This window comes from Mobula hypostoma, assembly GCF_963921235.1.
Source record: "Mobula hypostoma chromosome 10 unlocalized genomic scaffold, sMobHyp1.1 SUPER_10_unloc_4, whole genome shotgun sequence".
Lineage (NCBI taxonomy): Eukaryota > Metazoa > Chordata > Chondrichthyes > Myliobatiformes > Myliobatidae > Mobula > Mobula hypostoma.
The window spans coordinates 40,583-181,953 of record NW_026948139.1 but is presented as its reverse complement, the minus strand read 5'-3'; the positions used below and the strand labels follow the sequence as shown (position 1 = coordinate 181,953).

Below are 141,371 nucleotides of genomic sequence, written 5' to 3'. Positions count from 1 at the left end.
TGATGAATTAAGCAGTCTGATGGCCTGGTGGACCAATTTCCCCCGGGATGAATAAAGTATGACTGTGACTATGGAAGAAGCTGTGGGAGAGAGTGAGCTGGTGTAGGTTGGGAAAGGAGTGGGGTTGGAGTGAGTGCAGGGAAGCAGAAGGGGAGGGAGGAGGGAGTGAGGGGAGGGTAGTGGGGAGGGAGCAAGGTGAGAGACGGGGGGGCTGGAGGAGGGAGCGAGGGGACGGACAGGGAACTGGAGGAGGGAGTGAGGGAGGGATGAGCTGGAGGAGGGAGCGAGGGGAGGGACAGGCAAAGCACTTTAAAAATCCTATCAATCCCAAACATCCTTTACCAAGATAGTGTCTTCTCCATTCACACAGGAGCTGCCTTCCCAAGGTGGGCATTTCCCACTCTGTCCACGCCGGTCTTACCTTCCCAAGATGGACGCTGGTCAGGCATGGCGCACGCGCTCCCTGTCTCCTCTTACCGCGATGGCCGCAGCAGGGAGGAACGCATTGCCGCTGCCCTTAACAAGATGGCCGCCGCAGGGGCGAAGCATCGCCGCCGCCCTTACCAATATGACCGCCGCACCCGACAGAGACAGCGGAGGAACCGACGTGGGAGCGGATCGATTTCCGGTGGCGGACCGATCGGGGAACTGGGCAGCGTGGTGGAGGAGAACGATACTCCTCACCACTCAGTCCGTGGCGTCCTTGTCTACTGTCAGCAGCTGATGCCCACGCTGATGAACGGCTTTCCGGACAAGGAGGAAAAGAGTGAGGGACTGGCGTCAGTGTCACCTGGGGGGGAGGGGAGAATCGGACAGAATGTGACGCCAGAGGGGGATTGAAGGCCGATAGTGGGAGGGGTGGGAGGACGGAGTGAGTGGTGGGCTGGGGAGGGGAGAGGAGGGAATGGGTGGTGGAACTGTGGCCTCGGACTTGCTAACCATCCTCTTCCTCCTCTCTCCCCGGCCAGGGCTGTTCCTCTCCAACGTGCTGACAGAGATCAAGGGCAGGGAGGTGCGGGTCTGCACCAACCCCGACGGCAGCATCTTCCTGGTGCGGCTGGTGGACCAGTGCGACGTTCCTGCCCTGCGACGCTTCCTCGCCGCCCTCCAGCCCCACCTGTGGCTCGTGGCCAGCCACCGGTGTGGGGCCCGCGTGATGCAGGCGGCCCTCCTGCAGGTGACCCAGCTCGCCAGCAACCTGCAGGAGCAGGGCGAGGAGGAGGAGGAGGAGGAGGAGGACGATGACGACGCAGAGGGCGAGGAGGAAGAAGGGGGCGAGGGCAGAACCCTGGAGGGGCAGGTCCGGCAGCTGAGCAGTTGTGTGCGCAGCGACCTCCTGAAATACGTGAGGGACGCGCAGGGCAATCTCTTCGTGCGGGATCTCTTGCAGGTGCTGGGGGGAGTGGTGCCCTGTGCCAGCAAACTGCGGAGGAGTACCCACAAGGACACACCCAAGGGTGAGTCTAGCACTTTCGCACCATCCGGTGGGACAACCACTCAAATGTTCTCCACATCACAACCTCTCTGGATTGCAACCCACTCCCAAGAATATTGCATTTCAGTTATCAATCCCTGAGACTGTAGCTTGGATACCAGCCTGTAACTCACTCACAGGGATCTGTCATCCTCGACGTAAAAACGCTGAGCCCTTGGGTTAGATCCCAGCCTGTAACTCAGAACTGGGGATCTCATTCCAAACATTTCAGGTGACAACTTACTCGTGGTTCCCAGAGCAAGAAATATTTACAATGCTTTTTCTGTTTTTAAAAAAAACCATTATGGTAAACTGTCACTGTGAACGGTGAAGAGGCATGTGAAGAGGAGGCTGAGTCAAGAGTTGAGGTACATGGGTGTGAGATGGAGTGGGAAGGGGGGGGCACTGAGGCGTGCAGGAGACGGAGGAAATCCAGAGTGAGGTTTGGTCAATCTAAGCGCTGGGCCGGTTTGGAAAGCTCGGGTATGGGCCGGAACATGGAGGCGTTGTCCAGGTTCTGAGCGTATCGATGCTACGTGGCCTGGGTCCTGGTGCGAGGAACGACTGACGTATGGATGATAGAAACGCTGGGCCGGATGGATTGGAATGGCCATGTGTCAGGACCGGTTCTGCTTGCTGCTCTGTTAGCTTTACTCTGCTCTGAGTCTGAGGCTGTGTTCCTGCTCCAGGCTTCGTGTCGGAGGACTCACTTTTACTCTGTAGGTCATTTACCGTCTATTGTTTGTTTTCCCCCTCCCCTCCCCCTTGGGTGTTTGTCGGGGTCTTTAATTTATGGGTTCTTTCGGATTTCTTGTTTTGTGGCTGTCTGTAAGGAAGTGAATATCAGGCTGTACTTTGTTAGTGAATGTTCTTTGAACTCTGAACCTCTGGATTGGATTTCACTCACTCTTGAGAGTCACTTATTCTATATGTAAACCTCCTGAATCCTTGAATTAGATTCTAGCCTGTAACTCACTTCTGGGAATCCAATATTCCAAATGAACGCTGTCTCCTGCACCCCCGCCCCCCCCAAGCCAAGCCTCAGGATTGGATCCCAACCTGTAACCGGGTTTCCGGGAATCCAGTATTCCAAATGAACACCACCCCCCACAAACCTCAGGGTTAGATCCCAGCCTGTAACCCACTTCCGGGAATGCAATATTCCAGATGAACACCCCGGACTTCAGGGTTTGATTCCAACCTGTGGCTGACACCCAGGCATTATATAAACTGCTGGAATCCCTGGTTTAAATCCAGCGTTTCACTCATTCCTGATTCCGTATTTAGTACAGTCGACCTTCACTAATCCGACTACCTGTAATTCGGTTCCTTTGTTAATCTGGCACTGATTATGCTTAATGTGATCCTTCTGTAATTCGGCATTTTCACTAATCGGGCACTCCTCAGGTCCCAATGGTGCCGGATTAGTGAAGGTCGACCTGTATAAAATCATCTGATCCCTGATAACGTTCCAGTCCAGTCCTCCCTCCTCCTCCTGCTCCCACGGTCCGTCCGTTCATACACGCCTACGGCCTGTGACCTGCTCTGCCCCTCTCCGACAGGCTTTGACCTCGACAGAGGGTTGGACCTCCGTGCCGGACAGGTGAAGGAGTTCAGCGTCCCGGAAGGGTTCCTGGACGAGCTGCGTGACTACGCCCAGCTGCTGGCAGACAACATGACAGGTGAGGTCCCTCGCCACTGCGAGGTTCGAGGGGGCCAGCGAGGGAAGGGACGATCTGCAGAGGTTGCCTCTCTCACCCTCCTCATCTCTCCACAGAGTTCCTGACCAACCCCACGGCCAGCGCGGTGCTGCAGGTGGCGGCCCGCGTCCTGGGGCGGAGGCTGCCGGACGTGGCTCAGGAGCTGTGTTCAGCCATTCTCAAGTCCCTCGGGGAGCCAAGCCAGGATGGGCAGAACAGGTAACCCTCGTCTCCCGCCGTCTCCGCTTCCCCTGCCCTGGCCGTAGTCTGTCTCACGGTTCCATGTGACTCGCGCGCTCAGGCACGTGAGGCCTGTTGATGGTGTCTGTGTCCTGCCATCCTCGGAGAGCACGACCACGCCGGTGGCCACAGGCGTGCACTGTGCCAACGTGTACACACTGTGCACGAGCGCGTGCAGGCACGTCTCCGTTTATGGCCACAGGCGTGCACCGTGCCAACGTGTACACACTGTGCACGAGCGCGTGCAGGCACGTCTCCGTTTATGGCCACAGGCGTGCACCGTGCCAACGTGTACACACTGTGCACGAGCGCGTGCAGGCACGTCTCCGTTTATAGACACAGGCGTGCACCGTGCCAACGTGTACACACTGTGCACGAGCACGTGCAGGCACGTCTCCGTTTATGGCCACAGGCGTGCACCGTGCCAACATGTACACACTGTGCACGAGCGCGTGCAGGCACATCTCGGTTTATGGCCACAGGCGTGCACCGTGCCAACGTGTACACACTGTGCACCAGCACGTGCAGGCACATCTCCGTTTATGGCCACAGGCATGCACCGTGCCAATGTGTACACACTGTGCACGAGCGCGTGCAGGCACATCTCCGTTTATGGCCACAGGCGTGCACCGTGCCAACGTGTACACACTGTGCACCAGCACGTGCAGGCACATCTCGGTTTATGGCCACAGGCGTGCACCGTGCCAACGTGTACACACTGTGCACCAGCACGTGCAGGCACATCTCCGTTTATGGCCACAGGCGTGCACCGTGCCAATGTGTACACACTGTGCACGAGCGCGTGCAGGCACATCTCCGTTTATGGCCACAGGCGTGCACCGTGCCAACGTGTACACACTGTGCACCAGCACGTGCAGGCACATCTCGGTTTATAGCGGGGGGTGAGGTTACAGTTGACTTCAGTGCCCCCACCCACTCTGTGTGAGGGAGCCAGTGGTGTTGCTGTTGACCTCCGACAGCTCATTCCACATACCCACTGTGGGGGAGAAGCTTGCCCCTCGGGTCCCCTCTCACCTTCAGTCTGCGCCCCCTGCTACAACTAGAGGATTGTGTTGGGGTCTGGTCGGCCCTTTACAGGAAGGGTGTGGAGAGGATACAGCAGCAAATCACCGGACGGGAGGACGGGAGCTGTAAGGAGAGGTTGGACAAACGTGGGTTGTTTTCCCTGGAACGTCAAAGGCTGAGGGGAGACCTGATAGACATTTATACGATTATTAGAGGTGTAGATAGAGTAGACAGTTGGTATCTCCTCCCACCCCCCGCCCCCCAACCCCATCCCGGGCTGAAATATCTAATATATGAGGGCATGCATTTGAAGTGAGAGGGGGATTATTCAAAAGAGATGGGCAGGGCAAGCGGTGTGAGCCTTGGGTGGTGGTGGAGGCAGATACGATAGAGGTATTTGTGTGGTTCTTTGACAGGGAATGGATGGATAGGAACATTGTGTGGGCAGAAGCGCCTAGTTAACCCTTTAATGTAATTAGTTCACCATGACATGGTGTGCTGAAGATCCTGTTCTCGTGCTGTACCAGCCTGTGCCAGGAATTTGAGAGTGTTGGCGGCGGAAGTGAGTGTTTATTTAGGAGAAGGTGCTTGCGAAGCTGAAAGGCCTAAAGATAGACAAGTCTGCTAGATCGGACGGACTGCACCCCAGGGTTCCACCATCAGACAGGAGGCGCTGGGACTGTTAGAATGAGAAACAGCTTCTTCCCCCAGGCAGGGAGACGACGGAACTCCCTGCCGCCACCAGGTCTCATCACGTATGAGGAGCCAGTGGAGTTATACTGTTTACTTTTTAACTTCTGACGTAAGTGCACCTTATTTGTTAATTTATTTGTGGCAGTATTATCTTGTGTTTGATTTATACGTACGGTGTTGTGCACTTGGTCCAGGGAAGGTTATTGCGTTCGGCGGTTTATGTAGATATGGTTGAGTGACAATAAGCTTAAGCTTGAATTTGAAAGAGGTGGCTGAAGGGATTGTGGAGACATTAGAACTGATCTTTCAAGAATCACTAGATTTCATTTCCAGAGGACTGGACAGTTGCCGAGGTCACTCTTTAAAAAGGGAGGGAGGCAAAAGACGGGAAGTGATAGGCCAGTTAGCCTGACTTAAGGAATGGGCAAAGAAGTGGCAGATGGAATACAGTGTGGGGAGGTCATTCACCTTGGGAGAAGAAATAAAGGCATAGACTATCTTCTAATTGGAGAGCAAATTCAAAAATCAGAGGTGCAAAGGGACTTGGGAGTCGTAATGCAGGTAAACTTTTGTAAATTGAGTCGTTGGTAAGGAAGGCAAATGCAACGTTAGCATTCATTTTAAGAGGACTAGAATATAGAAGCAATGACCTACTGCTGAGGATTTATCGGGCACTGGTCAGAACGTATTTATGAGGGGCAATCTCATTGAAACCTATCGAATATTGAAAGGCTTAGATAGAGTGCACTTTGAAAAGATATTTCCCATAGTGGGAGAGTCTAGGACAAGAGGGCACAGACTTAAAATACAAGGACGTCCCTTTGGAACAGAGAAGGGGAGAAATTTCTTTAACCTAGAGGGTGCATTCGGCTGTGGAGACCAAGTCATTGAGTACATTTAAAGCGGAGATTAATAAGTTTTTGATTAGTTAGGCTGTCAAAAGTGACAGGGAGAAGACAGGAGAATGGGGTTGAGAGGGATAATAAATCAGCTACGATTGAATGGTTGAGCAGACTCGTGTGGCTGAACGGCCTAATTCTGCTCCTTTGTCTTGTGGTTCTTTGTGATGCCTCTGTTGGTTGGGCTGAACCATAGATATGTTGTCTATGTGATACGCAAGCCAGGGTAGCACGCTATGGAGAGCAGGCTCGCCCGCTCCACGCAGCTGATGACCCCAGAGGAGCAGCAGAGGCCAGCACGGTTTTAGCACCAGCAGTGTCGCAGGAGTTGCCAGTCAGCATTGAACTCAATGTAGGATTGCCTCAGGGACTCCAGCTCCAGACTTTCCCCTGGGGGTTCACTCCTGAAGCCTTCCCCATGGGTTGGTATCGCCACAAGGCAGCGGAGGTTTGAGATCAGAATTTTCCTCCTCCCAGATGAGCTGACAAGCCCCATTTGCCCAAAGCGACTGGTTTTAAGGTGCTGGAAAACTGCCTTTTGCCGCATCTCCTGTCAGTAGAAACGGTTCCGCCTAGCTTAGCGGCCAAGCCACATGTGAAGGCCAGGAGCTGGACTGGTTGTCAGAGGCTATTTGGGACACGCACCGTTGGGAGCATTTAATAGGTAGTGGGAGCTTGTCCCCATTACCACCCCCGGCTGTAAGAACCTGTTCTCTGTACAGTCATTGTCGGGGAGGCACACAAAGCTATACAGCACTAGAGCATCCAAGGTGGCCATTCGGCCCTTTCTGTTAATACCCACCTAATCTCCTGCCCAGTCCCATCGACCTGCACCCTTCCCATCCCCCTCCAAATCTTTCCCATCCATGGACCTGTCCAAGCTGCTTTAAATGTTACAACTAAATCCACATCGATCACTCCCACTGGCAACCTGTTCCACACTTGGAGCACCCTCTGAGTGAAGAGATTTCCTCTCCTTAAATATTTCACCTTTCATCCTAAACCTATGAGCACAAGTTCCAGTTGCACCCAAGCTGAGGGGGAAAGGCTGTGCGTTCACTCTTCCTATCCTGCTGGTCAGTTTGTATACCTCCATAAGATCCCCTTGTTCACCTGTGCTCCAAGGAATGAAGTCCAGCCTATCCAACCATCCCTATTACTCAGGCCCTCAGGTCCCGGCATCATCCTTATAAATTCCTTCAGGCTTATTGATAACTTTCCAGAACTGCACAAAATATTCTATATTCCCCCTCCAGTACAACTTCAAAATATAATCCAGATGCCTATATTCAGTGCCCTGATTTTTGAAGGTCAATGTGCCAAAAGCTTTCTTTACGACCCTGTCTACCTGTGACACCACTTTCAATGAATTATGGACCTGTATTCCCAGATCCCTCTGTTCTACAGCACTCCTCAATGCCCTGCCATTCACGGCGTAAGACGGTGTTAGTCCTGACGAAGGGTCTCGGCCTGAAACGTCGACTGTACCTCTTCCTAGAGGCGCTGCCTGGCCTGCTGCGTTCACCAGCAACTTTGATGTGTGTTGCTTGAATTTGCAGCATCTGCGGAATTCCTGTTGTTGTTGGTGGAAGACTTGCTTGGTTTGTCCTCCCAAAGTGCAATAGTTGGTCTGCTTTAAATTCCATCTGCCACATCGGGAAAAACTAAGCATGAAATAAAACTACCACTGTGATTAGAAGCACGAGATTCTGCCGATGCTGGAGATCTTGAGGAGAACGCACACAGCAGGTCGGGTGGCACCTACGGAGAAGAAGAGACAGTCAACATTTCGGGCCAAAACCCTTCATTTGGAAGAGTAAAGGGGCAGAAACCAGTGTAGGAAGACGGGAAGGAGTACAAGCTGGTTGGTAATAGGTGAGGGGGAAGGTTGTGGCAGGGTGGGGAGGTAGGATGAAGAAAGAAGTTTGGGGTGGGACAGGTGGAAGAGGTCAAGCACTAAAGAAGGAGGAATTTGGTAGGAGAGGACAGTGGACCGTGGAATAAAGGGAAAGAGGAAAGGAACCAGAGGGAGATGATAGCAGGAGCAGAGGAGGGGCGAGAGGTCACCAGAATGGGGAATAGTAACTGGGGGGGGGGTTGGTGGAGAGAAGCTGGATAAATCGATGTTCATGCAATCAGCATGGAGGCTACCCAGACAGGTGTTCCTGCTCCATCCTGAGTTTGGTCTCATCATGGCCGTGACTGATATGTCAGAATGGGAAGTGGAATTGCACTGGTTAGTCACTGGGAGGTCCTGCCTTTTGCATGGGAAAGAGCAGAGTCCCCTGATCTGTGTTGTGGTCATCAAATTGCCCACGAGAATGAGAGTGAAAACAAAGTGCAAGTCTGCTGGAGGGACTCTGGGGGGCTCCAGAGCCCAGGAGCCCAGCACCGAAAGGCAGGGTGCTCGGGGGGTGAGGGCTCGGAGTGGCACCGAGGAGGCCGCGGAGACGGGAGACTGAGGCAGGGCTGGAGCGGGTTGCAGACTCTGTGAAGAAGAAAGAACACAATGAAACCGGAGCAGGAATGGGCCATGGCTCCTCGTCTGCCCCGGTGTTCAATGTGAGTGACCTACACTGGTCTCGAGGCCTCTCCTGCTGACAGGAGACCCTGTCCGAGGTTTCCAACATCACGAGAAGCAGAATGAGGGTAGACAGTAACAGGAGAGATTCTGCAAGGGCTGGAGCACACACAGAATGCTGGAGGAACTTGGCATGTCAGGCAGCACTTGTGGGGGGAAATAAACAGTTGACGGTTCAGCCCGATATGTCCTTTATTCCCCTCCATACATGCTACCCGACTTGTTGAGTTTCCCCAGCATTTTGTGTGTGTTGCTAAGTGTAGACAGTCTTTTTCCCACCACAGACACCAAATACGAGGGGACATTGAGGGAAAGTTTATTGAGCATTGGGTCCCTGGAATGGCCTACCAGGGCAACTGGTGGAAACAGACCGATGGTGGTTTAAGAGGTATTTGGATAGACTGAAGAGTGTATAGGGAGTGGAGGAATACAGATCGTGTGTGGGCAGATCATAACGGGGTAGATTGTGAGGTCATGAGTGTAACTTACTGTACTGGAGTTCAGTAGTCTTAGAATGGGGTGGGGGGTAGAAGTTCTCCTTGAGCCTGCTGGTACGTGCTTTCAGGCTTTTGTATATCAGGGAGAGGAGAGAATGTCTGGGGTGGGTAGGGCTCTGGAATCTGCCGGGTGCTTTACCGAGGCAGCAAGAAGTGTAGATGGAGCTGTGAAGAGGGAGGCTGGTTAACGCGATGAGCTGAGCTGTGTCCATGACTCTCTGCAGTTTCTTGTCATGTGCAGACCTGTTGCTGTGTCAAGCCGTGATCCATACGGAGAGGCCTTGATAAACATGGCGAGGGTTGAAGGGGACATGGGCAGTGGAGGGTGGGAAACGGAGGAAGGGTGAACGTCGCTAGGAAGGGCACAGTAATTGGGTTGGGAATGGACGAGAGAGAGCTGGGCGTGGGGGTGGTGGTGGTCGCGTTGGACTGAGGCATGGGCCTGGTACCCAGTTCAGAGGGGACAGGGCTGAGGGTACACAGAAGCCTCCCTACCCCTCTCATGGCCTCCTGCCTTGCTCTCCCAGCTCGCTCCTGGAATTCATGAAGGACAGGACGGGCAGTCGGCTGCTGGAGGCGGTGGTGCTAGTGATGGACGCCAAGCTCTTCACCGAATTCTACACCTCGAACCTGAAGGGCAGACTGGAGGAGCTGGCCCTCCACCCCATGGCCAACTTTGCTGTGCAGCGAGCTCTGGCAGTGGCCCCCACCTCTCTGGTGAGTAGATCCAAATGGGGTGGGGTGGAGAACTCAACTCCCTACCCCTCGGCCCCCTCTTTCCCCAACCCCTTCTACCTCCTCACCTCCCCCTTCTCCGTTCCTTGGCCCACTCTGCATCCTTGCCTGCCCCTCCCAACCTGCCCTCGCGCCTCCTCAGCGTGGCCTCCAACCCTCCGCTGTTTTCGGCCCACCCTTTCTTCTTCCAGTGGCTGACTGCCAACTCTTCCGCAGTTTTCGGAGATATGTGGGGAGCTGCTGCCCAGTGTGGAGGATGTCCTGGCCGAGGGTCACCTGGGTGTGGTCGTGGAGATGGTGTCGGGCTGCGTCCGGCACAGCAGCGGCCAGGCAGAGATGATGAACCACCTCTTGGAGGTGAGGGGTGGGCCCTTGCACAGGGAGGGAATGGGGGAGGGGGGCTTATGGTTTGAGAGGACACGAGAGGGAAGCAGGGAGGAAGGAATGGGGGAAGGAGGTGCCCGGGGGGTAAGGGAAGGGACAGTAGAAAGATGCAGCACCAGATGGTGGGGTGAAGGGGTGCGGCAGGAGTCCTGACTGAAGGCGTGGCAAGAGAAGGGGGCCAAGGCACAGCAGGAAGGGGTTTTTAGGCCTGAGGAGGTGTGGGAGAGATGAAGAGAGGGAATATACTTTGGCAAAGGGGGTAGAGCAGGAGGGAGAGGGGTCAGGTGTGTTAGGCTTGGTTTTGGGTGAGGGGATGCTCCTCATAGGGCCTAGGGTAATCGGGTGGGGGTGGAGGGGGTGAGCATGGGCTGGGGTGGCGACCAGATAATGTTGATCTTAAGGTCTACCCTTCTGTCTGCTCACAACCTCCCACCCCACCTTGCTTCCTTTCCCCCTCTCTGTCTCCAGGCGTTCCACTGTGACAAACCCGTCTCACGCAAGCGATCCTGCTTCCTGCTTCTGGTCTCCCTCCAGACCTACCAGGTGTTCTTCCAGCTGCCGGAGCAGGACTCCAAGTCCGAGTACGAGGTCAGTGGCGAGGCAGGGGGGGAAACTGGTTCGTGGCACTGGGCTGTGCCACCTTGTGGGTGGTAGGAAGGCATTGGGACCAAATAACAGCCCCACACTGCCCTGAGGGTGGGATTAGACCTCTGCCATGGGCTAGTAAGCCTCTGAACCTTGTCCTTGTCTCGTTTAATATCTTACCCCTTGATCGGGATTGCTGTCATCCCGTTTAATATTTTATGCCTCATCAGAGCCCCCTTGTCCCTTTTAATATTTACCCCTCGATTCGAGTCCATTGTCCCATTTAATATTTTATCCCTTGATCAGGATCCCTTTTCTCCGGTTTAATATTTTACCCCTTGATCGGATCCCCCTTGTCCCTTTAATATTTACCTCTTGATTGGAGTCCATTGTTCGGTTTAATATTGTACCCCTCAATCAGGATCCCTTTTACTAGTTTGATATTTACCCCTCGATCTGAGTCCATTGTCCAGTTTAATATTTTACCACTCGATCGGGATCTCTCATCCCGTTTAATATTTTACTGCTTGATCAGGGTCTCTCTCGTCCTGTTTAATATTTTACCCATAGATTGGGATCTCTCGTCCTGTTTAATATTTTACCCCTCGATCTGAGTCTATTGTCCAGTTTAATATTTTACCACTCGATCGGGATCTCTCGTTCTGTTTAATATTTTACCCCTTGATAGGGATCTCTTGTCCAGTTTAATATTTTGCCCGTAGATTGGGATCCATTTTGTATTCCACACCCTCAGTGAGTCCCTGTGTGTCTCTGACCCAGGGCAATCATCTGCCTGTGATACCGTTGGGACTGACTCTCCCTCTCTCTCGCCCGCAGCCGTCTGGTGTTGCCCGACTCAAGCTGGTGAACTACCATGGCACCCTCCTGGCGCAGCACCTGCTGAATTTCGAGAAGCCCATCACCTTAGTGCGCAGCATGGCAGAAAGCCCGGTGGATGACCTCCTCGTCCTGGCCTGTAACCCCGCCGGCAGCCACGTCTTCGACTCCCTCATCGACAGCACCACCGTGTCCGAAAAGCAGAAGAAAGCCGTGCTCCGCAAGTTTACGGTGAGCAAGGGAGCCAGCAGGGCGTGCGCGCGTGTGTACGTGTGTCTCTGTGAGAGAACGAACACGAACGAGAAAGGGAGCCAGCAGGGCGCGCGTGTGTACGTGTGTCTCTGTGAGAGAACGAACACGAACGAGAAAGGGAGCCAGCAGGGCGCGCGTGTGTACGTGTGTCTCTGTGAGAGAACGAACACGAACGAGAAAGGGAGCCAGCAGGGCGTGCGTGTGTGTACGTGTGTGTGTACGTTTGTGAGAGAACGAACACGAACAAGAAAGGGAACCAGCAGGGCGTGCGTGTGTGTACGTTTGTCTCTGTGAGAGAACGAACACGAACGAGAACGAGAATGAACTGGGCGTGCGTGTGTGTGTGTCTCTGTGAGAGAACGAACACAAACAAGAACGAGAACGAACTGTGCGTGCGTGTGTCTCTGTGAGAGAACAAACACAAGAACGAGAACGAACTGGGCGTGCGTGTGTGTGTCTCTGTGAGAGAACGAACACGAACGAGCAAGGGAGCCAGCAGGGCGTGCGTGTGTGTACGTGTGTCTCTGTGAGAGAACGAACGAGAACGAACTGGGCGTGCGTGTGTGTACGTGTGTCTCTGTGAGAGAACGAACACGAAGGAGAAAGGGAGCCAGCAGGGCGTGCGCGTGTGTGTGTCTCTGTGAGAGAACGAACATGAACAAGAACGAGAACGAACTGGGCGTGGGCAGGATGCTTATGGGGGTCCATCAAGAGCAGGGGTTCCCAACCAGGGTCCACAGAAGCATCGATGGCATAGCAAAGGTTGGGAACCCCTTTAGCAGGAGGATTACTATTAAATAGGACATACGGGGTTCAGTTGGATTCCATTAGGGAAGTGGTGGATATTAAACAGGACAGAGGGGAAGTGAGGTTTTGATCAAAGGGATAGGTTGTTAAATGGGATGGGTTAACAAGAGTCTTGCTGTGGGGGTGGGTTAATATTAAATAGGACTGATGGGATTAATGAGGGTCCAATCAAAGGACTGTTATTAAATGTATTATTGGTGGGGGTTAACTGGGGTCCTGATTCTGGGGGGTGGTTTACTAAATTGGACAGAGTGTCCTGATTGGGGGAAGGAGGTTCATTTTCAATGTGAGAGGGGTTATCATCAGTCTTATCAAGGGGTGTTGGCAAGTGGCCAAGTGGTTAAGGCGTTCGTCTAGTGATTTGAAGGTCACTAGTTTGAGCCTTGGCTGAGGCAGCGTGTTGTGTCCTTGAGCAAGGCACTTAACCACACAGTGCTCTGCGATGACACCAGTGCCAAGCTGTATCGGCCCTTGGACAACATTGGTGGCGTGGAGAGGGGAGACTTGCAGCATGGGCAGCTGACGGTCTTCCATACAACCTTGCCCAGGCAACGCCCTGGAAACCTTCCAAGGTGCAAATCCATGGTCTCATGAGGCTAATGGATGCCTATATCAAAGGGTAGTGAGATATTAAATGGGACAGAGAGGGTTAACAAGGGTAAGTTATGAAGGAGAGTGTGTCGGGGGTGGGGGGCGTGTAACTGGCTGTGGGTTCGGACTCAGTACCTGGGTCAGAGTGGGCTGCAGCAGGCAGAGACTCTCCCCAGAGGATTCCAGGAGAGCCTGTGAACCGGAAAGGAGACCAGGTCACTGTGAACTAGCAGGAAGCTGTGGACCGAATGGCTACCTCCTACAGTACAAGTCAGTGCTTCAAGGGGAAGGGGACTGTTGGCCTGGAGTCGAGGGTAGTGGGTGTACCAGGGATGAGATGTTTGTGGGTGGGTGGTGGGGGCAAGTATGGGCACTGAATGTCATTGTTGTGCTCTTCACTCCCGTCCTGTTTGTAACCACATCGCTCTCCCTCTTCAACCAATCTGAAAATCCCCAAATTTTACCTTGGAATCTATATTTTCTTCCCCTCTCGATCCTTGCTCCCTCCCACTTCCTCTCCCCACAGGGTCACTTCTTCCAGCTGGCCTGTAGCAAGCATGGCAGCCGGGTCTTCGACCAGATCTGGCTCTTTGCACCGCTCGAGATGCGACGGAGTATCGCCCAGGAGCTGTGTGAGTCTCCCCTTCTCCCTGGGCTGGGAGGGTCACCACGTCAGTGCATGTGTTTTGACAGAGGGGGGTGCTGTCGGTCCAGAGAAGGAGGAGAGCATCACGGGCAACCGGCTCCCGGCAGATTGTGGGCAAGGAGGTGTCCATGTATTGCAGGGTTGGGAGAGAGGCAGAGAGGGTCGTGTTAAGATGGGGACCCTGGGATAGGAAGAGGTTAGGTGTCCCAGGGTCAGTAGTTGTGTAAGGCATTTGGAGGGGAGGGGTTGTTTAGGACGGTGGGACCCTTGGTGTGGACTCTAGTGGGCTCGGGGTGGTGGAGAGTAGGCCCAGTGGCTGGGAGTGGGTGTAAGGGGATTCTGAGACCCTGGAAAGTGAGATGGGGCGGTGTAGGGGCCAAAGGGTTAGAAGTGGTGGGGTTGGAGGTTGAAAGTGTGTCCCGGGTCATTGTGGGAGACTGAGCGAGGTAATGGCATTTCATGCTCTGGGGGAGGGAGGTGCCATGGGCAATAGGGCAGCAGCTGGTAACCCTCACTAGCTGACGTTCCTCCTCTTTGTCCCCCTTATGCCTCCCTCCTGGCCCTACCTACACAAACCCCCCTCCCCTCCCCCACTACCTCCAGCTGAAAAGAGGGAACTGTTGAAGGCCAGCCGCTATGGACACCGTGCTATCCGGAAAATGGACCTGGGGACCTTCCGCAGGAAGCTAGAGGACTGGGAGAGTTTGCAGGAGTCAGAAACCAGGAAGCGCAAGGCGGTCTCCGACATCCTGGAGACTGAAGCTGGAATGCCGGAAACGCCGTGAGGCTTCTTTCCCCCAAACCCCCACCCCCTGCTCCGGTCCGTCTCTCCCGGCGTTCCCTCTGGGTGTGACTTAATCCGGTCGGGGCAGAGGGGGAGGCACCTGCCAAGGGGAATCTAGTCCGGAATGGCCGTCGGAATCCTCTGCCGGCGGTTGGAATTCCCGGTATCTGCCATGACCGGGCCACTCAGACACTTGCAACTTCGGAGCAGGGTGGTGGGGCAGGCGGGGCAGACAGTCTGTCCCCCGTTTCTACCCTGGCCCCCCATCACTGAGATCCCCTTCCCTCAATAACCAGAAATCTGTTAGTCTGTGAACAGACTAGACTCCGGCGTGGCGTTTGAGTTCGGGGACGGAATTCCGAAGTTGCACCGTCCTCCGGGTGGAGAACTTCCATCCTCCTGTACGGCTGAACGTGTACTCCCAGACTGTGCCCCCCTCCCCACCCCTTGTGGCCATCGGGGTAACAATCTAAGGTCAAACGCTGGAAGAACTTTGTCATTTTTGGTCTTCTCGAGCTCACCTGCATCGATTGTCCGTAAAGGTTTTAACCAAGAATGGTTTAAAAGTAAGTTTTTTTTAAAAAAGGAGAACAATAAACACGCAGGTGCCAGTACTGAGAGTCACCCACTCTCAGGGCTCAGACCGCTTGGTTCGTTAAAGGGTGTGGCATCCGTGTACTGAAGGTTCTGACGATAGTGGAAATCCAGAGCAGCCTGTGAAATGCTGGAGGAACTCAGCAAGACTGGCAGCATCTGTGGTGGGGAATAAACAGTCAATGTTTCGGGGCAAGACCACCAAGTCCTTTGTGTTAAAAACTTATTTCAGAAATTAGAACATTAGCCAACAATGTCAACAGAACCACGGCCACTTTTCGAAAACAGAATCGTGTGAGTAGGAGCGAAGCCCCTGAAGGAGAGAGACTGCAGATGCCGGGGAGTTGGGGTTAACGCTGCTGGCTTCCTCCGGCTCCCTTGTGTGTTGCTCTGGATAAAGGTTTTAGCTTTGTTGCCCCGTGCAAACTTGTCACGCAGTCGTTTGTCAGATGTTGCCCCCCCCACTACCCCGCCACCCTGTCACCCCCCGTGAAGAAACAAACAGATTTGTTATTGTGACCGTCCTCGGTGAAACTGGAAGGGCCTGGAAATCCTCGGCGGGTCAGTCCATGCCTTTGTGATGTGGCACAAGCGTCGGTGATTCAGGACAAGGACCCCCATCCCTCCTCCCCCCCCCCACCCGTCAGAACTGGGAGGGAGATGAGAGGTGGGAGGTGGTGGTGGTGTCTCTGATGGGTGAAAGCGGTAGGGAGTGAGATGTAAATAATATTCTCTGGTCAATAAATGGGGAAAATATTCTGGCTCAGCTTCTCTGTGTTTCCCTCACCCCCTCTGGGAGTGGGGAACATGTCCAGGCTGACCTGCCCGGCACGTCTCCCTGCTCTGCTTTTCACAACATCTACCTTCCTTGGTCTCCGTTTTGCCTCTGACTGCTCCCATTCAGCTATTGACCAGGTCAACTTGTTTACAGCTTAACCCCCATGGACCCATCCCCTTCCCTCCTCTCCCACCTTCCCTGCAGGTCAGCGTGCTTTTTCCCTCTTCTTCCCGCTTCTCCCTCTGCAAACATCAACACTGCTCCTCTCAGATCTCGTATGTGATGTGTCTCTCATCATAGGAAGGATGTGTGTAGAGATTTACGACGATGCTGCCTGGGTTAGAGAGTCTTCACTGTTGTGGCCCTAGTCTTGGCCAGTGCTATTTCATCGCTAGTCGTCCTGCCCTGTAAACATTTCCAGACCTTAAATCTCATCTTGTCTGGTCTGAAACAACAGGGGCACCAACCTGGTTTTAAATCCTTTGTGTTTCTCAACAATTATTTGTGGGACCACCGTCCTCGAGCATGAAGCACTGTTACAGCATTTAACCTTGCTGCTAAAGGCTGGAGCATACAGGCTGGTCACTTGTGCTCACTCCCTCGCCCCTCTCTTCCCCCTTGTTAGACCATACTTGGAACATTGCGTTCTGTTCTGGTTGTCTCATTAGAGGCAGGATGTGGAAGCTTTAGAGAGAGGGCAGAGGAGATCTACCAGGATGCTGCCTGGACCAGAGAGCCTGTCTTATCAAGATAGATTGAACGAGCTGGGGCTCTTCTCTAAAGTGGAGGATGGAAGGCATATACGATGATAAGAGGCACAGTCAGAGTGGACAGACAGTGACTTTTCCCCAGGCCACAAATGGCTAATACGGGACGGCGTAATGTTATTTTGTTATGGTGATTGGGGGAAAGTACAGGGTGGGGTGGGGGAACATGTAAGAGATGTTTAGATAGGCACACAGGTGATAGAAAATGGATGGTTGTGTGGGAGGGAAGGGTTAGATTTTGGAAGAGGTATTTTCCCCCCTAACCCCTCCCCACCCACTGCCCCTGGTCCCAAGCATTCTCCCTGCCCCACAAGTAAATCCTCCCACTGGGCAGCCAGAGATGACTGGTGTTAAAGGAACAGGCCATGTGACCACGTGGCAGTGCCCTCGGACCCTGCACTCCGGTCAGTCACAAAAGGGGCAGTGGTGGGTGAGGCGTCTGGCCCGTATGTTGTTCCGTCTCAGTCGGTTTCCACTCTGCGTCCAGCCATCAGCCGGGCTGCTGGCTGGTTGCCAATGGTTCGATGGTTTAATTGTACCACGGTGGGGAGTGAGGCACCCCTCATCTCCATAACTCCGTATCTATGTGTGCAGCTTGTCATGTCTGTGAGACTATCGCCCTCCCTACGTAGAACTGTTCAATCAGAACTGTACACCAGGGAAAAGGGCTCATTCAGGCCCTGATGTCTCTTGTTAATTCCATTTGACCAGGTTTGGCCCGCATCCCTCCATGACCCTGTTCAAATGCCCTTTAAAAATACCTTTCTCAGCTGCTTCCTCTGCACATAACCACTGACTTGTATGATCTTTACATACACCCTCAGGAATCTGACCCTGGCTCCTGTCTCTCCGTTCCCGCACACCTTCCTTGGGTGAGGTGTCCAAGAGGGAAACGGGAGCAGGTGAAGGCCACTCGGCCTTTCAGAACTGTCCTGTCAGCTGGTACAATGGTGACTAATCTGTGCTGACCCAGCCACCTCGTACTGTCCCAGATCGCCAGTGTCCTCACTTCCCTGATCTCTCCCTCCATGAGTGTGTCAGAGCGTGAAAATGGGACCTTCGCCCCAACCAGTCGCTGCCGACCGAGATTCCTATCCGAGCCAGTCCCACTTGTCCGCGCTTGGCCCAAACCTTTCCTATCCGAGTACCTTTTTAAATGTTCATGTACCACTTCCTCCGGCTGTTCGATCCATATGCTGGGCACCCTTTGGATTCCCAAAGCCATGGAGAGAGCGCTGCACATTCTCCTTCCCTGCGCCCCTCATAATTTTAAGCATTTTTCAGAGGAACGGTACTCTGTGACTCAGTCTTGGCAGGGCCCTCCTCGGACTTTGGCGAGTGAATTAGGATCCTGGAGAAGTGCGGCTTGTGTCTAACCGAATGCAGGCGAGTGTGAGGTGAACTTGCACGGTGGACGGTAGGGCTCTGAGGGGAGCGGTGGAACAGGAAAATGGGAATACAGATCCACAGTACCTTCAAAGTGAGGTAGTGGGTAGCTAGGGTCATAAAGCCTTCATAAAGCAAAGTGTTGAGTACAGGAGTTAGGATGTTCTGTTGATGTGTAAGAAATCGGTGAGGCCGAATTTGGAGTATTGTGTGCTGTTCTGGTCAATTACCTACAGGAAAGATATCAATAAGGCTGAAAGAGTACAGAGAAAATTTACAGAGGTTTCCGGGACTTGAGGACCTGAATTTTAGGGAAAGATAAACAGATTAAGACTTTATTCCCTGAAGTGTAGGGGAGGTTTGACAGTAGACAATAGGTGCAGGAGTGGGCCATTCGGCCCTTCGAGCCAGCACCACCGTTCACTGTGATCATGGCTGATCATCCACAATCAGTATCCAGTTGCTGCCTTATCCCCATAACCTTTGATTCCGCTATCTTTAAGAGCTCTATCCATCTCTTTCTTGAAAGCATCCAGAGACTTGGCCTCCACAGCCTTCTGGGGCAGAGCATTCCATATATCCACCACTCTCTGGGTGAAAAAGTTTTTCCTCAACTCCGTTCTAAATGGCCTACCCCTTATTCTTAAACTGTGACCTCCGGTTCTGGACTCACCCATCAGCGGGAACATGCTTCCTGCCTCCAGCGTGTCCAATCCCTTAATAATCTTAAAGGTTTCAATAAGATCCCCTCTCAGCCTTCTAAATTCCAGAGTATACAAGCCCAGTCGCTCCAATCTTTTGACATGTGACAGTCCTGCCATCCCGGGAATTAACCTCGTGAACCTACGCTGCACTCCCTCAATAGCAAGAATGTCCTTCCTCAAATTTGGAGACCAAAACTGCACATGGTACTGCAGGTGTGGTCTCACCAGGGCCCTGTACAACTGCAGAAGGACCTCTTTGCTCTTATACTCAATTCCCCTAGTTATGAAGGCCAGAGGTATAGAGGTTTACAAAATTATGAGTGGATAGGGTAAATGCAAGCAGGCTTTTTCCGTAGAGGTGCGGGTGAAAGTATTGTAGAACTGGAGGCCATGGGTTTAGAGCGTAAGTTGGAAGACTTAAGGGCAACATAAAGTCAGACTAATACGGTGCCGAAACAGGCCGTTCGGCCCATCTAGTCAGTGCCAAGCCGTTAATCTTGCCGAGCCACATTGATCCATACCTGGCGCAGATCCCACCAATCTCCTCACATTCCGTATCTGTCTAATATCAGTACGTCCAATTTCAAGGTATCTAATTAGCCGGCCTCCACGGGTTCCCCACAACGGGGTGGAGACGGGGCATCTCCCACGAATCTCTGTTGGAATTTGCACGTTCTCCCTCTGACGCCGGTGGGTTTACCGCGGGGTGTGTGGTTCCCTCCCACGTCCCAGAGACGTACGGTGGGTTAATCGGCCAGTGTGTGGGTGTTGGCGTCTGACAGAGAGGGTCATTGGTTGAGCAACAGGGGAATGAGCGGATAGGTGGGACTGACGAGGAAGAGGATTGAAACTCCCTGTTTAATGATCCGTCACTAGTGTGTGTGCGGGACAGAACCTGAGGAAGCACACAGCCGTTGCAACAAACAGGAGTCAGACGATCAGCCGAACTAGACTCAAGATTTAATCATTGCAAATTACAAGCAGGGGACCGCGTGGGTGGGTGTAGGTGTGTGCGTGCAGGTGTCAATATCGGTCTGTGTCTGTAAGCGTTGCCGGTCTGTCTGTATCCTCTGAGCGATCCCGGGTTGTGGGTGCAGACACACGTGCTCCAGGGGTGGGGGAAGAGGAGGCCCATCAGTCGTAGTACTCCACCAGCGTGGCGCTCCCCTCCACGGCCCGTCGAGTGAAGGAGGAGGCGGTGAGCAGGAGGTGGCCAATCCCATACAGAAGCGTAGACATTGCTCGCAGCAGCTCTCTGGGAAAGTAAAACTGGCAATGAGATACCAGGTAGGGGCTCCCTCCACAACATCCCAATACTCACTCCCAAGTACAGGGTGAGGTTCCCTCCACGGTGCATGATCACATACTCTCAAGAACAGGGTGAGGCTCCCACCTCACCTTCCAACACACTCCAAATGCAGGGTGAAGCTCCCTCCACACTATCCCATCACAGACTGAAGAGGAGAGGGTGAGGCTCCCTCCAGACTGTCCCGTTGCCCACTCTGAAGGACAGGCCGACGCTTCCTCCACGCTGTCCCGTAAAACACTCCCAAGTGCGGACTGAGTCTCCTGCGGCATTGTCCAATCACACACAAGGGCATGGTGAGGCTCCCTCCACACCATCCCAACACACACTCCCAGGACAGGGTGAGTTCCCTCCACACTGTCCCATTATACAATCCCACGGACATGGTGAGGCTCCCTCCACACCATCCCAACACACACTCCCAGGACAGGGTGAGTTCCCTCCACACTGTCCCATTATACAATCCCACGGACATGGTGAGGCTCCCTCCACACCATCCCAACACACACTCCCAGGACAGGGTGAGTTCCCTCCACACTGTCCCATCATACAATCCCACGGACATGGTGAGGCTCCCTCCACACCATCCCAACACACACTCCCAGGACAGGGTGAGTTCCCTCCACACTGTCCCATCATACAATCCCACGGACATGGTGAGGCTCCCTCCACACCATCCCAACACACACCCCAAGTGCAGAGTGAGGCTCCATCCGCACTGACCCATCACACACCCCCTAGGACAGGATGAAGACCCTCCATGCTGTCCTGTCACACACACCCAAGGAGAGGGTGGGGCTCCCTCCACACCCTCATCACACAATCCTAAACACAGGGTGGGGCTTCCAACATGCCTTCCCATCATATAATCCCAGGGTCATGGTGAGACTCCCATCACAATCTCCCAAGGGCATAGTGATGCTCCCTCCACACTATCCCATAACACACTCCCAAGGACAGGTTGGGTTCCCTCCACACTGTCCCATCCTACAATCCCAAGGACCTGGTGAGACTCCTGCTGCACTGACCCATAGCACACTCCCAAGGATGAGGTGAGGCTCTTTCCAGGCCGAACAATCACCCACTCCCAAGGATAGGGTGGGGCACCCTCCACACCATCCGGTCACACACGTGGAGGGATAGTGGAAGGCTCCCTCCACTCCATACCGTCACACAATCCGAAGGGCAGAGTCAGGCTCCTTCCACACTGTCCCATCACACACTCAAACGGATAGGGCGAGGCTGTGTCACACCATCCCAACACACGCAGCCAAGGACAGGGTGAGGGTCCCTCCACACCTTCCCAAGTGCAGAATGAGGTTCCCTGCACACCATCCCATCACAGATTCAAAAGGACAAGCTGATGCTCCCTCCGCAGATCCCATCACACACTCAAACGGACAGGGAGAGGCTCTGTCCACACCAACACAACTCACACTCCTAAGGACAGGGTGAGGGTCCCATCCGCCATTCCCAAGGATGAGGTGAGGCTCTTTCCAGGCCGAACAATCACCCACTCCCAAGTGCAGAGTGAGGTTCCCTCCACGTTGTCCCATCGCAAGGAGAGGGTGGGGCTCCCTCCACACCCTCATCGCACAACTCTAAGCACAAGGTGGGGCTCCCTCCAAAACATCCCATCCTACAATCCCAAGGATATGGTGAGGCTCCCTCCACACCATTCAAACACACACTCCCAAGTGCAGAGTGAGTCTCCATCCGCACTGACCCATCACACACCCCCTAGGACAGGATGAAGACCCTCCATGCTGTCCTGTCACACACACCCAAGGAGAGGGTGGGGCTCCCTCCACACCCTCATCGCACAATCCTAAACACAGGGTGGGGCTCCCAACATGACTTCCCATCCGAAGGATATGGTGAGGTTCTCGTTACAGTCTCCCAATGGTATGGTGAGGCTACCTCTGCACACCCCCATCACACTCTCCCTAGGAAAGTGGGAGCCTCCCTCCAGGGCGACCCATTGCACACTGACAATGAGCGGGTGAGGCTCACTCCATCACACACTCCCAAGGGCAGGCTGAAGCTCCCTCCACACCATCCCATCATAAACTCAAAAGGGCATGGTGAGGCTCCCTCCATATGATGCCAACACACACGCCCAAGGGCCCCCATCACACACCCCAAGTGCAGAGTCAGGCTCCCTCTGCATAGTCCAATTACACACGCCCAAGGGTAGGGTTAGGCTCCCCCCATCACACCCTTTCAAGGGCAGCTGAGGCTCCCTCCACACCATCCGAAAACCCCACTCCCAAAGATGGGGTGAGGCTACCCCCACACATCCCAAAAACCACTCCAAAGGACGTGAGGCTGCCTCCACACTATCCCATCACATACTCCCAAAAATAGGGTGAGGCTGCCTCCACACCATCCCGTAACACACTTGGAGGGATAGTGGCAGGCTCCCTCCACAATCCCAAGGACAGAGTGAGGCTCCCTCCACACTGTCCCATCACACACTCAAAAGGACTGGGCGAGGCTCCCTCCACACCTTCCTATCACACATTCCCAAGAATGTGTGAGGCTCCTTCCAGACCGAACAATCAGACACTCCCAAGGACGGAGTGAGTCTCCCTCCATCACCGACTCCCAAGTACAGAGTGAGGTTCCCTCACGCTGTCCCATCACACACTTGCAAGGAGAGGGTGGGGGTCCCTCCACACCTTCTCATCACACAATCATAAGCACAGTGTAGGGCTCCCTCCAAACCGTCTCATCCTACAATCCCAAGGACATGGTGGGGCTCCCATCACATCAGCCAAGGACACGGTGAGGCTCCCTCCACACTGTCCCAACACACACTCCCAAGGACAGGGTGAGGCCCCTCCATGATGTCCCATCTCACGGTTCTGAGGGAGAGGGAAGGGCTCCCTCCACACCTTCTCATCAGACAATTCTAAGCACAAGCTGGGGCTCCCAACATGACTTCCCATCGTGCTCTCCCAACGACATGGTGAGGCTACCTCTGCACTATCCCATCACGCTCTCCCTAGGAAAGTATGAGGCTCCCCCCAGGCCCACCTATCATGCACTCACAAGGAGCAGGTGAGGCTCACTTCATCACACACTTCCAAGTGCAGGGTGAGGCTCCCCCCATCACACACATCCAAAGGCAGGTGAGGCTCCCCCTACGCATCCCAAAACCAGGACAGGGTGAGGCTCTGTCTACACTGTGCCATTACACACTCCCAAGAATAGGGTGGGTCTCCCTCCACACCATTCTGTCACACACTTCGAGGGATGGTGTGAGGCTCCCTCAACACCGTCCCTTCACGCACTCCCTAGGACCTAGTGAGGCTCCCTCCATCATACACTCCCAAGGGCAGAATAAGGCTCACTCAAGGACAGGCTGACACTCCCTCCACACTATCCCAACACACACTTCCAAGGACAGGGTGCATCTCCCTTCACACAGTCCCATCACACTCATAAGGACAGGGTGAGGCTCCCTCCATACAGCCCATCACACAGTCCCATCACACTCCCAAGGACAGGATGAGGCTCCCTCCATACAGCCAATCACACAGTCCCAAGGAGAAGTGAAGCTCCATCCACACTGTCCCATCACCCACTCCCAAGTGCAGGGTGAGGCTCTCTCCAGGTTGCTCAATCACCCACTTCCAAGATCTCCTATGGGGATCCATCAGCACTGTCCTATCACACACTCCCAAGGACAGAGCTAGGCTCCTTCTACACTGTCCCATCACAGACACCCAATGACAGGGTGAAACTGTCCACACCATCTCACCCCACACTCCAAAGTAGAGGATGAGGGTCCCTCCATCACACTCTCCGAAGTGCAGATTGAGCGTCCTTGCATGCTGTCCCATCACACACTCCCAAGGACAGGGTAAGACTCCCTCCACACAATCCCATTATACATGCCTAGGGACTAAGGACCTGCTCGCTCCACATCGTCCCATCACAAACTCACAAAGGCAGAGTGAGGCTCCTATCACACACACCCAAGGACAGCGTGAGGCTCCCTCCATCACACACTCCCAAGTGCAGTGTGTGGTTCCTTCTGCTGTGTCGCGTAACACACTCCTAAGGAGAGCATGAGGCTCCCTCCGCGCCATCCCATCTCACATTCTGAAGGACAGGTTCAGACACAGGGCAAGGCTCCCTCCATGCCGTCCCATCACACACTCCCAGGAACAGCATGAGGCTAGACGTAGAACATATATCTATATTTGTTCACCCAATTCCTCCTCCACTGTGGATGTGAAATAATCCCAGAATTTATTCCCAAATCTGAAGGAGCACGTTCTCCACATGGTAATGTGGTAGATAGAACATAGAATAGTACAGCACAGTACAGGCTCTTCGGCCCACAATGTTGTGCCGACCCTCAGACCCTGCCTCCCATATAAGCCCCCACCTTAAATTCCTCCATATACCTGTCTAGTAGTCTCTTAAACTTCACTAGTGTATCTGCCTCCACCACTGACTCAGGCGGTGTATTCCACGCACCGACCACTCTCCGAGTAAAGAACCTTCCTCTAATATCCCCCTTGAACTTCCCACCCCTTACCTTAAAGCCATGTCCTCTTGAATTGAGCAGTGGTGCCCTGGGGAAGAGGTGCTGGCTATCCACTCTATCTATTCCCCTTATTATCTTGTACACCTCTATCATGTCTCCTCTCATCCTCCTTCTCTCCAAAGAGTAAAGCTCTAGCTCCCTTAATCTCTGATCATAATGCATACTCTCTAAACCAGGCTGCATCCTGGTAAATCTGCTCTGTACCCTTTCCAATGCTTCCACATCCTTCCTACAGTGAGGCAACCAGAACTGGACACAGTACTCCAAGTGTGGCCTAACCAGAGTTTTATAGAGCTGCATCATTATATCGCGACTCTTAAATTCTATCCCTCGATTTATGAAAGCTAACACCCCATAAGCTTTCTTAACTACCCTATCCACCTGTGAGGCAACTTTCAGGGATCTGTGGACATGTACCCCCAGATCCCTCTGCTCCTCCACACTACCAAGTATCCTGCCATTTACTTTGTACTCTGCCTTGGAGTTTGTCCTTCCAAAGTGTACCACCTCACACTTCTCTGGGTTGAACTCCATCTGCCACTTCTCAGCCCACTTCTGCAAACTATCAATGTCTTTCTGCAACCTTCGACAATCCTCTACACTATCTACAACACCACCAACCTTTGTGTCGTCTGCAAACTTGCCAACCCACCCTTCTACCCCCGCATCCAGGTGGTTAATAAATAATCGAGTATGGGACTCACACCCTGCCCCGCCCCCAGCTACACATACAGGATAATGCACACTTTGCTATTGATCCTTATTGTGGGAGTTTTGTTCTGCTCTGGGCACGCCATCCTGTGCATAGGGATGTGGTGTCTTCCCTTTACTGCTGCCCCCCCAATCACTCATCCAGTGAGCTCATTTTCACCCCCACTTCAATCTCGGTCGTTTATGCAGAAAAGGAGACTTTCTTGGCCAGAAAAGTCGTTACCCAGGCAAAACAGTCAAGGTCAGTTGGTTAGTCATAGTCATTCTGCAGAAGTCATTCCTGCCTGTGGCCATCAAACTTTACAACTCCTCCCTTGGAGGGTCAGACACCCTGAGCCAATAGGCTGGTCCTGGACTTATTTCCTGGCATAATTTACATATTACTATTTAACTATTTATGGTTTTATTACTATTTAATTATTTATGGTGCAACTGTAACGAAAACCATTTTCCGCTGGGATCAATAAAGTCTGACTATGACTATGACTATGACTATCCAACTAACCTTGACCGTTTTGTTTGGATAATGACTTCTCTGGCCAAGGAAGTCTCCTTTTCTGCATAATGACCTCTCTGGGAAAAAAAAACACTGCTGTCCTATCAAACCCGTAACACCCCACTGCTCGATAAAACTTTCACCCTCTGCCCACCCCACCCTGCCACTCTTCGGGCATGGATGGAGTGGCTGAACTTTCGGGACAGCGTCTGCCGAGAATGCAGCTCTCCAGACTTGGGAATACCCTGAGGCATCCATCCTCTACCCGTTCCTGAGGTGTCACACCTTACTATTACCGTGGAGGCCATACGGATGTCTCCATTACCCTGTCCTCAGATGCACCCCACTCCCCCGCCCCCACCACCAAATCGGCTTCTCCGCATTACCTTATGACCTTCTTAGGCCCCAGACACTTGATGTCAAAGGTCATGGAGTAAAGTCCGTAGAACGTAGCCCTGATGTTGACAGAACCAAAGAGGTCCTTGGGGTTGAGCTTGTAGATGTCAAAGGTGATCCGGGCGATGTCTTTGCTGTTTTTTGGTTTCTGGGTCAGAGCATAGGATACCATTCCCCTCTGTAAAACATCGGCAAACTGATCAGACACAGGGTGAGATTCCCTCCAAACTGTCCCGTCACACACTCTCAGGACAGGGTCAGACACAGGGTGAGGCTCCCTCCACACTGTCCCATCACACACCCCCAGGGACAGGGTCAGACACAGGGTGAGGCTCCCCCCACACCGTCCCGTCACACGCTCCCAGGGACAGGGTCAGACCCAGGGTGAGGCTTCCCCCACACCGTCCCGTCACACACCCCCAGGGACAGGGTCAGACACAGGGTGAGGCTCCCGTCACACACTCCCAGGGACAGAGTCAGACACAGGGTGAGGCTCCCGTCACACCCCCAGGGACAGGGTCAGACCCAGGGTGAGGCTCCCCCCACACCGTCCCGTCACACACCCCCAGGGACAGGGTCAGACACAGGGTGAGGCTCCCCCCACACCGTCCCGTCACACACCCCCAGGGACAGGGTCAGACCCAGGGTGAGGCTCCCCCCACACCGTCCCGTCACACACCCCCAGGGACAGGGTCAGACCCAGGGTGAGGCTCCCCCCACACCGTCCCGTCACACACCCCCAGGGACAGGGTCAGACCCAGGGTGAGGCTCCCCCCACACCGTCCCGTCACACACCCCCAGGGACAGGGTCAGACCCAGGGTGAGGCTCCCTCCACACCATCTCTGCTCCCAATCCACATACACCTTTCCCTAGCCAAGAAACTGGGAGTTATCCCTGCTGCTGGAGCTGAGGTTGGATGTTTCTGTTTCTGTGCCAATGGCAGCACTGGTGCCTCCACTTTCAGAAACCCTCAGGTGCCTGTGACCCTCCAGCACAGAAATAGGTCTTTCAGCCCATCACATCCATGCTAGCTTCCCATTTCTACGTTAAGCCAGTATTTCACCTACATGGTACCTATTGAAGTCCCTGTCTAAATGCCTCTTAGTTGTTTCTGATGCCATCACCCTCTCTGTGTGTGTAAAAGATTTACCCCTCTAGTCACCTCCCGTTAATCCTATACTCTTTTTGATGCCTCCACCTTGGAGAGAAAGTCTGGCTACCTCCCGACTCTGTGCCCTCTTTGACTTAAATCTCTTCACCTCTCAACCTCCTTCGCCCCAGGTAAAACAAGCCCACTCTCTCATTGTCACAGATACTTAGAGATGTGCCTTCACCCAGCTCGTCAATGCTGACCACGTTGTCTAGCGAGCTAGTCCCATCCACCTGCATTTGTTCTGTAACCCTCTGAATCCCTCGAATCCACGGCCTGCATCGCACACAGTTTCTGGCAGCTCATTCCAAATACGCACCACCATTTGCATGAACACGAGAGATTTGCAGATTCTGTGAACTCCGCAGGTGAGGCAATGGAAATGAATAAACAGTCAACGTCTTGGGCCGAGACCCTTCATCAGGACAGGAAAGAAAGGGGGGAAAAGCCAGAACTAGTAGGTGGAGGGAGTCTCACTCTATGTCTACCCCTGTCACTGGGAGTGTGTGACGGGACGGTGTGGAGGGAGCCTCACCCTGTGTCTGACCCCGTCCCTGGGAGTGTGTGATGGGACGGTGTGGAGGGAGTCTCACCCTGTGTCTGACCCCGTCCCTGGGAGTGTGTGACAGGATGGTGTGGGGGGGAGCCTCACCCTGTGTCTGACCCTGTCCCTGGGAGTGTGTGATGGGATGCTGTGGAGGGAGCCTCACCCTGTGTCTGACCCCGTCCCTGGGAGTGTGTGACGGGATGGTGTGGAGGGAGCCTCACCCTGTGCCTGACTCTGTCCCTGGGAGTGTGTGATGGGACGGTGTGGAGGGAGCCTCACCCTGTGTCTGACCCTGTCCCTGGGAGTGTGTGACGGGACGGTGTGGAGGGAGTCTCACCCTGTGTCTGACCCTGTCCCCGGGAGTGTGTGATGGGACGGTGTGGAGGGAGCCTCACCCTGTGTCTGACCCTGTCCTGGGGAGTGTGTGATGGGACAGTGTGGAGGGAGCCTCACCCTGTGTCTGACCCTGTCCCTGGGAGTGTGTGACGGGACGGTGTGGAGGGAGCCTCACTGTGTCTGACCCTGTCCCTGGGAGTGTGTGTCGGGACGGTGTGGGGGGAGCCTCACCCTGTGTCTGACCCTGTCCCTGGGAGTGTGTGACGGGATGGTGTGGAGGGAGCCTCACCCTGTGTCTGGGACAGGGTGAACTAGAATGCGATGGGTGAAGCCAGGTGGCGGGGGGGTGGAAAAGGTAAAGGGCTGGAGAAGAAGGGATCATCGGAGAGGAAGGGGAAGGATAAGAAACACCAGGAGGAGGTGATAGGTGGGTGAGGAGAAAAGAGGAGGTAAGGGGAGGGGTGTGAAGCGAGGTGGAAGTTTTACTGGAAATTGGAGAAATCGATGAAGTAGTTGCTCCAGGTCTCCCTTTTAAATCTCTGACCTCTGATCTTAAAGCTTTGCCTCCTTGTTTTAGCAGCCTCTCCCTGGAAAAAAAAACCCTGTACTTTCACCCTGTCTATGTCATCATGATCGTGTACACTTCTATCATCACTCCAATCCTCCCTCCCCCAATCTCCTACAGTCCAGGAAGACTACACACCCTCTCTGGGTAGATCAGACCAGGTCCAGGCAACACCCTGGTAAATCTTTTCATTATCATTTCTAGTTTGATTAGCACTATCCTACAACTGGATGATAAAACTGTATATAATACTCACCAGCAACTTATACAACTGCTCCAAAACTTCCCAACTCTGTGCCTGACGGACGAGGGCTGGTGAACCAAATGCCTTCTTCACCACTGCGTCCACCCAAGACACTGCTTTCAGCAAAGTTTGCACTTGCAGCCCTCGATCTCTCTGTTCCATTACACTCCCCATGGTCCTACTATTCACTGTGTGAATCCTACCCTGACCTGGTCTCCCAAAGTGCAATACCTTCCATTTATCTAGATTGAAAGCCTTTTACCGATCAATTCTCAGCCACATATCCAGCTGACCAAGATCTCCCCATAATTTTCATAATCTTCTTCACTGTCTACAACACCACCTTCTTTAAGCTTACCAAACTTCTCCAAACTTACCAACCATGCCTCGTATGTTTACATCCAAATCATTTACATAAATTACAAACATCAAAGGTCTCAGCACTGACCCCTGTGACATACCGTACCACCAGGCACAGGCCTCGAGTCTGTGCAACAACCCTCGAATGACCCTCTGCTTCAATGAGCAAACGGTGAACCCAATCCATTTTACATCCCGGATCCTGCACTAGACTAGCCTGCCACGAGGGACCTTATCAAAGTCCTCTCCCTGTACCTAATCCAGGTGACACCGAGGGGAACCTCCTTGACAAATTTAGAAAATGTCTACAGCTGTATGGCGGAGAGCATTCTGACTGGCTGCGTCACCGGCTGGTGTGGAGGCTCGAATGCACAAATAGCAGCTGAGGACTGTAGGCTCCATCACAGCAACTAGCCACCTCCCCGCTGAGTACGTCTTCATCCATCATTAAGAGCCTCACCACCGAGGGCATACCCTCTTCTCATCGGGAAAGAGGTACTGGAGCCCAAGAATACACACTCAACTGTTTAAGGACATCTTCATCCCCTCCACCATCTGATTCCTGACGGCCCATGAACATTACCTCACTATTGTAATCTCCTTTTGCACTATTTATATTTTATATCGATTTCACATTGTAACAATAATTTAAAAAAAAACGTTTTGATCTGCACTGCTGCCACCAAACTACAAATTTTGCAATGTACAGTGCCTATAAAAAGTGCTCACCTCCCTTGCAAGTTTTCATCTTTTATTCTTTTGCAACATTAAATCACAAGGGATTTAATTTGGCTTTTTTGACACTGATCAACAGAAAAATTCTCTTTCATGTCAAAGTGAAAACAGATCTCTACAAAGTGATCTAAATTCATTGCAAATATAGAGCACAAAATAATTGATTGCATAATTATTCACACCATTCAAGTCAGTATTTAATAGATGCACCTTTGGTAGCAATTACACCTTGATTCTGCATGGATAGGTCTCTATCAGCTTTGCACATCTGGACACTGCAATTTTCCCCAATTCTTCCTTACAAAACTGCTCAAGCTCTGTCAGATTGCACGGGGATCGTGAGTGAACTACCTGTTTCAAGTCCAGCCTCAAATTCTCCGGGGTTGAGCTTTTCAATAACCCTTTCACCGAGTTGCTTGGAGTGTTCTTTTGTCCTCATGGTGTAGTTTTTGCCGGGATACTGACTCACTTTCCAGATACAGGTGTATTTTTACTACAATCAATGGAAACATCTTGAATGCACACAGTGATCTCCATTTAACTATGTGACTTCTGAAATCAATCGGCTGTACCAGTGATGATTTGGTGTGTCATATTAAAGGGGGTGAAAACTTATGCAATCAGTTATTTTGTGTTTTATATTTGTAATTTAGATCAATTTGTAGAGATCTGTTTTCACTTTGACACAAAAGAGTCTTTTTCTGGTGATCAGTGTAAAAAAAAGCCAAATTGAATCCACTGTGATTCAATGTTGTAAAACAATAAAACATGAAAACTTCCGGGGGCAGGGGGAGGACTACTTTTTATAGGCTCTGTGTGTCGGTGATAGTGAACATTGGTTCTCCAACCCAGACACATCCTTTGGAGAGCACAGTTTCGTGAACGGCACCCTGACCCGCGCGTCTATCTGATGGACTGACCTGTGAGGTCCATCGCTGGCCCTTCTCCAGAACCATCACGACGGTGTCATTGTCCAGGTGATCGAAGAAGTCCTCGGTGTCCACAGCGGTGCCGTCCTCCTCCAGAACCATGCTGACCACCCCGGTGATGAGCAGAGCGTCGAGGGCCTGCAGGGGGAGCAATGGGAAGACTGTCACCCGGCGCCATTCAAATGCAGAGAGGCTAGCGGTGCAGGAGGAGATGCACTCCGCCCTCCCCAGGTTCGGAAAGGGGAGTGGGACGTTAGGTGTTGATGCAAGGAGTGTGGGGTGCATCTTGGTGTGGAACAGTGGGAATGCGGCAGTAGGGCTGAGGATATTCCGATGGGGATTCCTGGTGTGCGTGAGTGAGAGAGAGAGAGAGAATGAATGTGTGTGTGTGTGTGCCCGCCCGCCCAAGTGGTTAAGGCATTTGACTAGCAATCTGAAGGTTGTAAATTCGAGCCCCAGCTGAGGCAGCATGTTGTGTCTTTGAGCAAGGCACTTAACCACACATTGCTCTGTGATGACACCAGTACCAAGCTGTATGGGTCCTAATGCCCTTCCCTCGGACAACATGGGTGTCGTGGAGAGGGGAGACTTGCAGCATGGGCAACTGCTGGTCTTCCGTACAACCTTGCCCAGGCCTGCGCCCTGAATGCTTGTGTGTGAGACAGAATGTGTGTGTGTTGGTGTAAGTGCATGTGTGTGTGTGTGTGAGAGAGAGAGAGAGAGATAAAGAGAGTGTGTGAGTAGTGATTGGATGTTTGTGGATGACGTGCGTGGTGATTGTATGAGGGTTAGACAGTGGTGTGTGTGTGTGGATAGCATGAATGGTGACTGTATGTGGATCGAGTGTTTGGCGTGTATGTGTGAATTGACATACGTGTTGGTAGATTGTGTGTGACATTTGTGTGTACTCAGGGTGTTTGGATGGTGCAGGTATGGATGACATGCGTGTGCGTGTTTGGATGCATGTGTGGTAATCATATGTGGTGTGTGTGTGTGTGTGTAACATGATTTGATTAAACGCGCCCGCACCCCCCCCCCCACCACCACATGGTCTCTGTGATGCAACGTCCCGTGGACTCCCACCTCCACCTCCCCTTGCCCCTCCGGACGCACCTTGTTGACGAGCTCCCTCAGGGTCCCGGCGGTGAGGCCTTTGCGGCGAGAGCGGTCGTGGTTGCAGACGCGGAAGGGCCGCTGGGGGGGCTCGGAGTTCCACCACCTCCTGGTCAGGTCGGCGCTGGCCGTCGTCACTGATCTGTGGGTGAGGGGTGGGGGAAGGTCAAACACCGGTCCCGCCTCACTCAGCCCCACCCCCGGAGACCGGAGGACCGACACCTGCGCGCAGATTAGGGGCAGGAGGACGCCTCTCGGCCATTCTCTTCCACTCTCCCACTCCGGCTGGGTATCCTGACCCCACACCCTACTTACCCCTAATCCCCAAACTCGCTCCACTCCCCCCCCCCCCAACGCCACACATACTCATTTATGGGGAATCCCTCCCACCCCCAGCCTCATTCGCTTAGGAAGGGGGTCCCAAAGCCCCGCCCCTCCTTCCGAGAGAGGGAGAAGTCCCTCCTGCCACCGCCCCCACCCCACCCCACCCCACCCCACCCACCACCAGCGTCTCCGTCGTAATCGGACTACGACTTTTGCAGCTCGCTCGGCGTCTCTAAAATCCTGGTTACGCACGCACACCGCAACCGCCCCCCATCCCCGTCTCCCCTACCGATCGGCGGGTTAGGAGAAACTGCGGCCAGCAAGTGTCCGCATCTACAGACCCCTCAGAATTGCCACGGAACCCGACGGGGGCGATTACGAAGCCGTGCGGGGTGGTGGTGGTGGTGTTTGCCCTCATTAGGCGGGGATTGAGTTCCAGAGCTGCGATGTAAAGTCACAGCTCTGGCTGGACCACACTTGGGATATTGGTCACCTCGCCCTGGGGAGGATCTGGGAGCTCTAGAGGAGGCGCAGAGGAGATTTGCCAGGGTCCTGCCTGGTTAGAGAATCTGTTTTAGACGGAACGGATGAGCGAGCTGGGGCTTTTATCCTTTGGAGCGAAGGAGGGTGAGACTTGATCGAGGTGTTTCAAGATGAGGGGCACAAGTTAGGTGGACGGGCAGCGTCTCTTTTTCTCCACGGGATGGCAATGGTTCACAGCAGAGGACATCCTTCTAAGGTGAGCGGAGGGGAGCTTAGGGGAGATGTCCGAGGTAAGTTTTTACACAGCGAGACTGCCGGTAGAGGGACGTTTAAAAGGCTCTTGGACAGGCACAAGGATGAAAGAAAAACGGGAGATTACGGGCTGTGTGGGAGGGAAGTGTTAAATTGACCGTGGAATAGGTGAAAAGGCTGGCGCAACACGGTGGGCCGAAGGGCCTTACTGTGCTACACAGAGATTGGAATCATTGACGTACAGCAGAGGAACCGGCCCTTCGGCCCATTTCGTTCATGCTGACTAAATTGCCCAGTTACGCTGAGTGGGAGAGGGGTCTGCTTTTGGCCCAACTCCCAATACACCTTTCCTGTCAAGTATCTGTCCAAGAATCTTTACACCCACCTTTACCACTTCCCCTAGCAACTCGGTCCACACACCCACCACCCTCTGTGTGAAAAATTGCCCCTCTCAAGGTCCCCTTTCACCTTAATCCCGTGCCTTTATTTCTGGGAAAAGACTATCCTATCTGAGGGCCTCTGTCGGACAGGGTTGGCCATGGATGTTGTGTCCTAGCTGTCTAGAGACGCGAGCCTGGAGAGCAAGCTGTTGCCCAAGTAGCAGACTCCCCCTCTCCGCCCTGCTGATGAACCCAACGAAACGGCAGAGACCCACGCAGTTTGGTACTAGCGCTCTCTCAGGAGTTGCCAGTCGGCATTGGACTCAATGTCGGACTGCCTCAGGGATTGCAGTTCCGGAATTTTACCTCGGGGTTTACTCCCGAAGCCTCCCCCATGAGTGGGTATCGTCACAAGGCAGCGGAGACTTGAGATCAGAGTTTTCCTTCTCCCTGATGAGCTGCCAACCACGGGCTGACGAGCCCCACCTGCCCGAAGCGACTGTTTGTAAGGCGCCAGTAACCCGCCTTTGCCCCGTCTCCGGTCAGTGGAAACGGTTCCGCCGGGCTTAGTAGCCAAGCCACACGTGAGCCCTGCCGAAGGGTCTCGGCCCGAAACGGCGACTGTACTTTTTTCGTCGATGCTGCCTGGCCTGCTGAGTTGCTGCAGCGTTTCCTGTGTGTTGCGGCAAGGCCGGGTGCCGGGCGGCTGTCGGGGGCTATTTGAGAGCATTTAACGGGTAGTGGGAGCTTATCCCTGTTACCACCCCCACCTCTGGCTGTAACAACCCTAAGGAACCCTATTTACCCCCCCCCCTTATAATTCCATCAGGTCACCCCTCAGCTTCCCACGTTCCAGTGAGAACAATCTCAGCCTGTGCAAGCTCCCCTTACAACCACGTTCCTCTGTTCCAGCAACACCCTCGGCGGGCTGTCGGGGGAGTAGATACAATAGCGAGACTCTTCCCATTGCTACCTTCAGGGAGGAGGTACAGGAGCCTGAAGACCCGCACTCAGTGTTTGAGGGAGAGCTTCTTCCCCACGGTCATCAGACTTCCAAACCCATGAACATTAGCTCACTATCTCTCTGTCGCTCTACCTAGCTAGTCATCCATTCATTCACTTATCATTGTAGCTTAATGCCTTGCGTTCTACTACAATTTCTCCACACATACCAGCGATAAAATGACTCTGATTCTGTCTACGAAGCCTGCGGAAAGGGGGAGCTGTCCGAGTTTGTTTCGAACACTATCGTTAGGACTGCACCGAATAAACTAGCCGCTGTACCCGTCCACTTCAAGGTTCGACGTGTTGTGCTTTCAGAGATGCTCTCTGCACACCGCTGTTGCAAAACGTGTGTATTTGAGTCACTGTCGCCTTCGAGTCTGACCTCTCTCATTAACAAGGCGTTTTCGCCCACAGAAAAAAATGTTCCTTCACTGAATGTTGTGCTCGCACCATTCTCTGTAAAACCTGGAGAGTATCGTGTGTGAAAATTGTCCTGTCCACCGGGTGAGTGTTTAATTGGTCTGTCATGTGACATCACGGGATTGGTCGGTCCCGCGGGCTTGACCGTCTATCAATTAACGTCTAACCTACTCATTCCGACCTTGTGAACGTGTTCATGGTTTTCCAGGTGACAAGCAGCACTGGTCACGATAAATGCTCTTTAATTGCAGCAGTGGCGACGAGGATTAAATCTGTGACACTCTCTCTTTTGGAACGCACGTTCCCATTTGAACAGTGAGCATGGATGGAAAAGTCGAGGAATACGGTGATCAGCAGTCTTCGAGATACTCAAACCACCCCATCTGGCACCAACAATCATTCCACAGTCAAAATCACTTATTTCTTCCCCATTCTGATGTTTGGTCTGAACAACAGCTGAACCTCTTGACCAAGTCCGCATGCTTTTATGCTTCGAGTTGCTGCCACATGATTGGCTGATTGGATATTTGCATTAACGAGCAGGTGTACAGGTGTGCCTGTAACATGGTCACTGGGTATATTTATGTGTGTCGCTTACAGTAACAATGTCACGATATGAAATGGATGATAGAGAAGTGGAGGGTTAAGTGAGAAGGAAGTGTTAGATTGGTCTTGGAGCAGGTCAGCGCAACGCAGTGGTCCGAAGGGCAGGTTCTATTCAGTGATAATGAACCTGATTCTGAATATGGACCCTACCCAGGTAAATAGGATTAGCTGCCATCAGCTTCATCAGATCAGCGAGACCCGGTGGGCCAACCCAACTGATGCCATCTGCCTGCACGTGATCTACATTCTGTTCACCCGTCTGTCTAAAAGCATCGTGACGTCATCTGCTTCCACCCCACCCCCCCCCCCGGCAGCCCGTCTCGGACATCCCCCTCTCTCCGTGCAGAAAAAAAAACCCTGCCTTCCAAATCTCCTTTAAGCTATTCTCCATATCACCTGGTATTTGACATTTGCGCCCTGGGGAAGAAAGATTCTGACTGTCTGCCCTATCTGTGCCGCAATTTTATAACCTTCAATCGGGTCTCCCCTCGGCCTGAGACGCTCCAGAGAAAGCAACACAAGACATCCTGATCCAGTGACGAGTCCCAGCGAGACCACCCCAGGAACATTGTGCACAGCACTGGTCTCGTGACTCTAAGAATGCGAGGTGTGTGACATCGGGGGTCGGGGGGGGGGGAAGGTTCATCGCATCCGTCCCTGGAACGGGTGTGGTGGGCGTGGATTTTCCTCTGAGGAGGGATTAAGCAGATGGGACCTCTGGGGTTTGGGAGAACGAGAGCAACGAGAGTTTGGGAAAACTCTCCCGGGCGTGACGGGGCACATTTTCCCCCTGACTGGGATGTCCCAGAGCTGGGAGGGGGTGGTGGGTCACCGTCCCAGAATAGAAGGTCAGCTGTTCAGAGAGAGCTTTCTATCCCCTGCCCTCCCTTCCGCCCCCAGGAAAGTAAATCTCTGGAATTCTACCCCCCAGCACAGAGGGAGGGGGATCGGTGAGTTCTGGACGTGAAGGGAAGACAGGGTCAGTGCAGGGGGTGAGGCTGAGGCAGGGGGTCAGTCCTGGTTTGATAGGACGGGGGTGGGGGTTGGGTGACATCAGGAATGGTGGGGGGTCCCGTATTCATTGCAGAGCGATGCGGAGGGGGTCGCTGGGTCGTTTCAGGGGAAAGGGTTCCCTTACCGGGAAGGAACGGGCAGGTTGGGTTTTCTCGTTGGGACTCAGGGTAAGGAGAGGTGATCTTATTGAAAGGTGGAGATGATGAGGGAGGGGGGATTTCGCGGGGAGAGGGACGCCACGGGGGAGATGCTGAGAGGATGGTTCTCTTGGTGGGAGAATCCAGAACCAAGGGGGGAGGGGGAACAGTCTCCGTCCCGTTAAGACGGAGATGAGGAGGGATTCCTTGTGTGGGAGGAGCGCGGAATCTCCTCACCTCACCCCTCCCAGAGCGCTGGGGATGTCCGGATACCAGAAATATTCGGGGTTAGGGGTCGCCGAGGGGAGAGGGCGATTGGATCAGGGTGGGAAATTACACGGCGGTTTCACGGCGGCTGGGAGGTGGGGGGTTGCTCCGCCTCCCTCCCGGACTAACCTGATCAGCGAGGAGGCCGAGGATATGTAACCCCGGGACCCCAGGAAGCCGGCCTGATCCTCGCTGGCACGCCTGGATACCGAGCCTTCGTCGGGACGCGGCCCACAGAGAGACATGGTGCTCCTTCCAGCCGCCGGGTTTCGACAGGAAACGCAGGTCAGGTCTCTGGAAGATCAAATCAGTGCAGGGCGTCCGCGAGCAGAGGGAGGATAGCGAGATCCTGGACTTTGATCCCGTCGTAAGCAGTCCAAAGTCCGGATAATTATTCATAGTTGTGCTGGTGTGAGATTAGAGGGAGCGAGAGGTCTCCTCCCCCACCCCAGAGCTACCCCTTCGCGCCCCCCCAGCCCAAATACAGAGCCAGAGTAACATACAAAATAAACAGCGGAGACAGGTAGTGTTTATTGAACCTTCAGAAATCTGATGGCGAGGGGACGAAACTGTCCCTAAAACATTTAGTGTAGGTCTTCAGGCTCCTGCAGCCCCTCCCGGATGATAGGGATGAGAAGGGGGCACGTCCTGGGTGATGGGGGTCTTCAGGCTCCTGCAGCCCCTCCCGGATGATAGGGATGAGAAGGGGGCACGTCCTGGGTGATGGGGGTCTTCAGGCTCCTGCAGCCCCTCCCGGATGATAGGGATGAGAAGGGGGCACGTCCTGGGTGATGGGGGTCTTCAGGCTCCTGCAGCCCCTCCCGGATGATAGGGATGAGAAGGGGGCACGTCCTGGGTGATGGGGGTCTTCAGGCTCCTGCAGCCCCTCCCGGATGATAGGGATGAGAAGGGGGCACGTCCTGGGTGATGGGGGTCTTCAGGCTCCTGCAGCCCCTCCCGGATGATAGGGATGAGAAGGGGGCACGTCCTGGGTGATTCAGTGACGGACGGCGCCTTCTCGAGGCAGCGCATTGGGAAGATGTCCTCGACAGAGTGGCGGCTGCTGCCCGTGTCGGAGCTGGCGGAGTCATCAGCCCTCATGATCCCGGGCCTGGAGCTTTCATCCCGGGCGGCGGCGTAACCGGCCGGAATCCTCCCCACCGGGCGTCCGCAGAAGTCTGCAGGACGAACCGAATTCTGGATCGCCTTCTTCGCGAGTGCCGGGTGTTGGGCCCAGGACTGATCCCCGCCACCCCCCACCCCGTGATGTTGACAGCAGGAACTTGAAGCTGCAGGCCCTTTCCACCGCCGACCCCTCGGTAAGGGCAGGTGTGGGCTCCGCACGCAGCGGACGATGGACGGAGGTCACAGACTCAGAGTTGTGCACCCCGGAAACAGAGCTCTCCCGAGCCGGTCCCACTTCAAACTTCAGTTCGTTCAGAAAAAAAAACTTGAGAAAGTCTTAAGATGATGGAAATCTAAAGCAACGTACAGGTGGACCCCCCAGCATTTTCTGTCCGTACAAGAAAAAACACCTTAGCAACATCACAGGCGCAAGGCATCAGATAAAGAGCATTCAGAAGGACACAGGCATCAATAATGCACACATCAAAGTTGCTGGTGAACACAGCAGGCCAGGCAGCATCTCTAGGAAGAGGTACAGTCGACGTTTCAGGCCGAGACCCTTCGTCAGGACTAACTGAAGGAAGAGTAAGAGATTTGAAAGTGGGAGGGGGAGGGGGAGATCCAAAATGATAGGAGAAGACAGGAGGGGGAGGGATGGAGCCAAGAGCTGGACAGGTGATTGGCAAAAGAGGATATGAGAGGATCATGGGACAGGAGGCCCGGGGAGAAGGAAAGGGGGGGGGGAAATACCCAGAGGATGGGCAAGGGGTATAGTCAGAGGGACAGAAGGAGAAAAAGGAGAGTGAGAGAAAGAATGTGTGTATATAAATAAATAACGGATGGGGTACGCGGGGGAGGTGGGGCATTAGCGGAAGTTAGAGAAGTCAATGTTCACGCCATCAGGTTGGAGGCTACCCAGACGGAATATAAGGTGTTGTTCCTCCAACCTGAGTGTGGCTTCATCTTTACAGTAGAGGAGGCCGTGGATAGACATGTCAGAATGGGAATGGGACGTGCAATTAAAATGTGTGGCCACTGGGAGATCCTGCTTTCTCTGGCGGACGAGCGTAGGTGTTCAGCAAAACGATCTCCCAGTCTGTGTCGGGTCTCGCCAATGTATAGAAGGCCCATTCCCATTCTGATGTGTCTATCCACGGCCTCCTTTACTGTCAAGTTGAAGCCACACTCAGGTTGGAGGAACAACACCTTATATTCCGTCTGGGTAGCCTCCAACCTGATGGCATGAACATTGACTTCTCTAACTTCCGCTAAGGCCCCACCTCTCCCTCGTACCCCATCCGTTATTTATTTATATACACGCATTCTTTCTCTCACTCTCCTTTTTCTCCCTCTGTCCCTCTGACTATACCCCTTGCCCATCCTCTGGGTATTCCCCCCCCCTTGTCTTTCTCCCTGGGCCTCCTGTCTCCTGATCCTCTCATATCCCTTTTGCCTATCACCTGTCCAGCTCTCGGCTCCATCCCTCCCCCTCCTGTCTTCTCCTATCATTTTGGATCTCGCCCTCCCCCTCCAACTTTCAAATCCCTTCCTCACTCTTCCTTCAGTTCGTCCTGACGAAGGGTCTCGGCCCGAAACGTCGACTGCACCTCTTCCTAGAGATGCTGCCTGGCCTGCTGCGTTCACCAGCAACTTTGATGTGTGTTGCTTGAAATTACAGCATCTGCAGATCTCCTCATGGTTGCGTCAATAATACACTTTTTTTTTACAAAAGAAGTACACAATTAGAACAGAAAGCTGTCCATTTTAGTGCAAAGTCTGGCTGTGCTGAGGAAGTGATTCGGGTTGTGCTGGCTGGTTCAGGAACCGAATGGTTGCAGTGGTGGGGCGGGGGGGGTAGCTGAACCTGGCGGAATGGGACTTCAGGCTTCTGTATCTCCTGCCCGATGGTGGCAGTGAGAAGATGGCGCGGCCCGGGGGTGGGGATCTACAATGAGACCATGCCCCTTTGTAGATACTACAGATGGAGGGGGAGGGGGCGGGGTGGTATCTGCCCTCCACCGGCAGGAGATTCTGCCCAGTACATCACGGGGCATGCCCATGACATACCGGGGCAAATTCAGCCGCTCTCTGCGCATACCAGGCCGTGATGTAATGAGCAGGGACACTTCCAACAGCGCCTTCTAAGTTTATTGTTGCTGCAGCATACCACGATCAGGGTAAGAATGTCGAGAAGATTAGGTTTATATGAACAGCAAATTAAGAGGACAAACATGGTAACGTAAACTTAGATTAATATTAATTATATGCAATTTGCCAACGAGCAAAATAAACAGTACTAGTTTATAAATAAATAAACAGCAAGATTGAGAGGGAGAGGGGGAAGAGAGAGAGAAAGGGGAAAAGAGAGAGAGAGGGCGGAGAGGGAGATAAAAAGAGAGGGAGAGAAGGAAAAGGCAGAGAGGAGAGGGAAAGAAAGGGAGAGAGGGAGGGGGAGAAAGAGAGGGAGGGAGGGAGGGAGAGGGGAAGAGAGAGAGGAGAGGAGAAAGGGAGGGGGAGAGGGGAAGACAGAGGGGAGAGGAAGAGAGGGGAAGGGGAGAAAAAGAGAGGAGAGTGAGGGAGAGGAGTGAGAGAGGATGAGGGGAAGAGAAAGGGGGAAAGGGAGAAGGAGGGTTGAGGATTTGGAGATTCCGGGATCTGATGGCGGTGGAGATCAAGCTGTACGAAAGTAGAGAGGAAGGGGCGCCTTGCTCAAGGTTGTATCCATGTACTGGACCCGGATAGACATTGTCACATGAACTTGAAGCTGCTCGCCACAGTCTCTCTGTGACCCTCGTGGGGTTTCCCCTAAGGGCTCCGGTCCCTCCCTAGGGGGATCTGGGGATGTGGGAGGATGGGGGCGAGGAGAACGGGTTCGGGGGGCGGGGGGAAGGAGATGAATCCCTTCACTGCAGCACTGATCCCGTGATTCTGAAATGCCCTGCATAACGCCGGGAGGAATGTAATCCGGATACATTAATCCCCCTGAGAACGGTGAGCCGGCGTCCGGCATAGTGAAAGAGAGCTTTTGCCAGTGGCGATGGTGGAGGTGGGGGGGGGGGCATCTGCGGGCACTGGTGCTCCCCACTTTCACCCACACCCAACACACGCAGGGATATGATACCCCTCAGACAGGGACACAGAGAGTCAGCGTCCAGGGACAATGAGTGCCGGCGGGGATGGCCAGGAGCCGGGGTGGGAGAGAGAGAGATCGGGCCGCTACGGTGTGTAGGAGTGGGGGGACACGAATCTGCCAGCTCTCAGCTCCGGGCCAGATTCACACCCCGAAAAAGTGAACTTCAACAGGATCAGCTTCTTGTCGGTGACGAGGTCACAGTTTTAGGAAAAGATTCCCATTCAGGAAGGCCCCCACCCCCGACCCCCGTGATCTCCACAGCCACCGACCCGGGGCTCGGAGGAAGAAGGGGTTCAAGAGGAGGCAGGACAGGTACGAGAAGCATAGCAGAGGTTTAGCCAGGGAATTAGCAGGCCCTGCCGAGGTGGGGTGTCCCATTAACGTAGGAGAACTTGGGCTCCATTTTAAATCTGGGTTAGCATTTTCCAACAATAAAGCAAATGTTAGCGGGTTCTGCCCTGCAAGGGGACCACAAACTTGTCATAGTCTTTGAGGGCTCGCGTGTCTCAATAACCCGGAGAGCTATGTTGGCTGGAGTCAGGGCTTTGTGCTTTGGATCTTGCTGGGGTCACCCGTGGCAAACAGGTCAAAGGGCAGAGGCCAGAGTAAGAGCGGTCCACGGGTCTTCCAGGTTCGGGGGTTCAGCTCCGGGCTAACAACCCCGACTGGTGAAACAAAACTGTTGTGGAAACAGCAGTGAAGAATCCTTCCCGAGTCTCCGCCCGGGACTTGCCTGACTGACAGCAGTGAAAACCGCGAGGGAGCTACTGACAGGGTGAAGGAAGCCATGAGATGGAGGATGTTCATTGCTGCCCCAATCGCCAGCGGTGAAACGGGCAGCGGGCGCGTAAGAGCGGGTTGCCCGTGTTTAGAACAGGCAGATAGTACTGATTTACTTCGTGATATAACTCCAGCCGAGGACTGGACTCAGTCACGGGCGATCAGTCCACAGCCCTGTGTGTGGAGGAGAGAGTGGGGAAGGTAGAGGGAAAGGCAGGGTACAGAGGTGCGGTGTGAGAGAGGGACAGGGAGGGTGAAGCAGAAAATGTGTGTGTGTGTGTATGTGTGTGTGAGAGAGTGAGAGAGGGAGGGGGAGGTGGGGACTAACAATGAATGGGGGAGTGTGAGAGAGACAATGAGAGGGATACAGAGAGAGACGGACAGGGAGAGTATGACAGAGTGAGTATGACGGGGAGAGGGAGAGGGAGAATGAACGGGAGAGGGATAGAATGAACGGGGGAGGAGTAGAGATGAAGAGGCGGGGAGGGATACATGAAGAAAAGACAGGGAGCGAGGGAGGGAAAGGGAGATAAGAGAGGAACTCAGGGAGAGAGTTGGAGAGGACGATACAGACAGAGAGAGAGGAAGATGGAACGAGTGAGAGGGAGGGAAGGAGCGAGTCTGTTTTCGTGTCCCGGCCTCTCTCTGTCCCGTCCCTTGAGAGGGTGTGTTTACTGCCGTGAGAGTAATTTAGGCCATTATCTGTGATGGATGGTGTAATTATTGTTCCCTCCTGTTTACTCACTGCTTATCAGTGTTCTGTGCCAAAGTGTGACCTTCTCCCAGCTGCTGAAATCACCTCAACTTTAACCCTCTCACTCCCACCTTCCCTGCCCTCCTCATCCCTACGCCTCACTGGCTATCCCGGATGCCTCTCATTCTGTCCCGTCCCTTTCCATCTCCATTCCTCTCTCTCCCCACTGCTCGTTCCTCCATTTCCCCTCCCCTCCTTTTCGCCCTTCTCCGTTCTCCTATCTCCCCTCCCCCTCACTCCCCCCCACAACCCGGTCAGTCACTGTCTACCTTACTGCCCAGCACCCCCACCCGACCTCCCTGGCTCTGCGGAGAGAGAAGGCAGGTGGGATGGAGGCAATGTTTCTGGAGGAACAGGCTGATGAGCAAAGGGAGAGAGAAGGAGAGGCGACGGTGGGGAGTGTGAGAAACAGAGAGAGAGGGGGGGACTGGAAGTGAGGGGAGAGAGCAGACAAAGGGAGGGAGGACAGATAAGGATAAAAGGAGGAGAGAAGGGAGACACGGGAAAGGTGGGAGGAAGGGGAGATGAGCGAGAGGGCGAGATAGAGTGAGGGGCGATGAGCGGAGGTAGCGTGAGGGGGAGAGGATGAGATATGGAGAGAGAGAGCGGGAGATGGAGAAACAAAGAGGGGAAGGAGAGAGAGAGAAGAGAGGAAAACTAGGTAGAAAAGTGGAAAGGTAGATGGAGAGAGAGGGGCAAATAGAGAGAGAGAAACGTGCAGAGAGTGACGAGAAAGGGGCAGGGACACAGAGCTGGATAGAGAAATGGTGAAGGAGAGAGAGGAAAACGAGAACACACAAGGATTAAGAAGGAGAGAGGCATAGAGAGATAGAAAGACGCACGGGTAGAGGTAATGTGAGTGTGTGGGGGTATGGGTGTGTGTGAGTGAGTGAGTGTGTGAGTGTGAGTGTGTGTGTGTGAGTGAGTGTGTGAGTGTGTGTGTATGGGAGTGTGTGTGAGTGTGTGTGTGAGTCTCTCTGTGTGTGTGAGAGTGTGAGTGTGTGTGAGTGTGTGTGAGAGTGTGTGTGAGAGAGTGTGAGTGTGTGTGGGTATGTGTGTGTATGAGAGTGTGTGAGTGTGTGTGAGAGAGTGTGAGTGTGTGTGGGTATGTGTGTGTGAGTGTGTGTGAGAGAGTGTGAGTGTGTGTGGGTATGTGTGTGTATGGGAGTGTGTGAGTGAGAGTGTGAGTGTGTGTGTGAGAGTGTGAGTGTGTGTGTGAGTCTCTCTGTGTGTGTGGGTATGTGTGTATGAGAGTGTGTGAGTGAGTGTGTGTGAGAGAGTGTGAGTGTGTGTGGGTATGTGTGAGTGTGTGTGAGAGTGTGAGTGTGTGTGGGTATGTGTGTGTATGGGAGTGTGTGAGTGAGTGAGTGTGTGTGTGAGAGAGTGAGTGTGTGTGTGTGTGAGTGTGCGAGAGTGTGAGTGTGTGTGGGTATGTGTGCGTGAGAGAGAGTGTGTGTGTGTGAGTCTCTGTGTGTGTGTGTGAGTGTGTGTGGGTATGTGTGTGTGGGAGTGTGAGTGTATATGTGAGTGTGTGTGTGGGAGTGTGAGTGTGTGTGTGAGAGAGTGAGTGTGAGTGTGTAGGTATGTGTGTGTATGGGAGTGTGTGTCTGTGTGTGTGTGTGGGAGGGGGGTTGTGGGTGGTGAAGATGTGTGAGTGACCAGCCCTGTCCCCGGTCTCACACACGCTAGTGATGGAGACGGAGCGGGTGTGCCCCGGCAGACAGGAAACCTTAACCACCTCCGAGACCACCCGCGCTTCCCGAATCACAGGGAGGAGGGCTAGCAGTCTCTGGGAACCCCAGGGGAGAGGATGAAAACGCATCGGACTGATGTAAACCGGCGGCGAGAACCACCGCGCCTCCCCCCCATCCCGCCACCATTTCCCCGCCCAATAGGCTCCTCGCCCTCCACCTTACTCCAGCCTCTGTCAACACCCCAGCACTCCATTCCCGATCCTGGCCAGGATGAAGACGGGGGCTGCCGAGTCCCAGGACGGAGATGGGGTGCCCGAGGCTAGGAGAGGCTTGGAACAGCTGTGGGACGTCCTGCTGGGGAGCGCCAGGGAGCTGCGGTTGAAGACCCTGGACTTTAGCGACCTGCGGGAGGAGGAAGAGGAGGGCGAAGGACACCCCCGGTCCGACGGCGCCACTCCGTGCCCGACGCAGGGGAACGGACCCCCGCCCCCTCCCCCTCTCCCTCCCCCCCCTCCCCTCGCCGGCGCGACCCCCAGGACCGGCGGAGGCAGGGGCACCCGCAGGCTGCACTGGAAGGGCATCGCCGAGCTGCCCGCCCAGCCCAAGTTCAGCCGCTTCGGACCCGCCACCATCTGGGACGGGCTGCAACCCGTGGCCCTGGACACGGAGAGGCTGCGGGAACTCTTCCAACGCAGCGTCGGGGACCCCCAGCACCCCCAGGTAAGGTCGGGGCGCCACTCCCCCTACCCCCACCAGCATCTTCGCATCAACGCATCGAGGGAGAGAGGACGGCGCCCAATCTCCACGCCGTCTCTTACAGCAGGGTTGGCCGCACACCCTCCTCTCCCCCCACCTCCTTCTCTCTCCCCACTCTAGCCCCCTCTCCCAGCCCCCCTTTCTCTGTTTTCTGGCTCAAACATCCTCCCGTTTCTCACTTGCTTTTCGTCCCCCCCTTTCTATTTTGTTCGTTTAATTGATATTTCACCGTACCCGTGCTTACAGCTAGCCTGCAAACACCGCACCGACAGTCACACTCAGCATTAGACCATACGATATGGCAGCACAATCAGGCCATTTGGGCCATCCAGTCTGTTCTGCCATTTCATCATGGCCGATCCATTTTCCCTCTCGGCCCCACTCTCCTGCCTTCTCCCACTACCCCTTCATGCCCTGACCGATCAAGAATCTATCAGCTTGGGCTTTCTGTACGTGTACACAACGACTTGGCCTCCACAGCCACCTGTGACAACGAATTCCACAGATACAGCACTCTCTGGCTGAAGAAATTCCTCTTCATCTCCGTTCTAAAAAGGACACCCCTCTATTCTTTGGTCATATACTCGCCCACTACAGGGAACATCCTCTCCACATTAACTCTGTTAAGGCCTTTCACCACTCCATAGGTTTCAATGAGGCTACCCTTCATTCTTCTGAATTCCTGTGAGTAGAAAAACCCTCATATGACAAGCCTTTCAATCCTGGAATCATTTTCGCGAACCTCCTTTGAACCCTTTCCAGTTTCAGCATATCCTTTTTTTACATAAACTTCTTACAATACTCCAAGTGAGGCCTCGCCAGTGCTCTATACAGTCTCAACATTACATCCTAGCTTTTATATTCTAGTCCTTTTGAAATTAATGCCAAACGTTGCATTTGCCTTCTTCATCACAGACTCAACCTGCAAAGTAACCTTCAGGAAATCCTGCACAAGGACTCCCAAGTCCGTTTGTACCTCAGATTTTTTAATGTTCTCTCCATTTAAAATACTCAACCCTTTCATTTCTTCTGCCAAAGTGCATGACCATACACTTCCCAACACTGTATTCCATCAGCCATTTCTTTGCCCATTCTCCTAATCTGCCCTTCTGTGGCTGTTCTACTTCCTGAAGACGACCTGCCCCTGCACGTATCTTTGCATTGTCTGCAAACTTGGCCACAAAGCCATCAATTGCCTCGTGCAAGTCATTGACATATAATGCAAATGGAAGCAGTTCCAACACAAACCTCTGTGAAACGCTACTAGTCATCAACAGCCAAGCAGAAAAGGCTTCCTTTAATCCCATCCCTTGCCTCCTGCAATCAGCCAATGTTTCACCCATGCTAGTATCTTTCCTGTAAAACCAAAGGCTCTTAACTTAAGCAGCCTCAGATGTGGCACCTTGACAAAGGCCTTCTGAAAATCCAAGTACACAGCATCATTTGTCTATCCTGTTTGTCCAACAGATTTGTCAGGCAAGATTTTCCCTTGAGGAAACCACGCTGACTATGACCTATTCTATCAGGTGCCTTCAATGACCCTGAAACCACATCCTTAACAATTGACTCCAACATCTTCCTAACCACTTAGGTCAGACTAGCTGGCCTATAATTTCCTTTCTTCTGCCTTTCTCCCTTCTTGAAGAGTGGAGTGATATTCGCAATTTTCCAGTCTTCTGGAACTGTTCCAGGATCTAGTGATTCTTGAACGATCCTTACTAATGCCTCTTCAAACTCTTTCAGCCACCTCTTTCAGAACATATAAGACCATAAGGTATGGGAGCAAAAGTAGGCTCCACCATTCAATCACGGGCTGATCTAATTCTTCCAGTCATCCCCACTCCCCTGCTTTCACCTCATACCCTTTGATGCCCTAGCTAATCAAAAATCTATCTATCTCTGCCTTAAATACACCCAATGACTTGGCCTCCACAGCCACTAGTGGCAACAAATTCCACAGATTTACCACTCTCTGACTAAAGTAATTTCTCCACATCTCAGTTCTAAAAGGATGTCCTTTAATCCTGAAGTCATACCCTCTTGTCCTAAAATCCCCTACCATGGGAAATAACTTTGCCATATCTAATCTGTTCAGGCCTTTTAACATTCGGAATCCCCCCTCATTCTCCTGAACTCCAGGGAGTACAGCCCAAGAGCTGCCAGACGTTCCTCATACAGTAACCCTTTCATTCTTACAAACATTCTCGTGAATCTTCTCTTTTTTTTTAGTAATTCAAACTTTATTATTATTTATTCTTATTTTCCAAAGCAGCACAGCATATCATAGAGCAGATACAGTACAGCATATTTACACAGCCATCCCCTGACAGGGAAACAAATAAAACTTAGAAACAGAAAGAAGTTCTAATTTAAGTTTAAATTAACATACAACCAAAATTGATCCCATGCATCTTGCACTTTTCCCCTCACTGTTAATTCTTCCCAACACGTGATCATATGATGAAATCGTAATCATTTCCTCAGTCCATTCCCTCACAGTGGGACATCTCGTTTTTTTTCCAGTTTTGCAATATAATTCTTGCAACTGTGATGAGACCCACCTTTAAAATAGTAAATTTATCATTGTTTACATTAGGTATCATTGTCCCATCACCCAAGAGACAAAGCCATGGGCAGTGTGGAACCCGACCAACTCCCCAATAGATCAAGAACTCTACACCAAAATGGACGAACCATAGAACACTCCCAAATCATGTGAAAATATGTGCCCACCTCATTTTTACATTTCCAGCATAAATTATTATTAACAGTCCGCATTTTGTAGAGTTTAGCTGGTGTCCAATAATATCAGTGTACTACATTACACTGAATAAATTTCCCTCTCGCTTCCCTAATATGTCTACCCACATTTGATAAAATATTTGACCACTTGATATATTGATATCTTCAATATCGCTTCCAAGATCCTTCTGCCACACTGCTTTGAGATTGTTACACGATTCACCCACAGAATGCTTGGATATTTTATGAAACACAGATGCTTTATGAACTTACCGTGGTAACGTAAGTATTCAGTTAAAGAGTTACTTTGTGGGTCACCATTCTTGAATATGCAACTAACGCAATGTCTTATTTGCAAATACTTCTAAAAATTCCCTTTATCTACAAAGTTATATTTCCTCTGCAGATCCACATATGACATAAAAATCCCATTCTTATAGAGATCACCGACTGTATTTACACCTCTAAACTTCCATTCCTTCCAGTACACCATTCTTTTCCCAATGCATATCTCAGGGTTATTCCAGAGCGAGGAGTATAACTGGTTTAAATGTGACATTCTACTAGCTTTATGAATTGTACTTCACACACTCCTTCAGTGAAAGAGTACAGGATTTAGATTAGTCTTGTTTTCCACATGTTGTGAAAGGATGTAAGGGGTGAATGTTGTGCAGCCAGGCTCCATTCTATAATTACCCAATCTAAATCAATATCAGCCCTGTCCCAATGTTTAGCTAATTTTGTCATTTCAAAGGATAATTTATATGCCCTGACGTCTGGTAGACTGAGCCCACCCATGTCCCTGGACATACACATCTTACTCATTTTAATTCTGGGCTTCTTCTTATCTCGTAGAAAATTACTGATAATTTTGTTGTATTGCTTGTAGATCAAATCTGATATACTTAAAGGAAGCTTCATAGAAAGATAATTAAACTGAGGTGCTGTGACCATTTTAACTACATTGACTTTACCCCAGAGTGACAGTCTCAGTGCCCCCCACTTATCCAGATTATTTCTTATCCTACTCAATAATGGGTCATAATTTAAAGTGATTATTTCATCCAAATTCTGACTGAGTTTGACCCCCAGATACTTCATTCCAACTGGCACCCATCTGAAATTAAACTGAGATACTGAATTTGAATAACACAACTTTGACACTGGCATAGCCTCAGATTTATTGCAGTTGATTTTATAACCAGGTACTTCAGAATATAATTGAATTGTTTTCATTTGTGGGGGTATCATGAATCTTCTCTGAACCCTCTCCAATGTCAGTATATCCTTTCTAAAATAAGGAGCCCAAAATTGCACACAATGCTTCAAATGTGGTCACATGAGTGCCTTATAGAGCCTCAACATCACATCCCTGCTCTTATATTCTATACCTCCAGAAATGAATGCCAACATTGCATTCACCTTCTTCACAACCAACTCAACCTGGAGGTTAACCTTTAGGATACCTTGCACAAGAACTCCCAAGTGCCTTTGCATCTCTGCATTTTGAATTCTCTCCCCATCTAAATAATAGTCTGCCCGTTTATTTCTTCCACAAAAGTGCATGACCACACACTTTCCAACATTGTATTTCATTTGCCACCTCTTTGCCGATACCCCTAAACAATCTAAGTCTCTCTGCAGGCTCCCTGTTTCCTCAACACTACCTGTTCCTCCACCTATCTTTGTATCATCGGCAGATATAGCCACAAATCCATTAATACCATAATCCAAATTATTGACATACATCGTAAAAAGCAGCGGTCCCAACACCGACCCCTATGGAACTCCACCTGTAACCGGCAGCCAGAATAGGATCCTTTTATTCCCACTCTCTGTTTTCTGCCAACCAGCCAATGCTTCACCCGTGCTAGTAACTTCCCTGTAATTCCATGGGCTCTTATCTTGCTAAGCAGCCTCATGTGCAGCACCTTGTCAAAGACCTTCTGAAAATCCAAGTACACCACATCTACTGCATCTCCTTTGTCTACCCTGCTTGTAATTTCCTCAAAGAATTGCAGTAGGTTTGTCAGGCTGGACTTTCCTTTCAGGAAACCATGCTGGCTTTGGCCTATTTTGTCATTTGCCTCCAAGTACTCCATAATCTCATTCCTAACAAATGATTCCAACAACTTCCCAACCACTGATGTCAGGCTAACAGGTCTATAGTTTCCTTTCCGCTGCCTCCCATCCTTCTTAAATAGCGGAGTAACATTTGCAGTTTTCCAGTCATCTGGTACAATGCCAGAATCTATTGATTCTTGAAAAATCATCGTTAATGCCTCCACAATCTCTCCAGCTACTTCCTTCTGAACCTGAGGGTGTATTCCATCAGGTCCAGGAGATTTATCCACCTCAGACCTTTAAGCTTCCATATGGCATATAGCATAAGACCATATAGCATATATAATTAATATAACAGAAAAACATCATTACAAAATGCATATTTAAAATAAAAATAATAGGGTCTAAGTCACTGAGTGTCATGGCCTGTAGGTCGATGGTGATGGGATGTTGCCCTGGAGCCATGTTTCTGCAAGAACAAGCCCGCAGCAGTTCCTCATCTCTTGCAACTGCAGATGAATGCAATCCAGCTTGTCCCACTCTCCCTCTCTATCTCTATCTCTCCTTCATCTTCCCCTCTTCCCCTCTGTCTCTCTATCCCTCTCTCTCACACACTTTCTATTTTGTCCCACACTCTCACCGGTCTCTCTCTCTGTCCTTCATCACCCCACCTCTTCCCTCCACCCTCTCTGTCTCTCTATCCCTCTCACACATATTTTCTATTTGTCCCACACTCTCTCTCATCCATCTCTCTCTCTCTTCCTCTTATTTTGTCCCACTTTCTCTCTCTGTCACATCTGTCTTTCTCTTAGCATTCCTTCATCTCCTTCTCTCGCTCTCTGGCAATCCCTCTCACCTGCAGCACACGCAAATTGCTGGAGGAACTCAACGGGTCAGGCAGCATCTATGGAGGAGAATAAACTGAGGATGCTTCAGGCCGAGACCCTTCATCAGGATTGGAAGAAGTTGCAATAAAAAGGTGGAGGGAGGGGATGATGGAGGAGAACAAGCCAGCAGGTGATACGTGAGACCAGGTGAGGGGAAAGATGGGCATCTTCCTCCTCTTCCCCCACTACATTCTAGCTTCTGACCTCTTCCTGTCCAGTACTGATGAAGGGTCTTGATCTTAAACACTGACTGTTTATTCCCCTTCATAGATGCTGCCTGACCTGCTGAGTTCCTCCAGCATTTTGAGTGTGTTGCTCTGGATTTCCAGCATCTCAGTGTTCATGACTTGCTTTTTACCTGCTGTGTCTCTCCCTCTTTTGTACGTTTCTCTCTTTATCTTCTTCTCTCTCTTCTTTGTCTCTTTCTGCCCATCTTTCCATTTCTCTCCCTCTCCTTTACCCTTCCTCCCTTTTCCACTATACCCCCTCCTCTCCACACCATCTCCTGGGAGACGGGTGGAAGGAAAGATGTTGTGCTACATGGACGACCCACGGGGGAGTGTGCAAACTCTACAGAGACAATGCAGAAAGCAGGGACTGAACCCGTGTCTCCGGCTGACCACTTCGCCACCTATGGTCCAGGATGAGGAACTGCGGGTTGTTTCTCTGTGGGAGGGAGGAAATTTGGCGGAGGGATTTAAGGGAGAAAATAGAGGAACCATTCCCATTTCTGGTGGAAATCAGGAATTGCATAGGGGTGTACAGCACAGAAACAGGCTCTTCGACCCATCACATCCATGCTGGCCATCGTATTTAACCGTGCTGGTTCTACTGACCAAGACGCATCTTAACCTTGAGAGTCCCTGCCTCCACCAGCCCCTCATTCCGATCACCCTCTGGGTAATAAGAATTCTGCCCCAAGTCCCCTCCACATCCTCTAACCCTTCCCTTAAACCAGCGTTCTCTTGCAGGAAGCTGCAGAGTTGTGGACACAGCTCAGTGCACCACAGAAACTAACCTCTTCTCCACGGACTCTGTCAACGCTTCTCACTGCCTCGGCTAAGCAGCCAGCTTAATCAAATCCCTCACTCAACCCTGGCATCCTCACTTCCCGCCTCTCCCGTCGGGCAGGAGATACAAAAGCCTGAAAACATGGACCACCAGGATGAAGGACAGCTTCTGCCCGCTGTTATAACACTATTAAATGGTTCCCTGGAACGACAAGTTAGATTCTTGGCCTTATAATCCACCTTGTTAGGACCTTGCACCCATTGTTTCCCTGCACTGCACTTTCTGTGTAACTGTCACACTTTAGCCCGCGTTCTGTTAATGTTTAGTAATGTGTACAGTTCTGGATGCCTCAGGAAGGATGTTGAGGCTTTGGAGAGGATTACCAGGATGCTGTCTGGTTTAGAGGGCATACACTATCACGAGAGGCTGGTTAAACTTGGGTTGTTTTCTCTGGGGTGCTGGAAGCTGAGGGGAGATCTGACAGAGGTTTACAAGATTATGAGAGGCATAGATAGAGTGGACAGAGAGTATCTGTTTTGCAGGGTTGAGATGTTTAATACCAGAGGGCATGGATTGAAGGTGAGAGGGGGTAGGTTCAAGGAGGATGGAGGGATAGGGATGTGGTTTAGGTAAGCACACAGATGCGAGGAGTATGGAGGGAGAGGGACGTGGTTTAGGTAGGCACACGGATGTGAGGAGGATGGAGGGATAGGGACGTGGTTTAGGTAGGCACACAGATGTGAGGAGGATGGAGGGATAGGGACGTGGTTTAGGTAGGCACACAGATGTGAGGAGGATGGAGGGATAGGGATGTGGTTTAGGTAGGCACACGGATGTGAGGAGGATGGAGGGATATGGATGTGGTTTAGGTAGGCACACGGATGTGAGGAGGATGGAGGGATAGGGATGTGGTTTAGGTAGGCACACGGATGTGAGGAGGATGGAGGGATAGGGATGTGGTTTAGGTAAGCACACAGATGTGAGGAGGATGGAGGGATAGGGACGTGGTTTAGGTAGGCACACAGATGTGAGGAGGATGGAGGGATAGGGACGTCGTTATGTAGGCACACAGATGTGAGGAGGATGGAGGGATAGGGACGTGGTTTAGGTAGGCACACAGATGTGAGGAGGATGGAGGGATAGGGACGTCGTTATGTAGGCACACAGATGTGAGGAGGATGGAGGGATAGGGACGTCGTTATGTAGGCACACAGATGTGAGGAGGATGGAGGGATAGGGACGTCGTTATGTAGGCACACAGATGTGAGGAGGATGGAGGGATAGGGATGTGGTTTAGGTAGGCACACAGATGTGAGGAGGATGGAGGGATAGGGACGTGGTTTAGGTAAGCACACAGATGTGAGGAGGATGGAGGGATAGGGATGTGGTTTAGGTAGGCACACGGATGTGAGGAGGATGGAGGGATAGGGACGTGGTTTAGGTAAGCACACAGATGTGAGGAGGATGGAGGGAGAGGGACGTGGTTTAGGTAAGCACACAGATGCAAGGAGGATGGAGGGATAGGGACGTGGTTTAGGTAGGCACACAGATGCGAGGAGGATGGAGGGATAGGGACGTGGTTTAGGTAGGCACACAGATGTGAGGAGGATGGAGGGATAGGGATGTGGTTTAGGTAGGCACACAGATGCGAGGAGGATGGAGGGATATGGACGTGGTTTAGGTAAGCACACGGATGTGAGGAGGATGGAGGGATAGGGACGTGGTTTAGGTAGGCACACAGATGCGAGGAGGATGGAGGGATAGGGACGTGGTTTAGGTAGGCACACAGATGTGAGGAGGATGGAGGGATAGGGACGTGGTTTAGGTAGGCACACAGATGTGAGGAGGATGGAGGGATAGGGATGTGGTTTAGGTAGGCACACAGATGCGAGGAGGATGGAGGGATATGGACGTGGTTTAGGTAGGCACACAGATGTGAGGAGGATGGAGGGATAGGGACGTGGTTTAGGTAGGCACACAGATGCGAGGAGGATGGAGGGATAGGGACGTGGTTTAGGTAGGCACACGGATGTGAGGAGGATGGAGGGATAGGGACGTGGTTTAGGTAGGCACACGGATGTGAGGAGGATGGAGGGATAGGGACGTGGTTTAGGTAGGCACACAGATGCGAGGAGGATGGAGGGATAGGGACGTGGTTTAGGTAGGCACACAGATGTGAGGAGGATGGAGGGATAGGGATGTGGTTTAGGTAGGCACACAGATGTGAGGAGGATGGAGGGATATGGACGTGGTTTATGTAGGCACACAGATGTGAGGAGGATGGAGGGATAGGGACGTGGTTTAGGTAGGCACACGGATGTGAGGAGGATGGAGGGATAGGGATGTGGTTTAGGTAGGCACACAGATGTGAGGAGGATGGAGGGATAGGGATGTGGTTTAGGTAGGCACACAGATGTGAGGAGGATGGAGGGATAGGGACGTGGTTTAGGTAGGCACACAGATGTGAGGAGGATGGAGGGATAGGGACGTGGTTTAGGTAGGCACACGGATGTGAGGAGGATGGAGGGATAGGGACGTGGTTTAGGTAGGCACACGGATGCGAGGAGGATGGAGGGAGAGGGACGTGGTTTAGGTAGGCACACAGATGTGAGGAGGATGGAGGGATAGGGATGTGGTTTAGGTAGGCACACAGATGTGAGGAGGATGGAGGGATAGGGACGTGGTTTAGGTAGGCACACAGATGTGAGGAGGATGGAGGGATAGGGATGTGGTTTAGGTAGGCACACAGATGTGAGGAGGATGGAGGGAGAGGGACGTGGTTTAGGTAGGCACACAGATGTGAGGAAGATGGAGGGATAGGGATGTGGTTTAGGTAGGCACACGGATGTGAGGAGGATGGAGGGATAGGGACGTGGTTTAGGTAGGCACACAGATGTGAGGAGGATGGAGGGATAGGGACGTGGTTTAGGTAGGCACACAGATGTGAGGAGGATGGAGGGATAGGGATGTGGTTTAGGTAGGCACACAGATGTGAGGAAGATGGAGGGATAGGGATGTGGTTTAGGTAGGCACACGGATGTGAGGAGGATGGAGGGATATGGACGTGGTTTAGGTAGGCACACAGATGTGAGGAGGATGGAGGGATAGGGACGTGGTTTAGGTAGGCACACAGATGTGAGGAGGATGGAGGGATAGGGACGTGGTTTAGGTAAGCACACAGATGTGAGGAGGATGGAGGGATAGGGACGTGGTTTAGGTAGGCACACAGATGTGAGGAGGATGGAGGGATATGGACGTGGTTTAGGTAGGCACACAGATGCGAGGAGGATGGAGGGATAGGGACGTGGTTTAGGTAGGCACACAGATGTGAGGAGGATGGAGGGATAGGGACGTGGTTTAGGTAGGCACACAGATGTGAGGAGGATGGAGGGATAGGGATGTGGTTTAGGTAGGCACACAGATGTGAGGAGGATGGAGGGATAGGGACGTGGTTTAGGTAAGCACACAGATGTGAGGAGGATGGAGGGATAGGGACGTGGTTTAGGTAGGCACACAGATGTGAGGAGGATGGAGGGATAGGGACGTGGTTTAGGTAGGCACACAGATGTGAGGAGGATGGAGGGATAGGGACGTGGTTTAGGTAGGCACACAGATGTGAGGAGGATGGAGGGATAGGGACGTGGTTTAGGTAGGCACACAGATGTGAGGAGGATGGAGGGATAGGGACGTGGTTTAGGTAGGCACACAGATGCGAGGAGGATGGAGGGATAGGGACGTGGTTTAGGTAGGCACACAGATGTGAGGAGGATGGAGGGATAGGGATGTGGTTTAGGTAGGCACACAGATGTGAGGAGGATGGAGGGATAGGGACGTGGTTTAGGTAGGCACACAGATGTGAGGAGGATGGAGGGATAGGGATGTGGTTTAGGTAGGCACACAGATGTGAGGAGGATGGAGGGATAGGGACGTGGTTAGTAGGCACACAGATGTGAGGAGGATGGAGGGATAGGGACGTGGTTTAGGTAGGCACACAGATGTGAGGAGGATGGAGGGATAGGGACGTGGTTTAGGTAGGCACACAGATGTGAGGAGGATGGAGGGAGAGGGACGTGGTTTAGGTAGGCACACAGATGTGAGGAGGATGGAGGGATAGGGATGTGGTTTAGGTAGGCACACAGATGTGAGGAGGATGGAGGGATAGGGACGTGGTTTAGGTAGGCACACAGATGTGAGGAGGATGGAGGGAGAGGGACGTGGTTTAGGTAGGCACACAGATGTGAGGAGGATGGAGGGATAGGGATGTGGTTTAGGTAGGCACACAGATGTGAGGAGGATGGAGGGATAGGGACGTGGTTTAGGTAGGCACACAGATGTGAGGACAGATGGAGGGATAGGGATGTGGTTTAGGTAGGCACACGGATGTGAGGAGGATGGAGGGATAGGGACGTGGTTTAGGTAGGCACACGGATGTGAGGAGGATGGAGGGATAGGGATGTGGTTTAGGTAGGCACACAGATGTGAGGAGGATGGAGGGATAGGGATGTGGTTTAGGTAGGCACACAGATGTGAGGAGGATGGAGGGATAGGGACGTGGTTTAGGTAGGCACACGGATGTGAGGAGGATGGAGGGATAGGGACGTGGTTTAGGTAGGCACACAGATGTGAGGAGGATGGAGGGATAGGGACGTGGTTTAGGTAGGCACACAGATGTGAGGAGGATGGAGGGATAGGGATGTGGTTTAGGTAGGCACACAGATGTGAGGAGGATGGAGGGATAGGGATGTGGTTTAGGTAGGCACACAGATGTGAGGAGGATGGAGGGATAGGGACGTGGTTTAGGTAGGCACACAGATGTGAGGAGGATGGAGGGATATGGACGTGGTTTATGTAGGCACACAGATGTGAGGAGGATGGAGGGATATGGACGTGGTTTATGTAGGCACACAGATGTGAGGAGGATGGAGGGATAGGGACGTGGTTTAGGTAAGCACACAGATGTGAGGAGGATGGAGGGATAGGGACGTGGTTTAGGTAGGCACACAGATGTGAGGAGGATGGAGGGATATGGACGTGGTTTAGGTAAGCACACAGATGTGAGGAGGATGGAGGGATAGGGATGTGGTTTAGGTAGGCACACAGATGTGAGGAGGATGGAGGGATAGGGACGTGGTTTAGGTAAGCACACAGATGTGAGGAGGATGGAGGGATAGGGACGTGGTTTAGGTAGGCACACGGATGTGAGGAGGATGGAGGGATATGGACGTGGTTTAGGTAAGCACACAGATGTGAGGAGGATGGAGGGATAGGGACGTGGTTTAGGTAGGCACACAGATGTGAGGAGGATGGAGGGATAGGGATGTGGTTTAGGTAGGCACACAGATGTGAGGAGGATGGAGGGATAGGGATGTGGTTTAGGTAGGCACACGGATGTGAGGAAGATGGAGGGAGAGGGACGTGGTTTAGGTAGGCACACGGATGTGAGGAGGATGGAGGGATAGGGATGTGGTTTAGGTAGGCACACAGATGTGAGGAGGATGGAGGGATAGGGATGTGGTTTAGGTAGGCACACAGATGTGAGGAGGATGGAGGGATAGGGATGTGGTTTAGGTAGGCACACAGATGTGAGGAGGATGGAGGGATAGGGACGTGGTTTAGGTAGGCACACAGATGTGAGGAGGATGGAGGGATAGGGATGTGGTTTAGGTAAGCACACAGATGTGAGGAGGATGGAGGGATAGGGATGTGGTTTAGGTAGGCACACAGATGTGAGGAGGATGGAGGGATAGGGATGTGGTTTAGGTAGGCACACAGATGTGAGGAGGATGGAGGGATAGGGATGTGGTTTAGGTAGGCACACAGATGTGAGGAGGATGGAGGGATAGGGACGTGGTTTAGGTAGGCACACAGATGTGAGGAGGATGGAGGGATATGGATGTGGTTTAGGTAGGCACACAGATGTGAGGAGGATGGAGGGATAGGGACGTGGTTTAGGTAAGCACACGGATGTGAGGAGGATGGAGGGATATGGACGTGGTTTAGGTAGGCACACAGATGTGAGGAGGATGGAGGGATAGGGATGTGGTTTAGGTAGGCACACAGATGTGAGGAGGATGGAGGGATAGGGATGTGGTTTAGGTAGGCACACAGATGTGAGGAGGATGGAGGGATAGGGACGTGGTTTAGGTAGGCACACAGATGTGAGGAGGATGGAGGGATAGGGACGTGGTTTAGGTAGGCACACAGATGTGAGGAGGATGGAGGGATAGGGATGTGGTTTAGGTAGGCACACGGATGTGAGGAGGATGGAGGGATAGGGACGTCGTTATGTAGGCACACAGATGTGAGGAGGATGGAGGGATAGGGACGTGGTTTAGGTAGGCACACAGATGTGAGGAGGATGGAGGGATAGGGACGTGGTTTATGTAGGCACACAGATGTGAGGAGGATGGAGGGATAGGGACGTGGTTTAGGTAGGCACACAGATGTGAGGAGGATGGAGGGATATGGACGTGGTTTATGTAGGCACACGGATGTGAGGAGGATGGAGGGATAGGGATGTGGTTTAGGTAGGCACACGGATGTGAGGAGGATGGAGGGATAGGGACGTGGTTTAGGTAGGCACACGGATGTGAGGAGGATGGAGGGATAGGGACGTGGTTTAGGTAGGCACACAGATGTGAGGAGGATGGAGGGATAGGGACGTGGTTTAGGTAGGCACACAGATGTGAGGAGGATGGAGGGATAGGGACGTGGTTTAGGTAGGCACACAGATGTGAGGAGGATGGAGGGATAGGGACGTGGTTTAGGTAGGCACACGGATGTGAGGAGGATGGAGGGATAGGGACGTGGTTTATGTAGGCACACGGATGTGAGGAGGATGGAGGGATATGGACGTGGTTTAGGTAGGCACACAGATGTGAGGAGGATGGAGGGATAGGGATGTGGTTTAGGTAGGCACACAGATGTGAGGAGGATGGAGGGATAGGGACGTGGTTTAGGTAGGCACACAGATGTGAGGAGGATGGAGGGATATGGACGTGGTTTAGGTAGGCACACAGATGTGAGGAGGATGGAGGGATAGGGACGTGGTTTAGGTAAGCACACGGATGTGAGGAGGATGGAGGGATATGGACGTGGTTTAGGTAAGCACACAGATGTGAGGAGGATGGAGGGATAGGGATGTGGTTTAGGTAGGCACACGGATGTGAGGAGGATGGAGGGATAGGGACGTGGTTTAGGTAAGCACACAGATGTGAGGAGGATGGAGGGATAGGGACGTGGTTTAGGTAGGCACACAGATGTGAGGAGGATGGAGGGATAGGGACGTGGTTTAGGTAGGCACACAGATTTGAGGAGGATGGAGGGATAGGGACGTCGTTATGTAGGCACACAGATGTGAGGAGGATGGAGGGATAGGGACGTGGTTTAGGTAGGCACACAGATGTGAGGAGGATGGAGGGATAGGGACGTGGTTTAGGTAGGCACACGGATGTGAGGAGGATGGAGGGATAGGGATGTGGTTTAGGTAGGCACACAGATGTGAGGAGGATGGAGGGATAGGGACGTGGTTTAGGTAGGCACACGGATGTGAGGAGGATGGAGGGATAGGGATGTGGTTTATGTAGGCACACAGATGTGAGGAGGATGGAGGGATAGGGACGTGGTTTAGGTAGGCACACGGATGTGAGGAGGATGGAGGCATATGGACGTGGTTTAGGTAAGCACACAGATGCAAGGAGGATGGAGGGATATGGACGTGGTTTATGTAGGCACACAGATGTGAGGAGGATGGAGGGATAGGGACGTGGTTTAGGTAAGCACACAGATGTGAGGAGGATGGAGGGATATGGACGTGGTTTAGGTAAGCACACAGATGCAAGGAGGATGGAGGGATATGGACGTGGTTTATGTAGGCACACAGATGTGAGGAGGATGGAGGGATAGGGACGTGGTTTAGGTAGGCACACGGATGTGAGGAGGATGGAGGGATAGGGATGTGGTTTAGGTAGGCACACGGATGTGAGGAGGATGGAGGGATAGGGATGTGGTTTAGGTAGGCACACAGATGTGAGGAGGATGGAGGGATAGGGATGTGGTTTAGGTAGGCACACAGATGTGAGGAGGATGGAGGGATAGGGACGTGGTTTAGGTAGGCACACAGATGTGAGGAGGATGGAGGGATAGGGATGTGGTTTATGTAGGCACACAGATGTGAGGAGGATGGAGGGATAGGGATGTGGTTTAGGTAAGCACACAGATGTGAGGAGGATGGAGGGATATGGGACGTCGTTATGTAGGCACACAGATGCGAGGAGGATGGAGGGATATGGACGTGGTTTAGGTAAGCACACAGATGTGAGGAGGATGGAGGGATAGGGACGTGGTTTAGGTAGGCACACAGATGCAAGGAGGATGGAGGGATATGGATGTGGTTTAGGTAGGCACACGGATGTGAGGAGGATGGAGGGATATGGGACGTGGTTTAGGTAAGCACACGGATGTGAGGAGGATGGAGGGATAGGGACGTGGTTTAGGTAAGCACACAGATGTGAGGAGGATGGAGGGATAGGGACGTGGTTTAGGTAGGCACACAGATGTGAGGAGGATGGAGGGATATGGACGTGCTTTAGGTAAGCACACAGATGCGAGGAGGATGGAGGGATAGGGACGTGGTTTAGGTAAGCACACGGATGTGAGGAGGATGGAGGGATATGGATGTGGGTTAGGTAGGAGGATTCGTGTTTGGGTTGATTTGCATTTTAGCTGGTTCTGCACTACCATTGTGGGACGAATGGCCTGTTTCTGTGCTGAACTGTTCTGTGTTTTACCTTGTGTAATGATCTGATCTGCATGAACAGTCTGAACTTACTGCCCCCTACACTGCTGCTGTTGAGGGTGACTATGAAGATCCTCCATCTGTGGCAGTGTTCAGGGCTTCCTTCACCGTGTCAGTGGCTTCCTCTTGGTTTTCACTAGTCAGTCCCGGGGGGAGACTCAGGAATAATGTCACCCTCAGATGTGGAAGGGTTCTTCCTTGCTGTTTCTGTAATAATTTTATTTGACTAGTCAGGATCGTTAGCTGAACCCTTAAACCTGGAGGAGCAGACCACTCTTAGTCTGGCCTCTGCCCTTTGACCTGTTTGGCATGGGTGACTCTACTAAGAGCCAAAGCACAAGGCCCTGACTCCAGCCAGCATGACACTCCAGGCCACTGAGGCACACGAGCCTCCAAACCCTTCGACAAGGTTGTGGTTCTCCTGGAGGATGGACATTACATGTGACAAGCTTTTCACTTTATCTCTGTACAGGTGACAACAATAAACCAATACCAATAGACACGTCCAACAAGAGAAAAGTAGGCTATCTGTCCTTCTCTTGACTTCTGTACACTTCAGTCAGGCCACCTCTCAGCCCCCGTTTCTCTGGGGAAAAGGGTCCCAGCCGGTTCGGTCTCTCCCTGTAACTAAAGTCCTGCAGTCCAGGTGACGTCCCGGGGAATCTCCTCTGCACTTAACATCCCAGCTCTTATATTCTTTGTCGTGGCTTGATAGTTATAGATTCACATAGCATGGAAACAGGCCATTCGGGCCATCTCATCCATGCTGACCTGAGCTAAATCCATTTGCCCTTCTTTGGCTCACATCCCTCTAAACCATACCTGCTCAGGTACCTTTTAATGGTTGTAACTACCTGTCTCTACACCTCCTTCCACAGATCATGCACACACTCACCACCCCCTTAGACAAAGGCCTTCACAATCCACCACAACACTGGTTTTGCTATCATCCATGAACTTACTGATCAAATACCCACATTCAAAGGTTCATGTTTAATATCACAGAACTTGTGCCATATACAACCTGAAATTCTTACCCTTCACAGACATCCATGAGGCAAGAATCCTGTAGAATGAATGATAGAAACATTGAAACTATCCCTCCCCACCAAACCAACTTTGTATCCACTTGGATAACTCACTCAGAATCCCACATGATCTCATCTTCCAGACCAAAACCCTTGCCAAAGTCCCTATGCATGGCATCTACCACTCCACCTTCATCGATCCTCTTGGTCACCACTTCAAGAATAAACCTCAGTCAAAGTTGTGAAACGCGATGTCCCATGTACTGACTGTCCCTGAACAATCCCCGCCTTTACAAATACTGGTAGATCTGCCCCGCAGAATCCTCTCCAGTAAACTTTCCCACCATTGGCCAGTAGTTGCCTCGCTAGTCCTTCCAGACCTCCTTAAATAAAGGATGGCACAGTGCCTGCTCCCACCTCTTGTGGCACAAAGGTGCTGATGGGACTTCAATCCGAGGGACCTTCGCCCCAACCCTCGATGTTCCTCAGCATGCTTCTCAACATGATACATCCTCCCTGCCTCACTGAGTTAGTAATGTGTGGAGATGACATTGGTTCACTGCAAGGTGGTGGGGGGGGGTGGTGATATGGAAAGGTTAAGTGAGTGGGCAAAGATTTGACAAATGGAATTGAAAGTGGAGAAATATGTAATTTCCCAACCTGGTGGGAAAAGTGAAAAAAAAATCTGTTTATATTAATGGTGAGTATTCAGAGAGGTCTGAGACCCAGCAGGATCTGGGTAAATGGGTACACAATTCACTACGATGTGATTTGGTAAGTAATCTGGCTGGATTCGGGATAGTACATGGGTACTTTAAGTAATTTTGATACAAGGTAGTATGTGGGCCCAGTAAGTAACTTTAGTACCAGTTAGTATGTGGGTATATAATAAGTAACCTGGGTACAGGTGGAATGTGGTAATGCTGTAATGAGCTCTTCAGGCCTGTGCAGGGCGCTGGAGAGTGTTGGGCTCCGAGGTTTCTGGAGCACCTGAATTGTTGTTTAATCAGAGTCGTTAATCGTTTCGAGTTCCTTGTGTTGCTCTCGAGTGACTTGCTCTTTGTAATGTGGTGTCCTTAGCCAGCCAGTGATGAATCTGTGGAATTCTTTGCCACAGGCAGCTGTGAAGGCCAAATCTTTATGTATATTTAAGGCAGAGGTTGATAGGTTATTGATTGGTCAGGGAATGAAGCAATGTGGGGAGAAGGCAGGAGATTGGGGCTGAGAGGAAAATTGGATCAGCCATGATGAAATGGCGGAGCAGACTCGATGGACTGAATGGCCTAATTCTGCTCCCACGTCTTATGGTCTATGGCCTTATCAGTAAAATACGGTCACACAAAAAATACACAGTAGTCCAAGACCCTGAGTCGTCGAATGTTGCAGTGGGCCTCAGTCAAACACAATATGACTTGTCTTCTGAGTGAACACTGGGTCGGGGGGGGCGTGCACAGCACTGACTCCAGCTTGTACGCCGCACTGCACCATCCCCGGCACGCCGGTCCACCACAACAACTCCAACTCCTCTCCTGCACTGCTGTAAACCGGTGGCACAGCCGCTTCGGGCCAAGTCCTCACTACGATCGAGGCCACGCAGCTCCCCCGCCAGCCGCCAATAGATCAGTGAGTTGGGCTCGCAGCGTTCCGCATTAACAACGTCCAGCAGGGTGTTACGATCACAAGAAGAGCGACTAAGATGATAACTCACTGTTAGACTTCCGGGTGTTCGAGTGGTGCCTAGGCACGGAGTCATTTCTTCTGAGGTGCCATTAAGAAGGAGACTTGTGCAAGCAGCTCCGATGGAAATCATACAATATTCTCCCGCTGCAGTTTGCCTATGGCCTCAGTAGGTCCACAGCGGATGCCATCTCATTGGCTCTTCACGCAGCCTGGATCACCTGGATAATACAAATACCTACATCAGGGTGCTGTTTAATGACTACAGCTCATCATTCCTACAGTTCTGATCGAAAAACTCTGGAACTGGGGCCTCTGTACCTCCCTCTGCAGCTGGATCCTCGACTTCCTAACCGGAAGATCACAGTCTATGCTGATCGGAAATAAAATCTCCAACTCGCTGACAATCAACCACAGGGATGGGTGTTTAGCCCACTGCTCTACTCTCTCTACACCCGTGGGGCTAGGCACAGCTCAAATGCCACCTATAAATTTGCTGATGATACAGCCATTGTTGGCAGAGTCTCAGGTGGTGATGGGGCGTACAGGAGCGAGATATACCAGCTCATTGAGTGGTGTCGCAGCAACAAGCTGGCACTCAACGTCAGCAAGGCCAGAGGGTTGATTGCGGACTTTAGAAATGGGAAGACGAGGGAATACACACCAATCCTCATAGAGGGATCAGAAGTTGAGAGAGTGAGCAACTTCAAGTTCCTGGGTATCAGTATCCCTGAGGATCTAAGCTGGTGCCAACATGCCAAAGCAGTTACGAAGGAGGCTCAACAGTGGCTGTATTGAGGAGGTTTGGTCTGTCACCAAAGACACTTGGAGATTTCTACAAGTGTACCATGGAGAGCATTCTAACTGGCTGCAACACCGTCTGGTATGGAGGTGACTCGGAGGACATCTTCAAGGATCGATGCCTCGAAAAGTTGGCATTAGGGACCCCCATCACTCAGGGCATGCCCTGTTCTCATTGCTACCAGCGGGGTGGAGGTAGAGCAGCCTGACGACCCACACTCAATGAATCAGGGGCAGCCTCTTCCCCTCTGCCATCCGATTTCTGAATGGACACCGAACCCATGAACTCTATATAGTGTTATGGGTTCATTCAGAATCAGGTTTAATGTCACGAGCGTACGTCGTGAAATTTGTTGTTATGCGACAGCAGGACATTGCAATACATACTAATAAAAACTGTGATATATATGTAAAATCTGATTCTGACAGCAATGATCGATGGAAGTAGATAAACAGAAGAGAAAACAAAGAACAGATGGAGTGAGGCCGATGGAGGGGAGAGTGAAGGGGGGGGTCGGCTGTTGGAGGGAGAGATGGAGGAACACAGGGGGCTGGACACTGATCAGTAAAGGGGATGAAGATGGGAACCATTGGGGAACGGGTGAACGATAGTTGGAACGAGGGTGGTGGGAACCCCCTGTCTGTGAAATTGAAGCCGGGAAGGGGAAGGGGCAGTCGGGCGGGAAGGGGAACATAAACAGGAGGAATATAAGGGGTTGTGCATGATCAGGAAGTTTGTGGAGAACACTAAGGTTGTTGGTGTAGTGGCCAGTGAAGAAGTTTGTCGGTACAGGATCTAGATGGAAGATCAACTGCACCGGGGAGTGGCAGATGGAATGAAAGTGTTGAGTTTGAGAAGTTAAAATGGGTAGGACTTACACGGTGAAGCCTGGGCTGTAGAACAGAGAGACCCAGGGGTAGAGGAAAGTGATGACACAGATAGACAGGCTGGTGAAGAAGGCATCTGGCACACTGACCTTCACTCCATCAGCCGGGGCACTGACTACAGGAGTTGGACCATCGGGTAGTAGTTGTACAAGATGTCGGTGAGACCACACCTGGAGCGTTGTGTGCAGATCTGGTGGCCCAGCTTTAGGAAGGACGTGATTGAGCAGGAGAGGATGCAGAGACGATTGTGAAAGATGTTGCCAGGACTGGAGGGCTTGAGTGATGGGGAGAGACTGGAGAGGCTGGGAGTGTTTTCTCTTGAGGGAAAGAGGCTAGGTGACCTGATAGGGGTTTCTAAAATCATGATGGGCAGAGAGAATGCCCTTTTCCCCAGGGTAGAGGAGTCTGAAGGGCACAGGTTTAGTTTAGAACTTAGAATTAGAATTTACTTAAATCTTACGTCCATCCCAGAACATGAGGGAGTAACAATCTTTGCGTTATGACTCCATTGCAGAGTACAGACATGTGAATTTACAAGTCTAATGGCTTGCAGAAAGAAACTGTCCCGTAGCCTGTTGGTCCTGGCTTTAATACTGCGGTACCGTTTGCCAGCCGGAAGCAGCGGAAACAGTTTATGGTTGGGTGGGGGGTGACTGGTGTCCCCGATGATCTTCCTTTCTGCACCTGCTGCTGTAAATGTCCTCAATGGAGGGAAGTTCACATCCACAGATGTGCTGGGCTGTCCGTACTACTCTCTGCAGTGACCAGCAATCAAGGTTGGTGCAGTTCCCGTACCAGGCAGTGATACAGCCAGTCAGGATGCTCTCAATGGTGCCCCTGCAGAAGGTCTTGAGGATTTGGGGACTCGTGCCGAACCTCTTCAGTCGCCTGAGATGGAAGAGACGCTGTTGTGCTTTTTTTTTGCCACGTAGCCGGTGTGTACAATCCAGGTGAGATCTTTGGTGATGTGTATACCGAGGAGCGTGAAACTACTCACCCTCTCAATCGCAGAGCCATAGATGTTGGTGGGTCCGAGCCTGTCTCCATTCCTCCTGTAGTCCACGATCAGCTCTTTTGTTTTTTTTTGGACATTGAGGGAGAGGTTGTTATCTTGCACCACCGTGTCAGGGTGTCAGCCTCTCCTCTGTAGGCTGTCTCGTCGCCGCCGGAAATAAGGCCGGTCAAAGTCGTGTCATCTGCGAGTCTGATCAGCAGGGTGGCACAGTCGTGGGTGTGAAGGGAGCAGAGAAGGGGACTCAGGACAGAACCCTGGGGGGCAGCTGTGTTGAGGGTCAGAGGGGCAGAGGTGAGGGAGCCCATCCTTACCACCTGTCGGCGCTCCGATAGGAAGTCCAGGATCCAGCTGCACAAGGTGGGGTGCAGGCCGAGGTCCCTGGTCAAGTCTGGAGGGAATTATGGTGTTGAATGCTGAACTGCAGTCCAGGAGCAGCGATCTAACATAGGCATCCCTCTTCTCCAGGTGAGCGAGGACGGTGTGTAGACCGGTTCCGTCGGTAGGGGAATTGCGGGTTAACTGTAGGAGGAGAACGATTTAAAGGGGGACTGAGGGGCGAGATTTTCCACACAGAGGGCGGGTGTGTGTGTGTGTGGAACAAGCTGCCAGAGGAGGTGGGAAAGCGGGGGCAATTACAACGTTTGAATGCATGGGAAAGGTGTAGGAGTGTTTGGGACACCCGTGTGGAGGTAGGGCTACCCCAGCTGGATTTCCCGGTCGCTGTGAATGAGTCCGTGGTGAATCTGATAGCTGGGTCCTCTCTGTCTCCTGTGTTGTAGAAACAGGGCGCGGGGCGCAGGCAGGAACTGAACGTGCTGCCCGTGAAGAGAAGCAACGGCATTAACATCGCGCTGACAGCCTTGCCCCCGCCGCACATCATCCAGGCGGCCCTCCTCTCCTTCGACCGCTGTGCCCTGGACAGGGAAGCCATCGAGGTGCGTCTGGGCTGGGGTGCGGAACCGGAGGTGTTTCTGTACTTGTGCGCCCGGACGTCGGCGAGTGTGCATCAGTGTGAGTAACTGAGTGTGTGAGAGGGTGCGTGTGTGCGCGCCATTGTGTCTGCTGTGTGTGGGCTTGTACAAGATGTGAACGAGGATGCCTGTATGTGAGAGGCAGTCAGTGACGACCAGACATCCCCTCTCCGCAGAGGCTACAGACCATGGTTCCCACAGAGGAGGAGGTGCAGCAAATCCTGGAGGCACAGCGATCCAAGCCGGTCCAGGCCCTGGGCAACGCCGAACACTTCCTCCTCAGACTGGCCACCGTGCCCGAACTTACAGCCAGGCTCAGCCTCTGGGCCTTCATGCTGGACTACGACACCATGGAGAAGGTGGGGAGTGTCAGCGTCACAGTGAGGGGTGTGGGGTGCGTCAGTATCACAGTGAGGGGTGTAGGGTGTGGGGAGTGTCAGTGTCACAGTGAGGGGTGAGGGGAGTGTCAGTGTCACAGTGAGGGGTGTGGAGAGTGTCAGCGTCACAGTGAGGGGTGAGGGGTGTGGGGAGTGTCAGCGTCACAGTGAGGGGTGAGGGGTGTGGGGTGCGTCAGTGTCACAGTGAGGGATGTGGGGTGTGTCAGCGTCACAGTGAGGGGTGAGGGGTGTGGGGTGTGTCAGTGTCACAGTGAGGGGTGAGGGGTGTGGGGTGTGTCAGTGTCACAGTGAGGGGTGTAGGGTGTGGGGTGCGTCAGAGTCACAGTGAGGGATGAGCGGTATGGGGTGTGTCAGTGTCACAGTGAGGGGTGTGGGGAGTGTCAGTGTCACAGTGAGGGATGAGGGGTGTGGGGTGTGTCAGCGTCACAGTGAGGGGTGTGGGGTGCGTCAGTGTCACAGTGAGTGGTGAGGGGTGTGGGGAGTGTCAGTGTCAGAGTGAGGTGTGTGGGTTGTGTCAGAGTCACAGTGAGGGGTGTGGGGTGTGTCAGTGTCAGAGTGAGGGGTGTGGGGTGTGTCAGTGTCACAGTGAAGGGTGTGGGGAGTGTCAGTGTCAGATTGAGGGGTGTGGGGTGTGAGGTGTGTCAGTGTCACAGTGAGGATGTGGGGAGTGTCAGTGCCAGAGTGAGGGATGTGGGATGTGTCAGTGTCACAGTGAGGGGTGTGGGGTGTGTCGGTGTCACAGTGAGGGGTGTGGGGAGTGTCAGTGTCAGATTGAGGGGTGTGGGGTGTGTCAGTGTCACAGTGAGGGGTGTGGGGTGTGTCGGTGTCACAGTGAGGGGTGTGGGGAGTGTCGGTGTCACAGTGAGGGGAGTGTCAGTGTTACAGTGAGGAGTGAGAGGTGTGTTGGTGTCACAGTGAGGAGTGTGGGGAGTGTCGGTGTCACAGTGATGGGTGTGGGGAGTGTCAGTGTCAGAGTGAGGGGTGTGGGGTGTGTCGGTGTCACAGTGAGGGATGTGGGGTGTGGGGTGTGTCAGTTTTACAGTGAGGGGTGTGAGGTGTGTCAGTGTCACAGTGAATGGTGTGGGGAGTGTCAGTGTCACAGTGAGGGGTGAGGGGTGTGGGGTGTGTCGGTGTCACAGTGAGAGGTGTGGGGTGTGTCAGTAGCACAGTGAGGGGTGAGGGGTGTGGGTGTGTCAATGTCATAGTGAGGGGTGTGGGGTGTGTCAGTGTTACAGTGAGGGGTGTGGGGTGTGTCAGTGTGACAGTGAGGGAAGAGGGGTGTGGGGTGTGTCAGTGTCACAGTGAGAGGCGTGGGATGTCTCAGTGTTACAGTGAGGGGTGTGGGGTGTGTCAGTGTTACAGTGAGGGGTGAGGTGTGTGGGGAGTGTCAGAGTCACAGTGTGGGGTGTGGGGAGTGTCAGTGTTACAGTGAGGGGTGTGGGTTGTGTCAGAGTCACAGTGAGGGGTGTGGGGAGTGTCAGTGTTACAGTGTGGGGAGTGTCAGTGTCACAGTGAGGGGTGAGGGATGTGTCAGTGTTACAGTGTGGGGAGTGTCAGTGTCACAGTGTGGGGAGTGTCAGTGTCACAGTGAGGGGTGTGGGGAGTGTCAGTGTTACAGTGTGGGGAGTGTCAGTGTCACAGTGAGGGGTGAGGGATGTGTCAGTGTCACAGTGAGGGGTGTGGGGTGTGTCAGTGTTACAGTGAGGGGTGAGGTGTGTGGGGAGTGTCAGAGTCACAGTGTGGGGTGTGGGGAGTGTCAGTGTTACAGTGAGGGGTGTGGGTTGTGTCAGAGTCACAGTGAGGGGTGTGGGGAGTGTCAGTGTTACAGTGTGGGGAGTGTCAGTGTCACAGTGAGGGGTGAGGGATGTGTCAGTGTCACAGTGAGGGGTGTGGGGAGTGTCAGTGTCACAGTGTGGGGAGTGTCAGTGTCACAGTGAGGGGTGTTGGGGAGTGTCAGTGTTACAGTGTGGGGAGTGTCAGTGTCACAGTGAGGGGTGAGGGATGTGTCAGTGTCACAGTGAGGGGTGTGGGGTGTGTCAGTGTTACAGTGAGGGGTGTGGGGAGTGTCAGTGTCACAGTGAGGGGAGTGTCAGTGTCACAGTGAGGGGTGAGGGATGTGTCAGTGTCACAGTGAGGGGTGTGGGGTGTGTCAGAGTCACAGTGAGGGATGTGGGAAGTGTAAGTGTCACAGTGAGGGGTGTGGGTGTGTCAGTGTCTGAGTGAGGGGTGTGAGGAGTGTCAATTTCACAGTGAGGGGTGTGGGGTGTGTCAGTGTCACAGTGAGTGTGTGGGGTGTGTCAGTGTCTCAGTGAGGGGTGTGGGGTGTGTCAGTGTCACAGTGAGGGTGTGTGGGGTGTGTCAGTTGTTACAGTGAGGGGTGTGGGTTGTGTCAGAGTCACAGTGAGGGGTGTGGGGAGTATCAGTGTCACAGTGAGGGGTGTTGGGAGTGTCAGTGTCACAGTGTGGGGAGTGTCAGTGTTACAGTGTGGGAGGTGTCAGTGTCACAGTGAGGGGTGAGGGATGTGTCTGTGTCACAGTGAGGAGTGTGGGGTGTGTCAGTGTCAGAGTGAGGGGTGTGGGGAGTGTCGATTTCACAGTGAGGGGTGTGGGGTGTGTCAGTGTCACAGTGAGTGTGTGGGGTGTGTCAGTGTCACAGTGAGGGGTGTGGGAGTGTCAGTGTCAGAGTGAGGGGTGTGGGTGTGTCAGTGTCACAGTGTGGGGAGTGTCAGTGTCACAGTGAGGGGTGAGGGATGTGTCGGTGTCACAGTGAGGGGTGTGGGGAGTGACAGTGTCACAGTGTGGGGAGTGTCAGTGTCAGAGTGAGGGGTGTGGGGTGTGTCAGTGTCAGAGTGAGGGGTGTGGGGAGTGTCAGAGTCACAGTGAGGGATGTGGGGAGTGTCAGTGTCACAGTGAGGGTGTGGGGTGTGTCAGTGTCACAGTGAGGGAGTGTGGGGTGTGTCAGTGTCACAGTTAGGGGTGTGGGGAGTGTCAGTGTCACAGTGTGGGGAGTGTCAGTGTCACAGTGAGGAGTGTGGGGAGTGTCAGTTTTACAGTGAGGGGTGTGGGTGTGTCAGTGTCAGAGTGAGGGGTGTGGGTGTGTCAGTGTCAGAGTCACAGTGTGGGGTGTGGGATGTGTCAGTGTCACAGTGAGGGATGAGGGGTGTGGGGAGTGTCAGTGTTACAGTGAGGGGTGTGGGTTGTGTCAGAGTCACAGTGAGGGGTGTGGGATGTGTCAGTGTCACAGTGAGGGATGAGGGGTGTGGGGTGTGTCAGTGTCACAGTGAGGGGTGTGGGGTGTATCAGTGTTACAGTGAGGGTTGAGGGGTGTGGGGTGTGTCAGAGTCACAGTGAGGGGTGTGGGGTGTGTCAGTGTCACAGTGAGGGGTGTGGGGTGTGTCAGTGTTACAGTGAGGGATGAGGGGTGTGTCAGAGTCACAGTGTGGGGTGTGGGATGTGTCAGTGTCACAGTGAGGGATGAGGGGTGTGGGGTGTATCAGTGTTACAGTGAGGGTTGAGGGGTGTGGGGTGTGTCAGAGTCACAGTGAGGGGTGTGGGGTGTGTCAGTGTCACAGTGAGGGGTGTGGGGTGTGTCAGTGTTACAGTGAGGGATGAGGGGTGTGTCAGTGTCACAGTGAGGGGTGAGGGGTGTGGGGAGTGTCAGAGTCACAGTGAGGAGTGAGGGATATGTCAGTGTCCCAGTGAGGGGTGTGGGGTGTGTCAGTGTCACAGTGAAGGATGTGGGGTGTGAGGTGTGTCAGTGTCACAGTGAGAGATGTGGGGTGTGTCAGTGTCAGAGTGAGGGGTGAGGGGTGTGTCAGTGTCACAGTGAGGGGTGTGGGGTGTGTCAGTCACAGTGAGGGGTGAGAGGTGTGTCAGTTGTTACAGTGAGGGGTATGGGGAGTGTCACAGTGAGGGTTGTGGGGAGTGTCAGTGTCACAGTGATGGGTGTGGGGTGTGTCAGTGTTACAGTGAGGGGTGTAGGGTGTGTCGGTGTCACAGTGAGGGGTGTGGGGTGTGTCAGAGTTACAGTGAGGGGTGTGGGGTGTGTCAGTGTCACAGTGAGGGGTGTGGGGAGTGTCAGTGTTACAGTGAGGGGTGTGGGGTGTGTCAGTTGTTACAGTGAGGGGTGAGGGGTGTGGGGTGTGTCAGTTGTTACAGTGAGGTGTGTGGGGTGTGTCAGTGTTACAGTGAGGGTGTGGGGAGTGTCAGTGTTACAGTGAGGTGTGTGGGGTGTGTCGGTGTCACAGTGAGGGGTGAGGGGAGTGTCAGTGTCTCAGTGAGGGGTGTGGGGTGTGTCAGTGTTACAGTGAGGGGTGAGGTGTGTGGGGAGTGTCAGAGTCACAGTGTGGGGTGTGGGGAGTGTCAGTGTTACAGTGAGGGGTGTGGGTTGTGTCAGAGTCACAGTGAGGGGTGTGGGGAGTGTCAGTGTCACAGTGTGGGGAGTGTCAGTGTCACAGTGAGGGGTGAGGGATGTGTCAGTGTCACAGTGAGGGGTGTGGGGAGTGTCAGTGTCACAGTGTGGGGAGTGTCAGTGTCACAGTGAGGGGTGTTGGGGAGTGTCAGTGTTACAGTGTGGGGAGTGTCAGTGTCACAGTGAGGGGTGAGGGATGTGTCAGTGTCACAGTGAGGGGTGTGGGGTGTGTCAGTGTTACAGTGAGGGGTGTGGGGAGTGTCAGTGTCACAGTGAGGGGAGTGTCAGTGTCACAGTGAGGGGTGAGGGATGTGTCAGTGTCACAGTGAGGGGTGTGGGGTGTGTCAGAGTCACAGTGAGGGATGTGGGAAGTGTAAGTGTCACAGTGAGGGGTGTGGGTGTGTCAGTGTCTGAGTGAGGGGTGTGAGGAGTGTCAATTTCACAGTGAGGGGTGTGGGGTGTGTCAGTGTCACAGTGAGTGTGTGGGGTGTGTCAGTGTCTCAGTGAGGGGTGTGGGGTGTGTCAGTGTCACAGTGAGGGTGTGTGGGGTGTGTCAGTTGTTACAGTGAGGGGTGTGGGTTGTGTCAGAGTCACAGTGAGGGGTGTGGGGAGTATCAGTGTCACAGTGAGGGGTGTTGGGAGTGTCAGTGTCACAGTGTGGGGAGTGTCAGTGTTACAGTGTGGGAGGTGTCAGTGTCACAGTGAGGGGTGAGGGATGTGTCTGTGTCACAGTGAGGAGTGTGGGGTGTGTCAGTGTCAGAGTGAGGGGTGTGGGGAGTGTCGATTTCACAGTGAGGGGTGTGGGGTGTGTCAGTGTCACAGTGAGTGTGTGGGGTGTGTCAGTGTCACAGTGAGGGGTGTGGGAGTGTCAGTGTCAGAGTGAGGGGTGTGGGTGTGTCAGTGTCACAGTGTGGGGAGTGTCAGTGTCACAGTGAGGGGTGAGGGATGTGTCGGTGTCACAGTGAGGGGTGTGGGGAGTGACAGTGTCACAGTGTGGGGAGTGTCAGTGTCAGAGTGAGGGGTGTGGGGTGTGTCAGTGTCAGAGTGAGGGGTGTGGGGAGTGTCAGAGTCACAGTGAGGGATGTGGGGAGTGTCAGTGTCACAGTGAGGGTGTGGGGTGTGTCAGTGTCACAGTGAGGGAGTGTGGGGTGTGTCAGTGTCACAGTTAGGGGTGTGGGGAGTGTCAGTGTCACAGTGTGGGGAGTGTCAGTGTCACAGTGAGGAGTGTGGGGAGTGTCAGTTTTACAGTGAGGGGTGTGGGTGTGTCAGTGTCAGAGTGAGGGGTGTGGGTGTGTCAGTGTCAGAGTCACAGTGTGGGGTGTGGGATGTGTCAGTGTCACAGTGAGGGATGAGGGGTGTGGGGAGTGTCAGTGTTACAGTGAGGGGTGTGGGTTGTGTCAGAGTCACAGTGAGGGGTGTGGGATGTGTCAGTGTCACAGTGAGGGATGAGGGGTGTGGGGTGTGTCAGTGTCACAGTGAGGGGTGTGGGGTGTATCAGTGTTACAGTGAGGGTTGAGGGGTGTGGGGTGTGTCAGAGTCACAGTGAGGGGTGTGGGGTGTGTCAGTGTCACAGTGAGGGGTGTGGGGTGTGTCAGTGTTACAGTGAGGGATGAGGGGTGTGTCAGAGTCACAGTGTGGGGTGTGGGATGTGTCAGTGTCACAGTGAGGGATGAGGGGTGTGGGGTGTATCAGTGTTACAGTGAGGGTTGAGGGGTGTGGGGTGTGTCAGAGTCACAGTGAGGGGTGTGGGGTGTGTCAGTGTCACAGTGAGGGGTGTGGGGTGTGTCAGTGTTACAGTGAGGGATGAGGGGTGTGTCAGTGTCACAGTGAGGGGTGAGGGGTGTGGGGAGTGTCAGAGTCACAGTGAGGAGTGAGGGATATGTCAGTGTCCCAGTGAGGGGTGTGGGGTGTGTCAGTGTCACAGTGAAGGATGTGGGGTGTGAGGTGTGTCAGTGTCACAGTGAGAGATGTGGGGTGTGTCAGTGTCAGAGTGAGGGGTGAGGGGTGTGTCAGTGTCACAGTGCGGGGTGTGGGGTGTGTCAGTCACAGTGAGGGGTGAGAGGTGTGTCAGTTGTTACAGTGAGGGGTATGGGGAGTGTCACAGTGAGGGTTGTGGGGTGTGTCAGTGTCACAGTGATGGGTGTGGGGTGTGTCAGTGTTACAGTGAGGGGTGTAGGGTGTGTCGGTGTCACAGTGAGGGGTGTGGGGTGTGTCAGAGTTACAGTGAGGGGTGTGGGGTGTGTCAGTGTCACAGTGAGGGGTGTGGGGAGTGTCAGTGTTACAGTGAGGGGTGTGGGGTGTGTCAGTTGTTACAGTGAGGGGTGAGGGGTGTGGGGTGTGTCAGTTGTTACAGTGAGGTGTGTGGGGTGTGTCAGTGTTACAGTGTGGGTGTGGGGAGTGTCAGTGTTACAGTGAGGTGTGTGGGGTGTGTCGGTGTCACAGTGAGGGGTGAGGGGAGTGTCAGTGTCTCAGTGAGGGGTGTGGGGTGTGTCAGTGTTACAGTGAGGGGTGAGGTGTGTGGGGAGTGTCAGAGTCACAGTGTGGGGTGTGGGGAGTGTCAGTGTTACAGTGAGGGGTGTGGGTTGTGTCAGAGTCACAGTGAGGGGTGTGGGGAGTGTCAGTGTCACAGTGTGGGGAGTGTCAGTGTCACAGTGAGGGGTGTGGGGAGTGTCAGTGTTACAGTGTGGGGAGTGTCAGTGTCACAGTGAGGGGTGTGGGGTGTGTCAGTGTCAGAGTGAGGGGTGTGGGGAGTGTCAGTGTTACAGTGAGGGGTGAGGGATGTGTCAGTGTCACAGTGAGGGGTGTGGGGTGTGTCAGTGTTACAGTGAGGGATGAGGGGTGTGTCAGTGTCACAGTGAGGGGTGAGGGGTGTGGGGAGTGTCAGAGTCACAGTGAGGAGTGAGGGATATGTCAGTGTCCCAGTGAGGGGTGTGGGGTGTGTCAGTGTCACAGTGAAGGATGTGGGGTGTGAGGTGTGTCAGTGTCACAGTGAGAGATGTGGGGTGTGTCAGTGTCAGAGTGAGGGGTGAGGGGTGTGTCAGTGTCACAGTGAGGGGTGTGGGGTGTGTCAGTCACAGTGAGGGGTGAGAGGTGTGTCAGTTGTTACAGTGAGGGGTATGGGGAGTGTCACAGTGAGGGTTGTGGGGAGTGTCAGTGTCACAGTGATGGGTGTGGGGTGTGTCAGTGTTACAGTGAGGGGTGTAGGGTGTGTCGGTGTCACAGTGAGGGGTGTGGGGTGTGTCAGAGTTACAGTGAGGGGTGTGGGGTGTGTCAGTGTCACAGTGAGGGGTGTGGGGAGTGTCAGTGTTACAGTGAGGGGTGTGGGGTGTGTCAGTTGTTACAGTGAGGGGTGAGGGGTGTGGGGTGTGTCAGTTGTTACAGTGAGGTGTGTGGGGTGTGTCAGTGTTACAGTGAGGGTGTGGGGAGTGTCAGTGTTACAGTGAGGTGTGTGGGGTGTGTCGGTGTCACAGTGAGGGGTGAGGGGAGTGTCAGTGTCTCAGTGAGGGGTGTGGGGTGTGTCAGTGTTACAGTGAGGGGTGAGGTGTGTGGGGAGTGTCAGAGTCACAGTGTGGGGTGTGGGGAGTGTCAGTGTTACAGTGTGGGGTGTGGGTTGTGTCAGTGTCACAGTGAGGGGTGTGGGGTGTGTCAGTGTCACAGTGAGGGGTGTGGGGAGTGTCAGTGTTACAGTGTGGGGAGTGTCAGTGTCACAGTGAGGGGTGAGGGTTGTGTCAGTGTCACAGTGAGGGGTGTGGGGTGTGTCAGTGTCAGAGTGAGGGGTGTGGGGAGTGTCAGTGTTACAGTGAGGGGTGAGGGATGTGTCAGTGTCACAGTGAGGGGTGTGGGGTGTGTCAGTGTTACAGTGAGGGGTGTGGGGAGTGTCAGTGTCACAGTGAGGGGAGTGTCAGTGTCACAGTGAGGGGTGAGGGATGTGTCAGTGTCACAGTGAGGGGTGTGGGTGTGTCAGTGTCACAGTGTGGGGAGTGTCAGTGTCACAGTGAGGTGTGTGGGGTGTGTCAGTGTTACAGTGAGGGTGTGGGGAGTGTCAGTGTTACAGTGAGGGGTGTAGGGTGTGTCGGTGTCACAGTGAGGGGTGAGGGGAGTGTCAGTGTCTCAGTGAGGGGTGTGGGGTGTGTCAGTGTTACAGTGAGGGGTGAGGTGTGTGGGGAGTGTCAGAGTCACAGTGTGGGGTGTGGGGAGTGTCAGTGTTACAGTGAGGGGTGTGGGTTGTGTCAGAGTCACAGTGAGGGGTGTGGGGAGTGTCAGTGTCACAGTGAGGGGTGTGGGGAGTGTCAGTGTTACAGTGTGGGGAGTGTCAGTGTCACAGTGAGGGGTGAGGGATGTGTCAGTGTCACAGTGAGGGGTGTGGGGTGTGTCAGTGTCAGAGTGAGGGGTGTGGGGAGTGTCAGTGTTACAGTGAGGGGTGAGGGATGTGTCAGTGTCACAGTGAGGGGTGTGGGGTGTGTCAGTGTTACAGTGAGGGGTGTGGGAAGTGTCAGTGTCACAGTGAGGGGAGTGTCAGTGTCACAGTGAGGGGTGAGGGATGTGTCAGTGTCACAGTGAGGGGTGTGGGTGTGTCAGTGTCACAGTGTGGGGAGTGTCAGTGTCACAGTGAGGTGTGTGGGGTGTGTCAGTGTTACAGTGAGGGTGTGGGGAGTGTCAGTGTTACAGTGAGGGGTGTAGGGTGTGTCGGTGTCACAGTGAGGGGTGAGGGGAGTGTCAGTGTCTCAGTGAGGGGTGTGGGGTGTGTCAGTGTTACAGTGAGGGGTGAGGTGTGTGGGGAGTGTCAGAGTCACAGTGTGGGGTGTGGGGAGTGTCAGTGTTACAGTGAGGGGTGTGGGTTGTGTCAGAGTCACAGTGAGGGGTGTGGGGAGTGTCAGTGTCACAGTGAGGGGTGTGGGGAGTGTCAGTGTTACAGTGTGGGGAGTGTCAGTGTCACAGTGAGGGGTGAGGGATGTGTCAGTGTCACAGTTAGGGGTGTGGGGAGTGTCAGTGTCACAGTGTGGGGAGTGTCAGTGTCACAGTGAGGAGTGTGGGGAGTGTCAGTTTTACAGTGAGGGGTGTGCGGAGTGTCAGTGTCACAGTGAGGGGTGTGGGGAGTGTCAGTGTGACAGTGAGGGGTGTGGGTTGTGTCAGTGTCAGAGTGAGGGGCGTGGGTGTGTCAGTGTCACAGAGAGGGGTGAGGGGTGTGGGGAGTGTCAGTGTCACAGTGAGGGTTGAGGGATGTGTCAGTGTCAGAGTGAGGGGTGTGGGTGTGTCAGTGTCACAGTGTGGGGAGTGTCAGTATCACAGTGAGGGTTGAGGGATGTGTCAGTGTCACAGTGAGTGGTGTGGGGAGTGTCAATGTCACTGTGTGGGGAGTGTCAGTGTCACAGTGAGGGGTGTGGGGAGTGTCAGTGTCACAGTGTGGGGAGTGTCTGTGTCACAGTGAGGGGTGTGGGGAGTGTCAGTGTTACAGTGGGGGTGTTGTGAGTGTCAGTGTCACAGTGAGGTGTGTGGGGTGTGTCAGAGTCACAGTGAGGGGTGTGGGGAGTGTCAGTGTTACAGTGTGGGGAGTGTCAGTGTCACAGTGAGGGGTGTGGGGTGTGTCAGTGTTACAGTGAGGGGTGTGGGGAGTGTCAGTGTCACAGTGAGGGGAGTGTCAGTGTCATAGTGAGGGGTGAGGGATGTGTCAGTGTCACAGTGAGGGGGGTGGGTGTGTCAGTGTCACAGTGTGGGGAGTGTCAGAGTCACAGTGAGGGGTGAGGGATGTGTCAGTGTCACAGTGAGGGGTGTGGGGAGTGTCAGTGTCACAGTGTGGGGAGTGTCAGTGTCACAGTGAGGTGTGTGGGGTGTGTCGGTGTCACAGTGAGGGGTGAGGGGAGTGTCAGTGTCTCAGTGAGGGGTGTGGGGTGTGTCAGTGTTACAGTGAGGGGTGAGGTGTGTGGGGAGTGTCAGAGTCACAGTGTGGGGTGTGGGGAGTGTCAGTGTTACAGTGAGGGGTGTGGGTTGTGTCAGAGTCACAGTGAGGGGTGTGGGGAGTGTCAGTGTCACAGTGAGGGGTGTGGGGAGTGTCAGTGTTACAGTGTGGGGAGTGTCAGTGTCACAGTGAGGGGTGAGGGATGTGTCAGTGTCACAGTGAGGGGTGTGGGGTGTGTCAGTGTCACAGTGAGGGGTGTGGGGTGTGTCAGTGTTACAGTGAGGGATGAGGGGTGTGTCAGTGTCACAGTGAGGGGTGAGGGGTGTGGGGAGTGTCAGAGTCACAGTGAGGAGTGAGGGATATGTCAGTGTCCCAGTGAGGGGTGTGGGGTGTGTCAGTGTCACAGTGAAGGATGTGGGGTGTGAGGTGTGTCAGTGTCACAGTGAGAGATGTGGGGTGTGTCAGTGTCAGAGTGAGGGGTGAGGGGTGTGTCAGTCACAGTGAGGGGTGAGAGGTGTGTCAGTTGTTACAGTGAGGGGTGTGGGGAGTGTCACAGTGAGGGTTGTGGGGAGTGTCAGTGTCACAGTGAGGGGTGTGGGGCGTGTCAGTGTTACAGTGAGGGGTGTAGGGTGTGTCGGTGTCACAGTGAGGGGTGTGGGGTGTGTCAGAGTTACAGTGAGGGGTGTGGGGTGTGTCAGTGTCACAGTGAGGGGTGTGGGGAGTGTCAGTGTTACAGTGAGGGGTGTGGGGTGTGTCAGTGTCACAGTGAGGGGTGTGGGGTGTGTCAGTTGTTACAGTGAGGGGTGAGGGGTGTGGGGTGTGTCAGTTGTTACAGTGAGGTGTGTGGGGTGTGTCAGTGTTACAATGAGGGTGTGGGGAGTGTCAGTGTTACAGTGAGGTGTGTGGGGTGTGTCGGTGTCACAGTGAGGGGTGAGGGGAGTGTCAGTGTCACAGTGAGGGGTGTGGGGTGTGTCAGTGTTACTGTGAGGGGTGAGGTGTGTGGGGAGTGTCAGTGTCACAGTGTGGGGTGTGGGGAGTGTCAGTGTTACAGTGAGGGGTGTGGGTTGTGTCAGAGTCACAGTGAGGGGTGTGGGGAGTGTCAGTGTCACAGTGTGGGGAGTGTCAGTGTCACAGTGAGGGGTGTGGGGAGTGTCAGTGTTACAGTGTGGGGAGTGTCAGTGTCACAGTGAGGGGTGAGGGATGTGTCAGTGTCACAGTGAGGGGTGTGGGGTGTGTCAGTGTTACAGTGAGGGGTGTGGGGAGTGTCAGTGTCACAGTGAGGGGAGTGTCAGTGTCACAGTGAGGGGTGAGGGATGTGTCAGTGTCACAGTGAGGGGTGTGGGTGTGTCAGTGTCACAGTGTGGGGAGTGTCAGTGTCACAGTGAGGTGTGTGGGGTGTGTCAGTGTTACAGTGAGGGTGTGGGGAGTGTCAGTGTTACAGTGAGGGGTGTAGGGTGTGTCGGTGTCACAGTGAGGGGTGAGGGGAGTGTCAGTGTCTCAGTGAGGGGTGTGGGGTGTGTCAGTGTTACAGTGAGGGGTGAGGTGTGTGGGGAGTGTCAGAGTCACAGTGTGGGGTGTGGGGAGTGTCGGTGTTACAGTGAGGGGTGTGGGTTGTGTCAGAGTCACAGTGAGGGGTGTGGGGAGTGTCAGTGTCACAGTGAGGGGTGTGGGGAGTGTCAGTGTTACAGTGTGGGGAGTGTCAGTGTCACAGTGAGGGGTGAGGGATGTGTCAGTGTCACAGTGAGGGGTGTGGGGTGTGTCAGTGTCAGAGTGAGGGGTGTGGGGAGTGTCAGTGTTACAGTGAGGGGTGAGGGATGTGTCAGTGTCACAGTGAGGGGTGTGGGGTGTGTCAGTGTTACAGTGAGGGGTGTGGGGAGTGTCAGTGTCACAGTGAGGGGAGTGTCAGTGTCACAGTGAGGGGTGAGGGATGTGTCAGTGTCACAGTGAGGGGTGTGGGTGTGTCAGTGTCACAGTGTGGGGAGTGTCAGTGTCACAGTGAGGTGTGTGGGGTGTGTCAGTGTTACAGTGAGGGATGAGGGGTGTGTCAGAGTCACAGTGTGGGGTGTGGGATGTGTCAGTGTCACAGTGAGGGATGAGGGGTGTGGGGAGTGTCAGTGTTACAGTGAGGGGTGTGGGTTGTGTCAGAGTCACAGTGAGGGGTGTGGGATGTGTCAGTGTCACAGTGAGGGATGAGGGGTGTGGGGTGTGTCAGTGTCACAGTGAGGGGTGTGGGGTGTATCAGTGTTACAGTGAGGGTTGAGGGGTGTGGGGTGTGTCAGAGTCACAGTGAGGGGTGTGGGGTGTGTCAGTGTCACAGTGTGGGGAGTGTCAGTGTCACAGTGAGGTGTGTGGGGTGTGTCGGTGTCACAGTGAGGGGTGAGGTGTGTGGGGAGTGTCAGAGTCACAGTGTGGGGTGTGGGGAGTGTCAGTGTTACAGTGAGGGGTGTGGGTTGTGTCAGAGTCACAGTGAGGGGTGTGGGGAGTGTCAGTGTCACAGTGAGGGGTGTGGGGAGTTTCAGTGTTACAGTGTGGGGAGTGTCAGTGTCACAGTGAGGGGTGAGGGATGTGTCAGTGTCACAGTGAGGGGTGTGGGGTGTGTCAGTGTCACAGTGAGGGGTGTGGGGTGTGTCAGTGTTACAGTGAGGGATGAGGGGTGTGTCAGTGTCACAGTGAGGGGTGAGGGGTGTGGGGAGTGTCAGAGTCACAGTGAGGAGTGAGGGATATGTCAGTGTCCCAGTGAGGGGTGTGGGGTGTGTCAGTGTCACAGTGAAGGATGTGGGGTGTGAGGTGTGTCAGTGTCACAGTGAGAGATGTGGGGTGTGTCAGTGTCAGAGTGAGGGGTGAGGGGTGTGTCAGTGTCACAGTGAGGGGTGTGGGGTGTGTCAGTCACAGTGAGGGGTGAGAGGTGTGTCAGTTGTTACAGTGAGGGGTGTGGGGAGTGTCACAGTGAGGGTTGTGGGGAGTGTCAGTGTCACAGTGAGGGGTGTGGGGCGTGTCAGTGTTACAGTGAGGGGTGTAGGGTGTGTCGGTGTCACAGTGAGGGGTGTGGGGTGTGTCAGAGTTACAGTGAGGGGTGTGGGGTGTGTCAGTGTCACAGTGAGGGGTGTGGGGAGTGTCAGTGTTACAGTGAGGGGTGTGGGGTGTGTCAGTGTCACAGTGAGGGGTGTGGGGTGTGTCAGTTGTTACAGTGAGGGGTGAGGGGTGTGGGGTGTGTCAGTTGTTACAGTGAGGTGTGTGGGGTGTGTCAGTGTTACAGTGAGGGTGTGGGGAGTGTCAGTGTTACAGTGAGGTGTGTGGGGTGTGTCGGTGTCACAGTGAGGGGTGAGGGGAGTGTCAGTGTCTCAGTGAGGGGTGTGGGGTGTGTCAGTGTTACAGTGAGGGGTGAGGTGTGTGGGGAGTGTCAGAGTCACAGTGTGGGGTGTGGGGCGTGTCAGTGTTACAGTGAGGGGTGTGGGTTGTGTCAGAGTCACAGTGAGGGGTGTGGGTTGTGTCAGAGTCACAGTGAGGGGTGTGGGGAGTGTCAGTGTCACAGTGAGGGGTGTGGGGAGTGTCAGTGTTACAGTGTGGGGAGTGTCAGTGTCACAGTGAGGGGTGAGGGATGTGTCAGTGTCACAGTTAGGGGTGTGGGGAGTGTCAGTGTCACAGTGTGGGGAGTGTCAGTGTCACAGTGAGGAGTGTGGGGAGTGTCAGTTTTACAGTGAGGGGTGTGGGGAGTGTCAGTGTCACAGTGAGGGGTGTGGGGAGTGTCAGTGTGACAGTGAGGGGTGTGGGTTGTGTCAGTGTCAGAGTGAGGGGCGTGGGTGTGTCAGTGTCACAGAGAGGGGTGAGGGGTGTGGGGAGTGTCAGTGTCACAGTGAGGGTTGAGGGATGTGTCAGTGTCAGAGTGAGGGGTGTGGGTGTGTCAGTGTCACAGTGTGGGGAGTGTCAGTGTCACAGTGAGGGTTGAGGGATGTGTCAGTGTCACAGTGAGGGGTGTAGGGTGTGTCGGTGTCACAGTGAGGGGTGTGGGGTGTGTCAGAGTTACAGTGAGGGGTGTGGGGTGTGTCAGTGTCACAGTGAGGGGTGTGGGGTGTGTCAGTTGTTACAGTGAGGGGTGAGGGGTGTGGGGTGTGTCAGTTGTTACAGTGAGGTGTGTGGGGTGTGTCAGTGTTACTGTGAGGGTGTGGGGAGTGTCAGTGTTACAGTGAGGTGTGTGGGGTGTGTCGGTGTCACAGTGAGGGGTGAGGGGAGTGTCAGTGTCTCAGTGAGGGGTGTGGGGTGTGTCAGTGTTACAGTGAGGGGTGAGGTGTGTGGGGAGTGTCAGAGTCACAGTGTGGGGTGTGGGGAGTGTCAGTGTTACAGTGAGGGGTGTGGGTTGTGTCAGAGTCACAGTGAGGGGTGTGGGGAGTGTCAGTGTCACAGTGTGGGGAGTGTCAGTGTCACAGTGAGGGGTGTGGGGAGTGTCAGTGTTACAGTGTGGGGAGTGTCAGTGTCACAGTGAGGGGTGAGGGATGTGTCAGTGTCACAGTGAGGGGTGTGGGGTGTGTCAGTGTTACAGTGAGGGGTGTGGGGAGTGTCAGTGTCACAGTGAGGGGAGTGTCAGTGTCACAGTGAGGGGTGAGGGATGTGTCAGTGTCACAGTGAGGGGTGTGGGTGTGTCAGTGTCACAGTGTGGGGAGTGTCAGTGTCACAGTGAGGTGTGTGGGGTGTGTCAGTGTTACAGTGAGGGTGTGGGGAGTGTCAGTGTTACAGTGAGGGGTGTAGGGTGTGTCGGTGTCACAGTGAGGGGTGAGGGGAGTGTCAGTGTCTCAGTGAGGGGTGTGGGGTGTGTCAGTGTTACAGTGAGGGGTGAGGTGTGTGGGGAGTGTCAGAGTCACAGTGTGGGGTGTGGGGAGTGTCAGTGTTACAGTGAGGGGTGTGGGTTGTGTCAGAGTCACAGTGAGGGGTGTGGGGAGTGTCAGTGTCACAGTGAGGGGTGTGGGGAGTGTCAGTGTTACAGTGTGGGGAGTGTCAGTGTCACAGTGAGGGGTGAGGGATGTGTCAGTGTCACAGTGAGGGGTGTGGGGTGTGTCAGTGTCAGAGTGAGGGGTGTGGGGAGTGTCAGTGTTACAGTGAGGGGTGAGGGATGTGTCAGTGTCACAGTGAGGGGTGTGGGGTGTGTCAGTGTTACAGTGAGGGGTGTGGGGAGTGTCAGTGTCACAGTGAGGGGAGTGTCAGTGTCACAGTGAGGGGTGAGGGATGTGTCAGTGTCACAGTGAGGGGTGTGGGTGTGTCAGTGTCACAGTGTGGGGAGTGTCAGTGTCACAGTGAGGTGTGTGGGGTGTGTCAGTGTTACAGTGAGGGTGTGGGGAGTGTCAGTGTTACAGTGAGGGGTGTAGGGTGTGTCGGTGTCACAGTGAGGGGTGAGGGGAGTGTCAGTGTCTCAGTGAGGGGTGTGGGGTGTGTCAGTGTTACAGTGAGGGGTGAGGTGTGTGGGGAGTGTCAGAGTCACAGTGTGGGGTGTGGGGAGTGTCAGTGTTACAGTGAGGGGTGTGGGTTGTGTCAGAGTCACAGTGAGGGGTGTGGGGAGTGTCAGTGTCACAGTGAGGGGTGTGGGGAGTGTCAGTGTTACAGTGTGGGGAGTGTCAGTGTCACAGTGAGGGGTGAGGGATGTGTCAGTGTCACAGTGAGGGGTGTGGGGTGTGTCAGTGTCAGAGTGAGGGGTGTGGGGAGTGTCAGTGTTACAGTGAGGGGTGAGGGATGTGTCAGTGTCACAGTTAGGGGTGTGGGGAGTGTCAGTGTCATAGTGTGGGGAGTGTCAGTGTCACAGTGAGGAGTGTGGGGAGTGTCAGTTTTACAGTGAGGGGTGTGGGGAGTGTCAGTGTCACAGTGAGGGGTGTGGGGAGTGTCAGTGTGACAGTGAGGGGTGTGGGTTGTGTCAGTGTCAGAGTGAGGGGCGTGGGTGTGTCAGTGTCACAGAGAGGGGTGAGGGGTGTGGGGAGTGTCAGTGTCACAGTGAGGGTTGAGGGATGTGTCAGTGTCAGAGTGAGGGGTGTGGGTGTGTCAGTGTCACAGTGTGGGGAGTGTCAGTGTCACAGTGAGGGTTGAGGGATGTGTCAGTGTCACAGTGAGTGGTGTGGGGAGTGTCAATGTCACTGTGTGGGGAGTGTCAGTGTCACAGTGAGGGGTGTGGGGAGTGTCAGTGTCACAGTGTGGGGAGTGTCTGTGTCACAGTGAGGGGTGTGGGGAGTGTCAGTGTTACAGTGGGGGTGTTGTGAGTGTCAGTGTCACAGTGAGGTGTGTGGGGTGTGTCAGAGTCACAGTGAGGGGTGTGGGGAGTGTCAGTGTTACAGTGTGGGGAGTGTCAGTGTCACAGTGAGGGGTGTGGGGTGTGTCAGTGTTACAGTGAGGGGTGTGGGGAGTGTCAGTGTCACAGTGAGGGGAGTGTCAGTGTCACAGTGAGGGGTGAGGGATGTGTCAGTGTCACAGTGAGGGGTGTGGGTGTGTCAGTGTCACAGTGTGGGGAGTGTCAGTGTCACAGTGAGGGGTGAGGGATGTGTCAGTGTCACAGTGAGGGGTGTGGGGTGTGTCAGTGTCAGAGTGAGGGGTGTGGGGAGTGTCAGTGTCACAGTGAGGGGTGTGGGGAGTGTCAGTGTTACAGTGTGGGGAGTGTCAGTGTCACAGTGAGGGGTGAGGGATGTGTCAGTGTCACAGTGAGGGGTGTGGGGTGTGTCAGTGTCAGAGTGAGGGGTGTGGGGAGTGTCAGTGTTACAGTGAGGGGTGTGGGAGTGTCAGTGTCAGAGTGAGGGGTGTGGGGAGTGTCAGTGTTACAGTGTGGGGAGTGTCAGTGTCACAGTGAGGGGTGAGGGATGTGTCAGTGTCACAGTGAGGGGTGTGGGGTGTGTCAGTGTTACAGTGAGGGGTGAGGGATGTGTCAGTGTCACAGTTAGGGGTGTGGGGAGTGTCAGTGTCACAGTGAGGAGTGTGGGGAGTGTCAGTTTTACAGTGAGGGGTGTGGGGAGTGTCAGTGTCACAGTGAGGGGTGTGGGGAGTGTCAGTGTGACAGTGAGGGGTGTGGGTTGTGTCAGTGTCAGAGTGAGGGGCGTGGGTGTGTCAGTGTCACAGAGAGGGGTGAGGGGTGTGGGGAGTGTCAGTGTCACAGTGAGGGTTGAGGGATGTGTCAGTGTCAGAGTGAGGGGTGTGGGTGTGTCAGTGTCACAGTGTGGGGAGTGTCAGTGTCACAGTGAGGGTTGAGGGATGTGTCAGTGTCACAGTGAGTGGTGTGGGGAGTGTCAATGTCACTGTGTGGGGAGTGTCAGTGTCACAGTGAGGGGTGTGGGGAGTGTCAGTGTCACAGTGTGGGGAGTGTCTGTGTCACAGTGAGGGGTGTGGGGAGTGTCAGTGCTACAGTGGGGGTGTGGGGAGTGTCAGTGTCACAGTGAGGTGTGTGGGGTGTGTCAGAGTCACAGTGAGGGATGAGCGGTGTGGGTGTGTCAGTGTCAGAGTGAGGGGTGTGGGTGTGTCAGTGTCAGTGTCACAGTGAGGGGTGAGGGCTATTTGTCAGGGACACTATCTGATATTTATTTTTCCGACATAGGAGGTCGCTGAACCTCTTTTTGACCTGAAGTTGGGGATGGAACAATTGGCCGGGAACAAGACCTTTCACTGTATCCTTGCAACCCTGCTGGCCATTGGCAACTTCCTCAACGGTGTGAACGTAAGCATTGTGTCTCATAACCTCTCCACGAGGCAGGGTGAGGCTCCCTCTGCACCGTCCCGTCACACAACCTCTGTGACAGCGTCAGACATGGGGTGGGGCTTCCTCCGCACCGTCCTGTCACGCACTCCCAGGGACAGGGTCAGATACAGGGTGAGGCTGCCTCCGCACCGTCCCGTCACGCACCCCCAGGGACAGGGTCAGACACAGGGTGAGGCTGCCTCCGCACCGTCCCGTCACGCACCCCCAGGGACAGGGTCAGACACAGGGTGAGGCTGCCTCCGCACCGTCCCGTCACGCACTCCCAGGGACAGGGTCAGACACAGGGTGAGGCTCCCTCCGCACCGTCCCGTCACGCACTCCCAGGGACAGGGTCAGACACAGGGTGAGGCTCCCTCCACACCGTCCCGTCACACACTCCCAGGGACAGGGTCAGACACAGGGTGAGGCTGCCTCTGCACTGTCTCGTCACACACCCCCAGGGACAGGGTCAGACATAGGGTGAGGCTGCCTCCGGACCGTCCCGTCACGCACCCCCAGGGACAGGGTCAGACACAGGGTGAGGCTCCCTCCGCACCGTCCCGTCACGCACTCCCAGGGACAGGATGTCCGCATCCAGTTTTGATGTCGGGATTACACGGGGGGCGGGGGGTTGACAAAGAGGCAGGGTTCTGAGATTGAGCGGCTTGAGAGAGCGTTGCTTGACCTAGAGTTCCGTCTTGGTCCGACCGCTGGAGACCAACAGCTATGGCAGGAATACCAGGAGAAGGACTCACCAAGGTATCTGCTGCTCCAGCAGTCCCGAGGTGCGTACGTGAGGTCACGGATCCAAATGCTGCAGGATTTGGACCGTGGCTCACCCTTCTTCTACTCGTTGGAGAGATGGCGGAGTGTTTAAGAGCAGTTTAGCGCAGTTGGCTCCTCCATCACGGACCCTGGTGAAGTCAATAAAGAAGTCCGCTCATTCTGTCGGCCCTTATTCTCACCAGACCCGTGCAATGAGATCTGGAAAAAATTGCCTAAGGTCAGTCCAGAGGATGCAGTGCGTCTGGATGCCCCCCTGACTCGGGAGGAGCTGTCCACTGCCCTTCGGCAACTCCGGAGGGGCAAGTCCCCTGGCTTAGATGGACTGAGTGTAGAGTTTTATCAGGCTTTTTGGGATGTCCTGGGGGATGATTACAGCCTTGTCCTAGGGGACAGCCTGGCCACCGGGGAAATGCCCCTCTCATGGCGAAGAGCTGTTGTGGTCCTACTGCCCAAGAAGGGAGACCTCCGACTGCTGAAGAACTGGCGGCCGGTCTCCCTCTTGTGCGCGGACTACAAGATCTTCGCCCGGGTAATGGCCAACCGTCTTTGCTCGGTATTGAGATAGGTTCTGACTAATCTTGCACCGTCCTGGGCCACTCCATTCAGGACGGGACCTGATCCACTTGCTCCAGGAGACTGGGTCTCCGGCAGCGTTTCTTTCTCTTGACCAGGAGAAGGCGTTTGACCGGGTACACCAGTTTCCTGGTGGGCACTCTGCAGGCTTTTGGGCTCGGACCACACTTTGTGGCCCGAGTTCGGCTCTTATACTCTGCCGCAGAGTGCCGTATTAAGGTTAACGGATCACTGACAGCACCCATTCCCTTCAGAAGAGGAGTACGTCAGAGGTGTCCCATGTCTGGCCAACGCCCCAGTCGGGCCATGAAGGAAGCTAGTGGACTTCTTCTGGGGAAACAGGAAACACTGGGTCTCCGCAGCGGTGGTGAGTCTCCCAGTGGGAGAGGGCGGACAGTCGCTGGTGTGTGTACGCACACGACTGGTGGCTCTCCGCCTCAGGACTCTGCAGAGATTCCTGTACGCCGAGCACCCTCCCAGGTGGCACGTGTTGGCGACTTTCTTCCTCCGGAGGGGCCGCTGTCTTCGCGAAGATATGCAGCTACTGCCGGCGGGCGTCAGCCGTGCTGCTCTGCGGAGGCTGCCCGGCTTCTATCAGGACCCACTGAGAGTCTGGAACATGGTTGCCTCAGGCCGGGAATCCCCTCCTCTGGCAGACGGCGGGGTCCTGGCCGACCCCTGCCCTACCTCAACGGATGTCGGTACGGCTCAGGTGTGTGGACCGACTCGGGCTGAGCTGCTCGTCGGGCCCAGGCCCCGCAGCCTTACCCGAGAGACGAATCGACACAACTTGAGCCGTCTCTCATCGACACCCACAATCCCATTCAAGGATACAGGTAGGAGGTAACTTTATGGGCTGCTGCTCCACACCCTCCACTTCCTAGCCCTTGTCCACCGTCCCGACACGCCATGGCGGTCGGTCTGTCCACCTGGAGGTGAGGGGGGGGGGGGGGTCCCCAGTGGAAGTCCCTTTACAAGGGGGTTCTTCCCATCAACCTTGGGGATCTGGGGGGGAGGGTGCTGCATAGAGCGGTGCCCTGCAATAAGTTCTTTAGTCTGTACACGGATCGCCCAGCCGCATGCTACTTCTGCGGGCTGGAGGAGACCGTGTACCATATGTACGTGGAGTGTGCGAGGCTGCAGTCCCTTTTTGCGTATCTGCGAGGACTTCTGGTTACATTTTACCCCACCCTATTTATATACGGTCATCCAGTAAGGAGGGGGGCACAGAGGGTGAGGATGTCCTTGTCAACTTGCTCCTGGGGCTGGCGAAAATTGCCATCCGTGGGAACTGGAAATGGGTGTCGGCGGGATCTGCCCGGGCAGACTGCCTGGCCATGTTTCGGGGGTACGTTCGTGCTCGGGTAAATATTGAGAGGGAACACGCGCAGTCCACGGCGACCATAGAGGCGTTCCGGGACCGTTCGGCTCCGCGGGGAGTTAGCGGCGTCATTGACAGAGATGGAAGCATTTTAGTTTAACGTCGTTTGTCTAGTAATTGTGTTAGTCACAGGTTTGTATATTTTGTAGCACTGAATTTGTAATAAAGATATTTTGTTAAAAAAGGGGACAGGATGGGGGTCACTCCCTCTGGTGGGCTCCTTGTGAGCTGTGGTGGGGTCGCGAGTTCTGCCTCTTGTGCTCGTGGACAGCGTGCGGTTGTGTTTTGTGAACGTGTTTGACCCCAGACTCAGCTGGATGTGGGGGAAATAGGTTAGACAATGCCCCAAACCTCCGAGCGACTGACCAAGGACCCAATTACTGTCCCGGCCCTCGGCGTGACAGCCCGGCCCTCGGCGTGTCCATCCCGACCCTCGGCGTGACCATCCCGACCCTCGGCGTGTCCATCCCGGCCCTCGGCGTGACAGCCCGACCCTCGGCGTGTCCATCCCGGCCCTCGGCGTGACAGCCCGACCCTCGGCGTGTCCATCCCGGCCCTCAGCTTGACCAACCCAATCCTCGGCGTGACAGCCCGGCCCTTGCGTGTCCATCCCGGCCCTTGCGTGTCCATCCTGACCCTCGGCGTGACAGCCCGACCCTCGGCGTGTCCATCCCGGCCCTCGGCGTGACAGCCCGGCCCTCGCGTGACCATCCCAATCCTCTGGTTGCTGGCCACGTCGCACTCACTGGGTCGGTGGTGCTGGTGGGTGGGTGGCCGTGGGGGTGGAGGGTGTTGTCCGGCGGTTCGGCCACTTTAGGCGGCCCCAAGGGCGCGCTGACGTTCGCTGTGCTCGACAGGCAAAGGGCTTCGAGCTGTGGTACCTGGAGCGGGTGCCGGGCGTGAAGGACACCGTGTGCAAGAAGCCTCTGCTGCACCACGCCTGCTCGATCATCGTGCAGAACTTCCCCGACACCACCGACCTCTACTCCGAGATCACCGCGCTCACCCGCTCAACCAAGGTAGCCCGCCATGGCGGTCGCGACTGATCCCCACCTCGGCCGCATCGGCCAAGATCGCATCTCCTCCCCCCCCCCCCACCTCGGCCGCATCGGCCAAGATCGCAACTCCTCACCCTCCCCCCCACCTCGGCCGCATCGGCCAAGATCGCATCTCCTCACCCTCCCCCCCACCTCGGCCGCATCGGCCAAGATCGCAACTTCTCACCCCCCCCCCACCTCGGCCGCATCGGCCAAGATCGCATCTCCTCACCCCCCCCCACCTCGGCCTCATCGGCCAAGATCGCATCTCCTCACACCCCCCTCCCCCGTAACCGTCGGTTCTCCCCCCACCCCACCTCGGCCGCATCGGCCAAGATCGCAACTCCTCACCCCCCCCCACCCCACCTCGGCCGCATCGGCCAAGATCGCATCTCCTCACACCCCCCTCCCCCGTAACCGTCGGATCTCCCCCCACCCCACCTCAACTGCCAAAAAGGACTTGCTGTACCTTCCCCCGTCCCTTGCAACGCTGGTATCTCCGTCTCCTCATGGCGGCCCGATGCATTTGCCACTCCCTCTGCATCCACCACATCAGCTGCTCCCCGTCCCCCGTCTTTTCTCGTTAATCATTATTTTCCGTTTCCTCCCTCCATCTCTCCGTTTCCCTCTCCATCTTCTTTTTCTTCTCCTCATCTTTCTTTCTGCATCTCAGTCCTTGTCACGTTCTCTCCACCTACCTTTGTGTCTATTTTAATCCCTGTGTCTGTCCCTCCCTCTCCTCCTCTGTCTATCTCCTTCTATCCGCCTGTCTCGGTCTCCGGGTTCTCCCTCTCTCCCTCTCTCTCTCCATCCTTGCCGTCCCGCTCCCTCCGTTTTGTTCTCGCTCTATTGATCATTCTGACACCGTCTATTTGTCTGTTTAATTCCCCCCACCCTTTCCCTCCCTCCTTTCTTTCTTCACCATCTCTCTTTCTGTCCCTTTCTCCACCTCTTCATTTGCCCTCTCTCTCTGTCTGCCGCCCCCTCTCACACTCTATATGTTCGTGCCCCGTCTCCCCTGCTGCCGTGTTCCTCGCTCCCCGCTGCGGCTCTGCCCCGTCCGCTGTGAATCCACATGAGCGAGGGCGAATCTCACCCCACCCCTCCCTCTGCCGCCAGGTTGACTTCGTGCAGCTGCAGACCGACCTGGCCCAGCTCGAGTACAACTGCAAGGCGTCCTGGGATCACCTGAAGTCGATCAGCAGGCGGGACAGGAACGCCGCCTTCCGCAGCAGCGCGGCAGCCTTTTTGCGGGAGGCCGCTCAGCGCACCATCATCCTGAAGGCCGTCTACCGGCGAGTGAGCAACAGGTGGGTGACCGTGCGAGTTCCACTCTCCCCCTCTGCCCACCCCGTCTCCTTCTCGGCATTACACCCTCTCCCTCTCCACCCGCTCTATCTCCTTCTGTCCGTTCCTCTGTCCCTTTCTCCATCTCTCCCCGCCTGCATCTCTTCCTGACCATCTACCCCATCCCTTTTCCCCTCATCCCTCTCCCCTCTCCCTCTCTTCCTCTCTATCTACCCCATCCCTTTTCCCCTCATCCCTCTCCCCTCTCCCTCTCTATCTACTCCATCCCTTTCTCCCCTCATCCCTCTCCCCTCTCCCTCTCTTCCTCTCTATCTACCCCATCCCTTTCTCCCCTCATCCCTCTCCCCTCTCCCTCTCTTCCTCTCTATCTACCCCATCCCTTTCTCCCCTCATCCCTCTCCCCTCTCCCTCTCTTCCTCTCTATCTACCCCATCCCTTTTTCCCCTCATCCCTCTCCCCTCTCCCTCTCTTCCTCTCCATCTACCCCATCCCTTTCTCCCCTCATCCCTCTCCCCTCTCCCTCTCTTCCTGACCATCTACCCCATCCCTTTCTCCCCTCATCCCTCTCCCCTCTCCCTCTCTATCTACCCCATTCCTTTCTCCCCTCATCCCTCTCCCCTCTCCCTCTCTTCCTCTCTATCTACCCCATCCCTTTCTCCCCTCATTTCTCCCCACCTCCATCTCTTCCTGGCCATCTATCCCATCCCTTTCTCCTCCATCTCTCCCTCTCTCCCTCTCTTCCTGACCATCTACCCCATCCCTTTCTCCATCTCTCCCTCCCTTCCTGACCATCTACCCCATCCCTTTCTCCCCTTATCCCTCTCCCCCTCTCTACCCCATTCCTTTCTCCCCTCATCACTCCTTCACTATTTACCCCATCTCTCTCACCTCTTCCTCACTATCTACCCATCCCTTTCTCCCCTCATCTACCTCCCTATCTTTCTTCCTCTATGTCCTTCCCTTTCTCCTTCCCTCAATCCCACTCTCTCCTCTCCCCCTTCTATCCTTCTTACCCTCTATCAATCTCCCTCTCCTCTCTCCCTCTTAACGTCACCTCTTTCTGGCTCTATCCGCCTCTATTACTTCCTTTATCCCTCTTCTGAATGATCTCTCTCTTTCCCTCTCTGCCCTCAATCCCCTGTATCCCTCTCTCTCCTTGTCTTTATTCCATTCTACCTCACTCTATATTTTCCTCCCAGCCTCCTACTTCTCTCTAATTACATTTCTCTCTCTCTCTCTCACTCACTCACTCACTCACTCCATATCTCTTTTATCCATAAGACACAGGAGCAGAATTAGGCCATTTGGCCCATCAAGTCTGCTGCACCATTCCATCATGGCTGATTCATTATCCCTCTCAACCCCATTCTCTTGCCCTCTCCCTGACTAATCAATAACCTATCAATCTTCGATTTAAATACACTCAGTGATTTGGCCTCCGCAGTCATCCATGGCAATGAAGTCACTACCGTCTGGCTAAAGAAATTCCTCCTCATCTCTGATCCAAATGGACGTCCTTCTAGTCTGAGGCTGTGCCATCTGACCCTGGACTCTCCCACCACAGGAAACATTCTCTCTACATCCACTCCAACAAGCTCTTTCACCAGTCAATAGGTTTCAATGAGGTCACCCCTCATTCTTCTAAATTCCAGCAAGTACAGGCCCAGAGCCATTAAACTCTCCTTCTATATTAACCCTTTCAGTCCAGGGATAATTCTTGTAAAGTTCCTCTGGACCCTCTCCAATGCTAGCACATCTTTTAGATAAGGGGCCCAAAACTGCTCACAATACTTCAGGTTTGGTCTCAGCATTACACTCTTGCTTTTATATTCTAGTCCTCTTGAAATGAATGCTAACATTACATTTGCCTTCCTCACCCCCCCCCCCCGCCGACTCAACCTGCAAATTAATCTTTAGGGAATCCTGCAGAAGGACCCCCACCTGTCTTTGTATCATCTGAAAACTTGGCCACAAAGCCATCAATTCCGCTATCTAAATCACTGACATACAATGTGAAAAGAAGCGATCTCAATACTGATCCCTGCAGAACACCATTAGTCACCGGCAGCTAACCAGAAAAGGCTCCTTTTATCTCCACTCCTTGCCTCCTGCCAATCAGCCAATCTTCTATCCATGCTAACATGAGGAAATCTGCAGATGCTGGAATTTCAAGCAACACTCATAAAAGTTGCTGGTGAACGCAGCAGGCCAGGCAGCATCTATAGGAAGAGGTACAGTCAATGTTTTGGGCCGAGACCCTTTGTCAGGACTAATGTGAAAGAAGAGCTGGTAAGAGAATTGAAAGATACTATCCATGCTAGTATCTTTCCTGTCATACCATGGGCTCTTACCTTTTTAAGCAGCCTCATGTGTGGCACCTTGTCAAAAGCCTTCTGAAAATCCAAGTAAACAACATCCATGTGTTTATCCTGCCTGTTATTTCCTCAAAGAATTCCAACAGATTGATCAGGCAAGATTTTCCCTTAAGGAAACCATGCTGACTTGGGCCAACTTTGTTGTGTGCCACCAAGTACCTCGAAATTTCAACTTTAATAGTAATTAATTTGGATTGGCATTATAGATTGCACAGACACGATGGGCCAAAGAGTCTGTTCCTGTGCTATCCTGTTCTCTGTTTGTTCCATGGTGGGAAGGTCAGGCAATCTCTAGTTGGTATGAACCTGCGATTAGAACGACTCTTGTTGACCTCTTGGCACCGGTGGACCACAACTCCCAGAATGCACAGGAGCAGAAAGAATTCTACCTGGTGACATGCACCCCCGCCCCGACCTTTGACACTAGAAGCTGGTGATTGCAACCCCTTCCTGTACAGAGGGTCTGCCGATGAAAGACATGTTACAGAGGCCACCAGACCAGGGGATTTATTTTGAGGTCAAATCTATGGGATTCCCTCCCTTGAAAGGTGAAATCTGGGACTAATTGTACATGCAAGGGAGATCAACTAAGTGGCGGGGTGGGAGTGGGCGGTCAGTGGAGGAGGGAAGGGAGGAATTGTGGGATTGGTGTCACAGCTCATTGTAGAAGGGAGGAACAGGTGTAGAGGGCCAGAGTGGCCTCCTTCTACTTCTATTTGTTATGTTTGTAAGTCCTGGGTGGCACTCTTATATAAAGAGATTCCACAAAGTTCTGATAGCTCAGAGTGAAACTTCATCAAACCTGGATCTAAGCAGGAATTCAAAGATGTTGCCAAACAATTGATACTAGAGCGTACAATCATCACAGCAATATTTGGTTCTTTCAAAGATGTCCGCGATGAGGGAGAGGGTTGTGCCTGCGATGGACTTGGCCGAGCCTACAACTCTTCTGAAGCTGCTTGCCCTCCTGTGGAGAACAGTGATGCAGTCAGAATGCTCCCCACGGTCCATCTATAGAAATCTGTCAGAGTTTCTGAATGACATTCCACATCTCTTCCAACTCCTAATGAGGTCTAGCTGCTGGGGTGCCTTCGTCATGAGTCGGGCCAGTGATAGACCTGCCGAGATGCTAACACCCAGGAACCTGAGGCCACTCACTGCTGAGCCCTCAAAGAGGACTGGTGTGCGTTCTTCCAACCTGGCCTTCTTGAAGACCACAATCAATTCTTTGACCCTGTCGACGTTGTGACAGCACTCTCTCAGTTCATTGTCTTGCTGCTGTACGCCTCCTTATTGTTGACAACAGTGATGTCATTGGCGACATTCCCAGACGGCGCTACAGCGTTATATGGCACAGAAACAGGCCCTTCGGCCCAACTGATGCAGGCCCTCCACGTTTGTCTGTGGCCCATGTCCCTCTCTAAAGGTTTCCTGTCCAAATGTCTTTGAAATGAGATGGGTATAAATGACGTTGTTCTACCATTTCCTCTGCAGCTCATTCCACACCCCATACCAACTGTGTGAAAGCATTGCCCCTCAGTCCCCCTCTCACCTTAAAACTCTTCCCTTCAGTTCTAGACTCCCTTACCCTGCCCACCCAATCACGATTTTATAAACCTCTGTCAGGTCACCCCTCACCCTCCTGGAATCCAGGGGAAACGTACCCAGTCTGCCCAGTCTGTCTCCTTATCATTCAAGGCGGTGAAAAAGGCGAATGGTATGCTGGCATTTAGAGCGAGAGGATTCAAGTACAGGAGCAGGGAGGTACTACTGCAGTTGTACAAGGCCTTGGTGAGACCACACCTGGAGTATTGTGTGCAGTTTTGGTCCCCTAATCTGAGGAAAGACATCTTTGCCATAGAGGGAGTACAAAGAAGGTTCACCAGATTGATTCCTGGGATGGCAGGACTTTCATATGAAGAAAGACTGGATGAATTGGGCTTGTACTCGTTGGAATTTAGAAGATTGAGGGGGGATCTGATTGAAACGTATAAGATCCTAAAGGGATTGGACAGGTTAGATGCAGGAAGATTGTTCCTGATGTTGGGGAAGTCCAGAACGAGGGGTCACAGTTTGAGGATAGAGGGGAAGCCTTTTAGGACCGAGATGAGGAAAAACTTCTTCACACAGAGAGTGGTGAATCTGTGGAATTCTCTGCCACAGGAAACAGCTGAGGCCAGTTCATTGGCTATATTTAAGAGGGAGTTAGATATGGCCCTTGTGGCTACGGGGGTCAGGGGGTATGGAGAGAAGGCAGGTACAGGGTTCTGAGTTGGATGATCAGCCATGATCATAATAAATGGCGGTGCAGGCTCGAAGGGCCGAATGGCCTACTCCTGCACCTATTTTCTATGTTCCTATGTTTCTAAGTCCACCAATCTTCTTTGCACCTTCTCCAGCTTCATCACACTCTACAGACGGGGCCCCAGAACGGCGCACAGTCCTCCAGCTGCGGTCTCACTCACAATTTCTACAGCTGCAGCTTGACGTCTTTTATTCAATGGCTGAGCTGCACGCCACGCACTGAACACCTCCTTCACCACCCTGTCTGTCTGTGTCTCCAGGGACCGTGAACCTGCACCCTCTGTTCCACAACAATGCCCAGGGACCTGCCAGTTACCAAAATGCAACACCTCTCATTTATTGGCCAAGTGGTTAAGGCGTTGGTCTAATGATCTGAAGGTTGCTAGTTCGAGCCTTGGCTGTGGCAGCGTGTTGTGTCCTTGAGCAAGGCACTTAACCACACATTGCTCTGTGACGACACCGGTGCCAAGCTGTATGGGTCCTAATGCCCTTCCCTTGGACAACATCGGTGTCGTGGAGAGGGGAGACTTGCAGCATGGGCAACTGCCGGTCTTCCATACAACCTTGCCCAGGCCTGCGCCCTGGAAACCTTCCGAGGTGCAAATCCATGGTCTCACGAGACTAACGGGTGCCTATAAATATTTATCTGAATGAATTTCCACCTACCCTTGTTGCATCTAGGTCCTGCAATCTTAAACAGAAACATTCAGGTTGGTGGGCTAACGAGGTAGGAGACAGAGTCATGGGGCAGTTAGAATTCAAACTAGAGAGGGGGTAATACATAAAGCTGCCAGGAAAGTGATGAGAGCTGGGTCAGAGGTTAGGGGTCGGATTCGGCCTCTGGCTGCTCACTACACCCCTGCCCCCACCGCCACCTCATCCCCTTCTCCCACGGCTCCCGACCATCATCCAGGCCAACGGGATCTTTCTATGTGCAGGTTCCACTCCTTTCTCCTCTACCTGGGCTACCCCAGCTCCTACGTTCGCAAGGCCACTGTCAGTCGGTTCTGCAAGATGATCAGCGACTTTGCCCTGGAGTACCACATGGCCCGGCTCCAGATCCTGCAACAACGGGAACGCCAGGACAGGGAGAAGGAGCGTCAACAGGCAGAGGTCAGTTGCCTGTCTCCGGATCAGGGGCTGCAGGGATAGAGGGAGAGCAGGACAGAGGGACAAGACAGTGTGGAGGGAGCCTCGCCCTGTGTCTGACCCTGTCCCTGGGAGTGTGTGACGGGACGGTGTGCAGGGAGTCTCACCCTGTGTCTGACCCTGTCCCTGGGGGTGTGTGACGGGACAGTGTGGGGGGAGCCTCACCCCGTGTCTGACCCTGTCCCTGGGAGTGTGTGATGGGACGGTGTGGAGGGAGCCTCACCCTGTGTCTGACCCTGTCCCTGGGAGTGTGTGATGGGACGGTGTGGAGGGAGCCTCACCCTGTGTCTGACCCAGTCCCTGGGGGTGTGTGACGGACGGTGTGTGGGGAGCCTCACCCTGTGTCTGACCCTGTCATTGGGAGTGTGTGACGGGACGGTGTGTGGGGAGCCTCACCCTGTGTCTGACCCTGTCATTGGGAGTGTGTGACGGGGCGGTGTGTGGGGAGCCTCACCCTGTGTCTGACCCAGTCCCTGGGGGTGTGTGACGGACGGTGTGTGGGGAGCCTCACCCTGTGTCTGACCCTGTCCCTGGGAGTGTGTGACGGGATGGTGTGGAGGGAGCCTCACCCTGTGTCTGACCCTGTCCCTGGGAGTGTGTGACGGGATGGTGTGGAGGGAGCCTCACCCTGTGTCTGACCCTGTCCCTGGGAGTGGGTGATGGGACGGTGTTGGGGGGAGACCCGCCCTGTGTCTGACCCTGTCCCTGGGAGTGTGTGACGGGACGGTGTGGAGGGAGTCTCACCCTGTGTCTGACCCTGTCCCTGGGAGTGTGTGACGGGACGGTGTGGAGGGAGCCTCACCCTGTGTCTGACTCTGTCCCTGGGAGTGTGTGACGGGACGGTGTGGAGGGAGTCTCACCCTGTGTCTGACCCTGTCCCTGGGAGTGTGTGACGGGACGGTGTGGAGGGAGTCTCACCCTGTGTCTGACCCTGTCCCTGGGAGTGTGTGACGGGACAGTGTGGAGGGAGCCTCACCCTGTGTCTGACCCTGTCGCTGGGAGTGTGTGACGGGATGGTGTGGAGGGAGCCTCACCCTGTGTCTGACCCTGTCATTGGGAGTGTGTGACGGGACGGTGTGGAGGGAACCTCACCCTGTGTCTGACCCTGTCCCTTTTTTTTTACAAAATTCTTTATTACAAATGTCGGTGCTATACAATATTTACAAACCCAGTGACTAACATATTTACTACACTACATACAGACAATACATCTTAAACCAATATATTGCCATCCTCATCAATGATGGCATTTACACCCCGCGGAGCCCAACGGTCCCGGAACACCTCTACGGTCGCCGTGGACTGTGCGTATTCCTTTTCAATGTTCACCCGGGCACGAACATACCCCCTAAACATAGCCAGGCAGTCCGCCCGGGGAGAACCTCCTGCCACCCTTTTCCAGGAGCCACGGATGGCAATTTTCGCCAGCCCCAGGAGCAAGTTGACAAGGACATCCTCATCCCTCTGTGCCCCCCTCCTTACTGGATGACCATATATAAATAGGGTGGGACTGAAATGCAACCAGAAGGCGAGAAGCAGCCCACGCAAAAACGCGAAAAGGGGCTGCAGCCTCACACACTCCACGTACATGTGGTACACGGTCTCCTCCAGCCCGCAGAAGTGACACGCGGCTGGGAGATCCGTGTACAGACTGAAGAACTTATTGCAGGGCACCGCTTTATGCAGCACCCTCCAGCCGAGATCCCCAAGGTGCATGGGGAGGACTCCCTTGTAAAGGGACTTCCATTGGGGACCCCCCTCACCTCCAGGTGGAAAGACCGACCGCCATGGCGTGTCGGGACGGTGGACAAAGGCGAGGAAGTGGAGGGTGTGGAGCAGCAGCCCATAAAGGTACCTCCTGCCTGCATCCCTGAATGGGATTGTGGGTGTCGATGAAAGACGGCTCAAGTTGTGTGGATTCGTCTCTCGGGTAAGGCTGCGGGGCCTGGGCCCGACGAGCAGCTCAGCTTGAGTCGATCCACACACCTGAGCCGCACCGACATCCGCTGAGGCAGGGCAAGGGTCGGCCAGGACCCCGCCCTCTGCCAGAGGAGGGGATTCCCGGCCTGAGGCAACCATGTTCCAGACTCTCAGTAGGTCCTGATAGAAGCCGGGCAGCCTCTGCAAAGCAGCACGGCTGACGCCTGCCGGTGGTAGCTGCATATCTTCGTGAAGGCAGCAGCCCCTCCGGAGGAAGAAAGTCGCCAACACGTGCCACCTGGGAGGGCACTCGGCGTACAGGAATCTCTGCAGAGTCCTGAGGCGGAGAGCCGCCAGTCGTGTGCGTACACACACCAGCGACTGTCCGCCCTCTCCTACTGGGAGACTCAGAACCGCTGCAGAGACCCAGTGTTTCCTGTTTCCCCAGAAGAAGTCCACTAGCTTCCTCTGCATTCTCGCAACAAAAGGGGCAGGGGGGGGGCCAAGGTGACCATCCGGTACCACAACATGGAGGCCACCAGCTGGTTTATGACCACCACCCTGCCTCGATAGGAAAGCACCCTGAGAAGGCCTGACCAGCGCCCTAGCCGGGCCATGACCTTTGTCTCCAGGTCCTGCCAGTTCGCCAGCCAGGTCTCCCCAGAAGGACTCAGGTAGACTCCCAGATAGAGAAGACGTCTGGTGCTCCACTCAAAAGCTCTCATCTCCTCCGGCAGGGAGTCCGCCTGCCACTGGCCTACTAAGAGTCCGGAACATTTCGCCCAGTTGATCCTGGCGGAGGATGCCGCCGAGAAAACATCTTGGCACTCGCGCATCCTCCGCAGGTCACAGGGGTCTGTCATCATGAGGAGTACGTCATCGGCGTAGGCCGAGAGGACGACCCCCATGTCCGGTTCGCGCAGAACCAGACCTGTCAGCCTTCGCCGAAGAAGGCCGAGGAATGGCTCGACACAGATCGCATACAGTTGACCGGACATGGGGCACCCTTGACGCACTCCTCTTCGGAAGTGGATAGGTCCTGTCAGTGATCCGTTGATCTTAACTAGGCACTCTGCGGCAGAGTACAGGAGCCGAACTCGGGCCACAAAGTGTGGTCCGAGCCCAAAAGCCTGCAGGGTGCCCAGCAGGAAACTGTGGTCCACCCGGTCAAACGCCTTCTCCTGGTCAAGAGAAAGAAACGCCGCCGGGGTCCCAGTCTCCTGGAGCAGGTGGATCAGGTCCCGTACTAGGTGGACATTGTCCTGGATGGAGCGGCCCGGGACCGTGTAAGATTGGTCAGGATGGACCACCTGTCCAATTACCGAACCCAGACGGTTGGCCATTGCCCGGGCGAAGATCTTGTAGTCCGCGCACAAGAGGGAGACCGGCCGCCAGTTCTTTAGCAGGCGGAGGTCTCCCTTCTTGGGCAGTAGGACCACAACAGCTCTTCGCCATGAGAGGGGCATTTCTCCGGTGGCTAGGCTCTCCCCTAGGACAAGGCTGTAATCATCCCCCAGGACATCCCAAAAAGCCTGATAAAACTCAACACTCAGTCCATCCAAACCAGGGGACTTGCCCCTCCGGAGTTGCCGAAGGGCAGTGGACAGCTCCTCCCGAGTCAGGGGGGCATCCAGACGCACTGCATCCTCTGGACTGACCTTAGGCAAATCCTTCCAGACCTCATTGCACGCCTCCGCATTTGACGGATCAGGCGAGAATAAGGACCGATAGAATGAACGGACCTCGTTGTTAATTCCATCAGGGTCCGTGATGGAGGAGCCATCGGCAGCCAGCAATTCCACTAGCTGCTTTTGAACTCCCCGCCACCTCTCCAACGAGTAGAAGAAGGGTGAGCCACGGTCCAAATCCTGCAGCATTTGGATCCGTGACCTCACGTACGCACCTCGGGACTGCTGAAGCTGCAAGTCCCTTAGTGCGTCCTTCTTCTCCTGGTATTCCTGCCACAGCTGCTGGTCTCCAGTGGTCGGACCGAGGTGGGACTCCAGGTCAAGCAACGCTCTCTCAAGCCGCTCAATCTCAGAGCCCCGCCCTTTGGTCGACCCCCTAGTGTACTCCCGACATAAAAACCAGATGTGGGCTTTGCCCACATCCCACCATAGCCGTAGGGAGCAGAACTCTCTCCGCCTCTCCTTCCAGGAGACCCAGAACGCTCGGAACGAATCCCGGAAACGGCTGTCCTCCAGCAGCCGGTTGTTAAAATGCCAATACCCGGATCCCACCCGAGGGTGTAGTGGAATAAATTCCATCAACACAAGGTGATGATCCGAGCACGACACTGGCCGCATGGAGGACGCCGACATGCGGGAGGCGTAGGCCCGAGAGATGTAAATGCGGTCTATCCTGGAACCTCCTTCTCTAGACCTTCTCGAGAAGGCGCTAGAGTTGGGGTGAAAATTCCGCCAGCTGTCCACCAAGTCAAAGGAGCCGACTAGCTCCTTTAACTTTTTTGCCGATGCTGGGTCGCGTTGGAGGCCCGAACGGTCCTCCGCCTCGAGGGTACAATTGAAATCTCCCCCGAGGATTACGCAGTCCCCAGGATCGATGGAGCTCAGCAGGGTGGACAGCTGACAGAATAGGCGCGTCTGCATCACACCGCGCCTGGGAGCGTACACATTGATAAAATGCAATGGTACGCCATCCAGGCGCACAACCAGGTGGAGCAGACGGCCGGGCACAACGTCTTGGACTCTTTCAATTACTGGCTGGAAGGTCGGGGCCAACAGGATCGCCACCCCGCTAGAAATGGAGCTGAGGTGGCTCATGTAGACCCCGCCCTGCCACTCCAGGAGCCAAGCAGACTCGTCCCCAGGGATGGTATGGGTTTCCTGCAGGAAACTCACCGTATACCGCCCATCCCTGAGGACTGAGAGATTGTTATGCCTGCGAAGAGGACCCCTGCTGCCGTTTACATTGAGACTAGCTATGGTAAGCTTCATGGCGGGAACACACTAGGTCTCAGCAGCTGCGCCCATTTCGGTGAGAGCGGAGGCGCCTTCCACCACACTGTCCGGAAAGAAAGCAAGGATACCTTTTGCTTTCCGGGCTCGAGCGGTACCAGCAACACCCTGTGACCCACCATCCCCCGTAGGAGCGAGGCTGCTTCTCCCTCTGATGTCCCTTACTAGGTCATCCAGGAAAGATTTTAGTTGCCGTCTGTCGTTCCCCACCACCGCATTCCTCTTTCCCTTTCCCTTTCGTCTGAGGATGACTCGCAGGGACCTCACCAGCCTCGGCATGCTGGGCCAGCGAAGCGAGGCTAGCTGAGGCCGGTGCTTGGCACCCTCAGAGGTGAGAATGAAATGCTTAATTTCCTCTACAGGTATCAATGGGGATTTCTCAGGAGGGGTGAGGATGTCCATTGTTTCACTATCGAAAGAGTCCCCCTCCAACCCGTCACTGCAGACAGAATCCCCATCGGCCTCCCCGCATGTTCCAATAGATGGCTGCGCCTGCGACCCACACCGCGCAGCGGGCACCTCGCTCTTACCTGCCTTCTCCACCGTCGCATCAGCCTCATCCACATTTGCGACAGTGGAGAGACAATCCCCAGGGACTCCCTGCAAGTCATTTATTGCTGGGGTCGATGTGCACAGAATATCGTCCTCCCTAGGGGGCAGGCATAGAGGGGAACCCGGCACCTTTGGTCCAAGGGATTCATAAGCCGCCTGGTGCTGAGAATGAGAGAGCTTTGCCTCGTCTCCTCTTACACTATTCGGTACACTGGCCTCCAGAGAGGCGCTGACTTGTAGGTCCTGGGTGGAGGCCTCCAGGGCTGCCTCATTTGTGCAAACAGGCCTATCACAAGCCTTTTGCACAACCACACCATCTACCCCAGGACTGGTGGCTACATCTGAGGACTCAGGTTTAGAACCAACCCCTACCCGGATTCCCACCCCTTCCTGGGACTCCCCCGCATCTACATCCCCTGCCCTCTTGCGGGAACGTTCCCTTCTCCTCTTCACGCTGGAGGAGCACACAGGTGCAGGCTTCACCGATGGGGCGGCGCCTTCTGTTTCCATCGCCCCGTCTGCTTGCGCACCTCCCCGAGCCCCACGCTCCACTTCAGACGAAATGGGTGTGAGCTCTGCGGCCTCAAAGGCCCGCTTCTTACTATGTTTAGATTTCCCCTTTGCCTTCTTACTCCGCACAGACTCCACCCCGTCCCCCACCTGAACTACAGGGAGAGGAGCAGGGACCGACCCAACCGTAGAAGTAGGGACAGGGGTAGGGGTAGGGGTAGGGGCAGGGTGAGGGGCTGGGGCAGGATCACGGGCGGGGGCAGGGTCAGATGCAGGTGCAGGCGCACGCGCAGGAGTAGGATCAGGGGCAGAGGTAGCTGCGGCACTGGTGCCCGAAGTGGGCTCCCTCGGGTTCCGGGCGGCAGGACAGTCCCTCCGAAAGTGCCCCACCTCCCTGCACGCATGGCACCGTGGGCGCTCGGAGCTCCAGTACACCTGATAATCTACTCCCTCGTGCCGGACAGTAAAGCGGCCCTCAACATCGTCCTCCCTTTCCAGCTGCATGAAAACCTGACGCCGGAAAGAGATTACGGTGCGGAGGGTGCGTCTCTTAAATTTGTGTCGGATGGCAGTGATCTCCGACCTTACTTGCCCTAAACGGGCCAGTGGGGGAAGCAAGTCCTCATTTGGAATGAAAGGCTTAACATGCCCAAGCACGATACGTTGCGTGGGGGCCGTCACCAGCTCCATAGGTAAAAAGATGGTGTCCACCGTGACTCCCCTGCTTAGGGCCCGGTGCACTAGCTCTTCATTCACCAGATAGAACACCGCCTTTCCGAACTCCTTCTCGGTGGCCAGAATACCACCTTTCCCCACAAGGTCCTCCATTGCCTCCGTACACTTTTCTAGTGTCATTCCAGGGCGCAAAATACATTGCACCCCACGTTCCACCTTCACCGACCGAAACAGGGCGTTGTCCGAGGCCGGGGAGGCAGCCGCCCTTGCGTAACTCCCCGAAGGCCCGCGACTCCCTGGAGACCGGTCCGGCATGCTGGCGCTCTTTCCAGTCCGAGAATTTTGCGGCGGTGCCAGTTAGAAGTCCTGGAGCGAGTCGAATAACTGGCCGGGAAAGTTTGCAGTCGACAGTTCCTCGCTGGCTCGGCGCCAGGAAAGGCTCCGTCGGACTTGCAGAGACCCAGGCCGGGAGAGGCCGAAACGTCCTTCCAGATGCTCCGGCACCGGCACCGACACCGGACGAAAAATCAGGAAAACAATGGAGGAGGAACGTTGCCCCGATGTCAATGGGGGGAAAACGACGGCGTTTGCCTCCGGTTTTGGAGCGAACCGGCTTACTGGCGAGTTGCCAGCGGCCGCAGCTGGGAGCTACGCAGTAAGCAGCCGCCAACAAACCCAGTCCAAACCGGCAGCAAAAACTCCACACCGAGCTTCCACGCCAACGCCGTCACTCACTCAGTTGTCCAAGAGACTTTTAGAGCCACCTCCAAAGTATTCCACGAACTTTATCCAGTAGTTTTCCTTCGATTTCTCCCAGCTCAGTCAGCACAGCTCCTCTCTGTGTCTGTCCCTGGGAGTGTGTGACGGGACGGTGTGGAGGGAGCCTCACCCTGTGTCTGACCCTGTCCCTGGGAGTGTGTGACGGGACGGTGTGGAGGGAGCCTCACCCTGTGTCTGACCCTGTCCCTGGGAGTGTGTGACGGGACGGTGTGGAGGGAGCCTCACTGTGTCTGAGCCTGTCCCTGGGAGTGTGTGACGGGACGGTGTGGAGGGAGCCTCACCCTGGGATCGTGTGACTGGACCGTGCAGGGGGGTTCGCAACCAATGTGTATCTGGGGGTCTTTGCCGCCTGTGTTCCCAGGACGTGCCATCGGCCGGAGAGACGGATTCCCCGCAGAGCGTTGCCGTGGTGATCCGCACCCTGTTCCCGGACTGCAGCCAGCAGCATGAGGACATGAAGGAAATCCTGAGAACCCCGGAGCGGAGCCGGAAGTTCGACAACAGCCTCCCTCGCTTGCGCAGGAAGAAATTCCAGGGCAAGGGTGAGTCCGGGGGGAGGGGATGGGGCAGTGATTGTAAAATGTCCTCACTGTAGATTGCGATGGGTATTTGCGGAAAGCCTCTGACGAGGCGGAGAACCAGAGTCCAACATGGTGGAGACGGGTATTGGCATTGTCAGAAGGCAGGCTGACTAGCAGGAGGCAGAGTTTTGGGGGAGTGGGGTCGGGGGGTCGGGGAACAGGGTCCTTTTCACGAGGGCTGCCTATGACCAGAGGAGTCAATGTAGCACTATGGTTAGTGTGACACTATCACAGCTTGGGGTGTCAGAGTCCAGAATTCAGAGTTCAATTCCGTCGTCCTCCGTAAGAAGTTTGTCTATACTTCCCGTGAACGTAAAGGTTTCCTCCGGGTGCTCTGGTTTCCTCCCACAATGCAAAGACATACCGATTAGTCGGTTACTTGGCCATTGGCTTGGGTTAAATATGGGCTGTTGGGCAGAGTGGCTCTTTTGGCTGGACGAGCCTATCCTTTGTTGTCTCTCTAAATCGTACTGCAGGGTCAGTATTGGGGCCACATCTTTTCACTTTGCACATTTCCGATCCAGAGGGAGGACCTGGTGATACTTAGGCCGAGTTTGCAGATGACCCCCGAGCCAGGAGGCGGAGGGTGGGAGGGGGATCATCTACTGAGAGACGTGGATGGGTTGGGAGAGCGGGCAGAGGATTTGCAGGGGGATCACAGCGCGGGGAAACTGTGGGGCCAAGCACTTCAGCGGGAAGAATGAAGGCATGGGCTATTTTACAAATGGACAAATTCAGAAGTTGCGGGTGCAAAGGGACTTGGAGAACTAGTGCAGGGCTCCGAAGTTAAGGTGTGTACTAATGACAGCGAGACACTTTGACAATGAGGGATTTCTGCAGCCAGATGGTAGTGAATGTGGAATTCATTGCCACAGGATGCTGGAAGACAAATCAATGGGTATATTTAAAATGGAGATTGATGGGTTCTTGATTGGTGAGGGGGTTTAGGGTTACTGGGAAAAGACGGGAGAATGAAGTTGAGAAAAAAAGCAGCCATGATTGGAAGGTGGGACAGAATCAATGGGCCAAATGGCCTAATTCTGTTCCTATAATCTTAGAGTGTGAAGTGTCCAAGGTTAAAGACAGAGTCGTAGAAAAGTAAAACACAGAAATAGGCTCTTCAGCCCATCTAGTCCATGCCAAACCATTTAAACTGCCTACTCCCACCTACTGAAACCGGGACCACGGCCCTCCATATCCCTACCATCCATGTACCTATCCAAACCTCTCTTAAATGTTGAAATCGAGCTCAGCTCATTCCTCACTCTCACGATCCTCTCAGTGAAGAAGTTTCCCCTCATGTTCCTCTTAAACTTTTCACCTTTCACCCTTAACCCATGACCTCTGGTTGTAGTCCCACCCAACCTCAGTGGAAAAAGTCTGCTACCTATACCCCTCTCATAATTTTGTATACCTCTGTCAAATCTCCTCTCAATCTTCTACTTTCCAAGGAATAAAGTCCTAACCTATTCAATCTTCCCTTATAACTCGGGTCCTCCAGACCCAAAACATGCTCGTAAATTTTCTCTGCACTCTTTCACCCTATTTACATCTTTCCTGTAGGTAGGTGACCGAAACTGCACACGATACTCCAAATGTCACCAATGTCTTGTACAACTTCAGTGTAACATCCCATCTCCTTGTGCTCAGTATGGTGATTTATGAAGTCCAATGTGCCAAAAGCTTTCTTTACAACTCTATCTACCTGTGACGCCACTTTCAATAACCTATGGATTTTATATTTTATATAAGTAGCTAAGGTATAGACATTTAGATAGGGCATAAGATATGATGGCATGAATAGCGATTTCATTTGACATAAAAATTGTGCTTTTTCTGACAGTAGCAGTAAAGGGCAATACATAAAATTACTACAGTACTATCTTAGGCACCTTAGCTAAGTACCTAAGACTTTTGCACAACGCTGTATATTATATAAAATACTGTCAGAGAAACCATGAGAAAGTTAAATTGCTAGAAAGATAATAATTCTACAGAATAATTTAACATTGTTTAGCTAAGAAAAGACCCTGATATAAATATTAGAAGGCAGAAGGGGTTTTAGGTTGTTTACAGAGATAGAGGAGGTTATATGGAATGAGGCTTTGGAGTATGTTAACTCCTGTTCTGTCAATGCCAGGCTTTGTTTAATACAATTTAAAATCCTACATAGACTGTATTACTCAAAAGTAAGGATTCATAAAATATTCCCGGAGGTGTCTCCAGTGTGTAAGAAATGCAAGTCCTTGGAGGCAAATTTGTAACACAGTTATGCTTTATGTCCCAGGATACAAGAGTACTGGGAGCAAATATTTGAGGTCCTATCAAAGGTACTAAAGGTTCAGATAATGCCAGACCCCATTTTAATAATTTCTGGATCTTCTGTGAGGTCAAATAAATTCCAGGCTACCCAGCAACAACTCCTGACCTGTGGCATACTTAATGGAAAGAAACTCATACTGATGTTCTGGAAAAAGGAGGAAACTCCATCACTCAGACAATGGCTGGTTGCATTAATGGATACTCTGCATCTAGAGAGGATAAGATACGTTATCAAGGACAGACTCAAGGAATTTGAAAAAACCTGGCAACCATTACTGTTATATTTAGAAGAGACTGACAGCTGAACTAAGTGTGGGAGGCGGTAGGACCTAAAGAGCACATACGGGAGGGGTGAGGGGAGGGGAGGGCTGGGAAGGGGTGGTAGGGTTTCCTTTGCTTTTTGCTTGTTTACTACACATACATTCATTTGACTTTCATTATCTTGTTATAACCATATAACCATATAACAACTACAGCGCGGAAACAGGCCATCTCGGCCCTTCTAGTCCGTGCCGAACTCTTACTCTCACCTCGTCCCACTGACCTGCACTCAGCCCATAACCCTCTATTCCTTTCCTGTCCATATATCTATCCAATTTAACTTTAAATGACAACATCGAACCTGCCTCAACCACTTCTGCTGGAAGCTCGTTCCACACAGCTACCACTCTGAGTAAAGTTCCCCCTCGTGTTACCTCTAAACTTTTGCCCTTTAACTCTCAACTCATGTCCTCTTGTTTGAATCTCCCCCACTCTCAATGGAAAAAGCCTATCCACGTCAACTCTATCTATTCCCCTCATAATTTTAAATACCTCTACCAAGTCCCCTCTCAACCTTCTACACTCCAAAGAATAAAGACCTAACTTGTTCAACATTTCTCCGTAACTTAGGAGATGAAACCCGGGCAACATTTTAGTAAACCTCCTCTGTACTCTCTCAATTTTATTGACATCTTTCCTATAATTCGGTGACCAGAACTGTACACAATATTCCAAATTTGGCCTTACCAATGCCTATTAATTTCAACATTACATCCCAACTCCTATACTCAATGCTCTGATTAATAGAGGCCAGCAAACCAAAAGCTTTCTTCACCACCCTATCCACATGAGATTCCACCTTCAGGGAACTATGCACCATTATTCCTAGATCCCTCTGTTCTACTGCATTCTTCAATGCCCGCCCATTTACCATGTATGTCCTATTTTGATTAGTCCTACCAAAATGTAGCACCTCACTTTTATCAGCATTAAACTCCATCTGCCATCTCTCAGTCCACTCTTCTAACTGGCCTAAATCTCTCTGCAAGCTTTGAAAACCACAACACCACCTATCTGAGTATGAGAAGGAAAAGGAAAATGAAGCATTGTACTTTAGGACATTGTCGGTTGTGGTTAAGCTGATGTTGCTTCACAATAAAAACACTTGAAAGCAGAAGGGGTTTTAGGAGTTATAGTGGTGACGACGTAGAAACCACTCCTGAGTCCAAGAAGAGTTCCAGATTCTGTGAACTGGAACTCTGTGGCACAGTTCCCTAACTTGCAAGAATTGTGCTTGTGTATTGTGGAAGTATAATCTGTCTCAGAATTTGCCCCTGAAAATAAAATATGTTTAGAATAAATATCTCTGTTTAATCTGCTCTGTGAACTGGAAGTACTGCTTCCTTTTGTGATAGTCGGGTCCGGTATCTGTTGCTCAGTTGTGATTATTGTCAGTGTTACCCCTTGAGAAAAAAGGCTAAACTAGTTAAGAAAATTAGTCTTTGAAATAAAGGTTGATACAATATAATCTCCCCGAGATGAAGGTACTTGCAGACATTTGTAGCTGGTAGACTTCTGCTGTTAAGTTTAGGATTCATGTGAAAAGAAGCATTATTTAAGTACATTTACTGTACATTATCATACTCTACCTTGAGATTTGTTTCCTTGTGGAATTTACAGGAAAATAAAGAAATTCACTAGAATGTAACAGAACTATATGTACACAAAGACTGACGAACAGCCGATGTGCAAAAGAAGACAAACTGTGCAAATGTATTGAGAACGTGAGTTGTAGAGTCCTTGGAAGTGAGTCTGTAGGTTGTGGAGTCAGTTTAGAGCTGAGTTGAGTGAAGTTATTCACAGCAGTTCGAGAGCCTGGCGGTTGAGGGTTAATAACTTCTCCTGAACCTGGTGGTGTGGGTCCTGGGGCTCCTGTACCTTCTTCCTGATGGTGGAAGGGTAATAACTGTTCCTGAAGCTGATGGTGTGGGTCCTGAGGCTCCTGTACCTTCTTCCTGATAATTGAGGGGTAATAACTGTTCCTGAACCTGGTGGTGTGAGTCCTGAGGCTCCTGTACCACCTTCTGGATGGTTGAAGGGTAATAACTGTTCCTGAAGCTGATGGTGTGGGTCCTGAGGCTCCTGTACCTTCTTCCTGATAATTGAGGGGTAATAACTGTTCTTGAACCTGGTGGTGTGAGTCCTGAGGCTCCTGTCTTTTTCTGGATGACTGAGGGGTAATAACAGCTCCTGAACCTGGTGGTGTGGGACCTAAAGCTCCTGCACCTCCTGCCCGATGGTAGTAGGGTGAGCGGGAACATCACCACCAGCCTGTCCTGATCTAACCACATAGAGATGGCACGGCCAGGAAAGCCCACCAGTGCCTCTGCTTCCTCAGGGAGCTTTGTTAGGCATGTAGCCGTGGAGTCTCAGCTATATATACCGAAAGCACCCTGACCAAATACACGGGAGCACAAGAGCCTGCAGACACTGGAACCTGGGGCAGCACGCAGCCTGCTGGAGGACCTCAGCAGGTCGAGTGAGGGGAAAGCAGCCGTCGACATTTCAGGCCAAAACCCAGCCCCAGGGCTTCCAGCTGAGTTCCTCTGGCAGATTGTATGCTGCGTCGCGGCCTCGTAGGGCGACTGCTCTGCCCGAAACTGAGAGGAAAAAGGACGGAGCTAGTGGACAACCAAGAGGAAGTCCGCAGAGGCTGGGAACCTGAGCAGCACCCACAAAATTGCTGGAGGAACTCAGCAGGCCAGGCAGCATCTGTGGAGAAAGAAAAGTAGAGTCGACGTTTCGGGCCCTGAAACCCTTCGGCAGGAATAGAGACAGGAGCTTGTGGATGCAGCTCAGAGCATCACAGAACCTAGCCTCCCCTCAGAATCCGAATCAGGTTTAATATCACTGGCATACGTCATAAAATTCGTTGCCTTTGCGGCAGCAGTATAATGCAGTTATATAATAATAGAAAAAACTGTGAATTACATTATATTAGATAGTGAAATTAAATTAGTTATGCAAAGATAGAATTAGAACATAGAACATAGAATAGTACAGCACAGTACAGACCCTTTGGCCCACAACGTTGTGCCAACCCTTAAACCCTTCCTCCCATATAACCCCGCCACCTTAAATTCCTCCATATACCTGTCTAGTAGTCTCTTAAACTTCACGAGTGTATCTACCTCCACCACTGACTCACGCAGTGCATTCCACGCACCGACCACTCTCTGAGTAAAAAACCTTCCTCTAATATCCCCCTTGAACTTCCCACCCCTTACCTTAAAGCCATGTCCTCTTGTATTGAGCAGTGGTGCCCTGGGAAAGAGGCGCTGGCTATCCACTCTATCTATTCCTCTTAATATCTTGTACACCTCTATCATGTCTCCTCTCATCCTCCTTCTCTCCAAAGAGTAAAGCCCGAGCTCCCTTCATCTCTGATCATAATGCATACTTTCTAAACCAGGCCCCATCCTGTTAAATCTCCCCTGTACCCTTTCCAATGCTTCCACATCCTTCCTATAGTGAGGCGACCAGAACTGGACACAGTACTCCCAAGTGTGGCCTAACCAGTTTTATAGAGCTGCATCATTACATCGCGACTCTTAAACTCTATCCCTCGACTTATGAAAGCTAACACCCCATAAGCTTTCTTAACTACTCTGTCCACCTGTAGAAGAAGTAGTGAGATAGTGTTCGTGGGATCAATGTCCATTCAGGAACGCAATGGCAGAGGGGGAAGAAGCTGTTCCTGAGGCTCCAGTTCCTCATCTTGATGAGAGCAATGAGACTCAGAATTAAAGCCCCCACCCACCCCGGACGTTCTCTCTTCTCTCCCCCCACCCCCAGGGGGGAGATGCTGAAGTCTGAAAGCACGCACCACCAGGCTGACCCCGCTGTTATAAGGTCGTTGAACAGTCTCTTTGTGTGATGAGACGGACTCTGGGCTCTCAGTTGACCCCGTCATGACCTTGTCTGCCTGCACTCACTTGCCCTGTAACTGCAACAGCTTATTCTGTTCCGTTAATGCTCGTCCCTCGTACGATATCAATGTACTGGTGTGGCAGAGACCTATACGAATGGCATGCAGAAGCAGGTGGCAATGGTAGACCAATTCATTCTCTGATCGTCTCAGGATGAGCAGCTGAATCCCTGTTGCCGGTCTGATAGACGGAGAGTAGTCACTGTCTAGTCTCCTCTTTAATCTCGTTCTCACCTCTGTTCCTTTCCAAAGAAATCCTCGACTAGAAGCTTTCCTGGTAATGTGGTGAAGGCCCGTGGGAAAGAGGCCTCAGCGTCGAACTGGTTGGAGGCCCTGCCCTTACGAAGCTGAAAGAGGCCTCAGCGTCAAATAGGACTGCGGCCCTGCCCTTACGAAGCTGAATGAGGCCTCAGGGTCAAACAGGATAGCGACCCTGCCCTTACGAAGATGAAAGAGGCCTCAGCGTCAAACAGGATGGAGGCCTTGCCCTTTTGAAGCTGAATGAGGCCTCAGCAGCAAATAGGACTGCGGCCCTGCCCTTACGAAGCTGAATGAGGCCTCAGGGTCAAACAGGATTGCGACCCTGCCCTTACGAAGCTGAATGAGGCCTCAGCATCAAATAGGACTGCGACCCTGCCCTTACGAAGCTGAATGAGGCCTCAGGGTCAAATAGAATGGTGGCCCTGCCCTTATGAAGCTGAAAGAGGCCTCCGCATTGAACAGGATGGCGGCCCTACCCTTATGAAGACCGTTTCTTTCTCAATCCATCTGCTTTGGACTCTGTGAAGCTGGACTGTCACAACGTGGCCGGAGTGAGAGAATTCCAGAATCCAGGAACGTGGTGGTTATGTGTGTGATAGGCCCGAGGGGGCAGTGGTGAATTCAAATGACCAGCTGACTAAAGTGCTGAGGCAGATCTCTTTCTATATATACATATAGTGCTTTGTATGTTGTATTAAACAGAATTAAATAAACACTGACTCTTGGCTTATTCACCACAGCATGATGTACAATTTTCACTGTTCCATTGGTCTGCTTTGTCAGTTACTGGGTTACAACATAGAACATAGGAACCTACAGCACATTTCAGACCCTTTGGCCCACAATGTTGTGCCAACCATGTAACCTACTCTAGAAACTGTCCAGAATTTCCCTACTGAATAGCCCTCTATTTTTCTAAGCTTCATGTACCTATCCAAAAGGCTCTTAAAAGACCCTATTGTATCTGCCTCCACCACCGTTGCTGGCAGTACATTCCACGCACCTAGCACTCTCTGTGTGGAAAACGTAACTCTGACATTCCCGCTGTACCTACTTCCAAGCACCTTAAAACTATGCCCCCTTGTGTTAGCTATTTCAGCCCTGGGAAAAAGCCTTTGGCTATCCACACGATCAATGCCCCTCATCATCTTATATACCTCTATCAGGTCACTTCTCATCCTCCATCACTCCAAGGAGAAAAGGCCGAGTTCACTCAACCTATTCTCATAAGGCATCCTCCCCAATCCAGGCAACATCCTTGTAAATCTCCTCTGCACTCTCTCTCTAATACCCACATCCTTCCTGTAGTGAGGCCACCACAAATGAACACGGTACTCCAAGCTGCAACATTACCTCATGGCTCTTGAACTCAATCCCATGGTTCACACCATACAACACTGTCAACCTGCGTAACAGCTTTGAGTGCCCTATGGACACGGACCCCAAGATCCCTCTGATCCTCCACACTGTCAAGAGTCTTACCATTAATATTATATTCTGTCTTCAAATTGGACCTACCAAAATGAACCACCTCACACTTATCTGGGTTGAACTCCATCTGCCACTTCTCAGCCCAGTTCTGCATCCTATCGATGTCCCGCTGTAATCTCTGACAGCCCTCCACACTATCCACAAAACCCCCAACCTTTGTGTCATCAGCAAACTTACTAACCCATCCCTCCACTTCCTCATCCAGGTCATTTGTAAAAAATCACAAAGAGTAGGGGTCCCAGAACAGATCCCTGAGGCACACCACTGGTCACCGGCCTTCATCCAGGATATGAACTATTGTGGTGAGGATTTGTCTATTTGCTTTCAAAGCCTCCTGACTGGAAACTGGAACTTTTGTTTTGCCCCTTTTTCCCCAATGCTGTTTGGAGTTATTGAGTCTCATAACACAGAAACAGGCCATTTGGCCCCTCGGTCCATGCTGACCGAGATTCCCAGCTGCTCACGTTTGGTTCAGACCTTTCCTATCTGTTGTCCCGTCCGAGTACCTTTTAAATGTTAAAACGCTGGTCTCAACCACTTCCTCTGGAAGCACGTTCCATATACGGACCACCCTCTAGTTTAAAAAGTTGCCCCTGAGCTTCCAGTTAAATCTCTCCCCTCTCACCTTCATAGTTCCAAGTAAATTCATTATCAAAGTGCGTATGTGTCACCCTCTACAACCCTGAGATTCAATTCCTGGTGGGCATACTCCATCAGTCCAACAACCGTCATAGAATCAATGAAAGACCGCACGACCAGCCGGTGTGTGAAAGGCAACAAACTGTTTAGAAAGAAATAATAGTCATAAATAAATGTTGAGAGCATGAGATGAGGAGTCATTGAAAGTGGCTCCATAGGTTGTGGGAACAGATCAGTGATGGGGTGAGTGACATTATCCCCTCCGTTTCTAAAGCTTGATGGTTGAGGGGTAATAACTGCTCCTGAACCTGGTGGTGTGAGTCCTGATGGCAGAAGGGACCTTAGACTTCTTGTCCTTGGTTCCCCAACCCGAGAAAAAGACTGGGCTTATAGATGCCCCGTTGCTCTCTTCTTTCCCTGAGGATCACTCTCTATGTGAATCCCCCCTTATCCACTCATCCCTCCCTGCTGATCTCCACCCCCCCCCCCGGCACTTATCCCCATAAGAGCTCTGCCTACCCCTACACCTCCTCCCTCCCTCACCACCCTTCAGGGCTCCAAACACTCCTTCCGGTGCGGTGACATTTCACGTGTGAGTCTGCCGGGATGGGCTGCTGTATCCAATGCAGCCTCCTCTACAGCAGTGAGACCCGATGCACCATAGATTGGGGAACCACTTCATCGAGCACCCTCATTCCATCCGCCACAACGGCCGGGATTTCCCCTTGACCACTCGCGCATTTCAATTCTGCCTCCCGTTCCCATTCTGGCAGGCCGGTCCATGTCCACGATGAGGCCACACTCAGGCTGGAGGAGCAACACCTCCATCTGGGTAGCCTCCAACCTGATGGCACGAACATTGACTTCTCTAACTTCTGGTAAATTTTCCCCAGCCCTTCCCTCCTTATCCACTTCCAGTTCTGGTTCCCCTCTCACCCCTTCTCACTGGCCCATCACCTCCCTCTCGTGCCTCTCCTCCTCCCTCTTCTTCCTCGGCCCACTGCCCTCTCCAATCAGATTCCTCCTTCTTCATCCCTTTACCTCTTCCACCTACCCCGTCTCAGCTTCTTACTTTACCCCTTCACCCCTCACCCAGTCTCACCTATCATCTGCCAGCCTGTTCTCCTCCCCTTTCCCTCTCCCCACCCCACCCCACCTTCTTATTCTGGCTTCTGTTCCCTTCATTCCCAGTCCTGGTGCAGGGTCTGGGCCTGAAACATCGACCGTTTATTCCCCACCCAACGGATGCCACCTGACCTGCTGAGTTCCTCCAGCATTCTGTGTGTGTTGTTCAGTATCTCCTGTGTGTACATTAATGTCCCTCATGATTTTGAACACGCCTATAAGATCAGCCGTCATTGTTCCCTCCATAACCCAGTACCTCAGCTCCCGGCAACATCCTTGTAAATCTCCTCGGCACTCTTTCCAGAATAATGGCATCTTTCCTACAGCGAGACGATCAAAACTGAGCACAATATTCCATTTTCGGCCTCACCAGCACCTCGTACACCTCCACGATTTCTGTGCCCTGACCGGAGGAGGCCAGCGTGCTACAAGTTCCTTGAAGAAACCTTGCTGAGTTGGGCAGGAGTACAGCACAGTGGCCCCGTGGCCCAGTGGTTCATCTGCTGCCTCACAGCGCTGGGGTCCCGAGTTCGATCCTGACCTCTGGCTCTGTGTGTGGAGCTCGCACGTTGTCGCTGAGACGGTGTGGGATTCCCCAAGTACAGGCCAGCGAGGGGGCGGGTCAGGGGGGTCCCCCAGATAGACGGGAGTGAGGGAGATGGGAGTGGTTAGAAGGAGCTTCCCAGATACATGGGAGTGAGGGAGATGGAGGGGGATAGAGGGAGCTCCCCAGATAAATGGGGGTGAGGTTGTTGGGGGTGGGGGTTAGAGGGAGCTCCCCAGATAAATGGGGGTGAGGTTGTAGGGGAGGGGTCAGAGGGAGCCCCCCACATAGATGGGAGTGAGGGAGATGGGAGTGGTTAGAGGGAGCTTCCCAGATACATGGGAGTGAGGGAGATGGAGGGGGATAGAGGGAGCCCCCCAGATAAATGGGGGTGAGGGAGTTGGGGTGGGGGTCAGAGGGAGCACCCCAGATACACGGGAGTGAGGGAGATGGAATCGGTCAGAGGGAGCACCCCACATAGATGGGAGTGAGGGAGATGGGCGTGGTTAGAGGGAGCTTCCCAGATACATGGGAGTGAGGGAGATGGTTCACAGGAGCTCCCCAAACATGGAGGGGGAGGAAGTGGGTTAGAGGGAGCTCCCCAAAAACAGGAAAGAAGGGGTTACGGGACTTCCCTACATACAATGGAAAGAGGGGGTTTAGATGGAGTTCCTGTGTACAGGGAGTGAAAAGTGATTAGAGGGAGTTCCCTCCACACAGGAGAGTGAGGGGGTTTAGAGGGAGTTCCCTCCATACAGGGGAGTGAGGGGGTTTAGAGGGAATTCCCTCCGTACAGGAGGGTGAGGGGTTTAGAGGGAGTTCCCTCCATACAGGGGAGTGAGGGGTTTAGAGGGTGTTCCCTCCATACAGGAGGGTGAGGGGTTTAGAGGGAGTTCCCTCCATACAGGGGAGTGAGGGGGTTTAGAGGGAATTCCCTCCGTACAGGAGGGTGAGGGGTTTAGAAGGAGTTCCCTCCATACAGGGGAGTGAGGGGGTTTAGAGGGAGTTCCCTCCATACAGGAGGGTGAGGGGTTTAGAGGGAGTTCCCTCCATACAGGGGAGTGAGGGGGTTTAGAGGGAATTCCCTCCGTACAGGAGGGTGAGGGGTTTAGAAGGAGTTCCCTCCATACAGGGGAGTGAGGGGGTTTAGAGGGAGTTCCCTCCATACAGGAGGGTGAGGGGTTTAGAGGGAGTTCCCTCTGTACAGGGGAGTGAGGGGGTTTAGAGGGAATTCCCTCCGTACAGGAGGGTGAGGGGTTTAGAAGGAGTTCCCTCCATACAGGGGAGTGAGGGGGTTTAGAGGGAGTTCCCTCCATACAGGGGAGTGAGGGGGTTTAGAGGGAATTCCCTCCATACAGGAGGGTGAGGGGTTTAGAGGGAGTTCCCTCCATACAGGGGAGTGAGGGGGTTTAGAGGGAGTTCCCTCCATACAGGGGAGTGAGGGGTATTTAGAGGGAGTTCCCTCCATACAGGGGAGTGAGGGGGTTTAGAGGGAGTTCCCTCCATACAGGGGAGTGAGGGGGTTTAGAGGGAATTCCCTCCATACAGGAGGGTGAGGGGTTTAGAGGGAGTTCCCTCCATACAGGGGAGTGAGGGGGTTTAGAGGGAGTTCCCTCCATACAGGGGAGTGAGGGGGTTTAGAGGGAATTCCCTCCGTACAGGAGGGTGAGGGGTTTAGAAGGAGTTCCCTCCATACAGGGGAGTGAGGGGGTTTAGAGGGAGTTCCCTCCATACAGGAGGGTGAGGGGTTTAGAGGGAGTTCCCTCTGTACAGGGGAGTGAGGGGTTTAGAGGGTGTTCCCTCCATACAGGAGGGTGAGGGGTTTAGAGGGAGTTCCCTCCATACAGGGGAGTGAGGGGGTTTAGAGGGAATTCCCTCCATACAGGGGAGTGAGGGGTATTTAGAGGGAGTTTCCTCCATAGAGGGGAGTGAGGGGGTTTAGAGGGAGTTTCCTCCATACAGGGGAGTGAGGGAGTTTAAAGGGAATTCCCTCCATACAGGAGGGTGAGGGGTTTAGAGGGAGTTCCCTCCATACAGGGGAGTGAGGGGGTTTAGAGGGAGTTCCTTCCATACAGGGGAGTGAGGGGGTTTAGAGGGAGTTTCCTCCATACAGGGGAGTGAGGGGGTTTAGAGGGAGTTCCCTCCATACAGGGGAGTGAGGGGGTTTAGAGGGAGTTCCCTCCATACAGGAGGGTGAGGGGGTTTAGAGGGAGTTCCCTCCATACAGGGGAGTGAGGGGGTTTAGAGGGAGGTCCCTCCATACAGGGGAGTGAGGGGGTTTAGAGGGAGTTCCCTCCATACAGGGGAGTGAGGGGGTTTAGAGGGAGTTCCCTCCATACAGGGGAGTGAGGGGGTTTAGAGGGAGTTCCCTCCATACAGGAGGGTGAGGGGTTTAGAGGGAGTTCCCTCCATACAGGGGAGTGAGGGGGTTTAGAGGGAATTCCCTCCGTACAGGAGGGTGAGGGGTTTAGAAGGAGTTCCCTCCATACAGGGGAGTGAGGGGGTTTAGAGGGAGTTCCCTCCATACAGGAGGGTGAGGGGTTTAGAGGGAGTTCCCTCTGTACAGGGGAGTGAGGGGGTTTAGAGGGAATTCCCTCCGTACAGGAGGGTGAGGGGTTTAGAAGGAGTTCCCTCCATACAGGGGAGTGAGGGGGTTTAGAGGGAGTTCCCTCCATACAGGGGAGTGAGGGGGTTTAGAGGGAATTCCCTCCATACAGGAGGGTGAGGGGGTTTAGAGGGAGTTCCCTCCATACAGGGGAGTGAGGGGGTTTAGAGGGAGTTCCCTCCATACAGGGGAGTGAGGGGGTTTAGAGGGAATTCCCTCCATACAGGAGGGTGAGGGGTTTAGAGGGAGTTCCCTCCATACAGGGGAGTGAGGGGGTTTAGAGGGAGTTCCCTCCATACAGGGGAGTGAGGGGTATTTAGAGGGAGTTCCCTCCATACAGGGGAGTGAGGGGGTTTAGAGGGAGTTTCCTCCATACAGGGGAGTGAAGGAGTTTAGAGGGAATTCCCTCTGTACAGGAGGGTGAGGGGTTTAGAGGGAGTTCCCTCCATAAAGGGGAGTGAGGGGGTTTAGAGGGAGTTCCCTCCATACAGGGGAGTGAGGGGGTTTAGAGGGAATTCCCTCCGTACAGGAGGGTGAGGGGTTTAGAAGGAGTTCCCTCCATACAGGGGAGTGAGGGGGTTTAGAGGGAGTTCCCTCCATACAGGAGGGTGAGGGGTTTAGAGGGAGTTCCCTCTGTACAGGGGAGTGAGGGGTTTAGAGGGTGTTCCCTCCATACAGGAGGGTGAGGGGTTTAGAGGGAGTTCCCTCCATACAGGGGAGTGAGGGGGTTTAGAGGGAATTCCCTCCATACAGGGGAGTGAGGGGTATTTAGAGGGAGTTTCCTCCATAGAGGGGAGTGAGGGGGTTTAGAGGGAGTTTCCTCCATACAGGGGAGTGAGGGAGTTTAAAGGGAATTCCCTCCATACAGGAGGGTGAGGGGTTTAGAGGGAGTTCCCTCCATACAGGGGAGTGAGGGGGTTTAGAGGGAGTTCCCTCCATACAGGGGAGTGAGGGGGTTTAGAGGGAGTTCCCTCCATACAGGGGAGTGAGGGGGTTTAGAGGGAGATCCCTCCATACAGGAGGGTGAGGGGTTTAGAGGGATTTCCCTCCATACAGGGGAGTGAGGGGGTTTAGAGGGAGTTCCCTCCATACAGGGGAGTGAGGGGTTTAGAGGGAGTTCCCTCCATACAGGAGGGTGAGGGGATTTAGAGGGAGTTCCCTCCATACAGGGGAATGAGGGGGTTTAGAGGGAGTTCCCTCCATACAGGAGGGTGAGGGGGTTTAGAGGGAGTTCCCTCCATACACGGGAATGAGGGGGTTTAGAGGGAGTTCCCTCCATACAGGAGGGTGAGGGGTTTAGAGGGAGTTCCCTCCATACAGGAGGGTGAGGGGTTTAGAGGGAGTTCCCTCCATACAGGAGGGTGAGGGGGTTTAGAGGGAGTTCCCTCCATACAGGGGAGTGAGGGGGTTTAGAGGGAATTCCCTCCATACAGGGGAGTGAGGGGGTTTAGAGGGAGTTCCCTCCATACAGGAGGGTGAGGGGTTTAGAGGGAGTTCCCTCCATACAGGAGGGTGAGGGGGTTTAGAGGGAGTTCCCTCCATACAGGGGAATGAGGGGGTTTAGAGGGAGTTCCCTCCATACAGGAGGGTGAGGGGGTTTAGAAGGAGTTCCCTATACACAGGGAAGTGAAGGATGGGGTAAACTCCCCAGATACAGGACAGTGAGGGAGGGTTTTAAAGGGAGTTCCCTACATACAGGGGAATGAGGAGTTTAGAGGGAGATTCCTCCATACAGGAGAGTGAGGGAAGGTGTAAGAGGGAGCTTCCCACACACAGGGGAGTGAGAGTGGGAATTCGAAAGGCCTACTCAAAATTAAAAAAAATAATTTGCCTCATATTTCTTCCAAGCGATTGACAACCCACTCTCCAAACTTGACACAAGAGTTTGTGCGGACGCTGGGAATTGTGAGCAGCACAGACAAAACGCTGGAGAACTCATCGGGTCAGGCAGCATCTGTGGAGGGACGTGAACTGTCGACGTTTCGGGCCGAGACCCTTCACCAGGACTGGAACGGAATACAAAGGGTGGGGGGGGGCACGAGCTGGCAGGTGATAGGTGTGTCCAGGTGAGGGGGGATGTGGAAGTCGATGGGTGGAGGGAGAGAGGATGAAAGTGAATGAAGTGAGAAGCTGGCAGGTGATGCTTGGAAGAGGCAAAGGGCTAAAGGCTGAAGAAGTGGTGGGAGGACCACTGGAACGAGGGAGTACAAAATTGGCGGGGTGGGCAGAGAGCAATGAAACCAGAGGGGAGTGGTTACTGGAAGTTAGAGAAATCGATATTGATACTGTGAGGTTGGACACCAGCCGGACAAAATATGAAGTGTTTCCCCTTTAACCTGTGCTTGGCCTCATTGATAGTAGTAGTGGAGGCTGTGGACAGACATGTTAGTGTAGCCCCCAGAAGGCTTGGTCCAGGTTATTGGAATGTTTCAAACCTCCCTCTAAACTTCCGGCAGAACACTTAATACTGCCGATACCTTTCGGAATGACTGCCTCCTTTTGCATTTGACCCTTTCATTTCCCTAGTCTTTCGGACCTCAAACTGACCCGTCCCAAAGTTTCCAAACACACTTACAAACCTTTCCCTAAACCTTGTGAAACTTTCCTAATCATTCTAAGCTTGTTCTAAAAATGGTCCACGTCTCCTTAAAACCTTTTTTCAGGTATGCTCAGAACTTTTCCGACCTATGCAAACTCATTCCAAACTTTTCTAGACTTGGTAAATGCAGGAAAAACTGTAAACTCTGTGAACTCACCTCTGAATGTACCAAAAGCTGCCATTCACTGCAATCTTTCTGAATCCATGGCAAACTTTCAAAATCATTGTAAACTGTCTCCAGGTTCAAAAGCTTCCTTTCAACCTTTAACTTTCACCAGGTTTTAAACATTCGCTCCAAAGCTTTTGCAAACTATGTCATAATTGCTCCGTAAACACGAGGAATTCTGCAGATGCTGGAAATTCAAGCAACACACATCAAAGTTGCTGGTGAACGCAGCAGGCTAGGCAGCATCTGTAGGAAGAGGTACAGTCGACGTTTCAGGCCGAGACCCTTCGTCAGGACTAACTGAAGGAAGAGTTAGTAAGAGATTTGAAAGTGGGAGGGGGAGGGGGAGATCCAAAACGACAGGAGAAGACAGGAGGGGGAGGGATGGAGCCAAGAGCTGGACAGTTGGTTGGCAAAGGGGATATGAGAGGATCATGGGACAGGAGGCCCAGGGAGAAGGAAAGGGGGGGGAAATACCCAGAGGATGGGCAAGGGGTATAGTCAGAGGGACAGAGGGAGAAAAAGGAGAGAGAGAGAAAGAATGCGTGTATATAAATAAATAATGGATGGGATATGAGGGGGAGGTGGGGCATTAGCAGAAGTTAGAGAAGTCAATGTTCATGCCGTCAGGTTGGAGGCTACCCAGGCGGAATATAAGGTGTTGTTCCTCCAACCTGAGTGTGGCTTCATCTTTACAGTAGAGGAGGCCGTGGATAGACATGTCAGAATGGGAATGGGATGTGGAATTAAAATGTGTGGCCACTGGGAGATCCTGCTTTCTCTGGTGGACAGAGCGTAGGTGTTCAGTGAAACGATCTCCCAGTCTGCGTTGGGTCTCGCCAATATATAGAAGGCCACATCGGGAGCACGGGACGCAGTATATCACCCCAGACTCACAGGTGAAGTGTTGCCTCACCTGGAAGGACTGTCTGGGGCCCTGAATGGTAGTGAGGGAGGAAGTGTAAGGGCATGTGTAGCACTTGTTCTGCTTACAAGGATAAGTGTCAGGAGGGAGATCAGTGGGGAGGGATGGAGGGGGGAACGAATGGACAAGGGAGTCGTGTAGCGAGCGATCCCTGCAGAAAGCAGAGAGAGGAGTGGAGGGAAAGATGTGCTTAGTGGTGGGATCCCGTTGGAGGTGGCGGAAGTTACGAAGAATAATATGTTGGACCCGGAGGCTGGTGGAGTGGTAGGTCAGGACGAGGGGAACCCTATTCCTAGTGTGGTGACGGGAGGATGGAGTGAGAGCAGGTGTACGTGAAATGGGGGAGATGCGTTTGAGAGCAGAGTTGATGGTGGAGGAAGGGAAGCCCCTTTCTTTAAAAAAGGACATCTCCCTCGTCCTGGAATGAAAAGCCTCATCCTGAGAGCAGATGCGGTGGAGATGGAGGAATTGCGAGAAGGGGATGGCATTTTAGCAAGAGACAGGGTGAGAAGAGGAATAGTCCAGATAGCTGTGAGAGTCAGTAGGCTTATAGTAGGCATCAGTAGGTAAGCTGTCTCCAGAGATAGAGGCAGAAAGATCTAGAAAGGGGAGGGAGGTGTTGGAAATTGACCAGGTAAACTTAAGGGCAGGGTGAAAGTTGGAGACAAAGTTAATGAAGTCAACGAGTTCTGCATGCGTGCAGGAAGCAGCGCCAATGCAGTCGTCGATGTAGCGAAGGAAAAGTGGGGGACAGATACCAGAATAGGCACGGAACATAGATTGTTCCACAAAGCCAACAGAAAGGCAGGCATAGCTAGGACCCATACGGGTGCCCATAGCTACACCTTTAGTTTGGAGGAAGTGGGAGGAGCCAAAGGAGAAATTATTGAGAGTAAGGACTAATTCCGCTAGACGGAGCAGAGTGGTGGTAGAGGGGAACTGATTAGGTCTGGAATCCAAAAAGAAGTGGAGAGCTTTGAGACCTCCCTGATGGAGGATGGAAGTATATAAGGACTGGACATCCATGGTGAAAATAAAGTGGTGGGGTCAAGGGAACTTAAAATCATCAAAAAGTTTAAGAGCGTGAGAAGTGTCACGAACATAGGTCGGAAGGGATTGAACGAGGGGTGATAAAACAGTGTCGAGGTATGCAGAAACGAGTTCGGTGGGGCAGGAGCAAGCTGAGACAATAGGTCGGCCAGGACAGGCAGGTTTGTGGATCTTGGGTAGGAGGTAGAAACGGGAAGTGCGGGGTGTGGGAACTATAAGGTTGGTAGCAGTGGATGGGAGATCCCCTGAGCGGATAAGGTCGGTGATGGTGTGGGAGACAATGGCCTGGTGCCCCTTTGTGGGGTCATGATCGAGGGGTAAATAAGAGGAGGTATTCATGAGTTGTTGCTGTGCCTCGGCAAGGTAGAGGTCAGTACGCCAGACTACAACAGCACCCCCCTTATCGGCGGGTTTAATAGTAAGGTTAGGATTAGTGCGGAGCGAGTGGAGAGCAGAGCGTTCGGAAGGAGTAAGGTTGGAATGGCAACAAGGTGCGGTGAATTGCTCCGTCTTTTTCCAGACTTTTTAAACAAACTCCGTCGCTACCTTAAGTTGTCTAACACTTTACAATTTTACCAACCTTCTACTCAAAGTAGAGAAATTGTCGGCAAACATTGTAAATGCACTCCAAAGTATTTCTAAACTTTGTTAAAAACTTTTTCAAAAGTTCATAAACTTGCTCCAAAATTTGTGAGACTACACCTGCAGGGCATGTGTCTGGCTGCAGCTCCTGACTGACAATTGGACTTGCCATTTGCCATATGGTAATTTGGAGGAAATCGTCGGTCCTTCCCCCTGCTCGCCTGCAGGTCACCCTTGGGCAAGGTGTAGCACCTGCTTGGTACAGGAACAGGCCCATCAGCACACAATGTTGTGCCAAGCTAATTAAATCAGTCATCAAATGATTAGTAAACTCACCTTTTTGCTTTCTCAGTATCTGTATCCTTCCGTGTGCCTTATTTGAGAGCCTCCTGATTGTATCTGTATCCACCACTACCACAGGCAGCTCGCTTCAGTCTTTGGGTTTAAAACCTTGACCTGTACATCTCTTTTGAATTTATTAGATTAGATTAGATTCAACTTCATTGTCATTGTCAGATGCAAAGCCAGTGAAATGCAGTTAGCATCTGACCAGAAATACAAAGAATACATCAAAGTTGCTGGTGAACGCAGCAGGCCAAGCAGCATCTCTAGGAAGAGGTACAGTCGACGTTTCAGGCCGAGACCCTTCGTCAGGACTAACTGAAGGAAGAGTGAGTAAGGGATTTGAAAGCTGGAGGGGGAGGGGGAGATCCAAAATGATAGGAGAAGACAGGAGGGGGAGGGATAGAGCCGAGAGCTGGACAGGTGATAGGCAAAAGGGATATGAGAGGATCATGGGACAGGAGGTCCGGGAAGAAAGACACGGGGGGGGGTGACCCAGAGGATGGGCAAGAGGTATATTCAGAGGGACAGAGGGAGAAAAAGGAGAGTGAGAGAAAGAATGTGTGCATAAAAATGAGTAACAGCTGGGGTACGAGGGGGGGGTGGGGCCTAGCGGAAGTTAGAGAAGTCAATGTTCATGCCATCAGGTTGGAGGCTACCCAGACGGAATATAAGGTGTTGTTCCTCCAACCTGAGTGTGGCTTCATCTTTACAGTAGAGGAGGCTTCTCTAACTTCCGCTAGGCCCCACCTCCCCCTCGTACCCCAGCTGTTACTCATTTTTATGCACACATTCTTTCTCTCACTCTCCTTTTTCTCCCTCTGTCCCTCTGAATATACCTCTTGCCCATCCTCTGGGTCACCCCCCCCCCCGTCTTTCTTCCCGGACCTCCTGTCCCATGATCCTCTCGTATCCCCTTTTGCCTATCACCTGTCCAGCTCTCGGCTCCATCCCTCCCCCTCCTGTCTTCTCCTATCAGTTTGCATCTCCCCCTCCCCCTCCAGCTTTCAAATCCCTTACTCACTCTTCCTTCAGTTAGTCCTGACGAAGGGTCTCGGCCTGAAACATCGACTGCGCCTCTTCCTACAGATGCTGCTTGGCCTGCTGCGTTCACCAGCAACTTTGATGTATGTTGCTTGAATTTCCAGCATCTGCAGAATTCCTGTTGTTTGCGAATACAAAGAATACTGTTATTTACAAAATAACTGCGAATAAAAAGTAGGTGCTACAGCACACAAATATAAAAGTACTGAGACAGTACAATATGGGGGCAATACTATACATACTATACAGTTTTGGCACACATCAACCACAGCCTACCAGTCAACCTCGACTCTTTGCAATTCGCCTACCGGAGCAACAGGTCAACGGCAGGTGCCATCTCTCTGGCCCTGCATTCCTCCTTAGAACACCTGGAGAATAAAGACGCATACGTAAGGCTCCTTTTCATTGACTACAGCTCTGCCTTTAATACCATGGTTCCAAATAAACTGATTCCTAAGCTCCGGAACCCGGGCCTTAGCACTCAGATCTGCAACTGGATCTTCAACTTCCTCACAGACAGAACCCAGGCTGTAAAAATAGGGGACAAGCTCTCCTCTACAATCACTCTGAGCACCGGTGCTCCACAAGGCTGTGTACTCAGCCCCCTGCTCTACTCACTTTACACCCATGATTGTGTAGCCAAGTTTCCATCAAACTCAGTATATAAGTTTGCTGATGACACAACAATTGTAGGCCGTATCTTGGGTAATGATGAGTTTGAGTACAGAGAGGAAATTAAGAACCTGGTGACATGGTGTGAAGACAATAACCTATCCCTCAACGTCAGCAAGACGAAGGAATTGGTTGCTGACTTCAGAAGGAGTAGCGGACCGCACGACCCAATTTACATCGGTGGTGCGCAAGTGGAACAGGTCAAAAGCTTTAAGTTCCTTGGGGTCAATATCACAAATGGCCTGACTTGGTCCAACCAAGCAGAGTTCACTGCCAAGAAGGCCCACCAGCGCCTTTACTTCCTGAGAAAGCTAAAGAAATTTGGCCTGTCCCCTAAAACCCTCACTAATTTTTATAGATGCACTGTAGAAAGCATTCTTCTAGGGTGCATCACAACCTGGTATGGAAGTTGTCCTGTCCAAGACCGAAAGAAGCTGCAGAAGATCGTGAACACGGTGCAGTACATCACACAAACCAATCTTCCGTCTGTGGACTCACTTTACACCACACGCTGTCGGAGCAGTGCTGCCCGGATAATCAAGGACACGACCCACCCAGCCAACACACTTTTCGTCCCTCTTCCCTCTGGGAGGAGGCTCAGGAGCTTGAAGACTCATACGGCCAGATTTGGGAACAGCTTCTTTCCAACAGTGATAAGACTGCTGAACGGATCCTGACAGGATCTGGGCCGTACCCTCCAAATATCCGGACCTGCCTCTCGGTTTTTTTGCACTACCTTACTTTCCCTTTTCTATTTTCTATTTATGATTTATAATTTAAATTTTTAATATTTACTATTGTTACGTACCCCGTAACTGGGTTGCCAAACCAGCAGAAATGGATCACTCAGTTGGAGTCTGGATTACTAGAACTAAGAAAGTTTTATTAAAGAAATAAGCAACACAGTAATCGAAAGGATAATAAATGCAACAGTTCAGCGATGATAAACACACATGTGCACAGAATTAAGATAACAGCATCAATCAAGCTCTATCGTTGTCTAGGGGTAAATGACCAAATTTCAAAGTGACTCAAAGTTCAGTCCAGTTTAGTAGTTCAGTTCGCAGTAATCGTTGCCATGGCGAGGGACAACGTGGGGGAAGAGAGAGAGAGAACAGGAACAACTGATCATTCAGACATGGCTTCACTCACAGACCGGCGAGATGGCTCACAAGCAGCTTTTGGGCGGGTCCTTGGTGCTGTCACCTGAGGTCACCGACTGTGACCCCTCCTCCAGATGCGGTCGATCCTCTGCAGTGAACCCGGCACCCAGGCAAGGGCGGACACACACCGGGTTCCCGCTGATCGTACCTTTCCACCCTGGCCGTTGTCTGATACTTCTCACCCACTCGTGAGAGGCGCACCGCTTCCAGGGTCTCGTTACCTCGGGTGGCGTGTGTGTGTCCCGCCTTAGCGAACCTGTCCCTTTTTATCCCCCTGCTGGGGTATCGCCTGTCCATCACTTCAAACAGTTCAAGGTTCAAAGGGGGGAGCCGCTCCAGACAGCTCTCTCTCTCCCGTCCCTTCATTACACATCTCCAGATGCTGCTCTATTGTTCCTTATCTCTCCTTCCCCTGAGGGCAGGTGGCAGACCACTTGCTGATGTCACTGATGCTAACCCAGGCCAGCAAACATCTTAATTTTATGTGTATTCTCGTCACACTATCAATTTGTACTCCAGGGAGCACGAAGCGCAGAATCAAATATCACTGTGATGATTGTATGCTCTAGTATCAATTGTTTGGCGACAATAAAGTACAAAGTATAAAGTATACTGCTAAGTGCTGTGATTCAGCAGGGTCACAGCCTCAGGGAAGAAGCTCTTCCTGTGCCTGCTGGTGTGGGAGTGGAGGCTCCTGTAGCGCCTTCCGGATGGGAGGAGAGTAAAAAGTCCATGGTTAGGGTGAGATGCAATCTTGATAATGCTTTTCACCCTGCCCAGGCAGCATTTATTGTAGATGTTCTCAATGGTGGGCAATTGGGTGCCGATAATCCGCTGGGTACCCTCTCACCTTAAACTTAAACTGTGTAGAATTAGCTATTTCAACCTGGGGAGAAAAGTGCTAATCTACTCTGTGTGATCCTTTCATGATCTTTGTCAGGTCTCCCCCTTAACCTCCGCTACTCCACAGAAAACAACTCAGGCACAGTATACCCAACCCCCCTTTATAGCATCTGTGCCCAATTCAAACAGCATCCTGGTAAACCTCGTATGTGCCCTCTCCAAAGCCGTTCCATCCTTCTTACAATGGGGTGACCAGAATTTAACGCTGTACTCCAGATTTGGCCTGACCAGTGTTGTATAATAGGGTGGCAGTGTGGAGACAGGAGGGGTAAAGCCCTCCTTCCCTCCGTTAGTCTCCAGGGCACCCTTGGGCAAGGTGTAGCACCTCCTTATCCCCACAATCAGGGTCACGTGAGCCCACGGGAGCAGCTGGCAGATGGTCGTATGAGCAGCTGGTGCATGTCACAAGTCCTGGTTACGCGACCACAAACAGCAGGCGGACAATCTCCGAAGAGTCACAAACAAGAGAAAATCTGGAGATGCTGGAAATCCGAGCAACACACTCGAAATGCTGAAGGAACTCAGCAGGCCTGGCAGCATCTACAGTAAAAAAGTACAGTTAACACTGAAGCGTCGAATGTACTTTTTTTCCATTGATGCTATCTGGCCTGCTGAGTTCCTCCACCATTTTGAGTGTGAGTCTCTGAAGAGTATTGATAGTGGCTGGGGCAAAGACACTGCCCAGGAGAAGGCAACGGCAAACCACTTCTGTTGAAAAATTTGCCAAGAACAATCACGGTCAAAGACAGTGATCGCCCACATCATATGACACGGCACGTAATGATGATGTCATCCGACAGGGCACATAGGGAATGAATGAGTAGCTGGTGAGAGAGTTGGTCTTCAGCTCCCAGAAGACCAAATGGATGGTAAATAGACCAAATGAAGTACAGAAATGCAAACTGAAAGCAGGCAATGAAACAATTACAACAAACATTGAAGTTCAATTACTTCGGGAGCACGATAACATCTGACAGTTGGGCTGATGTTGTAATTGGGAGGATTGGGGTAGCTGGATGCACGGTTCAAGCAAGAGAATAAAGAATGATGTAATGTCTATGGGTACGGAACCCAGCGGTGATACGTTCGTCCCAGACGAGCACGTGGACAATATCAAAGGAAGGTGAGGGCAGGCTCGAAGCTGCGGAGATGTGGTTTTTGAGAAGAATGGTGAAAATATCGTGGAAGGACAGAGTAAGAAACGAGGAAGTGTTGTGAAAGGCCGGAATAAGGAGAGAGCTGATATCATCAATCAGGAAACGGCAGCTGGAATTTCTGGGGCATGGAATGAGGAAAGGGGAACTCAGAAATCTTTGACAGTGACGGGCCAAGCTGCCGGATGGAAAAGCTGCGGTCGGCAGCACATGATGTTCAAGAGTTAAGCCAGGGCATGGACTGTCAAAAGGTTTGGAGAGTTTTTTAGAGCTTCTCAGGTTAAAGGCAGGTGGAAGACCATGATCGTCCATGGTACATAATAATGACGATAAGTCGATGGCAGGTTTGGTGAGCTGCTCCACTCTGCGGACTCGGAGGGAAAGAGGACAAGGGTGACCACCAGGAAGAGCAGACCGGAATCCCCGGCAGTCGCCTCACTTGTTAGATCACAAACAAGAGAAAATCTGCTGAGGCTGGAAATCCGAGCAACGCACTCAAAACGCTGGAGGGACTCAGCGGGCCAGGTGGCATCTGTGGGAAAAGGCCGAGAGCAGTGTGTGGTATTGTCAGGGCAGTGACCTCCACAGCGAACAGCAACAGCAGCACAGTTCAGCTAATGTACAGGACAGCCCTAGAGATATAGAACTTTTTTTCAATGGCGTGGACCTCTACCATTAACCGAGGGGACGAAAGCTTAAAAAAGGTTGGGAACCCCTGCTCTAAGCCGTTTAGAGGTTATAATTGTACCACTTCCTCTGGCAGGTTGATCCACCTACCCAGTACCTTCAGAATGGAAAAACTTTCCCCCTGGGTCCCCTTTGAATCTTTCCCCTCTCACTTTAAACCCGTGCCCTCGAGTTCTAGACTCCCCAACCACAGGGAGAGAGACAGGGACTGTCCACCTTATCTCTGCTCCTCTTGATTTTATAAACCTTTATCTGCCCACCTCTCAGCCTCCTTCACTCGAGGGAAAACAGCCCCAGCCTGTGCAGACCCTCCTTGTAGTTTGAGCCCTCCAGTCCTGGTAACACCTCATGAATCTTCTCTGCACCCTCTTTCCTAATCACACCCTTCCTGTAGCTGGTCGCCCAGAATCACACACGGCACCCCAGGGTGGTGTCAGCAGCTGTAACGCGACATCCCAACAACATCCTGACCAATACAGGTGACAAACACCCTCCTCCCCACACTCTCCAACTCAGGGGCAGCGTTCCTGGTGGGGAGTGGGCGACGGGGCTGGAGGGAGCTCCGCGGGTACAGGAGGGTGAGGCAGGGTTAGAGGGAGCTCCCTGGGTACAGGAGGGTGAGGCGGGCAGGAGGGAGCTCCCCGGGTACAGGAGGGCGATGCAGGGTTAGAGGGAGCTCCCCGGGTACAGGAGGGTGAGGCAGGGTTAGAGGGAGCTCCCCGGGTACAGGAGGGTGAGGCGGGGCAGGAGGGAGCTCCCCGGGTACAGGAGGGTGAGGCAGGGTTAGAGGGAGCTCCCTGGGTACAGGAGGGTGAGGCGGGGCAGGAGGGAGCTCCCCGGGTACAAGAGGGTGAGGTGGGGCAGGAGGGAGCTCCCCGGGTACAGGAGGGTGAGGCGGGGCAGGAGGGAGTTCCCCGGGTACAGGAGGGTGAGGCAGGGTTAGAGGGAGCTCCCCGGGTACAAGGGGGTGAGGCGGGGCAGGAGGGAGCTCCCCGGGTACAGGAGGGTGAGGCGGGGCAGGAGGAGCTCCCCGGGTACAGGAGGGTGAGGCGGGGCTGGAGGGAGCTCCCCGGGTACAGGTGGGTGAGGCGGGGCAGGAGGGAGCTCCCCGGGTACAGGAGGGTGAGGCGGGGCAGGAGGGAGCTCCCCGGGTACAAGAGGGTGAGGGATCTCCCCACGTACAGGAGGGTGAGGGATCTCCCCAGATACAGGAGGGTGAGGCGGGGCTGGAGGGAGCTCCCCGGGTACAGGAGGGCGAAAGTGGGGTGGGTGTTAGAGGGTGCACCCAAGCTGTAGGAGAGTGAGGGGGTTTAGGGGAAGCTCCCCAGGTACAGAAAGGTTAGAGGGATCTCCCCAGGTACAAGAGGGTGAGGGATCTCCCCAGGTAGAGGAGGGTGAGGGATTCCCCCAGATACAGGAGGGTGAGGGGGATCTCCCCAGGCACTGGAGAGTGAGGGGGATCTCCCCAGATACAGGAAGGTGAGGGAGATCTCCCCAGGTACAGGAGGGTGAGGGATCTCCCCAGATACAGGAGGGTGAGGGGGATCTCCCCAAATACAGGAGGGTGAGGGATCTCCCCAAATACAGGCGGGTGAGGGATCACCCCAGATACAAGAGGGTGAGGGATCTCCCCAGATACTGGAGGGTGAGGGATCTTCCCAGGTACAGGAGGGTGAGGGGGATCTCCCCAGGTACAGGAAGCTGAGGGAGATCTCTCCAGGTACAGGAGGGTGAAGGGGATCTCTTCAGATACAGGAGGGTGAGAAGGATCTTCCCAAGTAGAGGAGGGTACTTTATACTTTATTGTCACCAAACAATTGATACTAGAACATACAATCATCACAACAATATTTGATTCTGTGATTTCCACTCCCTAGATTACAAATATTAAATATTAAAAGTATTAAAAATAGTAAAAATTAGTAAATATTAAAAAATTAGACTATAAATCATAAATAGAAAATAGAAAAATGGGAAGTAAGGTAGTGCAAAAATACCGAGAGGCAGGTCCGGATATTTGGAGGGTACGGCCCAGATCCGGGTCAGGATCCATTCAGCAGTCTTATCACAGTTGGAAAGAAGCTGTTCCCAAATCTGGCCAAACGAGCCTTCAGGCTCCTGAGCCTTCTCCCGGAGGGAAGAGGGACGAAAAGTGTGTTGGCTGGGTGGGTCGTGTCCTTGATTATCCGGGCAGCACTGCTCCGACCGCGTGCGGTGTAAAGTGAGTCCACAGATGGAAGATTGGTTTGTATGATGTACTGCACCGTGGTCACGATCTTCTGCAGCTTCTTTCGGTCTTGGACAGGACAACTTCCATACCAGGTTGTGATGCACCCTAGAAGAATGCTTTCTACGATGCATCTAGAAAAATTAGTGAGGGTTTTAGGGGACAGGCCAAATTTCTTTAGCTTTCTCAGGAAGTAAAGGCGCTGGTGGGCCTTCTTGGCAGTGAACTCTGCTTGGTTGGATCAAGTCAGGTCATTTGTGATATTGACCCCAAGGAACTTAAAGCTTTTGACCTGTTCCACTTGCGCACCACTGATGTAAATTGGGTTGTGCGGTCCGCTACTCCTTCTGAAATCAACAACTAATTCCTTCGTCTTGCTGACGTTGAGGGATAGGTTATTGTCTTTGCACCATGCCACCAGGTTCTTAATTTCCTCTCTGTACTCAAACTCACCATTACCCGAGATACGGCCTACAATTGTTGTGTCATCAGAAAACTTATATATTGAGTTTGATGGAAACTTGGCTACACAATCATGGGTGTAAAGTGAGTAGAGCAGGGGGCTGAGTACACAGCCTTGTGGAGCACCGGTGCTCAGAGTGATTGTAGAGGAGAGCTTGTCCCCTATTTTTACAGCCTGGGTTCTGTCTGTGAGGAAGTTGAAGATCCAGCTGCAGATCTGAGTGCTAAGGCCCAGGTTCCGGAGCTAAGGAATCAGTTTATTTGGAATGATGGTATTAAAGGCAGAGCTGTAGTCAATGAAAAGGAGCCTTACGTATGCATCTTTATTCTCCAGGTGTCCTAAGGAGGAATGTAGGGCCAGAGAGATGGCACCTGCCGTTGACCTGTTGCTCCGGTAGGTGAATTGCAAAGTTTCGAGGTTGACCGGTAGGCTGTGGTTGATGTGTGCCAAAACCAATCTCTCGAGGCACTTCATAGCAATTGATGTCAGAGCCACAGGTTGATAGTCATTCAGGCATGCCACCTTCCTCTTCTTCGGCACTGGGATTATCGTTGTCTTCTTAAAACACGAGGGGATCTTAGACTGAAACAAGAAGCAGTTGAAGATGTCAGCAAACACTCCAGCTAGCTCGCTTGCACAGGCCTGGAGAACCCATCCTGGGATGCCATCTGGGCCCGTCGCCTTCCTTGATTTATCTTCAGGAAGGCCCTTCTAACGTCCTCCTCAGTGACGATGAATCTCGATGCCACCAGGTCTGGTTCATTGGGAGGGAGCGGTACGCTCCTCTTCTGTTCGAATATTGCGTAGAATACGTTAAGTTCATCAGGAAGAGAAGCGCCACAGTTGTTGATATTCCCAGCCTTTTTTTTGTGCCCAGTGATCTCATTTAGACCCTGCCATAGTCTACTGGCATCCCTTTGGTTAGCCTGGGCTTCCAACTTGGCTCGATATTGCCTCTTGGCGCCCTTAATGGCTTTCCAGAGTTCACACCTGGATTCTGTGTAGCGACTGGTATCTCCGGACCTAAAAGCCGCAGCTCTAGCCTTTAAAAGGGACTTGACCTCATAATTCATCCAGAGGGATCTGCCCAGGTACAGGAGGGTGAGGGCTATCTCCACAGATACAGGATGTTAGAGGGATCTCTCCAGATACAGGTGGGTGATGGATATCCTCAGGTACAGGAGGGTGAGGGATCTCCCCAGGTTCTATAGGGTGAGGGATCTTCCCAGATACAGGAGGATAGACAGATCTCCCCAGATACAGGAAGGTAGAGGGATCTCCCCAGATACAGGAGGATAGACAGATCTCCCCAGATACAGGAGGGTGAGGGGGATCTCCCCAGATACAGGAGGATAGACAGATCTCCCCAGGTACAGGAGGGTGAGGAGGATCTCAGGTACGGGAGGATGAGGGGGATCCCCACAGATACAGGATGTTAGAGGGATCTCCCCAGATACAGGAGGATAGACAGATCTCCCCAGATACAGGAGGGTGAGGGGGATCTCCCCAGATACAGGAGGATAGACAGATCTCCCCAGGTACAGGAGGGTGAGGAGGATCTCCCCAGGTTTGCGATATCTCGGATCGAGTTCTCAGTATTCTCAAGAGGGAGGGAGAGCAGCCAGACACCGTGGTCCATGTAGGGACCAATGACATGGGTAGGAAGAGTGAGGAGGTCCTGAAAGGCGAGTTTAGGGAGTTAGGCGCCAAGTTAAAGGACAGGACCTCCAGGATAGCAATCTCAGAATTGCTACCAGTGCCACGTGCAGGCGGGTTTAGAAATAGTAAGATAGCGCAAATCAACACATGGTTGAAGACTTGGTGCAGGAGGGGGGGGCTTCAGATTTATAGATAATTGGGCAGTTTTCCAGGGGAGGTGGGACCTGTTCCGGCGGGACAGTTTACATCTGAACTGGAGGGGGACAAATATTCTTGCAGGTAGGTTTGCTAGAGAGGCTCCAGTTGATTTAAACTAGATACAAGGGGGAAGGGGAACCAGAGTGTAGGAACAGATGTAGGGGAGAAGGAAGAAAAAGAAAATAGTAAAGTTGTTTGCACCGTTAGTGATAAACAGAGAGCAAGAGGTGGAAAATTTCTTAAATGCATTTATTGTAATGCTAGGAGCATTATAAGACAGGTGGATAAGCTTAAAGCGTGGATTGATACCTGGAAGTATGATGTGGTAGCTATTCGTGAAACATAGTTGCAGGAGGGGTGTGATTGGCAACTAAATATTCCTGGATTTAATTGCTTCAAGTGTGATAGAATCGGAGGGACAAGAGGGGGAGGTGTTGCATTGTTTGTCAGAGAAAATATTACAGCGGTGCTCTGACAGGATAGATTAGAGGGCTTGTCTAGGGAGGCTATTTGGGTGGAATTGAGGAATGGGAAAGGTGTAGTAACACTTATAGGGGTGTATTATAGACCACCAAATGGGGAGCGAGAATTGGAGGAGCAAATTTGTAAGGGGATAGTAGATATTTGTAGTAAGCACAAGGCTGTGATTGTGGGAGATTTTAATTTTCCACACAGACTGGGAAGCCCATACTGTAAAAGGGCTGGATGGTTTGGAGTTTGTAAAATGTGTGCAGGATAGTTTTTTGAAGCAATACATAGAGGTACCAACTAGAGACGGGGCAGTGTTGGATCTCCTGTTAGGGAATGAGATAGGTCAGATGACAGAGGTTTGTGTTGGGGAGCACTTCGGGTCCAGTGATCACAATGCCATTAGTTTCAATATAATTATGGAGAAAGATAGGTCTGGACCCAGGGTTGAGATTTTTGATTGGAGAAAGGCTAACTTTAAGGAGGTGCGAAAGGATTTAGAAGGAGTGGATTGGGACAATTTGTTTTATGGGAAGGATGTAATAGAGAAATGGAGGTCATTTAAAGGTGAAATTTTGAGGGTACCGAATCTTTATGTTCCTGTTAGGTTGAAAGGAAAGGTTAAAAGTTTGAGAGAGCCATGGTTTTTAAGGGATATTGGAAATTTGGTTGGAAAAGAGAGAGATATCTACAATAAATATAGGCAGCATGGAGTAAATGAGGTGTTCGAGGAATATAAAGAATGTAAAAAGTATCTTAAGAAAGAAATTAGAAAAGCTAAAAGAAGATATGAGGTTGCTTTGGCAAGTAAGGTGAAAATAGATCCCAAGGGTTTCTACAGTTATATTAATAGCAAAAGGATAGTGAGGGATAAAATTGGTCCCTTAGAGAATCAGAGTGGACAGCTATGTGTGGAGCCAGAAGAGATGGGGGAGATTCTGAACAATTTCTTTTCTTCGGTATTCACGAAGCAGAAGGACATTGATTTATGTAAGATAAGGGAAACAGGTAGGGAAATTATGGAAACTATGATGATTATATAAGATGAAGTATTGGTGTTTTTAAGGAATATAAAAGTGGATAAGTCTCCGGGTCCTGGCAGGATATTCCCTAGGACCTTGAGGGAAGTTAGTGTGGAAATAGCAGGGACTCTGATGAAATATTTCAAATGTCATTAGAAATGGGGATGGTGCCGGAGGATTGGCGTATTGCTCATGTGGTTCCATTGTTTAAAAAGGGTTCTAAGAGTAAACCTAGCAATTATCGGCCTGTGAGTTTGACGTCAGTGGTGGATAAATTGATGGAAAGTATTCTTAGAGATGGTATATGTAATTATCTAGATAGACAGGGTCTGATTAGGAACAGTCAACATGGATTTGTGCGTGGAAGGTCATGTTTGACAAATCTTATTGAATTTTTTGAAGAGGTTACTAAGAAAGTTGACCAGGGTAAAGTGGTGGATGTTGTCTATATGGACTTCAGTAAGGCCTTTGACAAGGTTCCACATGGAAGGTTAGTTAGGAAGGTTCAATCATTAGATATTAATATTGAAGTAGTAAAATGGATTCAACAGTGACTGGATGGGAGACGCCAGAGAGTAGTGGTGGATAACTGTTTGTCAGATTGGAGACCGGTGACTAGTGGTGTGCCTCAGGGATCTGTACTGGGTCCAATGTTGTTTGTTATATACATTAATGATCTGGATGATGGGGTGGTAAACTGGATGAGTCAGTATGCAGATGATACTAAGATAGGTGGAGTTGTGGATAATGAAGTCATTTTCAAAGCTTGCAGAGAGATTTAGGCCAGTTAGAAGAATGGGCTGAAAGGTGGCAGATGGAGTTTAATGCTGAAAAATGTGAGGTGCTACATTTTGGTAGGACTAATCAAAATAGGACATACATGGTAAATGGTCGGGCATTGAAGAATGCAGTAGAACAGAGGGATCTAGGAATAATGGTGCATAGTTCCCTGAAGTGGAATCTCATGTGGATAGGGTGGTGAAGAAAGCTTTTGGTATGCTGGCCTTTATAAATCAGAGCATTGAGTATAGGAGTTGGGATGTAATGTTGAAATTGTACAAGGCATTGGTGAGGCCAAATTTGGAGTATTGTGTGCAGCTTTGGTCACTGAATTATAGGAAAGATGTCAACAAAATAGAGTACAGAAAAGATTTACGAGAATGTTACCTGGGTTTCATCACCTAAATTACAGAGAAAGGTTGAACAAGTTAGGTCTTTATTCTTTGGAGTGTAGAAGGTTGAGGGGGGACTTGATAGAGGTATTTAAAATTATGAGGGCGATTGATAGAGTTGACGTGGATAGGCTTTTTCCATTGAGAGTGGGGGAGATTCAAACAAGAGGACATGAGTTGATAGTTAAAGGGCAAGAGTTTAGGGGTAACATGAGGGGGAACTTCTTTACTCAGAGAGTGGTAGCTGTGTGGAACGAGCTTCCAGCAGAAGTGGTTGAGGCAGGTTCAATGTTGTCGTTTGAAGTTAAATTGGATAGATATATGGACAGGAAAGGAATGGAGGGTTATGGGCTGAGTGCAGGTCAGTGGGACTGGGTGAGAGTAAGAATTCAGCATGGACTAGAAGGGCCGAGATGGCCTGTTTCCGCGCTGTAGTTGTTATATGGTTATATATTTACAGGAGGGTGAGGGGGATCTGCCTAGGTAGAGGAGGGTGAGGGATCTCCCCAGGTAGAGGAAGGTGAGGGGGAGATCCCCAGGCAGAGGAGGGTGAGGGGAATCTCCCCAGGTACAGGAGGGTGAGGGGAATCTGTCCAGGTACAGGAGGGTGAGGGATTTCCCCAGATACAGGAGGGTGAGGGGGATCTGACCAGGTACAGGAGGGCGAGAGGGATCTCCCCAGATACAGGAGGATAGAGGGATTTCCCCAGATACAGGAGGGTGAGGGGGATCTGACCAGGTACAGGAGGGCGAGAGGGATCTCCCCAGATACAGGAGGATAGAGGGAACTCCCCAGATACAGGAGGGTGAGGGGGATCTGCCCAGGTAGAGGAGGGTTAGAGGTCTCCCCAGGTAGAGGAAGGTGAGGGGGAAACTCCCCAGATACAGGAGGGTAGAGGGATCTCCCCAGGTACAGGAGGGTTAGAGGGATCTCCCCAGATACAGGAGGGTGAGGGATCTCCCCAGATACAGGAGGATAGAGGGATCTCCCCAGTTACAGGAGGGTTCGAGGGATCTTCCCAGGTACAGGAGGGTAGAGGGATCTCCCCCGATACAGGAGGGTGAGGGGAATCTCCCCAGATACAGGAGGGTGAGGGGGATTTCCCCAGATACAGGAGGGTTAGAGGGATCTCCCCAGGTACAGGAGGGTGAGGGGGATTTCCCCAGATACAGGAGGGATAGAGGGATCTCCCCAGGTACGGGAGGGTAGAGGGATCTCCCCAGATACAGGAGGGTAAGAGGGATCTTCCCAGGTACAGGAGAGTAGAGGGATCTGCCCCAATACAGGAGGGTGAGGGGTATCTCCCCAGATACAGGAGGGATAGAGGGATCTCCCCAGGTATGGGAGGGTAGAGGGATCTGCCCCGATACAGGAGGGTGAGGGGAATCTCCCCAGATACAGGAGGGTGAGGGGAATCTCCCCAGATACAGGAGGGTGAGGGGGATTTCCCCAGATACAGGAGGGTTAGAGGGATCTCCCCAGGTATGGGAGGGTAGAGGGATCTCCCCAGATACAGGAGGGTAAGAGGGATCTTCCCAGGTACAGGAGAGTAGAGGGATCTGCCCCGATATAGGAGGGTGAGGGGAATCTCCCCAGATACAGGAGGGTGAGGGGGATCTCCCCAGATACAGGAGGGTGAGAGGGATCTGCCCAGATACGAGAGGGTAAAGGAGGGTTCAGAGAGCCTTGTGCGTGGGAGAGTGAATATAAGAACATTCTGGGGATATGATCAAATTAGTTCTAATCTTTCTAATCTGGCTCCCAAGGGTTCTTGAAACAAGTTTCAGAATGTCTCATAACTTTGTTATCTCACTCTCATTTTAAAATGACTCCTAATCTTGGAATTCCGACAGCAACCAAATCCCTTTTATAATCCTGCAAATTTGCATCACTGCCCAGCACATCAAAGCTTGGGGCAAATTGCTTGAATACTTGCACATTTCCTCCATACTGGTTAACAACATATTTCAACTCCCAGCTATCTGCGTAAACTCTGATGTCTGATGTTTGGTCAGACATCAATCTCCCTCAATCTCTCCCTTTATCGACACCAGCAATCGTGCTTCCAACCACTTTAATGAACTTTGCAAATATTTGACGAATTTGGGAAACAGACTTCAAGATGTTTTGAAACAACGGGTCATTTATACGGCACAGGGCCAGGCTCTTCGGCCCTGCTGTCCCATGCTGGCCAAGCTGCCCACCTGAGCTGGTCCCATTTGTCTGCTTTGGCCCATACCCCTCTAAACCTTTCCTCTTCAGGTACCTGTCCAGGTCCCTTTTTAAATGTTGGAATCGTACTTACCTCTACTCCTTTGTGCAGCTCATTCCACATATCCAACACCTTCATGTGTGAATAAAGCTGTCCCTCAGGTCCCCTTTAAAACTTTCCCTTCTCATCTTAAACCTGTGACCCTGGTCTGGGGAGAAAAGACTGTGTCTGCACCCCTCGTGATTTTACAAACTTTGTTCAGGTCACTCTTTAGCCTCTCCAGGGAAAACAGCCCCAGCCTGTACAGTCAACACAGACAAAATGTTGGTGGAACACAGCAGGCCAGGCAGCATCTGTAGGAAGAATTACAGTCGACATTTTGGTTCGAGACCCTTCACCAGTCTCTCCTTTCAACACAAGGCCTCCAGTCCTGTAAATGCCTTGAAAATCTCTTTTCAATCCCTGTGGTTTAATGACAGAGTGACCATCAACTGCACGCAGTTCTCCAAATGTGCTCATATCAGTGCCTTGTACAGGCGTGTCCCGACAACGAGGGCAAGATTTCCGGTTCGATGACTCTGGGCCTGTATTCGCTGGAGTTTAGAAGATTGACCAGGAATCTCATTGAAAACTATCAAATGTTGAAAGGCCTGGATAGAGTGGAGATTGAGAGGATGTTTGTGATAGTGGGAGAGTCTCAGGCCAGAGACTCAGGATACAAGGACATCTCTTCGGAACAGCGATGAAGGCAGGAGAATGAGGTTGTGAGGGACAGTAAACCAGTCATGAGGTGGAGCAGACTTGGTGGGCTGAATAGCTTAATTCTGCTTCTATGTCTTGTGGTCTTAAAAACTTTCAAACTTATTCTAAACTCTCCCTGAAATCACTTTCTTCACATTTTCACCAGACAGTTTAAACTTCCTCTCACCTTTGTGAAGAGTGGAAAAGTTTTCAAGCTGTTACAAACTTCCCCCAAGATTTACAAATGCTTTGAAGTTTTGAACAACTCGATCTACTAATGCAAGCTTTGTAAAATCCCTTCAAATTTCTGCTAATCTTGTTTTCAATCTCACTCCAATATTTCCCTAATCTTGTACAAACACTTTTCAAACTCTCCTGGAACTTTTTAACTCACTTCAGAACTTCTCAAAGTTTCATAAACTCACCCAAACTTTTCCCAAATAGTGGGGAAAGCTGGGGATAGCATTGCAATTGTGGAAGAGCCTATGGCCAGAGGGCACAGCCTCAGAATTGTTAGCCAGAAAGAACTACACTCTACAAATCAGTGAATTTGAATGAATCAATGACAGTGGAAATAGACAAACCAAATTCTCTGTAGCTTCTGCTATCTCCAACGGGATTCCACCACCAAGCTCATCTTCTCCCCCCCCGCCCCCCCCCACTTTCTGCTTTCCACAGGGTTCATTACCTACGCTGTTCCCTAGTCCATTCATCTCTCCCTACTGATCTCCCTCGGCACTTATCCTTGCAAGCAGAACAATTGCTTCACCTGCCCCTACACCTCCTCCCTCACTACAATTCAGGGCCCCAAACAGTCCTTCCAAGTGAGGTGATAATTCACCTGTGAGTCCGTTGGGGTCATCGATTGTATCTGGTGCTCCTGTATTTCAGTGAGACCTGACGCAGACTGGGAGACCGCTTTGCTGAGCACCTACGCTCCGTCCGCTGGGAAAAGCAGGATCTCTGAGTGGCCACCCAATTTAACTCCACTTCCCATTCCCATTCAGACACGTCAGTCCATGGTCTCCTCTACTGACATAAGGAGGCCACACTCAGCTTGGAGGAGCAACACCTGATATTCCGTTTGGGTGGCCTCCAACCTGATGGTGTGAACATCAATTTCTCGAACTTTCAGTAATTGCACCCCCCCCCCACTTCACCATTCCTATTTCCATTTCCTTCTCTCACCTCATCTCCTTACAGTCCCATCACCTCCGTCTGGTGCTTCTCTCCCTTTTTTTTCTTCCATGGCCTTATGTCCTTTCCTATCAGGTTCCCCCTTCTCCAGCCCTTTATTTCTTTCACCAATCGACTTCTTAACTCTTTACTTTACCCCTTCCCCCCTCCCGGTTTCATTTATCACCTGCCACCTTGTATTTCTTCTTCCCCTCCCCCTTCTTATTCTGACTTCTCATTTTCCTGAAGAAGGGTCTTAGCCCGAAACATCGCCTATTTATTCTTGTCCACAGATGCTGCCTGGCCTGCTGAGTTCCTCAGCATTTTATGTTTGTTGCCTGGAATTCCACCATCTTCAGATTTTCTTTTGTTTTCTCCTGTCTTTGTTCTTGCTATATGAGGTTGAAGGAACGGAGGCTGCCATTTTGTGAAGCTGCTCTGCATCCTCCATTTTGTGAACTGGTTTTGCTCAGCTGGATCAGTATTTTAAAGTAGATACCCAATGAATGTGAATGGTGGGGTATGTGCCTGCCCTGAATGATTCGAGGTAGCTACTGGTTGAGAACAAGGAGCCATAGATTAGCAGTTGTCGCTTGCGGAAGATGGGAAATAAATGGGCCCTGGCTTGAACCAGGGTCACTAAGAAGATGTGAAAGGTCAGTCAGGTGACCTGTAGCCAATAACACTGAAAGGCAACATTTGAACTGCTAATGAGACATGGCCGACATAGACTCCTTTTCTGAGTATTACCTTCTCTATTCTTTGACTGTTCATGGAG

General features: G+C 52.8%; 3 protein-coding genes across 3 annotated transcripts in view; 2 read left to right on the top strand and 1 right to left on the bottom strand.

Moving 5' to 3' along the window:
* LOC134341258 (nucleolar protein 9) overlaps nucleotides 1-16,101 on the top strand; it is a 16,751-nt gene extending 650 nt beyond the window's left edge. Inside the window, exons 2-11 of the mRNA XM_063039115.1 lie at nucleotides 371-766; nucleotides 969-1,457; nucleotides 3,037-3,156; nucleotides 3,252-3,393; nucleotides 9,638-9,827; nucleotides 10,062-10,202; nucleotides 10,698-10,817; nucleotides 11,652-11,882; nucleotides 13,828-13,933; nucleotides 14,551-16,101. Of these exons, the coding sequence (XP_062895185.1) occupies nucleotides 371-766; nucleotides 969-1,457; nucleotides 3,037-3,156; nucleotides 3,252-3,393; nucleotides 9,638-9,827; nucleotides 10,062-10,202; nucleotides 10,698-10,817; nucleotides 11,652-11,882; nucleotides 13,828-13,933; nucleotides 14,551-14,732 (2,117 nt within the window). The 3' untranslated portion in view covers nucleotides 14,733-16,101. The remainder of the gene's footprint in view (nucleotides 1-370; nucleotides 767-968; nucleotides 1,458-3,036; nucleotides 3,157-3,251; nucleotides 3,394-9,637; nucleotides 9,828-10,061; nucleotides 10,203-10,697; nucleotides 10,818-11,651; nucleotides 11,883-13,827; nucleotides 13,934-14,550) is intronic.
* Nucleotides 16,102-19,903: 3,802 nt separating this feature from the next.
* On the bottom strand, nucleotides 19,904-37,650 carry cideb (cell death inducing DFFA like effector b). Its single transcript, XM_063039114.1, has 5 exons — nucleotides 37,428-37,650; nucleotides 32,411-32,552; nucleotides 31,289-31,435; nucleotides 26,421-26,608; nucleotides 19,904-20,215 (listed from the first exon to the last, which is right to left on the bottom strand). Exons 1-5 carry the CDS (start codon nucleotides 37,541-37,543, stop codon nucleotides 20,095-20,097), a joined length of 714 nt encoding a protein of 237 aa, XP_062895184.1. The 5' UTR covers nucleotides 37,544-37,650; the 3' UTR covers nucleotides 19,904-20,094.
* Nucleotides 37,651-44,771: 7,121 nt separating this feature from the next.
* LOC134341256 (FH1/FH2 domain-containing protein 3-like) lies at nucleotides 44,772-112,293 on the top strand. Its single transcript, XM_063039113.1, has 9 exons — nucleotides 44,772-45,504; nucleotides 67,230-67,385; nucleotides 67,598-67,780; nucleotides 85,682-85,801; nucleotides 89,420-89,581; nucleotides 90,719-90,909; nucleotides 96,525-96,699; nucleotides 104,512-104,692; nucleotides 111,555-112,293. The coding sequence occupies exons 1-9, from the start codon at nucleotides 45,055-45,057 to the stop codon at nucleotides 111,566-111,568; spliced, it is 1,632 nt and encodes a 543-aa protein (XP_062895183.1). The 5' UTR covers nucleotides 44,772-45,054; the 3' UTR covers nucleotides 111,569-112,293.
* The last annotated feature ends 29,078 nt before the right edge of the window (nucleotides 112,294-141,371 follow it).

Coding starts and splice junctions, on each gene's coding strand:
- LOC134341256 (XM_063039113.1), top strand. CDS start 45,055: ATGAAGACGGGGGCTGCCGAGTCCCAGGACGGAGATGGGGTGCCCGAG. Junction 67,386..67,597: donor TGGACAGGGAAGCCATCGAG/GTGCGTCTGGGC, acceptor CCCTCTCCGCAG/AGGCTACAGACCATGGTTCC. Junction 96,700..104,511: donor AGGAGCGTCAACAGGCAGAG/GTCAGTTGCCTG, acceptor CTGTGTTCCCAG/GACGTGCCATCGGCCGGAGA.
- cideb (XM_063039114.1), bottom strand. CDS start 37,543: ATGTCTCTCTGTGGGCCGCGTCCCGACGAAGGCTCGGTATCCAGGCGT. Junction 32,553..37,427: donor TCGGCCTCCTCGCTGATCAG/GTTAGTCCGGGA, acceptor CCTCACCCACAG/ATCAGTGACGACGGCCAGCG. Junction 20,216..26,420: donor GGGCCTAAGAAGGTCATAAG/GTAATGCGGAGA, acceptor TTACTTTCCCAG/AGAGCTGCTGCGAGCAATGT.